This window comes from Oryx dammah, unplaced genomic scaffold (genome assembly GCF_014754425.2).
Source record: "Oryx dammah isolate SB20612 unplaced genomic scaffold, SCBI_Odam_1.1 HiC_scaffold_6, whole genome shotgun sequence".
Classification (NCBI taxonomy): Eukaryota; Metazoa; Chordata; class Mammalia; order Artiodactyla; family Bovidae; genus Oryx; species Oryx dammah.
This window is the reverse complement of record NW_024070190.1, coordinates 6,631,081-6,775,259: the sequence shown is the minus strand read 5'-3', so window position 1 is coordinate 6,775,259 and position 144,179 is coordinate 6,631,081. Positions and strand designations below refer to the sequence as shown.

Below are 144,179 nucleotides of genomic sequence, written 5' to 3'. Positions count from 1 at the left end.
TGTCTAGCCAAAAGTATTTCCTATGTGACTCCTTATTTAAGCAGTTTGCTGGCCCTTGCTCTGGAGAGTGGACACTACTGGTGGAAGAAAGCTGGCCCCCACCTGCCCCTGCTCCAACATACCCTCACCCACATTGTTTTTTTAGATTTTTTTTGAAGTATAGTTAATTTACAGTGTTGTGCCAATCTCTGCTGTACAACAAAGTGATAGTTATACACACATATACATTCTTTTCCATATTATTTTCCATTATGATTTATCACAGGATATCAACTATAGTTCCCTGTGTCAGTAGGACTTTGCTGTTTATTCTTTATATAATAGTTTGCATTTGCTAATCCCAAACTTCCAGTCCTTCCCTCCCCCCATTCCCCTTGGCAACCACAAGTCTGTTCTCTATGTTTGTGAGTCTCTTTCTATTTCATAGATAAGTACATTTGTGCCATATCTTAGATTGTAAATATATGTGATATCATTCATATGTCTTTCTCTGACTTACTTCACTTAGTACCATAATCTCCAGTTGCATCCATTTTGCTATACTCTTTCTCGGGGGGGCCAAATTATGAGGCTTGTGGGATCGTATGTCCCTGATTGAACCCTGGGTGACAGCAGTGAAAGCACCCAGTCCTAACCACTGGGCTGCCAGGGAATTCCTACACCCTCACCTACATTATCTGCTTCCTGCTTTCTCCCCTTTCAAAGCTTTCATACATGCATGATAGTCCATGTCCCAAGTATACCAGCCTTAGGAAGGGGAGGGATGGAAGCACAGCTGCGGACCTAGTTGGTGCCCCGTATTTAAATATTAGCTCTTTGAATCATCTCCACAACTCTCCCAGAAAGTAGGCTTTATTCACCCCATTTTGTAAATAATATTAGCTACTGTTCCCTCCCTTTTTTCCTGAGTGATTGCCATGGACCCTAGCATTATTCTATGAGCTGTTCATAAATCATTTCATCCCCAGAACAAGTCTACGAATAAGTAGAGTTATACTCATTTTGCAGTTGAGGTCAGTAAGGTCAAGGTATGTTAAGTAATTTGTCCAAAGTCACTCAAAAAGGAAACACAGGATCCGAATTTGGACCCAGGTGTCTTGGCTTGGAGCCAGGACTTGAATTGCTCAGCTACTAGTCCAGCTCCCACTGCAAAAGTGCCAAGAGGTTCTTGATTTTGCTAAGGAAACCCAGATGGTTTTCCACAGATGGTTTTCCCAGATGGTTTGGTAAGGTAAACACAGAGTGGTTGGCATTTCAAACCAACATATCTTATTTCAAATCCCACCTTTTTTCCACCACTCCTTAACCAATCTTCAGGATAATAGCCTTTATTAGTCAAGGGACCACTACCTATTGCAATTCTAAATCTTCTCTTCTGAGGCCAACAATGGGGTGAGCTGTCATGATCCCCTTCTTTAAGCAGAACTTGACTGGTAACAAAGTGAAAACCTGTCCCTTTTCTTATCAGACTGATCCTCCTGATCTGAGTTTAAATAATGGTTTTTCAACCAGATATTTTCAGAAATGATACTGATTTGTTGAAGGAGAGAAAGAATATCAACTCTATTATTGCTGTACATAGGACAATGATTAAGAGGATCAGCTGTCTCTGATACATGAAGTTTATCCAGAGTTGAGAACTTCTTTAGCTCCAAACAGGCTAAGAAGGCTGGGGGAATAATTGAGGGGAACTGTCCATGTGTCCATATGTAACTCAGGTAGCAAAGACAAGTGCTTTTTCTTAAAAAAAAAAAAAAAAAAAGGCATTCACAGGAAATGGCGTAAGGGAGTTAGCAACAAACGCCATTTGAAAAGTTTGCTGGGGACCCCAGTTCTGCACTCTGGGTTCCTGGAACTCATATCTGCCTAAAATCGATTGCAACACTTGTCAAGAGCTCCTTGGAAGAACGAGAAGTTGGAATGATATGGAAGGCCAAATGCAAAATGCCCGTGAGCAGGAGCCCCTCTTTCTTGTTTCTGGAAGCATCTGAGGGTCTGACTCAACAGGTAAAGGACAGACTGGACCGCCAAGTGTCTCCTCCTTCAGCAACTCCTCCTCCTCCCCTCCCACCCTGCTCCTGCCTGGAGTGTGCAGCGGAGACTGCAGACACCCCAGGGCCTTGCTTGAGACAGTGAGGCAGAGGATGAATCATCAGAGGTGTTTTGCAGGTGTGTAAATTCTACCTGGATGTAAACAGGAATATAGGACCAAGCTGGCAAGAATGTTTGAGTGAATAACATTAAGGGGGACCATGCAGTTTGCATTTCTAAAGTGGAGGGAAAAAAAAGATCAGAAGCCAATAAGGTGGCAGTGAGATCCTATTATGTGTATGAAAGTGAAAGTGGGTCGCTCAGTCGTATCCGACTCTTTGCGACCCCATGTTCTGTACCCTACCAGGCTCTTTTGTCCATGGGATTTTCCAGGCAATAGTACTAGAGTGGATTGCCATTTCCTTCTCCAGGGGATCTTCCCAAACCAGGGAGTGAACCCTGGTCTCCCGCATCGTAGACAGATACTTTACCGTCTGAGCCACCAGGGAAGTCCCTATTATGTGTATAAGAACTGGTATTCATTTTAGCCAGCTACGAGGGCTTCCCAGGTGGCGCTAGTGGTAAAAAAGAAAAAAATAACCTGCTTGCCAATGCCGAAGACATAGGAGATCTGAGTTCCATCCCTGGGTTGGGAAGATCCCTGGAGGACGAAATGGCAACCCACTCCGGTATTCTTGCCTGAGGAATCCCATGGACAGAGGAGCCTGTGGGGTCACAAAGAGTTGGACACAACTAAAGTCACTTCAGTTCAGTTCAGTCGCTCAGTCATGTCCGACTCTTTGCAACCCCATGAACCACAGCATGTCAGGCCTCCCTGTCCATCACCAACTCCCAGAGTTCACCCAAACCCATGTCCATTGAGTTGGTGATGCCATCCAACCATCTCACCTGCTGTTGTCCCCTTCTTCTCCTGCCCTCAGTCTTTCTCAGCATCAGGGTCTTTTCAAATGAATCAGCTCTTCGCATCAGGTGGACAAAGTATTGGAGTTTCAGCTTCAACATCAGTCCTTCCAATTAACACCCAAGACTGATCTCCTTTAGGATGGACTGGTTGGGTCTCCTTGCAGTCCAAGGGACTCTCAAGAGTCTTCTCCAACACCACAGTTCAAAAGCATCAATTCTTCAGCACTCAGCTTTTTTCACAGTCCAACTCTCACATCCATACATGACCACTGGAAAAACCATAGCCTTGACTAGATGGACCTTAGTCGGCAAAGTAATGTCTCTGCTTTTTAATATGCTGTCTAGGTTGGTCATAACTTTCCTTCCAAGAAGTAAGCGTCTTTTAATTTCATGGCTGCAATCACCATATGCAGTGATTTTGGAACCCCCAAAATAAAGTCTGACACTGTTTCCATTGTTTCCCCTTCTATTTCCCATGAAGTGATGGGACCAGATGCTATGAGCTTAGTTTTCTGAATGTTGAGCTTTAAGCCAACTTTTTCACTCTCCTCTTTCACTTTCATCAAGATGCTCTTTAGTTCTTCTTCACTTTCTGCCATAAGGGTGGTGTTATCTGCATATCTGAGGTTATTGATATTTCTCCCGGCAATCTTGATTCCAGCCTGTGCTTCTTCCAGCCCAGCGTTTCTCATGATGTACTCTGCATAGAAGTTAAATAAGCAGGGTGACAATATACAGCCTTGACGTACTCCTTTTCCTATTTGGAGCCAGTCTGTTGTTCCATGTGCAGTTCTAACTGTTGCTTCCTGACCTACATACAGGTTTCTTAAGGGGCAAGTCAGGTGGTCTGGTATTCCCATCTCTTTCAGAATTTTCCATAGTTTATTGTGATCCACATAGTCAAAGGCTTTGGCATAGTCAATAAAGCAGAAATAGATGTTTTTCTGGAACTCTCTTGCTTTTTTGATGATCCAGCGGATGTTGGCAATTTGATCTCTGGTTCCTCTGCCTTTTCTAAAACCAGCTTGAATATCTGAAAGATCACAGTTCACGTATTGCTAAAGCCTGGCTTGGAGAATTTTAAGCATTACTTTGCTAGCATGTGAGATGAGTGCAATTGTGCAGTAGTTTGAGCATCCTTTGGCATTGCCTTTCTTTGGGGTTGGAATGAAAACTGACCTTTTCCAGGCCTGTGGCCACTGCTGAGTTTTCCAAATTTGCTGGCATATTGAGTGAAGCACTTTCACAGCATCATCTTTCAGGATTTGAAATAGCTCAACGGGAATTCCATCATCTCCACTAGCTTTGTTAGTAGTGATGCTTTCTAAGGCCCACTTGACTTCACATTCCAGGATGTCTGGCTCTAGGTGAGTGATCACACTATCATGATTATCTGGATCATGAAGATCTTTTTTGTACAGTTCTTCTGTGTATTCTTGCCACCTCTTCTTAATATTTTCTGCTTCTGTTAGGTCCATACCATTTCTGTCCTTAATTGAGCCCATCTTTGCATGAAATGTTCCCTGTTATCTCTAATTTTCTTGAAGAGATCTCTAGTCTTTCCTATTCTATTGTTTTCCTCTATTTCTTTGCATTGATCACTGAGGAAGGCTTTCTTATCTCTCCTTGCTATTCTTTGGAACTCTGCATTCAAATGGGTATTTCTTTCCTTTTCTCCTTTGCTTTTCACTTTCCTTCCTTTCACAGCTATTTGTGAGGCCTCCTCAGACAGCCATTTTGCTTTTTTGCATTTATTTTTCTTGGGGATGGTCTTGATTCTTGTCTCCTGTACAATGTCATGAACCTCCATCCATAGTTCATCAGGCACTCTATCAGATCTAGTCCCTTAAATCTATTTCTGACTTCCACTATATAGTCATAAGGGATTTGAGTTAGGTCATACCTGAATGGTCTAGTCGTTTTGTCCACTTTCTTCAATTTCAGTCTGAACTTGGCAATAAGGAGTTCATGATCTGAGCCAGTCAGCTCCTGGTCTTGTTTTGCTGACTGTATCGAGCTTCTCCATCTTTGGCTGCAAGGAATATAATCAATCTGATTTCAGTATGGACCATCTGGTGATGTCCATGTGTAGAGTCTTCTCTTGTGTTGATGGAAGAGGGTGTTTGCTATGACCAGTGCATTCTCTTGGCAGAACTCTATTAGCCTTTGCCCTGCTTCATTTTGTACTCCAAGGCCAAACTTGCCTGTTACTCCAGGTGTTTCTTGACTTCCTACTTTTGCATTCCTGTCCCCTATAATGAAAAGGACATCTTTTTTGAGTGTTAGTTCTAGAAGGTCTTGTAGGTCTTCATAGAACTGTTCAACTTCAGCTCCTTCAGCATTACTAGTCAGGGCATAGACTTGGATTACTGTGATATTGAATGGTTTGCCTTGGAAATGAACAGAGATCATTGTCATTTTTGAGATTGTAAGATGGACTGGAATGGGTGAATTTAACTCGGATGACCATTATATCTACTACTGTGGGCAGGAATTCCTAAGAAGAAATGGAGTAGCCATCATAGTCAACAAAAAAGAGTCCAAAGTGACTTAACATGTGCTATTAATACAAAAGGGTGTGAGAGTTACTTTTTGTATAAAACTTCCATCATATTCCCTCCCTCCTTGTTTTGATTTTGCCAACACTTACTGAACAGCTAATCTGAACCAAGTCCTGTGCCAGCTTCTAGGAGAACAGGATGAAATGAGCACAGTCCCTGACCAGAAGGAGTTCATATCTAGCATCTCCTACAAACCTCTGAGGGATAGACCCTGAGTGTCATACCCAGAGTGTCATACTTGCTGACTTGTGCTTTTGATGGGAGAACACAGAGGGCTGGGACTCATAGCTGCCACCCCTGATCCCAGGGTGCCCCCTCCCCCCTGGCCCCTCTGTTCCCCACCACCCACCCACAGTGGGTGGAGTGGCTTGGATGGATCTGTAATCTCAGCCACCAAGAGCAGCCCCACCCTTTGTCTTGGTGAAACTCTGGGTTGTCCTATAATGATGGCCACACTGTAACCTGGTGCCATCTGATAAGGACAGATTTCAAAATGATGCTCATGATTGATGTCAGCATCAGGCATGAACGTTGACTGACCTACTTGACCTGGGCTGAGTGAGTACAGGTGCCATAAAGTGGACGTGAGAACTCAGCCACCACCTAGAACAAGACACATAGTCACTCACTTGCACCCACACACCCTCTGCCCGTTCTTTTGACTTAAGCATTTATGTGACTCCATCCCCCTTTCTAGAAGAGAAAGAGGAAGTGGTCTCAAGCGCAGTGCTTTGAAAAATAAACATGAGCAATACAACAGCTTTGCAGAGAGATCAGTGGGGCAGTGCTGGCTTCCCTCTGGTTCTTGTACGGGAACATGCCCAAGGGCAGTATGAACCAGAGTTGAACCTGCCCCTGCCCAGGGGGCCCTGGCCCTGCCCAGAGGGCTCTGGTCCCACCCAGGGGGCCCTGCCCAGAGGGCCCTAGCCCCACCCAGGGGGCCCTGCCCCTGCCCAGAGGGCCCTAGCCCCACCCAGGGGGCCCTGCCCCTGCCCAGAGGGCCCTAGCCCCACCCATGGGGCCCTGCCCCTGCCCAGAGGGAGACCTAGCCCCACCCATGGGGCCCTGCTCCTGCCCAGAGGGCCCTAGCCCCACCCAGGGGGTCCTGCCCCTGCCCAGAGGGACCTAGCCCCACCCATGGGGCCCTACCCTGCCCAGAGGGCCCTAGCCTCACCCAGGGGGCCCTACCCAGAGGGCCCTGGCCCTACCCAGAGGGCCCTATCCCCACCCATGGGGCCCTGCCCCTGCCCAGAGGGCCCTAGCCCCACCCAGGGTGCCCTAGCCCCACCCAGGGGGCCCTATCCCTGCCCAGTGGGCCCTAGCCCCACCCAGGGGGCCCTATCCCTGCCCAGTGGGCCCTAGCCCCACCCAGGGGGCCCTATCCCTGCTCAGAGGGCCCTAGCCCCACCCAGGGGGTCTTGGCCTGGAATGCAAGGATGAGGGCAAAGTGCATTCATTTCTTTGTACTTGACAACAAAATCTCCCTTCCCAGTTCTTCTTGGACCTCAGATACATTTGGTTGAGATAGCCCCACACCTCAATTCCTGACACCCTGTCATCCATCCAGGCAAAGATTATCTCTTGTTTTATTTCATATTTGCCCCTTTTATTCCCTTTCCAAACATCAATTCTTATCCCACTAGGTTTGCACACTAACATGTTTATGCACATGTCCTGGGATACAGGAGTACACCTGAGTGTGGGGCGTCCCAGGTAAAGAATCACCTGCCAACACAGGAGATTCAAGACACGTGAATTCAGTCCCTGGGTTGGGAAGATCCCTAGGAGGAAGAAATGGTAACCCACTCCAGTATTCTTGCCTGGAAAATTCCATAGACAGAGGAGCCATGGCAGGCTACAGTCCATGAGGTCTGTAAAGGGTCAGAGACGATTGAGTGAGCACACACATACATGGCTAAATGTCCATTCATATATGCACATATACACATGAACACATACATATATATGACATTGTTCTATATAAAGGTGTTTTTAAATTCTGTAAGTGGTACTGTGCCATCAATTTTATTCTATGCCTTCTTTCAATGGGCTGTGTTTTTAAGTTCTGTTCACACTACTGTTTGTAAATCTAGCTTATTATTTCTGACAGTGCACAAGTATGCCATCCCTGCCCCTCTCACAGTACCTCTGGTGTGAGCTCATGTGTGTGCATTGTGGGCATGTGGGTAATGCTTGTTTATTGTGTGTTAGCACACACTGAACTGTATGTTCCACGAGAGCAGGAAATGTGTTTTAACCACAACAGTATCCCCAGCAATTAGAACAGTGCCAAGCTAACAGCGCCAACATTTTGCGAACTCACTTCAGTCGTGTCCAACTCTTCAACGCTACGGACTGTAGCCCACCAGGCTCCTCTGTTCATGGGATTCTCCAGGCAAGAATACTGGAAACGGGTTGCCATTTCTTTCTCCAGGGGATCCTCCCAACCCAGGGACTGAACCCATGTCTCTTAAGTCTCCTAGCATTGGCAGGTAGGTTCTTTACCACTGGTGCCATCTGAACAAAACATTCTTAAATGAATGTTTGTTGAATGAATACATGAGTACAAATACATCATGGTTTACTTATTTCTTCCTCTGACGAGGAACCCTGAGCTGGTCTTTTATTCCCTGCTACCATAAACACCATCCGGAGTAGAGTTGCTGGGCTGGAAGGTATATTCATATTAAACTCCCCCCGACCCCATGCCCTCTCATCCTTTCCTCCTTCTTTCTTCCCTCCCTTCTCTCTCTCCCTCCCTCTCTCTCTGTCTCTTCTTCCATACTTTTTACATATATACCATTCAGGGTATATGTAATATACCCCACAGGCAGAGGAAAAGAAGGATATTTATGTTCTTGGAGGCCCCACCTCAATTAACCATGAATGAAATCTTTCTGAAAGGCATCTCTGCTGAGGCTCTTATTCCTGAGCAGATATCCAGAACCTCTGATCATCTATTTTTAATGTATTTCTATTTGACAACTATTCATGGAGTCCCTGGTCTATGCCAACCTCAGTGATAGGTAAGGAAGCAGGGAAGGGGTTTCAGGAGCACACCTAGTCCTCAAAGGGGAGCGGGCACACAGGGAGGAACATACAACCTGGGGGGGCACCCAGGTGCAGGCGAGGAGGTGTGGCCTTCCGGTCTGTTCTGGAAACCACTGTGTGCAAGTTTGAGAGGAACAGGATATTTAGTTTCGCAGCGCCTCCTCACAGATTAAAGCTATATCACGTGCCTCTTGGTGTGATACAGTAAGAAGATACTGTTATGTAGCATCTCTGCCAAAAGGGCCTCATCTCAACCTAATGGTGGAGAATAAATGAGACAGACCCGAATGAGGGGTTCTCTACAAATTCTTTGACAGGAGAGAGCGAGCCAGGTTGTCCCCCATAAAAAAAGATTAAGGTGATTCGGTGACAGTACACACTGTTCAATTCTGGAACAGGAAGAACAATGTCTCTAAAGGACATTCATTACTGGATCAGTTGGTGAAATTTGAATATGGCATGTATACTAGATCCTGTACTGTGTTAATGATAAATTTCCTAACCATGACAATTGTATTGTGGTTATATAAGAGAACTTCCTTGTTCTCAGAGGCAAAAGGCAAAATAATGCAATTTAACTCTCGGATAGTTTAGGAGAAATAACAATAACAATAGCATGTATGTATACAGAGAAACAAAATGATAAAACAATTGTGGCAAACTATTAGAAATCAGTGGATCTGTGCTATTTGGAACAAAGATGGATGAACCTAGAGGGTATTATGATTAAGTCAGACAGAGAAAGACAAATACCTATGTTATCACTAATATGAGGAATATAAAAAATAAAATGAATGGATATAACAAAAACAGACTTATAGATATAGAAAACAAACTAGTGGTTACCAGTGGGGAGAGGGAGGGGCAAGATACAGGTAGGGTATTAAGAGATGTAAACTACTATGTATAAGATAGATAAGCAACAAGGGTATATTGCACAGTACAGGGAAATACAGCCATTATTTTGTAATCACTGAAAAAAAAAAAAGGAAAAATACACCAAAATATTAAGGGCAAAATTAGCTTACATTTTTGTCTTTTGTTCTTTCTATCAGTGCTAAAAAATAATAAGAATAAAGAATTAAAAAGTTTATAATAGAAAAAGAAGTATATCATCATGTAGAACATTCTGGAACCTGGGGCCCAAAATGTGGTTGCCCTTAATTCCATTTACCGTATCAGTGGCTGAGAGTAATGAAACAGAAATGAATGACTACAGAAGTGAGAGCACGTTTGGGACAGAGAAGTCATTAGGTGCAAAACCCGCATAGAGCAGGAAGTGCAGTCTTCCACAGGAAGACTAGAAACTGCCACAGAACGTTCTGGAGTTCTAACCTCCTTCTATTTCTAGGCCCTTTCCTGTATTTCATGGTAAATATCACATCGAGAACCATCACCGACATGGAATCCCAAAAGCAAGATAGATGACTCATTCACGTTTGGGTCCTGTTTATACTGACAAAATCCTCTGGGTGAGAGGTAGGAGGGCGTGACTCTGTCTGTCTGCCCTTTTCTGTCTCTATATACACACACACAATCACAGCATCACACCATCCAGGGTTCTCTTGGTCTGAACCCCCACCAGTGTATATGTAACAGCACAACGGTCTGTCTGACATGCTAACCACCCACTGCTCTGAGAAGCTCTTCTGTTGGGGATGACACAGTTCCCTTGAGTCCCTGTGACAACCTCCCCAGGGCGAGAACAGGAACTCTGCTGTTTCAAGGCAGATAGGCTCAAAGGGCTATCTTTGACTACAGTTGTTCCTTGTGGGATAGAACAAGCTGAAGTTGAAGGTTATTTATAGAAAAAGAATATTAGCAACCTAAAAGTGAATTAGCAATCTGGAGGTCAAAGTTTGGTGAAAATGATGATGAATAGGTTGTGGTTGGGAAAACTAGATGGAGATGTCCACAGAAAGAGGAAAGAGTTGGAAAATCTGAAGACAGTATCTTATAGCCCATCAGCAAAAACTAGTTTGAAAATGTCAAGGAACAGATCAAGAGAAAATGAACTCAGGAATCTGGGCATTTTGGAGGCAACTGACTTAGCTAACTGGAACAGGCTCCTATTTCCCCTTGGAGCCTGGCTAGGCTGAAGGCAGTGAATTTCCCACCAAGCCTGCTGGGGAGTGTGGTGGGCAAGCTGGAGGGAGCCAAGGGGCTCAGATATCCTGCAGATACAGCAAAACTTTGGAAGGTAGGCTTCAGGTAATGAAATCTTTGAATCATGTGAATGTAGGTTTAAATTTCTCTTTCTCTTTAACTGAAGTATAGTTCCTGGTGGCTCAGATGATAAAGAATCTGCCTGCAAGGCAGGAGACCTGCATTCGATCCCTGGGTCAGGCAGCTCCCCTGGAGAATGGCACGGCAACCTACTCCAGTATTCTTGCCTGGAGAATTCCAAGGACAGAGGAGCCTGGTGGGCTACAGTCCATGGGGTCGCTAAGAGTCAGACATGACTGAGTGACTAACACACACACAGTCGATTTACAATGTTGTGGTAATTGCTATACAGCAAAGTGACTCGGTTACACACATATATACATTTTTAAAATATTCTTTTCCATTATGGTTTATCCCAAGAAATTGAATATAGTTCCCTGTGCTATATAGTAGGACCTTATTGCTTATTCACTCTATATGTAATTATTTGCACCTATTAACCCCAAACTCCCAATCCATGGTTTAAATGCAGGTTTAAACTATTTTTAGGGACTTTCTTGGTGGTCCAGTGGTTAAGACTTCACCTTCCGAAGCAGGGGTTACAGATTTGATCCCTGATCGGAAAGCTAAGATCCCCTATGCTTCACAGCCCCAAACCCAAAACATAAAAGTAATATCGTAACAAATTCAGTAAAGATTTTTAAAATGGTCCACATCAAAAAAACAAACAAAAAAAAGTCTTAAAAAAAAAAACAAATTATTTTTAGGTGGCTGCCAGTAAAATGTGAAATGTCCTCTGGGACTTGAGGTCACACTCTTTAGTTTTAATATCACGTTATATCCTTAGCTGCCCCCTGTCTCCACATTGCCCATGAACCTCAACCCAGCACATTCTTAAGGTCATTAAGGTGGACAGTCAAAATCCATGTAAACATCCCCACCGGAGTGAGTAACCATGGGCCCAGCTTCCTCCCAAAGGTGAGTTTATATATTTATGTCAAACGAACAATCACAACCCTTGTGTGTTATCGGCCTGCCTGTGATGAAAGAATATTTTGTTGAGGGGGTTGAGTGCCCTGGAAGGAAGTTGCTTAATCTAAGTGGAAACCAAACCCTCACTTTGGTTTCCTTGGGAAATTTTGCAGTAACTGCTTCTCTATAATTAGTGAGCATGGGCCCTGGCCAAAGTCGTCACCTAGACCCCACCTAGCACGTGTGGACATGAGCGATGCCTCGGCCTGGGCCTTCACAGCGGTCCTCTTTGCCAGCCTGGGTGGTCTGCGTCTTGGAAGGAACCACCCAGTCAGGGGGGCTTTCAAATTTTTGTTCCAAGTTGGGGTTTCAGCGGATGGATTGGGAGTCAGGGATTAGCAGATACAAACTGTTATATATATAAAGAACCGATAGACAATAAGTTACTACTGTACAGCACATGGAACTATATTCAATATCCTGTGATAAATCATAATGGAGAAGAATGTGAATAAATAAATGTATATGTATAACTGAATCTGTACAGCAGAAATTAACACAACATTATAAATCAACTAAACTTCAATTAAAAAAAGAAACTGAAAAACAAAATCAAAATTTTTTGTAAGTCTACTGTGGATGGAAGGGAAGAAAGGAGAGGAGGAAGGGGAGGAGAAGAAAGATGAGACTTTGGCTCACAGCAGGATCACTTCCCTCTGTCGCACGTAAGCAGGTCCAGATTTTAAAGGGGGTCCTTTAAGAGGTAGTTAACCATGGAGCAGTTTTTGCCATTTCGCTGATGAGGAAATGAAAGTCTAGAGAGGTTAAGCGACTGGCCCCAAGTTGTGAGTTACAGGAAGTGGCCAAGGCTGTGACTTCACGTCCAGGGCCCCTTCACCAGCCAGTAACACTGAGGACAGGGGCTGTGGAAAAGCCTCTGCGTGGGCAGATTGACAGGGGATCAATTGATCAATTACCTGTAGACCCCTACTATGCAGGCAGCAGGTGGCACTAGTGGTAAAGAACTGGCCTGCTGGTGCAGAAGGCTTAAAGAGACGCGGGTTCGATCCCTGGGTTGGGAAGATCCTGGAGGAGAGCACAGCAACCCACTCCAGTATTCCTGCCTGGAGAATCCCATGGACAGAGGAGCCTGGGGGGCTACAGTCCACAGGGTCACAGAGAGTCAGACACGGGACTGAAGCAGCTGGGGACACGCAGTGCAGGCAGCGTTGTGCCAGCTTCTGAGAGGTACAGAAGAGGGTTTAAGTCATATCATCTTTCCTGCAAAGAGCTTACCCTATACTTGCAGAGACCTGGCAAACGTTCAAAATGTGTAAATAACAGTGCAAATCCAGGATGGTAGGGCACGGAAATCCACGCGGGGGGAGTGTGAAGAGGGAGAGGGCTCTCCGAGGGAGCTCAGTGGGGAGGCTTCCTGGAGGAGGTGAGCCTGACACAGCCCTGGGGGCCCTGAGAGGACAGTGCCAGCTGCAGAAACAGAGGGGTCCTGAGGACATAAGGGAATCTCCTGGCGTGGGGTTTGTTCACACCAGGAAATAATGAGAGAAGGCAAACAGGCGGGAGCCACGGGGTTGATGAGCACCCAAAACTCAGTGTGGACAGACAGAGGGAAGATGAAAGGAGATGCTGCTCAGAGTCGCCTGCACCCATCAGCTTCTGCATGCTCCCCCTTCCACCCACTGATCTGAGAGTCACAGTGAGGCAGCATCCCATCGACACCCACTACTGGTGCTTAGATCAGACTTTTATCACCCTACCTCCTCCTGGTCCTCTCTCTGCTCTTCTAGCGCCTGATCTGCCTTCCCTACCCTTCTAATGGGCACCAGAATTCTCTTGCTCAAAAGCCAATACCACCATGTCTTCACACTGCTTTAAGACCCAAGTTCCCTGTTGTCTGTAAGTCAGTCCACACTCCTATGCAGAGCAGACCAGGCCCTCCAAAATCTGCCCACACCTACTTTATGGCCCCTTCCCTCTTCCTTCTTCCTGTAAACCACAGGCATTCCCTCCACGGCTCTCTGAATCCTCCATGCCTTTCTGGCAGAGTACATTCTTTCGCAGCCAGTCTTTCACTGTCTTCTAACTTCTGTTTGAAAGTCACCTCAAATGCATCACCTTCTCCAGGAAGCCTTCCTTCCTTGATGCTCAGTTTCCTGACCCTGAACCTATTCTGTCTCCATTTGCTTTGCTGGTGTTTTCTTTTGGGTGGTATGCCATGCAGCATGCAGGATCTTGGTTCCCTGACCAGGGAACAAACCTGTGCCCTCTGCAGTGGAAGTCTCCAGTCTTAACCACTGGATCACTGAGGAAGTCTCTGTCCCCATTTATTCAAATATCTCCCTCTAGGAGTCAGAGCTGGGAACCCACAGCTGATTCTCATTCTGTTCTGCACAGGGCCTGATGTGGATCACAATTCATAGAAAGTGGCTTAATAAGTGATGAATGAACAAGTGGTAGTGTATGAGAAAGGAATCAAACCTGAAGCCAGGTTTTCAGGCTATTTGGAGTAAATGAATAGAAGACAATTTGGACAGAGGTGGCCCCACGGATTGCTCAGGTTGCCTTGCTGGGGTCACCCCCTGTGTCACTGACACCCCTATTCTTTCATGCTGGGATTAGCCTTCCAGGAGGGGCACCCCTAGACCAAAGCTTACTTCAAGGATTATTTTGATGTTAGAAGTCCAAACATAACACAGTAATTCAGAAAGAAACAAAATGAATTTAGCCATAATTCCTCAATACAATCAATCACTATTATGTCTTAATTTCCCTTCCAGTCTTTTCCCTTCTGTCTTGTGATAGTTTTATGTGTCATCATGTGACAGGGCCAAGGGACGAACTGGCAAAATATTATGCTGTATGTGTCTTTGAGGGTGATTCAAAGGAGATTAGCATTTAAGGCAATAGATTGGAGTGAAGACCTGGTCTGCCCTGGTGGTCCTGTGGTTAAGAATGTGCCTTCCAAGGCAGGGAGCTCAGTTTCCATCGCTGGTTAGTTAACTAAGATCCCACACACGGCTGAGCCTGCATGCCGCAACTGAGGCCTGACACAGCCAAATGAATAATTATTTTAAAAAAAAAATCTTTCTCAGCCTCATGGGAGGGTATCGTCTAATCCACTGAGGGCCTTGATAGAACAAGAAGGCAGAGCAAGAGTGAATTCTTTCTTTCTCCTTGAGCTGGGACACCACCTTCTACCCTTGGACATCAGGCTTTCAGACTTGGACTCAGACGTACACCTGGTTCCCAGGCCTTCAGATTTGGACTGAACCACACCACCAGCCTCCAGCTTGCAGATGGCAGACTGTGGGACTTCTCAACATCTATCAACACAGGAGCCCATCCCTCATAATAAATCTCTTCCTCAAATCAACACTTACTGACATGTCATATACCAGCTATATCTCAATAAAGCTGGGGGGTGGAAATCTCTTTCCATATATCCATACATAACCTGCTGGTTCTGTTTCTCAGGAGACCTCTACTAGTATATATCTACTGTTGCAATTCTGGCTTTTTAAATATAATACTTAAGTGGGAAATCAAAATTCTTGATAAGGCATCTTTTATTAGCTTCCCAGCGTTCCACACACAATGGGTGCTTAAGAAGTCATTTGAGGCAGACTGGCATGTAACCTGACTAGAAGCTTTCCTCAAAGGCACTGTCACCCCGGCCATGATTCCTGCAGAAGGCAGCCTGTGATCATATCTCTCCGTCATTTCTGGTCCTCGTTTTTCTACCCCAGACCCACTTTTTTCCTTTAAATCTTTCCCCTCCCCAACTTGTGGGATCTCAGTTCCCCAACCAAGGATCCAACCCAGGCCTTGGCAGTGAAAGCACAGAGGTTCTAACCAGTAGACAGCTAGGGAATTCCTTCCCTTTGAATCTTGTTTTTATTCCTTTATATTCATTCGGTCAACAAACATTTTAGTCAACAAAGAAAGAAAGTGAAGTCGCTGAGTCACGTCTGACTCTTTACGACCCCTTGGACTGTAGCCTACCAGCCTCCTCTGCTCATGGAATTTTCTAGGCAAGAATACTAGAGTGGGTTGCCATTTCCTTCTCCTGGGGATCTTCCCAACCCAGGGATTGAACCCGGGTCTCCCACATTGCAGGCAGATGCGTTACCATCTGAGCCACCAGGGAAGCAAGTACTAGCCAACAAACGCAAGTGCTAACCACAGAGTGGGCCCCAGACTGGGCCTTGTGCTCACTTCCCTGGGGCGTGGGCTGCCTGCAGCCTGTACGTTGCCCCCACCAGCACGCCTGCAGCCCCACTGCTCCCAGGAGCCTGTATTGTTCAAGACCCTTCCAGTTCCAACCAGGAGTCCATGTGCCCCTAGGGCCCTTCTTCTGGGTGAGCTGCACTCGGAAGCAGAGTGACTGTCCAGCTGCACTAAGAAAGCCCACGGTTGAGATTGCGTCAGCGAGCCCTTGTTCCGTTGCTATGAAGGCTGGGCTGTTAGGTAATAATCCATTCCAAATGGAAAACAAGCCTTTTGTAAAGCCTGAAATAAACTCTTGCCACATCACCCTGAAGCCACAAACAGTCCCTTCCAGTCTGAAACAAGGAGTCTCAACTAACTACAGAGAGCCCAAAATGTCGTTTCTAGCTTTAAAGAGAACAGACTCTGACCTCAGTGAGATGAGGGGTGAGCTCCAGGCAGTGGGGCTGAGGCAGTGGGGCCCCCCTGGGCAGGAAGCTTCCTTTCCCAAGCTGCTTCTTCAGGAAATGTCCAGGAGGGTGGGCTCAGAAAGGTCACGTTGCTGAAGGATGGGGCTTGGAGGAAGGGATCGCTTGGATGGAGGCAAAATTCTACCCCAGCTTGGAAGGAATTCACCGCCAATCCTGAGACCTACAGAACCATAGGCCCCCCGGACTGGGGCGGGGAAGGGATGGTGCCTCAGCCTCCCCATAAACTCAGGAACTCAGGATGAGGCAGGAAAGAAAATCGAATTTCTCACGTACTGCACTCTGATGGGGCAGGCGGCTGAGCAGTGTATCCTTCAGAACTGTGGACTTTCCATATGCACTCGCATGCGCACACACACACACACACACACACGGTCACAGGCTGAGTTGAGTCTCCCTAATACCCACATGTTGAAGTCTTCGCCCCCAGAACCTCAGAACGTGACTATATTTGGAGACGGGGCCTTTAAAGAGATGATAAACATAAAATAAGATCATTAGGCTGGGCTCTAATCCAATATGACTGGTGTCACTATGAGAGGTGATCAGGGCACAGACAGACACAGAGGAAAACCATGTGGACATGGGGAGAAGACGGCCGTCTACAAGCCAAGGAGAGACGCCTCAGGAGAAGCCAAGCCTGCAGACACCTTGATCTCAAACTTCCAGCTTCCAAATCTGTGAGGCAATAAATACCGTCTGTTTAAGGTGCTCAAACTATGGTACTTTGTTACGGCAGCCTGAGCAGACAAATAGTCTTCCCACAAACTCACACACGCACACACCCAGACACGCACTCATACAAAAATCACTCACCCACATGAGGCTCACACAGACTCTCACACTCACTTACCTCTGCCACATACACACACACACACTTACCCCCTTCCACACACAAACACTTAATCTTCCATCCCCAGGCCATCTACACAATACTTGCTCCATTCACACAATTTCTCACATGCTCTCACATGCTTCCTGAGGCCAGAGACTCCAGCTGCGGTTTTGACTGTGGCTCAGGCCCACACTGAGGCCAGTTCCCTTCCTTGAATGGTGGGCTTTGCTCTCTGTCAAGCTCACTCCTCTCACTAGAACCTCAGATGCATCCTGGGCCCTTTGCCTGCACTCTTGACTTCCTGCATCCTGACCCTAGCAACATGCTCTCTGTGCTGACCTTGGCCTGGACCAGGAGCTGGGAGGCCTAGACTCTGCTGACCATGGCAAGGAGCAAACACTCAGAACCTCAAGATCCTCATCTCCAAAAACAGGGTTTACGCTAGCACAGCAGTTCTCAAAGTATGGCCCCCAGACAGCGGCGTCAGGACCACCTAGAACTTGTTACAGGAACAGATACTCAGGCCCCACCCAGACCTACTCATCAGAACCTAAGAGGGGCAGGGGAGAGGAGCCCAGAAGTCAGTTTTTAACATGTTCTTTGGGCAGTCCTGGTGCAGGCTAAGGTTTGAGAACCACTGAACTGGAAGATTTCTAAAATTCCTGCTAGAGAGGATAAACCTACCAGACCTGTGGTCATTACGTTGGGTATTATTTATGAAATAACTTCAATGTGCCTGGCTCTTTGCAAACATTGTCTCTATAACAACCCTCTAAAGTAGGTGTCATTAAATGTATTTTCCATGTGAATGAAATGAGGCCCAGAGAGGTTAAGTAACTCACACACACAGCTGGAGATAAGCAGGAGAAAGCTTTGCACCTTGGCCCCCTCATCACGTGATTCCCCACCACTCCACCTGGGCTACCACACTGATGAGGGCCTGGCCCCCTGTCAGCATTCCGTGGAGGTCGCTCACTTTCTGGTGGTCCTGCTCTTCCCACTTTAACAACATGCCAGCCTCCCTCCCTGCCCTCCCTGTTACAGTACCTTCCAGCTCGGCCCCTCCTCCCACCCTCAGTCCAGCGCCAAGTCCTGCCTTCCTCCGACTTCCATGGTAGTGAACAGAGTCATCACAACCGGTCCACAGATCGACACCACTGTTGGAGCAACTTGGCTCCTAGAGGAAAGAGACCAGGCCTAAGTTCAAGCCTGAGATGGCCTGAAAACACACAGCCTCACCCCTCACAACTTCCTCTAACAGAAAAGCCCCCTGCAGGTGATGTCGAGACTTGATCTTCACGTGATGCAAAATCCTGTGGGAGAACAAGGCTTCCCCCTTGTTCGTGGGGCTTGTGGGCACCGGGCAGAAGGAGGGCCCACCCCAGGACTGGAGTGAGCAGAGAAGCCAGGTCCCCCTGAGGCTGCCCCTCCTGGCCCCCTACCACCGCACCCTGGTCTCCTTAGCAGTGTACCGCCGGGCCTCACCAGGACAACAGTTCTGTCTGTCTGCTCTAGCCTAAGTTTTTACATACAGGAAGTGCCAAATTATTGATTGAATGTATAAACTCTTGTTCCAGCTACTAGATTTTTCATCAGGGGCAGCTTTGCCTTCATGTACGTACACACACACACATGCTCATGCTCTGGGGCTGGTGGAGGAGCCAACGGGAGAAGAGAAGAAAGAGACAGGACAGGGCCTTCCCTGGTGGTCCAGTGGTACGACTACACACTCCCAGCGCGGGGGGTTCCCTGGTCGGGGAACTAGATCCCGCAGGCTGCTACTAAAGATCCTGTGTACCACAACTAAGGGGGAGTTCTCAGGTGGTGCAGTCATAAAGAATCTGCCTACCAATGCAGGAAACACAAGAGATGCAGTTTCAGTCCCTGGGTTGGGAAGATTCCCTGGAGAAGGAAATGGCAACCCACTCCAGTATTCTTGCCTGGAAAACTCCATGGACAGAGGAGACTTGCAGGCTACAGTCCATGGGGTTGCAAAGAGTCAGACACTACTGAGCATAGCCCCATCACAACTAAAACCTGGTGCAGCCAAATAAATACTTTTTTTTTTTTTTTAATGGCAGGACATGACAGCTGGGCAGAAGGAGGCTGGTGATGGGGCAGGAGAAAACTACAGCGGGTGGAGTATGAGAAGGGATCATCACACAGTGCAGGCCTATGGAGACAAATCTGAGCTGAGGCTAAAGGAAAAGAAACACAAATTGGAAATCAGGCCTGAGACCTGATCATGCATGAGGTCTGCTTAATGATCACTTGTGCTGAGTACAGAAAGGTCACTGACACGACCGCAGCGGGTTCCACACCCGTAAACTTGGCCGAGAGTCTGGACTCAGACCCAACTGGCCAGCTTCCTTGTGGGCAGGGCTAATTAATTGGGCAGGATCTGGAGGCTCACCAAGGGGGGTTTTGTGGGCTGAACTTTCACTGTAAGTGACGCAAGGTTTGGTTTCACCTACTATTTGTGGACGAGTCCTTCCTTCGCGGCTTTTTCATTCAGGGAAAGGTTTTGCATAATGTTACATCCGGGTTTCTTTCTCAGGATGTCCTTGTCACATGACCAGACTGGGACCACCCCGCCACCCTCCATGCCTTGTGTGTCCACGTTAAGACCTGAAACCCCCAATTCCTTCTCTTCCCCTGGGCTTGGCCCCTCCGACTCAATGGATCCTCTGGGAATCCTGGATAATTCCATGAGCCGAGGCCCAGCCATCAGCTGCATGGACTTGGCTCATCTGTTTCCCTGTATTCCTCTGGGATGGTCCAGAATTTGGGATAGGTGGGCCCCTGCTGCCCTCTAGGATCTGGAAACAGAGAGCACCTCCCAGACAGATGAGCACTCCAGACAGTCAGGAAGCTCCTTGCAGGGATACCCTCGTGTGTGAGATCAACGGGTGGACATAGGCCAGCACACCACCAGGGGCACACAGGCTCACCAGGGCCCGTCAGGAGGCTGCCGGGGCTCAGCAAGGCAGAGCGGTACAGCCCGCCAAGTGGGAAATCAGAGCTCCAGGCTGCCGCTCCTGCCTCCAGATCTGTGTTCCTCTTACCGTTATGTAAAACCCCGGCAATAACTGATGGGCATGGTTCCTGAACAAGCTGCCTCACTGGGATACAGTCCCAGAGAAGAGACGTGGTCCCAGCGATGGGTTTACTCGGTTCTGGAGGGAGCTCTGTGGCCTTCGTGACCCAGCCCCGTGAGCAGTCTCCTCTCCCGTGTTGTGCTTGGGGCTTAGGGGTGATTGATGCCAGCTGAGGGTCTCACGGAGGCTCCAGGCAAACAGGTAGCGAGTAACATCACAGGTGTTGAGTTTCTCCTGCTCAGCACAGCCAGGCAGATGTAAAACAAGCAATACATCTGACTGCGACAATGTATTTACAGTGAAAGGGGTCAAGAGGTGCAGGCTGCAGTTACAAGATAAGTAAGTCCTGGAAATGTAACAAACAGCACAGTGACTCCAGCCAATAATACTGTATTGTGTATTTGGGTATATCCCCCCCGCGTTTTTGGCCAAGTTGCATGGCACGCAGGATCCGAGCTTCTCGACCAGGGATCAAACCCAAGCCCCAGGTTTGGAAGTGCAGAGTCTTAACCACTGGACCAACAGAGAAGTCCCTGTATTGTGTATTTGAGAGCTGCTGAATAGATCTTAAAGATCTTATCACAAAAGAAGACAGAGTTTGTACTGACTGTGGTGACAGATGTTAGCTAGACTTACAGTGGTGATCATTTCACAATATATACAAATGTTGAATCATGCCGTACACTTGAAACCAATAGAATGTTATGTGTCAGTTCAGTTCCGTTCAGTCACTCAGTCGTGTCCGACTCTTTGCGACCCCATGAATCGCAGCACGCCAGGCCTCCCTGTTCATCACCATCTCCTGGAGTTCACTCAGACTCACGTCAATCGAGTCCGGGATGCCATCCAGCCATCTCATCCTCGGTCATCCCTTTCTCCTCCTGCCCCCAATCCCTCCCAGCATCAGAGTCTTTTCCAATGAGTCAACTCTTCTCATGAGGTGGCCAAAGATATCTAAAAATTTTTTTAAATAGCTGTGAAGTTTTGTCGGTAATCTATAAACACTGGGTGGATATTTGAGTAGTAATGAAGAAAGTAATACAGCAAAGGGAGTCTAATCATTAACAAAACCCATGCTAAAATTGCTAGTTCCCTTACATTTTTGAAGGACTTAACGTTGAGCTGAGGATACATTGACCCAGGGCAAGTCCAGTATCATCTTTGCTGAAACTCTAGTTGAGAAAGTAAATTCTATAAAAATTAAATGAGTGACCAACAACCTCTAGCTTTTCAAAAGAGGAATTATTTCTCAACTGTAACACGAGAGTTTATCCAAGGCAGGGAGAGCTTAGGAAATCAAAACATTAAAGGACTAAGCTCAGAGCTGGGGTGATCATAAAGCGCTTGACCCTCCTGCTTCATTCCTGGCCCCAGCATTCGGATAAGAGCAAGGGTGGGCGACAGCTGGCCCGAGGGAATAAGACAGGGGGATGAGAGCTGCAATCAGTTAGTAGCCACAGCAGCAAATGCAGGAGAGGAGAAGGGAGAGCCATGTGGTCCAAGACAGAGCCAGCGGGTGGACAGCCAAGGGCTTTTTGAGCCCATCTGCCCCGGATCCTGCTGACCTGTCATTCCTTGAGCTCCTGCACTGGTAGCCTTTTCCCTGAGTGACTGAAGCATCTCTGTGTCCTTCGCATCCCCCAGGACGCTGGGGACCTGGGATTTGATTACTGTAAGAACCTCTTTCATTACTGTAAAAACCTCCCGTCTGGCTGTTAGACGCTCTGATGTTGTTACAGGCTGAGTTGTATCCCCCTAAATCCACCTGCTGAAGTCCCAACCCTCACTATTTCAGAATGGGACCATATTTGGAGGTATGATCTTTATAGAGGCCATCAAGTTACAACGAGGTCATCAGGGTGGATGCTAACCCTGTTTGACAGGTGTCACTCTCAGTTCAGTTCAGTTCAGTCGCTCAGTCGTGTCCGACTCTTTGTGACCCCATGAATCGCAGCACGCCAGGCCTCCCTGTCCATCACCAACTCCCGGAGTCCACTCAGACTCACGTCCATCGAGTCGGTGATGCCATCCAGCCATCTCATCCTCTGTTGTCCCCTTCTCCTCCTGCCTCCAATCCCTCCCAGCATCAGAGTCTTTTCCAATGAGTCAACTCTTCGCATGAGGTGGCCAGAGTACTGGAGTTTCCAGCTTCAGCATCATTCCTTCCAAAGAAATCCCAGGGCCGATCTCCTTTAGAATGGACTGGTTGGATCTCCTTGCAGTCCAAGGAATTCTCAAGAGGCTTCTCCAACACCACAGTTCAAAAGCATCAATTCTTCAGCGCTCAGCTTTCTTCACAGTCCAACTCTCACATCCATACATGACCACTGGAAAAACCATAGCCTTGACTAGACTATAGAAAGGGGCAATTTGGACACACACACTGAAAGAATGCCACGTGAACATGAAGATGGCCATCTACAAGCCAGGGAGGGAAGCCTGGAACGGATCATTCCCCGACAGCCTTCAGAAGGAACCAGCCCTGCCCACACTTCCACCTCAGACGTCCAGACTCCAGAACTCTGAGACAACAAATGTCTGTTGTCTAAATCAACCGTTCTGTGAGCTCTGTGGTGGCAGCCCCAGGACGCTGACACAGCCAGTGGGGTCCTCCGCCCAGCCCAGGAACTCTCCGACCAACACAATCCCACATCTTCAACCACTTCAGTTCCAGCCCTTTAATCTCTGGTCCCAAAATGAAACTTCTGATTTTGTCTTTTATTTTGTTTTGAATATTTCAGGATGACTATATATGCAGTTTTAAAACTCAGTTTGTATAAACAGGTTTCTGTTAAAAGGCAGCAGCTCCCAGGCTCTTGTCCTTCCAGCCCAGTTCCACTGCCCAGAGGTGAAGGGCTCTAATCGTTCCCATGTTCAGCTGTCAGGGACAGCTCTCCTGAGCAGAGCGCTGACTTGTGCGCTGTTCCAGGAGCACCCTCCCTAAGAGCATCCCTGGAAAACGCCAGAGAAGCTGGAAGAAGATGTCTTCCTGAGGAAGCAGTGAAAATGAAATTGAAAGTGTTAAGTCACTCAGTTGGGTCTGACTCTTTGTGACCCCATGGACTATAGTCCACCAGGTTCCTCTGTCCATAGGATTCTCCAGGCAAGAATACTGGAGTGGGTTGTCATTCCCATATCCAGGAGATCGTCCCAACCCAGGGATGGAACCTGGGTCTCCTGCATTGCAGGCAGACTCTACCTGAGAATCTGAGCCATAAGGGAGTTTCGTGGGGAAGCAGGGGTGCTATAAATAGCCAGCCAGCTGGCTTGCTAAAGGGACTCAGGTCCTTGAGAATGGGATGCTCGGTCCACAGTGTTCCGTGGCTCCTGTCACAGAGCAAGGACAGGGCCCAGAGCAGATGAGATGGCCAGCCTGGAGACTGTGGGGCAGAAGTGATCATACTACTAGACTGTCCTGCCATACCTCTGTGCTTCCTTCCCAGTGCAGTCCCTGGCACAGAGAAGACCCTTGGTTTGTAAATATCTGATGCTAATAATGGTTGCAGGGAGAGATTATTATGGCTACCCTGACACTTCCACATTTCTATGTGTCAAATAATTAGTTGGCAGAGGCTGCTTTTCGTTTTTTTTGTTGTTGGTGGTTTTTCTTATGGACTTTGTTTTGTGAGCTGTTTTATATTTTCAGAAAAAATTGAGCAGAAGAAAGTGCATAATGAAGACTTCCCTGGTGGTCCAGTGGCTAAAACTCTCTGCTCCCAATATCGGGGGCCTGGGTTTGCTATCTGGTCAGGGAACTAGATCCCACATGCTGGACTAAGGGTTCACATACTACAAGGAAGATCGAAGATCCTGCCTGCTGCAACTGAGACACGGTGCAACCAAAATAAATAGAACCTATTTTTGAAAAGTACATAGTTCCCATATACCCTTCTCGCATACACACACACATACACACACATTTACCCAATAATTAACATCTTGCATTATTGAACGTGGTACACTTGTTATAGTAGATGAACCAATATTAACACACTGTTATTGAATAAAGTCCAATTTACATTAAAGTTCTCTCATGGTGCTGTACATTCTATGAGTTTTGCCCAGTATAATGAAATGTATTCACTAATACAATATCAACACAATAGTTTCATAGCTCTAAAACCCCTCTGCACTCTTATCTGTTTATTCAACCCCCCGACCTCCCTGGAAACCATTGATTTTTATACTGTCACTATAGTTTTTCCTTTCCAGAATGTTATATAATTGCACTATATATATATATATATATATATAGTTATATAGTTATATAGTATGTAGACTTTCAGATTGGCTTCTTTCAGTTAGTAACACGCAATTAAGGCTCATCCATGTCTTTTCCTGGCTTGATAGCTCATATATTTTTAGCACTAATATTCTACTGTTTGGATATACCAAAGTTTATTGATCCATTCACCTTCTGAAAGACATTTTCATTGTTTCCAAGTTTTGTCAATTATGAATAAGCATTTGTGTACAGGCTTTTGTACTATGGACATAAGTTTTCAACTTCTTTCAATAAATACCAAGGAGCATGATTGCTGGATCATATGGTAGGAGTATATTTATTTGGTATGAAATGATCAAGCTGTGTCTGTTCCATTGTGAATTCCCACAGAAATTAACAAGAGTCCCTGTTGCTTGACATCTTTGTCACCATCTGGCATTTTCAATGTTCTGGATTTTGTTCATTCTAATGAGATGGCTGGATGGCATCACTGACTCGATGGATGTGAATCTGAGTGAACTCCGGGAGTTAGTGATGGACAGGGAGGCCTGGCGTGCTGCGATTCATGGGGTCGCAAAGAGTCGGACACGACTGAGCGACTGAACTGAACTGAACTGAATAGCTATATAGTGGTATCTCATCATTGCTTAAATTAAAAATTCCCTAATTATATATGATGCTGAGCATCTTTTCATATGATGTATGTCACCTGTATATCTTCTTTGGTGAGATGTATGGATCTTTTGCCCATTTTTAAGTTGGGCCATTTGCTTTCTTACTATTGAGTTTTGAGAATTCTCTGTGTATTTTGGATACCGATCCTTTATCAGATACATGTTTTGCAAATATCTTCTCCCAGTCTGTGACTTGTCTTCTCATTCTTGTGAGTCTGTTCTCCTTCCAGATGCTCAGAGGGCCAATGAGGACAGATACCCAGGGTCGCCAGTGTATGTCGTGTGTGCCCACACTCACAGGGCAGCAGGCTGACATTTGGGGCCACATCTAGGCGGTGGGAGATGGACTGCATTGGAGGAATGGATGGAAGTATGTCAGCTTTCACGGTACTAGCTCCATCCATCCATCTGTCCATCCACCCAATACAAAAGGTGTGCCCATTATGTACCCTGCCTGATTCCAGGCATTTGGAAAACAAAGATGAGTAAAAACAGAGTCCTCAGCTTGCCTTCTAAAACCACACAGGCCGGTCTGGGAAGTGGAAAAAGAAACAGGTCATTTCAGCGCAGGGTGAGAAAGTGCCTGGTAGGTACAGTGGGGGTGGGGAAGACCTCTGGAGGGGAGGAGAATCAGGGTGAAGGTCTCACCTGCTCCGTGGTCTTCAGGGATCCCCAGGGCAGCACAAGGGAGCATGCCCCTACTGGCTGAGCCTTTTGCAGACGTGCCAGGGGCATTTCATCCCCAGAGGGCAAGGATCAGACCTCTCCCTACTCAACTCTCACTGTCACAGCCACAGCTTCCTCTTTGTCCCTTTCACATGGTCCCCAAACAGGAACTGCTGCAGAGCCCTGAGCACCTGTGGGGGAAGCAGCTCTGGAGATGCGTGGGGGGGGGGGTCTTCACACCCCAGGGGAGCAACCAACAGCTCAAGCTTCAGTACAGCAGCAATGGCTACACTCACGGTCAGCCTAGCTGAGGACCCTGGGGCGGGCAGTGCCAGATGTATTCCTTCTGGTGTACCCATCATCCTACCCACCCCCTCCCCACAAGAGACCCTCAGGAAGGTGGTTATCACACACTTGTGAAGGGGAACCAAGCAACTTCCCATTTTCAAGTTTCTGTAACAGGCAACATCGGGGGAATCTTTCCCCATCTCTCTCTACTGGAAGTTCTTTTAGTTGTCAAGGCAATGCATGCTTCTGGTAGAACCTTCAACGACAGAATGACAGGAGAGGGTAGTCTAGGCTGAAAAGTTAAAACCCTTCTCATTGACCCACCGCCACGTTACTCTCCCCAGAGAGGACCACAGTCACCAATTCTTGTGTCTCCTTCCCCAAGTGAAAAACATACATGTCTCTGGCTGGAGGGAAATAGGCAGGGGGATGGTGTTCTGTGAGCTCCTTATTCACTTCTCTCTACATTTGGGATATTTTTCCATGTTACTATAGACAACCCAACTTAACCTTTTCTTTTTTTCAATCCCTTGTCTGTTTTTTGAGGCAATGGCTTATGCTCATGAAAGACCATAAACTAGAACTGGCTGGCGGCTATTGCCCACCTTAGTAGCAGAAGAGGCCACGGAATGACGTGGAAAAAGCATTCGACAGATCGAGCCCAGAATTCCAGTGTGCTTGTTGTGTTGCCTTTGTAGATTTCTACACTTCTATGGGCTCAGATGCCACATCCATAAAATGCAGATTACTGTTGATTTAGGTTAAGGGTTGGAGTGTAACAGTTGCTGAAGAATTGTACTGACGAACCTATTTGCAGAGCAGCAATGGAGACGCGGGTATACCGAACAGACTTGTGGACACAGTGGAAGAAGCGGGTGGGAGGAATTGAGAGACTAGCATTGAAACATGTAAATTACCACGTGTAAAATAGATAGCCAGTGGGAATTCGCTGTATGACGCAGGAAATCTGGCGCTCTGCGACAACTTAGAGGGATAGGATGGGGTGGGAGGTGAGAGGGAGGTGTAAGAGGGAGGGCACATATGTATGCCTATGACTGATTCATGTTAATATATGGCAGAAACCAGCACAATATTGTAAAGCAATTATCCTCCAATTACAAATAAATAAATTTTAAAATTAAAAAATTCCAAAGCTTATATAGTAAAAAAAAAAAAAAAAGAATTGTAGCTCTTCTTAAATACATGGAGAGACATCCCATGTTGATGAATTAGAAGCCTCAATGTTACTAAGAATTGAGGGCGTGCTTGCTAAGTCACTTCAGATGTGTCTGACTCTTTGCAACCCTATGGACTGTAGCCCGCCAGGCTCTGTCCATGGGATTCTCCAGGCAAGAATACTGGTATGGGTTGCCATGCCCTCCTCCAGGGGATCTTCCTGACTCAGGGATCAAACCCGAGTCCCTTATGTCTCCTGCATTGGTGGGCAGGTTCTTTACCACTAGTGCCACTAAGAATTAAGTAATTCTCTCCAAATTGGTCTGTAGATGCAACTCCATCCCCATCAACATCCCATTAGGGCTTTTTTTTTTAACCCCCTGAATACTTGCAATAGTTCTCACCTGCTGCACAAGGGACTCATTGAGTTTTGAGTGAGCTGGGTCTTGCGGAGGCTCCCGGCTTGGGATTGTGCACTTCGCAGCTACTGTTAATTAAAAATTATTTTATTGCTAAAGTATGCTAACCATTATCTGAGTCTTCAGTGAGTTAAAGCAACATCAAAAATCACTAATCACAGGTCATATCAAGTATAATAATAATGAAAAGATTTCAAATACTGCAAGAATTACCGAAATGTAACAGAGATGTCTCAGAGCCATGCCCTCTAAGGGCTGGAGAGGCCAAGATGAGAGCCATGAGTGGGTGCCAGTCATTCTGGGGGGAACCATGGACCAGTCCTGCCCTTCCTCCTTTCTGCAGGGTAGGCAGAGGTACAATTCATAAGTAATGCTCATTAGAGGCCTCAGGGGTCGAGTTCTAGGAGTCCTGCCCTTTCTTGTTCCCCTTAAAGAGACCCATTGGACTTTCCTGGTGGTCCAGTGGATAAGAATCCAGCTGCCAATGCAGGGGACAGGGGTTTGATCTCTGGTCCAGGAGGATTCCACATGCTGCAGGGCAACTAAGCCCGCGTGCTACAACTACTGAGTCCACGCACCATGGGGCCCATGCTCTGCAACAGGAGAAGCCACCCCGGCAAGAAACCTGAGCACTAGACAGCAGCGCCTGCCTGCTCGCTACAACCAGAGAAAGCCCAGGCGCAGCGCCGGAGGCCCAGGACAGCCATAGACAAAGAATAAAATGCTTTTTAAAAAGACGAGTGGCCCACTGTGGCTCTGCCCCAGACCTCTGTTCATTCTCTTCATGTTTTTTCAGTTTTCACAGAGGCTCTGGCATCATTGATGGTAATGGGGGAGATGACATACTTCAGAACCTGTCTATTACTTCAGTTTCACTGTTGTTGTGTTTTTTCCTGGACCTTGGAGGCAGGAGCCAAACTACACACGTGCACCTAGGACCAGGAAAGGAAAATAGCAACTCAAGAAAGCCTTTGTGAAAACCTAAAGTAGGGACTTCCTGGATTGCCCACTCTTCCTTTATCTGCTTGGTAAATTCCTCTCTCCCTTCAAGATTCAGCTCAGGCATGGCTCTCCCCATCCTGCTGTTTATCTCGGCACCCTGCCTCTAAGGTGCTCAACGAATGCATATGTTGAATGCATAGGATGAATGAACTTTCAGGCAAGATGAGTGGGTTATGGAGACAGCATGGGCTCCTGGCGCTGTAGAGAGGTCCATTTGCATCTGAGACCTGAAATGTACCAACGGGGAGACCTTGAACAAGAGACTTAACCTACTTCTGCCTCGGTGTAATCACACAGGAAACAGGACAGAAGTATTTTACACTGCATTATCCACAGCTTGGATATCCATAACGTGAAAGCATTATGCGAATTTTCGAGTGTTTCTGCCAATGCCAGAAATACCAGCGTTCACAACCAGCACTTCTGTGTTCTTGCTGCACGCAGGCTCTCTCACCTGCTATCCCAGGGAGCCCCACAGTGACTGGGAGAGGGATGTTAAAGCCTTAAGTTTACAAAGAAGAACATGAAGATTCAGGCAGGTGCAGGGACTTGCCTCAACACATGGCAGACCCAGGCTTTACACATATCCCTCCCACGCCCTGGTGGCTCAGATGGTAAAGAATCTGCCTGCAATGATGGAGACCTGGGTTCAATCCCTGGGTCAGGAAGATCTCCTGGAGAAGGGAATAGCAACCCACTCCAGTGTTTTCGTCTGGAGAATTCCAAGGGCATGGGCTCGCAAAGAGTCCAAAACAACTGAGTGACTAACGCTGCCACTCCCAGAAGGCACATCTGCTTGCCGAGTGGCAGGAAGGGGCACATACCCCAGAACAAGGACCCCAAAGAGCTCGACTCTGATTGGCGATGGCTGAAGGGCTGGCAAACAGCCGCTTACTTATGAATTATTCAAACCAAAACCCCAGTGAACCTCTAGACACACCAAAAGTCACTGTTTATCTCAGATTCACAGTTTCTTGCTTCCCCTCTCCCGAAGGATTCTACTCTTGCCTCAGTGCTAGAAGGATGTTTCTGCATCAAATCAGGTTATTTCCTGATTTGGTAGGACCGAGTGAACCGGGACACAAAGCAATTTCAAATCTGACCACTTGCCAAGATGTATTTCAGGACAAGCAGAGACCAGGGGACCACTCTTCCTCTTCTTCTTGTTTTTCCTGTTGAGTAGAAGGAGCCAGGTGCTTCTCAAGGGAGGACAGCTCCCCCCCACCCCCCTTGCTTACAGCTTGTGCAGAACGTTCTCTGTGTGTCAGCCACGTGTGGCAGGGCCAAGGATTCAAGCTCTGTGATATACTGCCCAGAGAGCAGGATCCTGCTTGCTCTGTGTCTGTCTATTTTTCCAAATAAGAAAACTGAGGAAGGGCCAGGGCAGTGCTTGTTTCAGGGCTTTTAGTACCGTCAGCCCCAGTGAATGCCAGCTATTCATTGCTGTCTGATGAGCTCTCCCTAACACTGCGCTGAAAACAGTAATCATTTTATTATTGTCTCCTGCACTCATGGGTGTGAACTGGGGTCACTTGAGCTGTCCTCTTGGGGTTGCTGTCAGACAGTGGCTCGGGTGGGGGGTGGTCTCCTTACCTGTACATCTCATAGTTGATGCCTGTCAGTGACTAGGACCTCAGGGAGGGCTGCCCTCCCAGACACCTACCCGTGGCCTCCTTGTGTGGCCTGAACTTCCTCACATTATGGAGGCTGGGTTCCTAGAGAGAGAATCCAGGAGGACTAGAGGGAAGCTCTTTCACCCTGCACAGCCTGGCCTTGGAAATCACACTGCAGCTCCTCTGTGGTCAGTTTTTCCCCTCTCCCAATTCAGAGAGGGAACATGATCCTGCTTCTCAATAAGAAGAATGTCAACACTACATCAACGCAACAACACATCAACACAGCATCACGTCAACACAACTCTTTAAGAACATATGTGATGGGAGATGGTGCTGAAGCCATCCTGGAAAATATTATTTGCAGTGTGGAGCTGGACGAGCTTGACTTTGTGACCTCTAGCTCAGTGCTTTTACTTCAGTTCACCGCTTTGGGAGGCATATGGGGTAGTAAAGTTGACCACCTATAGATTAAACCCTTCTATATGATACAGGAACCCTCAACGAAACAAAAAAATCCCTGGGGTATATTATTTGCAATATCGGTGACAAAAGGCCTGTTGCTGTTGTTCAGTCACTAAGTCATGTCCAACTCCGTGAAACCCTATGAACTGTAGCACACCAGGCTTCCCTGACCTTCACCATCTCCCGGAGCTTGCTCAAACTCCTGTCCATTGAGTTGGTGATGCCATCCAACCATCTCATCCTCTGTCATCCCCTTCTCCTCCTGCCTTCAATTTTTCCCAGCATCAGGGTCTTTTCCAATGAGAAAAGCTCTTCACATCAGGTGTCCAAAGTATTGAAGCTTCAGCTTCAGCATCAGTCTTTCCAATGAGTATTCAGGATTGATTTCCTTTAGGATTGACTGGTTTGATCTCCTTGCTTTCCAAGGGACTCTTAAAAGTCTTCTCCAGCACCACTAGTTTGAAAGTATCAATCCTACAGCACTAAGCCTTCTTTATGGTCCAGCTCTCATATCCATACATGACTACTAAAAAAACCCCATAGATTTGACTATATGGACCTTTGTCAGCAAAGTGATGTCTCTGTTTTTTTAATACGCTGTCTAGGTTTGTCATAGCTTTTCTTCCAAGGAGTGAGCATCTTTTAATTTCATGGCTGCAGTCACTATCTGCAGTGATTTTGGAGCCCAAGAAAATAAAATCTGTCACTGTTTCCATTGTTTCCCCATCTATTTGCCATGAAGTGATGGAACCATATGCCGTGATCTTCGTTTTTTGAATGTTGAGTATTAAGCCAGCTTTTCACTCTCCTCTTTTGCTTTCATCAAGAGGCTCTTTAGTTCCTCTTCACTTTCTTCCACTTTCTTCTAGGGTTATGTCATTTGCATATCTTAGGTTGTTGATATTTCTCCCAGCAATCTCAATTCCAGCTTGTGCTTCATCCAGCCAGGCATTTCCCATGATGTACTCTGCATATAAGTTAAATAAACAGGGTGACAATATACAGCCTTGACGTACTCCTTTTCCAATTTGGAACCAGTCCATTTTTCCCTATCTGATTCTAACTGTTGGTTCTTGACCTGCATACAGATTTCTCAGGAGGCAGGTGACGTGGTCTGGTATTCCCATCTCTTTAAGAATTTTCCACAGTTTGTTGTGAGTCACACAGTCAAAGGCTTTAATGTATTCAATGAGGTGGAAGTAGAAGGTTTTTTTTTGGAATTCCCTTGCTTTTTCTATGGTCCAGCAGATGATTTCACTTTGATCTCTGGTTCCTCTGCCTTTTCTAAATCGAGCTTGTACATCTGGAAGTTCTCAGCTGACGTACTGCTGAAACCTAGCTTGAAGGATTTTGAGCATGCTCTTGCTAGCATGTGAATGACCACAGTTGTACAGTAGCTTGAACTTCTTTGACATATTGTTTCTTTGGGATTGGAATGAAAACTGACCTTTTCCAGTTCTGTGGCCTCTGCTGAGTTTTTCAAATTTGCTGGCATATCAAATGCATCAACTTTTAGGATCTGAAATAGCTCAGCTGGAATTTCGTCACCTCCACTAGCTTTGTTCATAGTAATGCTTCTTAAGGCCCACTTGATTTCACATTCCAGAGTGTCTGGCTCTAGGTGAATTCACTTTAAAATATATAGGGCTCTGGCACTTCCCTGGTTGTCCAGTGGCTAAGACTCTGTGCTCCCAATGCATACGGCCAGGTTCGATCCCTGGTCAGGAAACTAGATTCAGCTATGCCACAACTGAGAGTTCACATCGTTGCAACTACAGGTTCTACTTGTTTCAACTAAGAGCTGGTGCAGCCAAATAAATAAATGTTTTAAAAATATGTAAAGTGCTTATAAATCAATGATTGTCCCAATATTTTAAAAAATAAACACTTAAAGAGACAATTGAAAGTAAAATGAGAAGTATATGTTTAAAAACATAAACAACACCCCTCCCATGTGTATCTAATCTGACTGTCAAAGGTGAAAAAAGAACTTTCCAAAGGCAAAAATATTGCAAATGGGCACTCTCAAGCACTCCTGCTGGTGGGAGGATAAGCTGGTACAACTTTCTGGGAGCAGTTGGGCAATAGTTATTAAAACCTTAAAAATTTTAATCGTGAGTTGGAATTTACTCTGGGCTTCCCTGGTGACTCGAGTGGTAAAGAATATGCCTGCAATGCTGAAGAACTGTGTTCGATCCCTGGCTTGGGAAGATTCCCTGGAGAAGGAAATGGCAACCCACTCCAGTATTTAGAGAAATAAATAAGGACTTGTCATATCAGAGCGAGGTGTCTTCCTTCTCCCCTTTTCCTCTTTGGGAACTGTAAGTCTGATGAATATCATTTTTAACGACTGTTCATCTGTTATATGAATGGATAATAAACTCGCCAGCTCTCCTATCTGAATCACTTTGCTGTGCGCCTGAAACGAACATCCACTAGAAACCAACTATGTGCACTCAGCTTCTCAGTCGTTTCAACCTCGTGGACCATATCCCGCCAGTCTCCTCGGTCCATGGAATTTTCCAGGCAAGAATACAACCAGGCAGGTTGTCACTTCCTTCTCCAGGGGATCTTCCCAACCCAGGGGTCGAACCAAGTCTCCTGCAGTGGCGGGTGTACTCTTTACTGCTGAGCCACCAGGGAAGCCCAGAAGTTCAGTTTTAAAAAATGACTCTGAGAGGAAACACTGGGCTGTTTAGGGGAAACCTGCATTAAAATGTAGAGGCTTGAACACATTTGGGACAGTAAAATTTAGACTTCCCCTGGTAGCCGGTTAGGCAACTGGTCTTAAGAAAATTCTTTAAGAATTCCCTAAGGCATGGTTCCTTGGTGGCTCAGTGGTAAAGAATTCGCCTGACAATGCAGAAGACACCAGGCTGGTCCCTGATCTGCGCCGTTCCCACATCCCACGGAGCCGTTCCCACATCCCACGGAGCAACGAAGCTGAGGGCCATAACTATTGAACCTGTGCTCTAGAGCCTGGAAGCTGCAACTACTGAATCCATGCGCTTCAACTACTGAAGCCGATGCACCCTAGAGGCTGTGCTCTGCAGCAAGAGAAGCCACCGCAACAAGAAACTCCTGCACCTACAGAGGGGAGCCCCTGTTTGCTGCAACTAGAGACAGCCCATGCAGCAACAAAGACCCAGCACAGCCAAAAATAAAAATAAATAGATAGATTAGATGATAGATAGATAGATGATAGTGTAAGGGTCGGAGAACTGCACTCTGAAAAGGACACTCAGGGACAGCCTCTAGTGGACTGACAAAGTTTATTATCTAATTGTGTAGTTTTATAATTTTCAGGGAATAGAGCATAACCAGACTTGCACATAGCCATTCTAGATAAACATTAAAGCATTCAAGCATAAAACACAGTTCCCATCGCCCAAGACATAATATAGCTTAGGCGAAACTCTAAAGGGAGTCTTATCATGAAACAACAGTCTTTGCTCTCAGAAACAGGTGGTCAGAAGGAAGCCTTCCAACGCCTCAAGGCTGGCTGTATAACCCTTCGTTATCTGTTCCCAGCCTCAGGCACTTGGTGAATGCTCGTAACCCTTTGTTATGCTCATTCCAGCTTCCAACCTTCCTCATGAGTGGAGCAAATACATTTTCAGTATTTGCTTAAAGCCTTCCAGCTCCTCCACAGATAGCTAGATAGACAGGTAAAAAGAATTCCCTAAGTGTCCAGTATGACACCACCCTTATGGTAGAAAGCAAAGAGGAACTAAAGAACCTCTTGATGGAGGTGAAAGAGGAGAGTGAAAAGTTGGTTTAAAACTCAACATTGAAAAAACTAAGAAGATCATGGCATCCGGTCCCATCACTTCATGGCAAATAGATGGGGAAACAATAGAAATAGTGACGGATTATTTTCTTGGGCTCCAAAGTCACTGCAGATGGTGACTGCAGCCATGAAATTAAAAGACACTTGTTTCTTGGAAGAAAAGCTATGACAAACGTAGACAGCATATTAAAAAACAGAGATATTACTTTGTCAACAAAGCTCAGTCTAGTCAAAACTATGGTTTTTCCAGCAGTTATGTACAGATGTGAGAGGTGGCCCATAAAGAAGGCTGAGCACCAAAGAACTGATGCTTTTGAACTGTGGTGTTGGAGAAGACTCTTGAGAGCCCCTTGGACTGCAAGGAGATCCAACTGGTCTTTCCTAAAGGAAATCAATCCTGAATACTCATTGGAAAGACTGATGCTGAAGCTGAAGCTTCAATACTTTGGACACCTGATGTGAAGAGCTGACTCATTGGAAAAGACCCTGATGCTGGGAAAGATTGAAGGCAGAAGGAGAAGGGGACGACAGAGGATGAGATGATTGGGTGGCATCACCAACTCAATGGTCAGGCATTTGAGCAAGCTCTGGGAGGTGATGCAAGTCAGGGACGCCTGGAGTGCTGCAGTCCATGGAGTCTCCAAGAATTGGCCACAGCTGATCAACCAAACAACAATGGTCCAGTAGTTCAGACTCTGTGCTTCCATTTCAGCAGGCATGGTTGACCCCTAGTCTGGGAACTAAGATTCCACAGGCAGTAGGGCCAAAAAAAGTTCTTTAGCAGAATGGTGGGGAAAGCCTGAAACCCAGCTTCCTTTGGGGAGGTTGTCTGATCACCGACCCAAGCAGATATTGAGAGGTGTTTCCTGCCCTCTAGTGGTCGCTTCTGGAATTGTCTCCTAGGAGAAACCTTGACTCACTGGGGCTGGAGAGCTCTCACACTCTCATTCTGGTCCATCTATCCCCAGGTGGCTCAGTGGGTAAAGAATCCACCTGTCAATGCAGGAGACGCAAGAGAAGTAGGTTTGATCCCTGGGTCGGGAAGATCCCCCAAAGGAGGGCATGACAACCCACTCCAGTATTCTCCCTGGAGAATCCCATGGACAGAGGAACCTGGCAGATTACAGTGCATGCTGCTAAGTCACTTCAGTCGTGTCCGACTCTTAGCGATCCCATGGACTGCAGCCTATCAGGCTCCTCCATCCATGGGATCTTCCAGGCAAGAGTACTGCAGTGGGGTGCCACTGCCTTCTCCAATTTCAGTGCATAGGGTCACGGAATCGGACATGACGGAAGCAACTGAGCTCCCGCGTGTCCTTCACCTGCACTTCGCTTCACACCACCAGCAGCCAGTCTCAGAGCTTGTTTTTCATGGCTTTTTGGCCCTTCCACCGCATAATGGTGTGTTGTTTTGACAAGGGCCCCTTGTAAGCGTTCTTCTCCAAAATAAGGGACTCTCCTTTAGGCATCCTGGGTCAAGAGTTTGGCGAGCAGCCAGGGCTGGACCTCTGAGCTGCAGTTGGGCAGTGACCATCCCGCCAGAGTGGCTGGGTCTTTCCAGTCCTCCTCAACCTGCTTGCTCCAGGATCTGCTAAAAGAATTTTGCAAAACCAGATTTCCTCTTGTATTTGTATTCAAAACATTTTTCAACAGAGGTTTGCTCAGTTACAGAAAGATGTAACTTCAGGTGTACTGTCCATATTGACACTTAAAAATTAAACTGTTACTGCACTCTACTAATTTATTCAGCGAACCCGAATACAAGAGCACTTTAGATCTACTGTCAGCGGTTGAAAAGAACTATGAATAAATCCCTTACGTCCTTTCTCTCTTTGTACTTGTATTCCCGTTTCCTAAAATGTTATTGTAAGGGGATATGTTTTTGCCCAGGAAAGTCTTTTATTCACTACGATGAACTGAATAATCCAGATCAGAGGGAAAGGAAAGAACGCCAGAGTGAGGCACCCCATGGGGAAGGGCAGGGAAGCCTGTCAGGTGGTCGTCGCTGTTGTCAGTCGTTCAGTCCTGCCTGACTCTTTGCGATGCCATGGACTGCAGCACGCCAGGCTTTCCTGTTCTTCACTGTCTCCCTGAGTTTGCTCAAACTCATATCCATTGATGCCATCCAATCCTCTCCTCCTCTGCTGTGTCCTTCTCCTCCTGCCCTCAATCTTTCCCAGCATCAGCATCTTTTCTAATGAGTCGGTTCTTCACATCAGGTGGCCAAAGTATTGGAGCTTCAGCTTCAGCATCAGTCTTTCCAATGAATATTCAGAATTGATTTCCTTTAGGATGGACTGGTTACATCTTGCAGCCCAAGGGACTCTCAAGAGTCTTCTCCAGCACCACAGTTTGAAGGCATCAGTTCTTCGGCATTCAGCTTTCTTTGTGGCCCAACTCTCACATCCATACAAGACTACTGGAAAAACCATAGCTTTGATTAGACGGAGCTTTGTCGGCAAAGTAATGCCTCTGCTTTTTAATACGCTGTCTAGGTTTGTTATAGCTTTTCTTCAAGGAGCAAGTGTCTTATAACTTTGTGCAGACACACAGAGAAGGGAGGAGACGGGTTCCAGGTCTGAGGAGCAAGGCTGAGGGATACGTAGGGCTGCCTCATGGACTACCCACTATTATTCTCTGTCCCTGTGCTTGCTTCTGGAGGCTCTGTCCGCTCACTGCAGTATCTGGGGCATTGCTGCGAAAGGAGGTGGAGGGGAGGCAGGGTCTGCCCCCTGCTCTGCTTCTCCTTCGAGACCTTTGTGGAGGAAGATGGCAGTCTGGACTTGGGGGAGGGGGCTGCAGGGGGCATGTGGGCATCAACACCAAAGACCCCAGAGGCCTCTGTGGAGCAGAGAGGAACACAGACCCACAGGCTCAGCAGCTGGAGGGCAACTCGGCACAGATGCATGCCAGCCAGAAATGCCAGAGGTCCTGGCAGCTGCCCCCTCCCAACGCGGTGCCTGCTCCCAGAGAGCTCGGTTCCTGCGGGAACGTGCCTGAACTCCCCTCACCTCTTTTTTTTTAATCGTTTGGCCCTGCCTCCTGGCGTGTGAGATTTTAATAGCCCGACCAGAGATCGAACCCGAGTCTTCTCCCTTGGCAGTATGGTGGCTTAACCACTGGGCCCCCAGGGAAGTCTCCCCTCACCTACTTCTGTTATGAGACTTTTCATTTTGTTAGGGGAACCACAGTCCAAAACTGCCTGCCTTGGCCAGGCCCAATAGTAACCACTTACCAGGTAAGGTCATGGTAAGGAACTCCGAACGAACAAGCTACCACCAACCAGAACTCAGGAAAGGTCAAAAGGAGAGAGGCGATGCCAGATCATATATCCCACCAACCTCCCAGAATCCTTCATACTGGAATCCATCTTGAATGAGTGTCGCGTGTGCCACCAGGAAAGGCCCTGAGTCAGAGTGATTGGCCAGAGACAGCCTGGAAACTCACCCCCCTGCCGTGAAGCCTGGGACTGGGAGCCAGGCGGCGGAGCAGTTCTCCTGGGTTCCTGTGTCCGCCTGCTCTCCCATTGGGTGCCCCTTCCCAGTAAGGCCTCTTGCTTTGCAGCACATGTGTCTCTTTGGACATTTCATTTCTGAGTATTAGACAAGAGCCTGCTGTCGGACCCTGGAAGGGATCCCCGTTCTTGCATGCCTCCTGTACTGTCAGAAATTCTAAGTGTTAATATTTATGTTATCTAAGCCCAGCACCATATGTGTGCCTAACTCAGTGCATGGTGGTCGTTTTTAAACTAAATCTGTAAATGGATAAACAAAACCATGGAAGCCCTCTTGGGCTTAGTAATCAGATCCCTGAATCTTTATTCCTCAGGTAAGAAAAGTTAGTTGCTATAAGTATTAAAATGAAATGGCTTAAGTAATAGAGGGGATTCATTTGGCTTTGAGGAAGGCTGATCAAAGCAACTGTATTCGCACAGCATGTCTGTCTTTTAAGACCTAACAGTTTATTTCTTCTGAGAAGCCTTTTTGAATTACTTATACCTGTCAGCTACAAATTGGCACTTGCCATGGGCACTAGCCATCTACCTCTACAAGGATTAAGTCATACACTGCTACAGCTGCTGACCTTCAATACCTTCTGAAGGGAGTTCACGGTGGAGAGCGGAAATGAAGCACTCTGTCCTCTGAAAGACAGGCAGAACAGGTCTTCAGATAAGATATTTTCAGGAGCTGTTATTATGAGCCGAGTTCTTGTATCTCCTCATATCTAGGAAAGCACTAAATTCCTTCACAGTGACATCTACTAACTAAACCTGCTGCAAAAATATGTGCTTGATTCTATGAACTCCCTTTCACCAAAATTGCATCTGTACTGACCTAGGTCCCTGCCTCTTGGCAGCAGTTTCTCAGAGCTATCTGAGGTGCTGTCCCTGGGGCGGCAGTTCTCATTTTGCCCTAAATAAAACTTAACTTGCAACTCTCAATTTTTTTAGGTCGACATATCCTTCTTTCTTTCTTCTTCTTTTTTTTCCCTTGGCTACATCATGCAACATAAAGGATCTGTTTCCCAATCAGGGATTGAACCCATGTCCCCCTGCAGTAGAAGCATGGAGTCTTAGCCACTGGACAGCCAGGAAACTCCCCATCTTTACTGGCTTCTTAAACTCTGTGTGTGCATGTGTAGGTAAATTGATCATTTGAGGCATCCACCTATGGAATACCCTTTCTCTCTACCCTCTGACCCCCTGGGTCTACACCCCTGGGACTACATTGGCCCCAGGAAGGCTGTAGTTGGAATGAGGGTGAACAAGGAGGCACCATGCCTGTGGGCAGAGAAGTCCCCACCCTCATCACTCCTAGAAGAGCTGGGGGGGTGGGGGCGGGGAGCAGACAGGCAAGAGCTCCTGTTGGGGGTGGGGGGGGCTGGTGGGGGAGGTAGGAGCAGAGCCTGCGGGGAGTGGGGGGTGTGGAGGCCCCTCTCAGATCCCACAGGGACCTCCGCAGGGAAGGCCCCAAGAAAGGGCATCGAGGGAGGAAGGCAGCCCCCCCACCGCCCTGTCTCCCCGGGAGAGGGGAGGACAGCTTACCTCACCCCATCTGTAGATGGACTGGGGAGCCGCCGTCCGGGCAGGGCAAGTGGTCAGGACGAGGCGGCTGCAGAGTGACCCGTGGGGATCAGGCGAGCAAAGATTCTGAGACCCACTGAGGAGACGCTGGGGCAAGAGAGCTTCAGCGCACAGGCAGCACCCCCAGAGCCACGTGGAGGGAAAGGCTGGATGCAACCTAAGGAGCAGGTCCGCAAGGCCCAGGCGCTGCCAAGCAAGTTCAAGTGCCGGACACACAGCGAGGCGGAGGCAGCGAAACAGGACGGGAGGGGGCAGGGCACAGCCTTTAAGAGGATGACGGGGTCTTTGAGGACGTGACAAAAACTGCTAGAACTGTTAGACTCAACATGCTGGAAATTCGACTTCCAGCAGACCTTGAGACTGACTCGTTGGGCACGCATTGTAATATATTAGTGTATGCTAATAACACACCCACAGGCGCCATGTCGCTTCTGAGGCCAATCATAAAAAGCCAAAAATGAGCGGGTTGCTCACTGGAAATTCCTGCCTCTTCTTGAAAATAGTAGGAATAATCCTCCCACTTATTAGCTGGGAAATTGCCCCGCCCATGGAAAATAGTGCGTGCTCGCCTTTGAGATGGCCCATATTCTGTCAATGGAATGTGTAGCTCTTTAAATAAATCCACTTTTTTACCTATCACTGTGCCTCTTGCTGAATCCCTTCTGCCCTGAGGGATAAAGAATTTGAGCTTCATGGATGGGGAGGGAGGTAGGAGGGAGGTTTGGGATGGGGGACACATGTACACCCATGCCTGATTCATGTCAATGTATGGCAAAAACCACCACAATACTGTAAAATAATTAGCCTCCAATTAAAATAGATAAATAATTTTTTAGAAAAGATAGTGGGGTTGAGTCCCAGCCCGTGGGCTCAAGTCCCAAATCTGAGTTTTGGCTGGGTTCAAATCCCACCTGAGTTGTGTGGTTTCAGGAGTTTGGAGCAGAGAAAGGTTTATTGCAGGGCCAAGCAAGGAGAATGAATGGTTCATGCTCAACAACCCCAAACTGGTTTGGGGAGAGAAGTCGTTATAGGCCAAATGTGGGGTGAGGGGGCAGAGTGTGTGTCTTTCTCCTGATCACTTTGCTGTGAGGTGCCTTCTGCTCAGCCTGAAGTTACCATTCTCCACCTGGATGAGGGCTTTGGTTCCTGAAGAAGAACTCAAAGGTATTGTTGTGTATGAGAAATCAAATGTGTCCTACCGTATCAGTAACAAGTGTGTCCCAGTCATGGGGGATTGCAGCCCTCCAATGTGAGACGGTGAGCCCTCGGGGAACTCAGGAAGGGGTAGAAGACCTGCCATCCAGCAGCCATCAGATGACAGCCACTCCCTAAGGTGAGCCCCGAGGAAAGGAAGGAAGCTCAGGAAGTGAAAACATAGGACACTGGGCCCCGATAGCTGAGGTGCTCTGAAAGGTTCCAGTGAGCCCAGATTCTGGCATCTTCCCACACATAGAAAAGCGCTACATTCCTTAACTTGAGATACCTGGTTCACCTTGAAAGTGAAAGGAGTCGCTCAGTTGCGTCCCTACCCTTTGCCACCCCATGGACTGTAGTCTGCCAGTCCATGGAATCCTCCAGGCAAGAATACTGGAGTGGGTAGCCATTCCCTTCTCCAGATCTTCCTGACCCAGGGATTGAACCCGGGTCTCCCGCATTACGGGCAAGTAGTTTATCATCTGAGCCACCAGGGGAGCCCACTTTCTTTAATTAGCAATAATTTTTTTGGTGTTCAGACTACCTGTAAAAACTTATAACCTGGATCCTCCTCTCGCCTCCTCAGGGCAGTTTTCTTGGGGTACTTGAGGTGCTGCTTCCCAGGCTTGAAGTCTTAAAAATTTCCACCGAATAAAACATAACTCTCAACTTTTAGGTTGTGAATATTTTTTAAGTTGACATGTACTTCCCTTGAGGAGGAACCAGGATCCTGCTTTAATGGCTACACCAGTTTCTTGATTGATCCTCTTTTGTTTCTGCATTTTCTGCCTTCCCTGATTAGTAACTGTTTGAATCTGCTCTTTGGTACTCAGGAAGGTCTAGGAGGTTGAAGCCTTTACCCTGCAAACAAGAAACTGGGGACACAAAGGTTTTTGCGCCCAGGAGAATCTCACAGGTTTCTGCTCAGTTTCACATGAGTTTAGATTTGGGTGAACTCTGGGAGTTGGTGATGGACAGGGAGGCCTGGCGTGCTGCGGTTCATGGGGTCACAAAGAGTTGGACACAACTAAGTGACTGAACTGTACTGAAGTTTGCAGACTCACTTGAGGAAAAAACCATCTCTTATAACACTAGGGGCTAAACAGGTTTTGCAGATTATTAAACGACTGTCTTTCCATTGTGAATCTGCCTCCTGAGATTAAGTATCTTCATTCAAACAAGATAAAAGAAGACTTTTTTTAACAAAAAAAAGTTTATTTTCTGCACTAAAATTTATACAGCTGTAAACTCAAGGAGTTATCCAATACTTGTACAAATCTGGGGAACAGTTAATAAGCACCTTCAATGGTTTCCACAGTTTAAGAATTTACTGTTTAAAAAATTTTTAGAATGAATCTAGCAAAATGAATAAAAGTTATAATCATTATACAAAAATCATGACAAAACATTTGATATAGAGGGTTGGATATGGAATGATAAATAGAAAAGGAAAGTTAAACTAATTTATGTGGTTTGGCTACATAAAAGACTCATGTGTTCCCCAAACCTTGTGATTCTTGGGGATATAGTTGCTTCTCAAAACAAACTCCAATTATTCAAGGAAAGGTTCTTTCATTTCAGGCTCCTATGTGCTGTAGAAAAGCAGTGTGTTAAGGGGGAGTTGAGGGTACTGAGGTTTGCAGATTAGAAGAGGGATATCTTCCTTAAGAAGAAAAACAGGGAAATTCTTCTATGTCCTTAAGTGTAGAAGTGTCCTCTGACAAAGAACATATCATATTTTCTTTGGCATTATTTAAGAGCTTTTCTTATTGTTATTGTTAAATCTTCTCCTTTATCCTTCCTCTTGGGTTTTCCATTTCTGCTCTTCATCAATCTCTTCGTGATACTTTTCACTGAGTCTTCTCACTTCCTTAACCCGATCTTCACTGACGCAAATTCCTTATCCTTAGCTTTCAATTCAAAATTTCCATTCTTTTAGGACTTTGGGAAGTAGTCACTGCCTCCCCCCTGCCAAATACCACTAGCTATATATGGTCAGGAGATGTTTTCTAAACAAGCTGTAGAAACATAAATGTGAAATGTGGTAATGGACCTTTTAATTATACCAATGAGGAACAAAGTGTCTGGAGGACTAATATAAATATTCAGATTGGCCTTCCTGGATTGTGTCTTTGGATGAGAATACAGTGAGCAAGGGCCATGGATGGAGGATGAACAAAAGAGCACAGAGCTCACGACTGGTTGTAGATTGGCTCTCATGGGTGGAGGGCAGAGATGAGGGACTGCAGGGGGTCCCCAGTCCCAGCCTGTATCTCAGATGGGTCTCCACGTGGAGGCTGGACACAGGTGCCAGCAGTGGGGCTGTGCTGCCCCAAGAACCAGATGCTAGGATCCAAGTGCTTTGGATAAAGAGGAATACTTTGGTAATCTTTGGTATAATTTAAGGCACATCAATAAAATCCCCATCCTCAAACATCTGACTCTGCACCTTGAATTTCTCTGGACACTCTTGATTTAAGCTTTTGACTACCAACAACTACTTCAGAAATGCCAATAACTTATCTGGGAGAGGCTGCTCAGTATCATCCACCAAATACCCATATATCTTTTGGACACGGTGAGTTTTGACTAAAAGGCAGGGCTTGCTCACATCCTGCCTTGGGCAGGATGCAAGTGATATAGAACTCAGGGGATAAATGCTAGGAGTATAAAGAGGGAAATCAGAGCACCAAGAAAAACTGTGGGAGAGGAAACTCCCTCCTTCGCTCACAGCCTCGATGTGTCCAGCAGCTGATGGAACAATGGGTGTCTCAAAGTGAGGCTGAGCTTGTAAGGCCACAAGGAAGGGGGGCAGCTCAGGCCCTGGGAAGCTCTGCTCACCATGGGGGTATGAAGGTTGGGGCCAGTTTCCAGCCCCAGGATGGGGCATATAATCCTCACTCAGGGCTGTATAAGCTAGTCTGAGGGTTAGGGTCAGGGAGATTTTGTGTAGGAGTAGAGGCTTTCCCATTCCAGAAGCTGGGGGCATGTGTTTTGGGGAACAGTGAGGGCAATGCTGTTGGGGCTCAGGCTGGGTTGGACCTGGGCCTGGTGGCCATTCAGCCACCAGGTCAGACAGTTTTCAGTCTGGACCCTTTCGAGAAGGGTGCTGCTGCGAAATACTTTGGAGAGCACACAAGGAACTCTTCATTTCTGCTCGATACAGTCAACTCCCAGGGTGTTGTCAGGGCAACGGCAGGTCCTGCTTCCTGGGGTGGCCAAGCAGAGGTGCGTACAGCCACCATTGTTCACTGAGCAGTAGTTGTGACCTGGAAAAGGCAGAAGTAAGCTCAGCGGTTCAATCAGTTGAGAGAGTGACCTCCATACTAGCCCCCTGTTTGGTCTCTGGGAGGCCAAGCTTATGGGGGGGTCCTGGAGAACAAGAAAGCTGTATAGAAAATTTAACTCAGCTTATCTCCTGGCTGTTTCCTCATCAGTAAGGATTTGCCAAATGTGCAAAAACCTGGATTCCTGATCTGGGGGATATGCAGATTTACCAACAAAGCTATTAGCAGAGCTCAGGGAGGGTTTTCCAGCTCTGGTCATAACATGGAGCTGGAATTTTAAAGCAGAATGTGCTTTCTATGCAGCTTGGCCGCTTCACTAGGGGGCAAGAGGGAAGCCAGGAAGGAGGAAGCCATAGCATAGACTGCAGCCAGGCTACCTAACTTACCCCCAAGTCTGCTGCCACGAATACTGGAAGGGATCATGTGACTCTGGGCAAGTGGCTCCAGTATCATCATTTATAAAGTGGGCAAAATAATAACGCCTACATCATAGGGCTGCTACGAGGATTAAGTGAACCAGTGGATACAAAGCACGCAGTGACTTTTAATACATGGGACGTACCCAGCTCACAGGAAGTATCACATTCATGTTTGCAATTATTATTACTATCAATTATTGTTGTTGCTGTCTGGCCAAATGGATGAACTTTTAAAGCAGGAGAGACCCTAACACTGCTTTTCCTCCTTGGAGCCTGAAGACAGCATACTTTTAGACCCACTCCAAAAGTCAATACTTTTCCTCACCCTTATCCACTATCCACTTCATTCCCTACCATTTTCTATTGATTCATCTGGCTTACCTACTAATTAAAGAAGACCCTTGATGGAATGGACTAGGTCTCACCTGCCCTGTGATCAGGGCTACCAGAGGCCACATAGTGGGCGGCCAGAGGGTGGGCTCTGAGCCCCAGGGGCCAACCCAGCCCCTGACTACATAGAGCACAGGTGAGTTACCTTCAGGACACTGGGACAGGGCGGAAGTGATGCCATAGAGCCGGGTCTGCTTGTGGGGGTGGAAGGAATCCGTCTCTTTGGAAACAGCGAGATCTACAGCAACCACAGAATTCCTACAGTGTCAAAGGATGGCAAGTTAAAACACATCTAACGGCAGGGTTTCCCTGATGGTCCAGTGGATAAGACTTTTCACTTTCAATGCAGGGGGCATGGTTTGATCCCTGGTGAGTGAACTAAGATTCCCTCATGCTATGCGGCATGGCCAAACAAACAAAACCAAAAAATATACTAACAACAAAAAACACATCTAATGGCTTAAACTTTTCTCTACAGGGCAACCTCTTTTGTCGCTTGGAGGGTAAAGTGAACGTGTTAGTCTCTCAGTCCTGTCTGACTCTTTATGACCCCATGGGCTGTAACCTGCCAGGCTCCTCTGTCCACGGGATTCTCCAGGCAAGAACATTGGAGTGGGTAGCTATTCTCTTCTCCAGGGGATCTTCCTGACCCTGGGATTGAACCTGGGTCTCCTGCATTGCAGGTGGATTCTTTACCATCTGAGCACCAGGGAAGCCCTTGGGGGATAAATTGGAGGCCATAAACGGCTTCCCAGGTGGCTCAGACAGTCAAGAATCTGCCTGCCCATGCAGGAGACACAGGAGACGTGGGTTGGATCTCTGGGTTGGGAATACCCCCTGGAGGAGGAAATGGCAACCCACTCAAGTATTCTTGCCAGGGAAATCCCATGGACAGAGAAGCCTGGTGGGCTACAGTCTGTGGGGTGGCAAAGAATCAGACAAAATAGCATAGAAAGATGCAAAAAAAACCCCAAACAGATACATTGGCCTTACTTCCTAGCCATCCCTACCTCTTCCTGAAGCCTGCAATTCTCTGGCTTCTTAAAGAAAGGACAAAGGTCAGCTAGCTCCGCCCTCTGGCTCTAAATCCCAAGCTGGGAAGTCCACTTTCTATACTGAAGCTCCTGCCACAGTCGCTTGCTTGCTTTAAGCCTACTTTTCTGCAGGAAAGGTCAAGAAGGAGCTTTGGGAATACTGCAGTTTAAGAATTATAATAAAATAGTGGCATGGAGTAGGCATGGTCTCTCCTAGGGAGAGAAGGGACATGTGCAGGAAGTCCCCATTTGTGGACTTGAAGCTGCCCATCCAAGAGCATCCAGAAGATACACCGCACCCCCTGCTTCCCTAGGGTTACTGCCCTCTCCTTCCTTGCCCTCCTCTCTGACAATCAGAGGGCGAGGGAGAGGGGGCATCTCTGGAGGCGGGAAGGTCAAGCCAAGAGGCTGCTTGCAAAGGGTGTGGCCTCCAGAGAGGGCAGCAGGGCAGGTCCCCCAGCCCCCGCGCTGCAGCAGCTGACATACGTCTTCCAGTCTGTGTAGTACAGATTCTTCCCAAAGCTCGTAACGGCGAAAGGATACTGCAGCCCTTCAAGAACCTTGCGTCTGTTGGGCTGACCAGGGTTCAGGCACTCGGCCCGATGGGTGCCTGTGTGGGGTGAGAACAAATCGTGCATTGTTCACACAAGAAATGGCCCCTTTGTGTCCAAAACGAAAAGCAAGGAGGGCAAGTGTTACACGCTCAGATCCGAGAGAACACAAGATGTGCTCTTCTAAACTGGGAAGTTGTCTGTTCATCCTCCCACGCCCCTCTCATTGCTCAGTGCCACCTCCATCCAGTACCCATACCTGGTTCTGATGGAGAGAAGGGAGCCAGAGCAGAGGAAGAGCACCCCATTTCACCCATTTCTGGAGCAGCCAGGGGCTTAGTAAGAAGGATGCCATGTTCCAGCTTCTGTTCAAATCCGTCCTGCCTGAAGCCCCTCTAGACCTTCCCTCCGTGTTTTCAGAGCCCTTAGAATTGCTAAGCTGCTCCCACTGGGTGAGCAGCTATGCACAGCCGCGCATCAGTGGCTGCATTATGACTAACTTAAGGCTTGGGTTTCCACTTAACTGTGCCTGCTTTACTTCCTGCATCTACCGTGGTACCTGAGTGTCTAGAACCAAGGAGGAACTCAACAGAGACTTGATGGATGACTGACATTCTTCCCCAACTGCGCATCCTGCCCACATCAGGGGCACCTCAAATCTGCCCAGGCAGGACCACACATCAGGACTGCCTTACTTTATCTTCCTTGGCTTCAAGTCCTGCCTTAGCCCTGCTTAGGGACAAGCAGGAGCTACGAAAATGTAAGTCATGAATTGCTTAATAGGTACCAGGATGAGGATAGGCTCTGGGGGTCAGCAAACTTTTTCTTAAAGGGCCAGATAGTAACTATTTTAGGTTGTGTGAGCCAAGAGGTGAAATCAAGGACATTATACAAGAATTTGTATAAGCTTTTAAAATGTAACATTTGAAAATGTAAAAACCTTTTACAGCTCCCAGGTTATACCAAAACAGGTGGCCATACCATTTGGCCCCAGGCTATAGTTTGCTGACCCCTGACCTGGAAGATTGAGAATACTCCCTGGGCTACATCAAGCTGTGGGAAACAGTTTCCAAGCAAAGATATGCAGCTGATGTTTGTGCAGAAAAATAGCAGTTATCTTATGCCTTATTCCCCACAATAGCTACTCTCGATAGCACAGTGGATAACAATGATTATTTGGTAAAAAAACGAAGCCCTGTTCCGACCCAGGAGCGAGGCCTGGGGCTTTCCATCACCTGCATCCACCCAGCAGAGCTGAGACGAGTAGGCATCGAAGGTCAGCCCATTGGGCAAGCCCAGGTCATCCTGCACCAGGATCCTCCGGTTTGTGCCATCCATGTAGGAAGTTTCAATTTTGGGGTTATCTCTGTTCCAATCTGTCCAATAAAGATTCCTGGAGGAAAAGGATGTGAAAGGGCAAGAGAAATAATGAAGATGTATGAGGAAAAGTTCACTTAAAGACACTTAAAAAGAACCTGTGATAGGGGATTCCCTGGCGGTCCAGGGGTTAGAACTTTGCATTTCCACTGCAGGGGGCATGAGTTCAATACCTGGCCAGGGAATTAAGATCCTGCAGGTCATACAGTGCAACCAAGAAATTTAAAAATAAAATAAAAATTAATGGCTCTAAAGGATCTGGAGGAGCCAAGACACGTTGCCTTTGTAAAGATCCTTCTATTTGGTTTTCCCCTTGAATCATTCTGTTACTAACAACTTCACTTCCCTTAAATATAACTGACATATCTCAATGAAACTGTTTTTAAAAAATAGAGCGCCATAACTGACATAAACACATGGGGATTCTCATATGCTGTCAGCACTCAGGAAGGCAAAGCAGACGCAGAGGATGAAGCCCAGAAGCAACGCTGGCAGGATAAGTGGTCAAGGCACCTGAAATCAGAGAGGCGGCCAAATGGCCACAGAACTAGAGATGTGGTTTCATGCCAAAGCCTCAAGGAGACATGAGCCTAGGGTGTAAGACTCAGAGCCTGCAGTGAGGGAAAGAATGTGCTCACAAAACCCCGAGGGAGGGCCTCCAAGGCGTTCACGGGTTGGGCCCCCGGAAGGAGCCCCAGGGGGATAGTGATGCTACCTCGATATTCTTCTGGAGTTGATACAACTCAAATATGGTACTGAGTTCATGATTCCGGTGGATTATAATAAATGTTCTGGCTTCACCTCAGATATCTATAAGCCACCAACTGTGGACTCATTCATCCTAAACTCATTCATTTCAGGACAGCAATGCTGGAGTTACAGTCAAACTTTGAGAATATGCACAAGGGCAGATGCAAATTGAATAGACACACACACAGATTTACACAAAGATACCCTTTCACGGGGGCCTCCTTGGTGGCAAGGTCCTCTGGAGGAGGGCAACCCATCCCAGTATCCTTGCCTGGAGAATCCCAAGGACAGAGGAGCCTGGAGGGCTATAGTCCACAGGGTCACACAGAGTTGGACACGACTGAAGGGACTTAGCGTGCACGCACCCTCTCATGGAATCTGTTACGATGCCTCTGGGATTCACCAAGTCAGTCTCAAACAGCACCCGGCGCTGGGTCCCATCTAGCTTCGCAACTTCTATCCGATCCAGTTGAGAATCCGTCCAGAAGATGTTGCGCCCAAGGTGGTCAAGAGCAATGCCTTCGGGGCTTCCAAGATCTAGACGTAAACACCAAACATTATTGATTTTTTTTTAAACGAGTAAGATGAGGTTTTTCTGATTACTCAGCGCTATTTCATCTGGCATCGAACCCTTGCACTTTGAGAAAACCAATGGGAGTGTTAAATGCTTGTTAAGATAAATAACACTTTGGGACAAATGTTACAGTGCTACTCATTCCCTTGATGGATATCCATATTGGGAATGGATGGATGGGTACCATATGGGAACCCAACCCATACGGATGCTGAAGCTGTGGCCCTGACTTCCAGGAGCCCACAGCCAATCACAACTCAGGCTGAGTTCCAGGCTCTGTGGAGCATGGAGCAGGAACGCTGGACTTAGCCTGGGGAGACCGAGGAACACTTCCTGGGGGAGGCAATACCTCATAAGGCTGGCTACTGCAGGAACAACAGGACTTTCTCAGGCAGGGATCCCGGTCAAAGCTTTCCAAGCAGGGAGACCAGCACACTGGTATAAAGGAAGAACGGGTATGGCTTGAAGTATACGATGTCATTCTGTGTGGCTGGAGACCCCGAGGGTGGAGAGTGGCCAGAGATAAAGTTAGGATGCATGTGTTAACAAGCTTAGAGCTTATCTCTTATGTAAAGGGGAGGCACAGGAAGATCTAAAGATGGAGAATGGGACAGACTTATCTTATTCACCAACGGGGGAAAATAGGTCATTGCCGAGAAATAATATATGCAAGAAATCACAGCTGTTATTACTTTCATACAAGTGTTAAGAGTACAAAGAACGGGTATCAGTGATGGCAAATAACACCCCAGAAGTCTTTACTAGGCTCTAAGTAACTGATTTTCAAGCCAGGGGTTGCCACAGTATAAGCTGACTGCAATGGGAGCCTTTAGCACCCACCAAACCTAATCAGGAGTTCAAGATTGCAATGGTTTCCTGACTATAAATACAACCAAATTAAAAGCTAAAACCCTACCAGGGTTTTACTGGGGTCACCTTGGACTCTTTCCCCTCAGCTGATTATGGAGTTGAAGGTCATTTAGTACGGCTGGAAGTGGAAACAGGAAGGGGAAGAGCCAAGGATGGAGCTACCCTGCCCCAGGGACTTGGTATAAAACCATCCCTGCAGCACTGTGTTCTTTCATCAATAGCGAAGCAGTCCCAACCCTCAGTCCCCTCCGTATCAGCTTTCACTAAACTCTACGATGATCATGACTCTGAATGATGGAGATATCTAAGCTCCCCTGAAGGACTCCCACCAGAGAAAGCTTATTAAGACTTAGAAACAATCGTTTCTAATTCTAAACAAGGTCTTTATTACTCCAACTCAAAGCAAAGATTTATAAAGTACAACAAACTGGTTCCAAATTGGGAAAGGAGAACATCAAGGATGTATATTGTCACCCTGTTTATTTAAATTATATGCAGAGTACACCATGCAAAATGCCAGGCTGGATGAAGCACAAGCTGGAATCAAGACTGCCAGGAGAAATAGCAATAACCTCAGATATGCAGATGACACCACCCTTATGGCAGAAAGCAAAGAAGAACTAAAGAGCCTCTTAATGAAAGAAGAGAGTGAAAATGCTGGTTTAAAACTCAGTATTCAGAAAACGAAGATCATGGCATCTGGTCCCATCACTTCATGGCAAATAGATGGGGAAACAATGGAAACAGTGACAGACTTTATTTTGCGGGGCTCCAAAATCCCTGCAGATGGGGATTGCAGCCATGAAATTAAAAGACGCTTGCTCCTTGGAGGAAAAGCTATGACCAACCTAGACAGCATACTAAAAAGCAGAGACATTACTTTGCCAACAAAGCTCCGACTAGTCAAAGCTATGGTTTTTCCAGTAGTCATGCATGGATGTGAGAGTTGGACTATAAAGAAACCTGAGTGCCAAAGAACTGATGCTTTTGAACTGTGGTGTTGGAGAAGACTTTTGAGAGTCCTTTGGACAGGAAGCAGATCCAACTGGTCCATCCTAAAGGAAATCAGTCCTGAATATTCATTCATTGGAAGTACTGATGCTGAAGCTGAAGCTCCAATACTTTGACCACCTGATGCAAAGAACTGACTCATCTGAAAGACCTTGAAGTTAGGAAAAATTGAAGGCGGGAGGAGAAGGGGATGACAGAGGATGGGATGGTTGGATGGCATCACTGACTCAATGGAAGTGAGTTTGGGTAAGCTCCGGAAGTTGGTGATGGACAGGGAAGCCTGGTGTGCTGCAGTCCATGGGGTCACAAAGAGTCGGACACGACTGAGCGACTGAACCGACTGAAAATATTTCCCACATCCTTGGAGGCAGAGACAGTGAGACTGACCTCCAAAGACCCCTTCAGACCTTCAGACAAAATCAGAAGAAATCATTCTAGGGTATATTTAGAACGAGAACATCCTGTCTGAGAGGCATGGGCTATTCAGACATGGTGGGACCAGGGAAGGCTGTTTAATGAGAGTATCTTTACAAGTTCCCGGAAGGAACTCCTTGCCAATTGTCTTTTAAGGAACAGCCTGGTCTTGACGTCAAACCCAAGAGCAACCAGAACTCCTCCCCCAACCAGAAAAATACTTCTTTATAGGCTAAGGAGCCAAAGGAAAGGCCTGGAAAACCTCATCCTTTCCTGTGAGTCAGGGCAAGATGGGAAAATTGCAAGGCAATATATTCCACACTGATTGTATCAAAAGGAAACAGATGATGATACTTATTAAAGATATCTGGCTAGGACTTTAACTCAAGGAAAAACAGAGAAGCCCGGGATTCAGACATTATGAAATTAGGAAGAAAAAGGAAAGATACCCACTGCCATTTTCACTCACTAGGAAAATACCATGATGAAAACCTAAGTGGAAGCTTCTTTCTCTTTTTGGAAATTAAAAAGACAATGTATTCCTAGTGATCTTTCTTCTACAAAGATCCACATTCTGATTTAATTCTGTGTTTTCACAGTGGGCTTTTGTCTGGAATGTTTCTTACTGGTCTTAAAGCTTTCTTGGATCATTATCAGTTCCAAAAACAACAGGAAATAGCAAACGATGACCTACTCCCCACTTCCTATGGCTTTTGAAGTCAAATTACTGATAATAAAAACATTTTCAACAGCATTAAGATGCAAAAAGGCATCTTCAAACTTGTATTCATTAAAAACTTCATTCCATTCATTAAAGCAAGCCATGAAAACTAGCAGACATTATTTAAATAGCACGTTGGCTCCCAGAAAAGTATTTGAGGTTTGTGTCCATAGTCAACCTGTTTAACTCAACCTCAGCTTAATTCCTGCTATATTATCTCTTATGAAGGAGCCAAGGAAGGAAAAATATATCCCAGGGGCTGTTCCACAGGCACAAGGCCCCTTCTGACACTATCAAAAGTTGTAGGGAGACATTAAATTAGAAAAGCTACACTTAGCCCCTGAAAGAAAAGCTATGACAAACCTAGATAGAGTATTAAAAAACAGAGACATCACTTTGCTGACAAAGGTTTGTCTAGTCAAGGCTTTGCTTTTTCCAGGAGTCATGTTCAGATGTGACAGCTGGACCATAAAGAGGGCTGAGTGCCAAAGAACTGATACTTTTGAATGGTGGTGCTGGAGAGGACTCTTAAGAGTCCTTTGGACTGCAAGGAGATCAAACCAGCCAATCCTAAAGGAAATCAACCTGAATATTCATTGGAAGGACTGATGCTGAAGCTGAAGCTCCAAAACTTTAGCCTCTTGATGCTAAAAGTGGACTCATTGGAAAAGACCCTGATGCTGGGAAAGACTGAAGGCAGGAGGAGAAGGAGATGACAGAGGATGAGATGGTTGGATGGCATCACTGACTCAATGGATGTGAGTTTGAGCAAACTCCAGGGAGGCCTGGCGTGCTGCAGTCCATGGGGTTGCAAAGAGTCAGACACAACTTGGCAACTGAACAATAACACTCAGCCCCAAGCATCAGTAAAAAGAAATACCAAAGAGACTCAAATATTTTAAAGATGTATCTTTGCTTTTTCCCCCAAGCCAAGAAGTCCTTAAAGATGCACCTTTGAGTGTTTTGCAGAGAAAACAAGATGATTTTACATAGCACATATCATTGGCATGGCAATGTCTTTTGATTGAAAATTTCTGCAAGGCAGCTGGTTAAGTCACAGACTGAGCAATGTGCAATATTTGACCTTTTCAGTAGAGGAGAATTTTTACAGGTCCTTGGACTTTTTGTCATAATGGACTTGAATCTTGATAAAACATATCCATTTAAAATAGTCTTGACTTGTTGAATGTAGGCATTAAAATAATAGAGTCCTTGGCTTAAATTGGCACCTGTAAATTAAGGAATTGAGGTTAAATGTTGAGGGGTAGGCTGTGCCAAAGCGTCATGTGGTTTACCATTACTGATGCAACAAAAACAGAAATGTCTGTGAAAGTTCAGCCTAATTTGCTGTACTCCTCTGGCAATCTGAGCAAAGTCCAGTGAGGGTGAGATGGAATAGAGGAGACCCACCCCACCATGAGGTTACAGGTTGAAGTGATAACCCTTCAAATTGAAAACTGTCTTGGGAATAGACTCACCTCTCAGGGACAGTATTTGCCAATATGCTTGTGACCCTCCCGTCTTTATGATTTTTCTGTTTATTGCCTAATGGACCACCCCAAGGGGCAGACAGTCTGAGAATCAACTCGAGGCTCAGCAGCCAGAGGGAGATGCATATATCCAAACTGGATGGTTAAGTTTAGCTTTTATTATTCCTTAAAACTGGCTACATAAGCTTTCAGAGACAGGCATGGACACGTACCCTGTTTTAATTTTATTTCAGCAACACATCCCAGCTAAGATGTTCATGACTTAGTGATGAGTCCTTGGAGGACTATTCAAAGAAGGCTAGAAAGGGTGATGTTTGGGCCCAAGAACCCAACCCATCTCCAATCACCATATCCTGCAAGCAACCATACACCGCATGACTCTGCTCTCTCCCCCAAGAGCCACGTGGGCTACTAAAAGCAAAACCAAGAATGATGCTTGCTTGCCCACCTTGTCGAATGATGGTGGTTGGCTCTCCGCCATGCAGACTGGCTCTCCCGATGGAAGGTTGACTGATGTCGGTCCAGTATATCATCTTGTCCACACAGTCAAAGGCCAGTCCAATGATGACTTTATCCTGGAAGTGTAGACCAGTGGTGAGAGTGGTCCATCGACTCACGCCTCATGATAGTAGGAATCTTTCATGTGCTTACAGGCATTTGGACACCTTTCAAAATGAAGTGTCTTCAAGTCTTTTGTTCATTTTTAAAATTAAATTATTGAGTGGCAGGAGCTCTTTATAAACTTCAGATAAAAATCTGTTGTCATATGTGTGTAAGTATGTACATGTGTGGGGCTTCCCAGGTGGCGCTAGTGGTAAAGACCCATCTGCCAATGTAGGAGGCATAAGAGACGTGGGTCTGATCCCTGGGTCAGGAAGATGCCCTGGAGGAGGGCATGGCCACCTGCTTCAGTTTCTCTCAGCAAATAGCACTTTTTCATTTTCTTAAATGATGTTTTTTGGGAGCAAAAGTTTTAAATTTTTGTAAAGTCCAATTTATTATTCTTTTATGGATAATGCTTTTTGTATATTATCTAAGAAACCTTTGACAAACTGAAGATCATAAAAAAGAAATAAAACACATAAATATTGGAAAGGAAGAAGTAAAATTATTCTATTTTAAGACAATATGATTATTTATGTAGAAACTCCTGGGGAATCTATACTAATATTTAAATTAATAATTGAATCTAGCAAGGTTGCAGAATCCAAATCAACATAAAACTGTATTTCCACATACCAGCAAGAAGTAGCATTTTAAGATAATAATGTTTATAATAGCAAGAAAACCAAAATATTTTAGGCTGAATACTATAAAACATTGTATAGCAAAATTAAAGAAGATGCAAATAAATGAAGAGATGCTAGTTTAACGGATCATGAGATTTAACACTACTAAGATATCAATTCTCCCTAATTAAGAATTAAAGATCCAATGCTATCCATATCAAAATCCCAGAAGGCTTTTCTTTCTTTCCTTTTTTTAAAGTAGAAACTTACAAGTTCACTCTAAAATATATATGGAAACATAAGTAAAGCCCCTGGACACCACAGAAGTGGAAGACCAGGAAGATGTTTTAGGAGAGAACCAGTTATCAGCAAATACTTCCCCTTTAGAGGTCAGGTCATAAAGGACACAGCGATCCTTACCTTACACCATATACAAAAATAAGCTCAAATGAATCAGAAACCCAAATGTGACAATTAAAACTATAAATTTCTTAGAAGAAAACATGGTTGAAAGCCTCATAGTGTTTGATTTGGCACTAATTTCTTGGCTATGACATCAAAAGCAAAAAATAGGTAAATTGGATCTTATCAAAATGGAAAACTTTTATTCAGTAAAAGATACAGTCAACAAAGTGAAAAGGTAACCAACTCATGGAAGGTGAGGAAATATTTGCAAATCATGTATCTGACGAGGGGTTGATAAAATATATGAAAAACTCCTACAGCTCAGTAACAACAACAAAATAACCCAACCACAAAATGGGCAAAGGATATGAATAAATATTTTTCCAAAGAAGATATATAAGTGGCCCTTAAGCACATGAAAAGATGCTAACAAAGGTCCATCTAGTCAAAGTTATGGTTTTTTTCAGCAGTCATGTATGGATGTGAGAGTTGGACTATAAAGAAAGCTGAGCACCAAAGAATTGATGCTTTTGAACTGTGGTGTTGGAGGAGACTCTTGAGAGTCCCTTGGACTGCAAGGAGATCCAACCAGTCCATCCTAAAGGAAATAGGTCCTGAATACTCATTGGAAGGACTGATGTTGAAGCTGAAACTCCAATACTTTGGCCATCTGATACAAAGAAGTGACTCATTGGAAAAGACCCTGATGCTGGGAAAGATTGAAGGCGGGAGGAGAAAGGGATGACAGAGAATGAGATGGTTAGATGGCATCACTGACTCAATGGACATGAGTTTGAGTAAGCTCTGGGAGTTGGTGATGGACAGGGAGGCCTGGCGTCTGCAGTCCATGGGATTGCAAAGAGTTGGACAGGGCTGAGCGACTGAACTAAAATGAACTGAACATCTGTCTCATTCACATTCCTTGTGAATGTGAAGTGAACGTCACTCAGTCGTGTTCAACTCTTTGTGACCGCATGGATTATATGGTCCATGGAATTCTCCAGGCCGGAATCCTGGAGTGGGTAGCCTTTCCCTTCTCCAGGGGATCTTCCCAACCCAGGGATTGAACCCAGGTCTCCCACATTGCAGGAGGATTCTTTACCAGCTGAGCTACAAGGGAAGCTCAATAATACTCGAGTGGGTAGCCTATCCTTTCTCCAGGGGATCTTCCCGACCCAGGAATTGAACTGGGGTCTCCTGCATTGCAGATGGATTCTTTACCAACTAGAGAAATACAAATCAAAATCACAAAATACCACTTCACATATATTAGTATGGCTACAATGAAAAAAAAAAAAAAAACAGAAAATAATAAGTGTTAGCAAAGTAGCAGGGAAATCTGGAATTTTTGTGCTCTGGTGGTAGGAATGCAAAATGGTGCAGTTGCTAGGGAAAATAGTATGGCAGTTCCTCAAAAAATTAAAAATAGAATTACCATGTAATTCCATGTCTGGTTTATTTTCAAAAGAAGTGAAAGTAAGGACTTGAACAGATGTTTGTAAACCCATGTTTATAGAAACATTATTCACAATAGTCAAAAAGTAGAAGCAGCCCAAGTTCTCCACTGATGAATAGATAAACAAAATATGAAATATCCATATGATGGAATATTACTCGGTCATAAAAAGGAAGGAAATTCTGACACATGTCACAATATGGATGAAATCTGAAGATACTATGCTAAGTGAAGTTAGCCAGTTACAAGAGAGCAAGCACTGCATGATTCCACTTAGAGGAGTTTCCCTAGAACAGGCTAATTCATAGAGATAGAAAGAATGAAGTTGCAGAAGACTGGAGGAGGAGGAGTGAGTCATTAGTGAAGGGATCCAGAGTTTCAGTTTGGGACAACGGATGGTGATAACGGTGGTATTTAATGCCATTGAACGGAGGCATTAGGTACAGTTAAACTAAAATACCTAGATGGTAAAAACAGATAGCTAGATAGATGTATCCATAAATGGATAAATGACAGATAGATAGATAATAGATAGGAAAGACACAGTGAATATTGTTTCAGCACCTTCCCCTCCACAGATCACATCTCAGCTTCCTGCTTCTCACAGCCTCATTTGACATTTAAGCCTCCCCCCGGGTGTTGGGGGAATGGCTTTCCCGACTCCTACTACCTGGGAGTGTGTGCTGGTGGATACAAGAAAAGAACTATGATTGCCCCTTGAAGGATCTGTGCTTCAGTGAGGCAACAGGACATCATAAAGATCACTTAGGCATTCCTTCAGTAAATACTTCTCAAGTGCCAAACACTGTTTGGGGTCTGGAAACACCATTGTGAAACAAATACCTCCATGAAACAGATGGACAATTTCTGGTCTTGGTGTGCTTATATTCTTTTAATTGGGGTATAGTTGCTTTACAATGCTGTGTTAGTTTCTGCTGCACAACAAAGTGAATCAGCCGTATGTATACAGCTATCTCCTCTCTCTTGGACCTCCCCGCTACCCATCCCCTCTAGGTCATCACAGCACTGAGCTGAGCTCGCTGTGCAAGACAGCAGGTTCCCATTAGCTCTCTGTTTTACACATGGGAGCGCACATGTCAATCCCAATCTCCCAGATCATCTTACCTGCCATCCCCCCACCCCCACCCCATCCACTCATCCGTTCCCCATGTCTGTGTCTATTCCTGTGTTGCAAATAGGTTCATCTGTACTATTTTTCTAGATTCCACACACATGCTTTAGTTTATGATACTTGTTTTTCTCTGATTTATTTCACTCTATATGACAGACATTAGGTCCATCCATTCTTGGTGGGAAGAGATACATGAGATAAAGGACATGTAACCTGATATACAATGTACTGAGTAGTGCTGAGTGTTTGCTAAAAGACAGAGAAGGGTGACTGGAGGCTGCAGTCTGAACAGGGCAGCCAGGACAGGCTTCTCCCAGAGGTGACGTGCAGCAGAAATTTGTGGAAGGTACATGTGGCCATGTCTATGTACACGGCAACCGTGCAATGTGCACGTGAGCCGTGCAAGGGTCTAGAGTGAGAAAACTGTAGCAGGGGACAGCAAATGCAAATGCCCTGAGGTGCAAGCGTGTGTGGTGAGCTGAGGATCAGCTAGAAGGCCAGAGGGCTGCAGCCAGTGAGTGAGGGGGCAGGGGTAGGAAATGGGGTTGGGACAGGTAGCCAAAGGCCATGAAAATAACTGATTTTTTTTTTTTTCCCCCTCTGGGTGAAAGGGAAATCCATCAGAGGGCTTTGTGCTGGGGAAGAACAATCAAGGCTGCTTTGCAAGAGGCTTTTAAAAAGCATTTTTTTTTTTTTTTTTACCATGGATGGACCTAAAGATCTCTAGTAAGTTAGTAAGCCAGAAAGAGAAAGACAAATACCATACGACATCACTCACATGTGGAATCTAAAATATGACACAAGTGAGCTTATCTATGAAACAGAAACACACCCAGACAGAGAGCAGACTTGTGGTCGCCAGGGCAGTGGCGTGTGAAGGGGCAGGAACGGGAGTTTGGGATTAGCAGATGCAAACTATTGTGTAGAGAATGGATAAACAACAAGGTCCTACTGTATAGCATAGGGAACTACATTCAATATCCTGTGAAAAACCATAATGGAAAAGAGTGTGAAAAAGCATGTATATATGTGTGTGTGTATATAACTGAGTCACTTTGCTGTACAGCAGAAATTAACACAACATTGTAAATCAACTATACTTCAATAAAATAAAATTTTAAAAAAGAAGCATTTTTATTTTGCAGACTTTTTTTGACCTTGGTCAAAAAGAAGAGTGGGTGTGGCCGTGCGTGGCATCTGTGATGTGGAGATTGATGCAGGAAGAGAAAATAGGGCAGGCAGCGGAGACAGAGGAGTGGGGAAGGAAGATGAGAAGAAAGCAACATTTCTATCCAGAATTTTCAAGAAGGCTCTGCAACCAGCACTGAGGGGTGATGAGGATTTCTGCTGGACTTCCATTTCCAAGGCCCGATGGACCACTCGCTGCTACTTCTCCCCTCCTTAGAGGACCCTGATGGCCCACCAGTGTCCTGGCACCCCTGAAGTCCACAATCGGAAGCCTCCACCAGGTCTTAAGTTTGGTTTCCTGGCAGAAGGTCAGGATCCCAGATAAAACAACAGCTTCTCAGAAGTGTCCGACCTCTAACAGACAAAAATTCCCTAGCTCACAAAACACATCCTTGAAGCTTTGAAAAGCTCTGGTTACTGCCTCCTCTGCCTCCTGCCAGACATGAGGATCTTGAGTTGAGTGGCTTCCAAAAGATGAGTCATTTTGTGAATTTAGCAGGGATGGTGAGATCAAACCTGACAGACGCTCGCAGACAAGATATAGTAAGCGCGGGTGATGCCCCGACTAGGGGTCAGATTCCAAAGTGGTCTCTAGCAGGCATTCCGTTTCTGTTCCCACCCTTGAATCTCCTGGGGGGAGGGGAGGGGACTTAGGAATAAAGTGGTCTTATTTAGAGATGGACACCCAGGGTTACACAGAATGAAGAGGCCCTGGGTCCAGGGATCTAGCGCCAGTCCCTGGTCTGACCACACCCTGCTTGTTGCTCCAGGTCATGGAAGCAGAAACTGTCATTGAAGTGCCATCAGCCAACACTCACCGGGGCGTGAAGCAGTGTCTTGGCTTCCGACTTGGTCATGGTGCTTCCCTCCAGGGGAAGGCGCTCTATCTTCCCTGTCTGGGCGAAGAGTAGATGGGTCCCGGGAGGCGGGGGGATCACAGCGGTAAGGACCGGGGGTCCAAAGTGAACTGGAGGAGCCACCGTACTCAGACCTGGGTGGCAGGAGATGGCATTGAGCAAGGCCCGTATGCAGCAGGAATGCACAAACACACGTGTGCCGGCACATGCACAGACTCACACACATGCACCCACACACCCTGGTCACGTCACCTTCTCAGCACCACAAACTGCACAACCACATGTGCCTATTAATGTCTGAGAGCACAAGGAGCAGAAAGACCACAGCCAATCAAAGGGCATTTGTGATGAAGATGACACAGGGCTTGAGTGTAACATTAAACGTCAAGTGGAAAAAATGGCTCAGCCTCCCCCTTAATGGAACTAACCTGGCTGTGGGTGCCCTGCTCTGGATGCTGGGCATCCAGGCTGTAGCGGCAATCCAAAACAAAGAAACAGCAAAACCCCCGAAATCCTGGCCACAGGGAACTTGCACCCCCATGGGAAGCTGGTGAGTATTTTCATGCCCAGTGGACTTGAAAGTCTAGGCAAGTCCATCAAGAGTGGACTTGCCCCGCTCACCCCATCCCATGGGGGCAGGAGGGTCTCAGGCCCCACAAGCAGGAACACAGTCCTTCGGGACTTTCCAGGACAAAACGAGAGGGGAGGCTCATCCTCCCTTAGAGGCAGCCTTGCCTCCTACCTGCTGACCTGCATGTCCAGCAAAGCTCTGGCTCACCTGATGGGAGAACCTCCCAGGAGGGGACATGCACCCTGGCTGATGGTAAGGAACACACAGTGCGTGTCGGGGAACCTGGGTCCCCGACCTGGTCTGGCCACTCACCACGTGGACACATTATGGACCTCCGCAGTGAGAGGGCAGAACCAGCTCATGGCCAAGCTCATTTTCAGTTCTTTTCTCCGGTCCATCTTGCCTGTTATACCCACTCAGTGACATAAACCAATCTGGTGGATCTCTTTAAATCTCTAGAATTTATCCCTCCAAACACACTGCCTGCAGGGCAACCCTCACCATTTCTCACCTGGATTAACTGTAAATACTGCAGCAGCCCCTGCCTCTCCATGGCCATGGTCTCATTCCTTCCTCTCAGCTCTTCTAAAACTGAAACCTGGTCACATCAGCACCTGCTCAAAACCCTTCCTGGGCTCCCCGCCCTGCTCTCAGGATCAAGGCAGATCCCTGCGCAGAGCCTCTGATGTCTTCACTTCCACTCTGCTCCCCCGGCATGGGACACAAACTCCTGATGGCTTCCTTCCTGCCCCTCAACCTGCTCCTGCTACCTGGAGCACAGATCTCCTCAACGCCACTTCCCCAGTGCAGGTGACTCTGGTCCTGTCAAAACCTTGGGTCAGGCGGTATTGCCTGCAAAGCCTTCCCTGGCCAACCCACGACACCCCCAAGTCAGGGACACTGTGGTCCTTAGTCTGCCTCTCTCTCAGGGTTCCTTTCCCTACCCTGCCTCTGTTTCCCTCCACCAGGTTCTAGGGCCCACACTGGGGCCTTTCCCTCTGTAGATGCCCGCAAGACCATGGGGGATACACCAGGTTAATGCTGGCTGGGTGGGATAATGAAGTTTGTGAGTGATCCCTTCTTAGCAGCCTCTTAGCAGCTCTGGGAAACTATCTGGTAGGGGATCAACTTATTATTGGCTATCTGGTGAATGGAGATGTCAAGAATGATTATATTCGATTTTGGTAATTTGTGACAATTAGCATTTTCTCCATCTGGGACTGAATTTTAGAGCCAAGAAGCATCCTAGAGATTATTTTGCTCAAGTGAGATGTTGAAGCCAAGGACGCCAAGACTCAGGCAAGTGTCTGTCCAGTGCCACACAGCCTGGCCCCAGTCCCAACTTGGCGCCTTCCTACCAGCACGACTGTCTCAGAGCCAGCTGGCAGAAACCTTTGTGGCTGTTGGTTCCTGGCATCATTACAAATGGACCAAGTACCTAAAGGTCCAGGCACAACCTTGCAGGAGGCTGGTGTGACATAAGAGTTCCATGCCTGAGTAACAGGATGCTGAGGAGGGGCTCTGGTTGGTCTCTCCCATTCCTGCTACACCCCAGCACAGAGCCACTGAAAGGCCAGGCTGCCCAGCGCAGGGTTTACCCAGAGGAGCCCCAAGCACACACACACACACTTTCTGCTATCAACTGCAATCTTATCCAGCAGGCCCTGCCCATCATTTGCACAAGACAGGTTTGCACCAAAAAGGAAAAGAAAAGGGTGAGAGGAGGGAGAGGGTAAGTGGGGAGAGAGAGGGTGAAGAGGGGTGTGAGTTATGGGGAGATGGAAAAGGGGGCTGCAGAGGGGAAAGAGGAAGGGAGGGGACAGGCTTCAAGTCAGTAGAGCAGGTCAGGATTCAGGGCAGGCAGAAAGCGCCAACTGTGCCCCAGGCAAGGGTCCCCAGCAATGCTCGCGGATGCCCGGACATCCCATCTCCAGCGTGGCTCTCCGACTTACATGGTGGCCTCATCCCAGACCCAGTCCTGGTCCCCTCCACCTCTTGGCCGTCACGGTCCACACACCAGCAGTAGCCAGTGCTGCTGTGGCACTGGGTGGGCATGTAGTGTCCCTGCTCATCACATTCGGGGACGAACAGCCCAGGGGGCTGGGGCCGCGGGGAGTCCGCCGTCCCAACGATGCGCTCCCGCTCCAGCTGGCACCGGGTTTTCTCCACTCCTGTTAGAGAGAGGGGCAAAAAGAGGGTCGTCAGTTCAAGCCCCCACACCCAGCTCGGAACCTGGGGAGCTGCCTGGTCATTGCCCCGTTTTGTATTATTAATTAAAAAAATTTGTTTGTTCACCTTTATGGAAGGATGTTGACTTACAGTATTCTATTAGTTTCAGGTACATGACAAAGATTCAAAATTTTTATAGATTTATACTCCTTTTAAACTTATTATAAAATACTGATTTTATTCTCTATGTTGTTGCTATTGTCGTTCAGTCGCTCAGTTGTGTCTGACTCTTTGCGACACCATGGACTGTAGCCGGACAGGGTCCTCTGTCCATGGGGTTTCCCAGGCAAGAATACTGGAGTGGGTTGCCATTTCCTCCTCCAGGGGATCTTCCTGACCCAGGGATCAAACTTGAGTATCCTTCTTGGCAGGCAGATTCTTTACCACTGAGCCACCTCGAAAGCCCTATATTCCCTATGTTGTGCAATATATCCTTAGAGCTTATTTTAAAATTTTTTTTTAATTTTTACTTTATATTGGAGTATAGTTGATTTACCATGTTGTGTTAGTTTCAGGCATACAGCTAAGTGATTCCGTTATACATATACATATGTGCATTCTTTTTCAGATCCTTTTCCCATATAAGTTATCACAGTGTATTGAGTGGAGTTCCTTGTGCTCTACGGTAGGACCTTGTTGAGTATCTTATATATAGAAGTGTCTTTATGTTAATCCCAGATGTTATATTAATTAAAAATTTTAAACATCATTATTAACTAGTGGACTTAACGGTCAAGAAGAGCACGCCTACATTTTCTTTTCCTTTCTAGGCCATTTTTTTTCAGTTTTGAAAAACGGAGGCAAAATGGACATAATATATAATCAACCATTTTACGTTGAACAATTCAGGGGTATTTAGTGCAGTCACAATGCTGAGTGACCCCCACCTCCCCCTAGTAGTAGCAACACATTTTCCTTAACCCAAAAGGAAATCCCAGACCTATTAAATAGTTGTCTCCACTTCCTCCTTCCTCCCAGCCCCTGGCAACCACAAGTCTGCTTCTGTCTCTATGGATTTACCTATTTTGGTTCGTTCTCATAAATGGAATCTTACAATATGTGACCTTTTGTGTCTGGCGGCTTTCACTCAGCAGGCTGTTTTCAAGGTTCATCCACATTGTGGTCATGTAACAGTACTTAGTTCTTTATTCATAGCTGAATAATATTCTACTGCCTCTCTACACCACATTTTGTTTACTATTCATCGCTTTATGGACAGCACAGACATTTGTTTTAAGAAACTTTAAATTTTTCTTAAATGTGTTCTTTTTGTCATCACCAGCTTCTTGATTACCCACACTGAGTCCAAGTCAAAGATATGGGTGACCATAGGGCACATTTACCAGCGTATGTGTGTTTCCTTTTAATTATGGGCTAGTGTTTGGCATGAAATATGGCCTTTCAACTATGCAACTCGTATCCCGAGGCTGGGAAATACCATTCCATCTGTGTGGAATTGCTGATGAGATGCTATATTCTATAGTAAACAATTCTCAAGTATGCACCACCCCCATCACTTCACGGCATAGAAGGGGAAAAAGTGGAAGCAGTGATAGATTTTATTTTGGGGAGCTCCAAAATCACTGTGGATGGTGACTGCAGCCATGAAATTAAAAGATGCTTGCTCCTTGGAAGGAAAGCTATGACAAACCCAGAGAGCATATTAAAAAGCAGAGACATCACTTTGCCAATAAAGATCCATATAGTCAAAGCTATAGTTTTTCCAGTAGTCATGTAAGAATATCAGAGTTGGACCATAAAGAAGGCTGAGTGCCAAAGAATTGATGATTTTGAACTGTGGTGTTGGAGAAGACTCTTGAGAATACCCTGGACAGCAAGGAGATCAAACCAGCCAATCCTAAAGGAAATCAACCTGAATATTCATTGGAAGGACTGATGTTGAAGCTGAAGCTCCAAAACTTTAGCCCCTTGATGCTAAAAGCAGACTCACTGGAAAAGACCCTGATGCTGGGAAAGACTGAAGGCAAAAGGAGAAGGGGGCACCAGAGAATGAGATGGCTGGATGGCATCACTGACTCAGTGGACATGAATTTTAGCAAACTCCAGGAGACAGTGAAGGACAGAGGAGCCTGGTGTGCTGCAGTACATGGGGTCACAAAGAGTCAGACACGACTAAGCAACTGAACAACTACAACAAAAGCCGCTTCCGCACTGACTAGAGCTTAGCCACGACAGCATCAGACAGATGCAGACAGGCCAGCATCGCCATGGCCTGTGCACGTCCTCCATACAGAGGTGCCCAGACACAGCTGAGGGCCACACTTCGGCCAAACTGGACCACGTCAGCTGCCCTTCTTTGGCAGGCCTTTCCATTCCCTCATTCTTCTATTCATTCATTTATCGTGTGACTCCCCCTCCTCCTCCTCGGTGAATCCTTTCAGAATCAGCTCAGCCATCTGCTCCCTCCAGGGAGGCTTCTCAGGCCCTCCAAGAGTTCCCAGGATGCTCTGGATTCTCGTCACTCTGATGCTGAGACTCAGAGGCTGTTCCCTGTCTGTCTCCCTGAGCAGATTTTAGGCTCTTGAGAAGACAGTGAGTGACTGCATCCCCTTAGCCTTGACTTGGGAAGCACTTCCTGAGCTGGAGTAAGGATGCACATGGGACTAACTCCCAGGTCCTGCCCTCAAGGAGCTCATAGTCTGGAGGGAAGGGAACAAGCAAACACAGAGCGACAATCCAGTGAGTCATTGCTTGACAGGAGAGCCTGTGACACAAAAGATACACATAAGACATCCTTTCCTTTTTTTTTCTTGGCTGCACCACATGGCTTGCAGAATCTTAGTTCCCCAACCAGGGATCAAACCCGAGTCCTTGGCAGTGAGACTATGGAGTCCTAGCCATTGGACCATCAGGGAATTCCCGAAATATCCTCTCTGTAGGGCATGGAGAGCAAAGGTGTGGTGGAGTCCTTTTTTATTTTAATCTTTATTGGAAGACTGTGGCTATACAATCCAGGGCAGGGCTCTACTGACTTTTTCTGCTAAGGATCAGAGAGTAAATATTTGGGTTTTGTGGGGCATATGATCTCTGTCACAGTTCAATTCTATGGATGTGGCATAAAAGCATCCAAGTTTAATACATAAATGAATGTGTGTTTCAGTAAAACTTTATTAACAGACACAAATGGTGGGCCACATTTGGCCTGTGGGGGATGTAGCTTTCAACCCTGGCTCTAGGACATTGCTAGTTACATTAGGGAGAAACCTCATATAAATACTCATGTATTAATATATTACCGTGTTAATATTATATATATAGTAATAATAGAACAGATAATAATATATTACATATTTCATAGAATTTTACATCTGAAAAATGTTTTTGTTCCTCAGTTCCACCACTTCTGCTCTTGTCAGCAATGCTGGTCAACCAGTGATGTCAGGACTAATCCCCTGGTATTATACGAGACAAGAGTGGAATGTGTTGAGACAATGTGCACGGCTGGAATTTTAAGTCCTGCACTCCAGTGTTCATCTGTGACAGTATCTTCACCAGGCCTTCGCAGCGGCATTCGGTGTGTGCTGCCAGTGAATGTTTCAAGTGCCTTTGTCTGCAGTGCCAGTTCTCACGTCAGCCTGCTGGATGTGGCTGCCCCCTTGATTAGAAGCAGTAAGCCCGCCAGAAAACTGTGTGTTGAGCCTGGTGAGGGGCAACTGGGTCTGCTCTTTTGTCCCAGAGGCTAATAGAGAAACCAAAAACAGCATAGTGAGCTATATTCAATATTCTGTGATAAACCAGAATGGTAAAGAATATTAAAAAAAAAAAAAAGAATGTCCATATGTGTGTAACTGTGCCACCTCACTGTAGCAGAGATTAGCACAACACTGTAAATCAAGAATTTTTGTTCATTCACTCAGTTGTGTCCAGCTCTTTGTGACCCCATGGACTGCAGCACACCAGGCTTCCCTGTCCTTCAGTATACCTCAGCTAAAAAAAGAAAAACAAACAAAAAGTATTTGATGTAGGAAGAGCCAGACAAAGATACAAAATAAGCCATCCGGTTGATAATAAAAATGTTGGTCTTGCTCACTCTTAGGTGTAGGGCTTGCTTATGTCCCCAGTATCTTACATTTGTACAGGGTTTTAGTTTCTGTACCAGCTGTCTCTGTTCACACAGGGTTCACTTAATTCTCACTATAATCCTGTGCAACAGGCAACTATGGCTTTTACGTCAAATGAGAGAATTGAAGTTTGGACTGGCTCCCGCAGGCCACAGCACTAGCAAATGCTTTAGCTCAAGCTAGAATCCAGGTCTCTGGATCCCCAGCCCAACCCTGGGCCCTCTGCACACACATGCTCAGTGCCCAGGACGGCCTGCCCGTGGTCTCTCTCTCTCTCTCACACACACACACACACATACACACACTAGCTTAACACACTCACCGGAATTATCTGTGGCCCACAGACTTGTTTCCTTCCGTCAACATCTATATTTGGTGTTGCCTTTCCAATCAGAAAACACGCCTGGTGTTCTGTATACTGTCAACAAAACTGAACTTTTAAGGGAATGGGGTACCTCTCTTTTCTGTGGCTGACAGGACTGTGTGAGCCAATATACGAAATCTCCTGTGATCTAGAATTTCCAGTGGAGCTGTGAAGCGCTATATCTTGAACTTATGTAACAGTTGGGGGAGACCTCAGTGGTGCCTCAGGAAACAGAACTTCAAGTATGTTTATGGAGGCTGTGCTTTATGATATCACTGTGTTCCTGGGAATGGCTTCTCAGCCTGGCCCACAGCGGCCCCTCCAGGCCCACGTGGGGAGGGTCCCACTATGGGTGAGGTAGGGGTGGGATGGTAAAGACACATATCCCGTCCTGGCTGCTGGTTGATAAAATGACAACTGAGGCAAGATTCTCCTTAGTCTTTACTCATCTACTCTCTTTACTTATCTTTATTCTTTCCTCTCTTTACTCATCTCTTTATTTGCTTGAGGATATACTAATCCAGGGAACAGTAGGGAGTCTGGGGTGACTTTTCTCAAACTGAGGACAAAGAGAACGATAGGACGTCCTTCAATAGATGAAGGATAAGAAAGGGATGGCAGAGGGAACTACAGATAGAAAAACAAGCTATACTCCTAAATCCTTGACCCACAGAAACTGTAAGGTAATATACATTTACTATTTTAAGGTGCTAACTCTAGGGGATAATTTGTTTCAGAGAAATAGATAACTAATATGGCAGTCTTCAAACTTCCTGACCATGATCCGTAGAAATGCATTCCACTCTGCAATTCAGGACATATACACATACACACACTTACACATATACACATGTGCACACAACTCAGTCATGCACTAGACAAGGATATACAACTACCATTTCATGAGACAAGACATTCCTACTGTACATACTCTGCATACTCTGTTTTCTTGATTATTGGTTTCTATTTCATTCCATTCCATTTAAATGAAAATGGTAATAACAACCTACTAAGCTGATTTCACAATCCACACACGCATTTTGGGCAAAGAGTGCAGAAGGACAGCAGAGAACAAGTCATCATTTTTTTCTGTTTTGCTTCTCGTTGGTTGATACTGCAATAGCCATGACCTTAACTGACTAACCTCTAAAGCTAGTTTTTTATTTAAAAATCAACCCCCTCTGTATAGAGTAGGTATCAAAAAATGCTGAATGTCTAATCCCTACACTTCATTATGTTTGGCAATAGGAGTTGGAATGATACTATACTTAATTTTTTTGTCAATATTTCATTAGGTAGTCATATAAAAAAAAAAATGATGAAAACCTCAGTGTTCCTATTCCAAATGGAAATACATTAGAAATGCAAATGCAGCAAGGCTCCCTAACCCCAATTTCCTCTCCTATCATAGAAGGTAACCTTTATCCTGAAGTTTTGGTTTCCCATTCTCATGTGTGCAGTTTATCATTTTATTGTATATGTATATGTATATACATATAAGGGTTTCTTTTCATATAGACTTATATTTTATATAAATGTGACACACTGCCTATATTCTTTTGTGACTACTTTTTTAACAGGTAAGAAGTAAATTTATCGAGAGAAAGAGACACAGAGTGTGGGCCATCTCAAAAAGTGAGAGCTTTGTATGACTAGATATTTTGCCCAATAGACTGTTGAGATTTATTCATTAACTCTAGTTCATTCATTTAATTAATTAATTTTGGGGGCCACACTGTATGGCTTGTGGGATCCTAGTTCCCTGACCAGGGACTGAACCCAGGTCCATGGCAGTCAAAGTGCACAGTCCTAACCCCTGGACCACTAGGGAATTCCCTTTAGTTCACTCATTTCAACTACTGCTATATATTATTTCATGGTATGAATTGTACCCAAACTCATTTGTCCATTTCTCCTGTTAGTAGTCTCTTAGATTTTTTTTTCTCTTATAAACAATACTTGATGGAGACATGTATATTTCTAAAGTACATTCTCTCTCGAGCATATAAATAGATGATGAATTTCTTAAGAAAACAGGACTAAATACCAAAATAATCCTAGCAAAGAACTCTGATTGGTTTTATCCTTGTCCTGCTTTTGTAACCCAGGCTACAGGTCTGGATTTGTTTCTATGTAGTCAACAGAGCCAAGGGGGGCAAGGAGTTGGGTTAAAAAAATAAAAATAAAAAAATGAAACATCTGCTTCCTTTTGAACTGGAAAGATGTGAAAGAAGCCTAAGGAAATAATGACTTAGTCATTTTTAATAGTTGCTGGAATGTCTTAATTAATTTCAGGCACAAAAGGTTGATGCTGCCTGGGTTCATCTAGGCTGGGGATTGGTAAATTTTTTCTGTCAAGAGCCAGGTAGTGAATATTTCAGGCTTTGCAGGCCTTGAAGGCTCTGCCACAAATACTGACCTCTGGCTTTGTGGAATGAAAGCAGTTGTAGACTACTGATAAACTAAAGAGCCTGAGTGTTCCAATAAAACTTTATTTGCAAAAACACAGGCAGTGGGCCAGATCTGATCTGCGAGTCATAGTTTACTGACCTGCCGGGAGCCAGCACGGGAGATCCCACCCATGATAAGGTCATGCGGAGAGACCTGACGGGCAAGGCAAGTCAGGTCTCAAAGGGTCCTCTGCCTGAGCATCTACCCCCACAAACCAGAGTCTGCCTGCCTTACTGTACTGTGCTTTCCACTCTTCTGACATAACAGGGGGCCATCCCCGATCACCTTCCTCTAAAAGTAATTAACTTAGGGCTCCAGTTAACAGTCTCCTGCATATGAAAAGAATGTCTCGGCTTAAACCCCTCTGATAGCTTTCTAACTTACCTGACCATTCTGCCCGGACTTTTACAACTTGTGAATTGTTTACAGCCCCCCAACTGCGAGAGGCATGAAACTTAAAGCATCTTAAAGATACAGAGCCTTTTTTAAAGAGCTAAAAATTATATTGGTGATGGGTCTCACTGTTGAGTCAGTGACTGCTGCCAGGCCTCCATATTCTTTATCTTTTAGGCACCTGGGAGGATATTAATCGATGTAATTGGGATATAGAAAAAGGAATATAGTAGTTTTGATGTTAGCAACACTAGACTTTTGAGTTAATTACTTTTCTCTTTGTTATAAATCACTGTACTTCTTTCATTGTTATAAATTGTTGTGTCCTTGCTATGTAAGAATGTAACTTTATTTAGTGCTTTCTGAGAGTAGCACCAGACTTTGGGAAGAACAACACAAATAAGTTCTCTGATTGACAGACCCTTATCAGAAAAGGGCCGTAAAATGTTAATTGGCCTTCTGGCCAGATGATGTAAATCACCTAAGACTTGTGTATACAACTAGGTATGCAGAGAGAAAGGCTGCTCTCGATAAGAGTCAGGGCTGCTGACGCTGCATAATTTTGTATTACCCATTGATCTCTATGTACAATCAAAAGTATAAAAGGCTTTTCTGGACAATAGAGGAGGGGCCAGTCACTGGAAAGGCTGGTTTCCCCTGTATCAAATCTCTCACTCTCTTTCTTCCTCTCCCTCCCTCTCCTTTTCAGGCTGAATTCCCATCTGGGGCATGGAGGCTTGCCATGTCTACTTACTTGCCCTGGCTTCTAAGATCCACGCGGGAGGGAGTCCAAGGGGGGCACCCTCCGCTATTCAAACGGGCACCGGTGGCTTAATGTAGATGGTGCAAACCTCTTGACCCGAGGTTTTATTAGCTTTCCACGTAAACCAAGTTATTCAGCATCTTTTCTCCACTAATTTTTCTACTATACTATTTTTTCTTAATCTTATATTTCTAAATAAATAACTTTTTCCTCGCCAACTCCATCCCCGCTTCGAATCACCCTGGATCCACTGGGGCTGCACCCCAGCACCGACCTCTGTCCTAAGCAGAAGAAAACAATTTAGACCAGCAATATGTAGTATTATGCATCAAAATTTCAACTTAATTTAATATTCTTCTCATTTTAGATCCTCAACTCTTCTAAAAACCAGTCACACCAGTCTTGCTAAGAGTATGAATAAATAAATACTTGTATATACCACAGTAGGAATGGAAACTAATGCAGTCATTTATTTCCTTGATAACTATAAAGAACTATGAGCCCCACCATGGACCGCGTAATTCTGCTGGACACTGGAAACATGAAAATAAAATGCATAGGCACCTATGCGCAAGGCATTCAAGGCTAATGGAGGAGACAGACATTGAAATAGTTCTTAATCACTCAAAGAAGTGGTTATATGGAAAGTTCCATGTATTTCTTATTGAAACACTGATAAATATACTTGACCAACAACAGTAGCAACAATTAAAGTAAATACCAACACAACTGGTTAACTCCAGTCAGAGGCATCAAATGCATCCTTAATCTCATGACAGGTTACCATGTGGTTTGGGGAACTGAATTCAAGTTAGAATCCACTGGGCAGAGTTTAGTCTTAGTTTGAGTCTTAGTTCTAGCACTCACGACCTCTGGGATCTCGATTGTGCTTTTATTTCTTTATGTTTTAGCGTCCTTTATATAAATAGAAATAGTAATACTACTTGCTTCAAAGAGATGAACATTACATGAAACGGTAGATAAAGTACCCAGCACACAGTAGGCACCATACAAAACACAGCCAATGATATGTATTCATTCAAAAGTGTTTGCTGAGATCCAGGATCATTCCAGATACAGAACTAGGGCCATCATTGTCCTTATGGTCTACCGAGATTATCACAGAAGTCTCAGGTCAGTAGGCAACTTTAGAAGCTGCACAGTCCAGGTATAATAGGTAATACAGACAATTCTGAAGAGTCCTCAGTCTGCCTCTTCCCATAACTAGTGGGCCTTCACCTTCCTCACCCCCACCCCAGCTCTGTTCCCCATGACTCTTCAGAACCTGCAATGGTTAATTCTAGGTGTCAACTCGATTGGGCCACAGAGTGCCCAGATATTTGGTCAAACATTATTCTGAGTGGTTTCTGTGAGGGCGTTTTTGCCTGAGACGAACCTTTCCCGCCATAAACTAGGTAAAGCAGATAGCCCTCCCTTACGTGGGTGGGCCTCATCCAATCAGTTGAAGGCCAGAATTGAACACAAATGTGGACCCTTCCCCAAGTAAAAAGAATTCTCCCTTCTTGATGACCTTGAATGGAGCACAAGCTCTTTGTTGCCTTTGGACTTGAACGGAAACACTGGCTATTCCTGGGTCTTCAGCCTGCTGAGTGCAGTCCTGGCAACTAACAGACCTCTATAACTGTGTGGGGGTCAACTCCTAATAAATCTCTTTATATGTAAATAAATACATTTCTCTCTCTCTCGACACACACACACATTCACTAGATCTACTTCTCTGGAGAACCCTGACTAATACAGATCAGTCCCTACTCTTCTGATCTAGGTGTGGTACCCTTGGCATTGTGCACTACACAACTGTACTGCTCAATAGCACAGCTGCGCTCTGATCACCCACCTCAGCTCTCCACGAGCCTCCCACATACCCACCTTGTCTTCTCTCCCAGAGCTATGGACTCAGTACTCGTGGATATAGACAGCAATGATCTATCTACTCCAAACACCGCAACACCTCACCTCCAGGCACGCAATGGAAGCCGTCTCCTTGGTAACCATATTTGCAGCGGCACACAAAGGACCCTGGCGTATTGTAGCAGAAAGCATCGGGGTGGCATCGGCTTGGCTGGCATTCATTCACATCTGCAAGACAGCCACCAAGCCCAGGAGAGTGAGATTTCTTCCAGAATTCCTAGTTTACACAATAATATAAGCCACTCGCTCTCCACTTTTAGGGACCCAATTTCTGATCTGGGAACCATGATTTAAGAACTCACTAAACATTAATTATAAAAACACCAATTCCTCGATGTCTATCTAACTTTGATGTTTTCATGTTTCATTTCATTTCAGTCCAATGTTTCATGAAAACATCAAAGTTAGATAGAAATCGAGGAATCAGTGATGTTTTCATGAAAAATCAAGCATACAAAAGGAAAAAAATGAAAGGATTTTTTTTCCTGTTATTTCCTTCTTATAAATGAGAGCTTCAAAAATGTCTAAGAGTTGGGAGACAGGTGATTATCTGATTGACAGAAAAATCTCAGAGACCAGAGAAAATTCATATTCTCAGTAACAAAGAGAAAGCATTTCAGAAATCATGATCTCTTAGAAAGGTTTGGACTTTCCAGAAATACTCTAGGGTATAATGTTAAGTAATTTTGCAAACCAAAGGACCAGGAAACTTTGTTCAGAATTATCTTATTTCAAATTATCTTGAACAACATGCTGGCCACCAGCGATAGGCTGATCTGAGATCTGAGAGAATTTTGTGGAGTCATTTATTCTCTGCCTCTGCAGTCAAAAAGGGCGCTTAATTTTTGGGGGAGCACAAAATTAGAGCAGGCCAGATGAACAACTGTATGCTGCTGCTGCTGCTGCTGTTGCTAAGTTGCTTCAGTCGTGTCTGACTCTGTGCGACCCCATAGACGGCAGCCCACTAGGCTCCCCCGTCCCTGGGATTCTCCAGGCAAGAACACTGGAGTGGGTTGCCATTTCTTTCTCCAATGCAGGAAAGTGAAAAGTGAAAGTGAAGTTGCTCAGTTGTGTCCGACCCTCAGCGACCCCATGGACTGCTGCCTTCCAGGCTCCTCCGTCCATGGGATTTTCCAGGCAAGAGCACTGGAGTGGGGTGCCATTGCCTTCTCTGGAACAACTGTATATATCTTAGTAAATAAAAGGCTGGACTTTAAGTTACATGTGTGTAAGCATTGTTAGTCTTTTCATTAAAGACAAACAATCTCCTTAGTCCCTAGCAAACAGCAGGCATTTAATTATGCCTGAACAAGGAAGTGACATACAAGTCAAGGCTATGGTTTTTCCTGTGATCATGTATGGATGTGAGAGTTAGGCTCTGAAGAAGGCTGAGCACCGAAGAATTGATGCTTTTGAACTGTGGTGTTGGAGAAGACTCTTGAGAGTCCCTTGGACCGCAAGGAGATCCAACCAGTCCATTCTGAAGATCAGCCCTGGGATTTCTTTGGAAGGAATGATGCTAAAGCTGAAACTCCAGTACTTTGGCCACCTCATGCGAAGAGTTGACTCATTGGAAAAGACTCTGATGCTGGGAGGGATTGGGGGCAGGAGGAGAAGGGGACGACCGAGGATGAGATGGCTGGATGGCATCACCGACTCGATGGATGTGAGTCTGAGTGAACTCCGGGAGATGGTTATGGACAGGGAGGCCTGGCGTGCTGCGGTTCCTGGGGTCGCGAAGAGTCAGACACGACTGAGCGACTGAACTGAACTGAACTGAACAAGCAAGTGACATACACAGAACAAAATAGTACAGGGAGAACAGGTGTCTTCTCCAACAAGACATAGCTCCCCAAAGAAAATGCACAGTTCAAACTACCAGAGACACAAAATGCAGCCTGTTTACTCAATAGAGCTGAGAGAATTTGTTGTTGTTTAGTTGCTAAGTTGTGTTTGTGATCTCATGGACCATAGCCTGCCAGGGTCCTCTGGCCATGGGATTTCCCAGGCAAGAATACTGGAGTGGGTTGCTGTTTCCTAGAGAGAATAATTCTCTTGAATTCAGAGGTGGGTGAGTAACTAGCCTATGTTAAGCATCACCTGGGGAATTGTTTCAGGTCTCACAGAGAGGAAAGTCAGGGCAACCACGCACCTTGGCAGGCTCGTCCATCCCCAGAGAAGCCTGGCAGGCAGATGCAGGTGTAGGAGCCGTGGCCCATGAATTTGCACTGGGCCCGCTGGGGGATGTCACAGTCATGAAGGCCAGTCTCGCAGTGGTTGATGGGGCGCAGGTCCATGTCAGCTTCAGACAGAAAGGTAACATACAGTGTTTAGGTGAGTCCCCTAAGCAGTCCCCAGGCCTTCCAAGCAGTATAGTCCAATGAGCTGGAGACTGTGCCTGGGGCCCAGACTCCTAGACATCTCTTCAGGTTCATCCCCGCTCACAGTGGGGTGCTAGCCCTGCGTTCCTTTCTTTCCGCCCCTGGATCCCACCTCTGCTAAGTGTGCACAGACTGACCCCACAGTGGGTCATACAGCCTGGCTTTCGACCTCAACTTCAACCCAGGGCTCTGTCTCAGGTCACTCTCCACACCCAGTGCCCAGAACCCAGTTCCCCCTTCATCTGGATGTGGAGGTGGACCGCTGCAGGCAGACACGCCTCCTGTGTAACTCTGTTGGTGCAGCATTTGGGCCTGAGGATCTGAGCCTTCCACACGGTATTTTTGACTTTGGCTCACTGACCGTGCGTGAAGTCACTTTGTGACTTCAAAGCCCGACTCTTTGTGACCCTATGGACTGTAGCCCACCAGGCTCCTCTGTCCATGGGATTCTCCAGGCAAGAATAATGGAGTGGGTAGCCATGCCCTCCTCCAGGGGATCTTCCTGACCCAGGGATCGAACCTGTGTCTCTTACGTCTCCTGCACTGGCAGGTGGGTTCTTCACCACTGGGAAGGTGGGTTCTTTCCCACCTGGGAAGCCCTTGGCTCACTAGGTGGGAGGAATATTTATTATGAATGCCAAAGTCAAAGTCATCCATTTCCCACCAAGGAAGGAGAAATAAACTCCCAGGAAGTGAGACAGGGAGAGTGGAATGACTACAGGGCTCTGGGGAGGGAAGCCCTGGGTTTCAACCAGGTGCATATGAGTCCCCTATGTGACTTTGGATAAATCCTATTAACTTTCTCAAGTTGTACTTTCTTCCTCTGTAGAATAGGAATGACTTCCAGCTTTCCGAGCACAGAGGTCCAGGAGATGGGTTTATTATTTTCTAAAGGGTCCTGATAACAAGACTCCTAGCATGCGGACTCAGGAAGTAGGCAAATGGCACAGAGGTTAGACAATCAGACTCCATCTTGTACTCTTGCCTCAAGATGACAGTCAAGGGTTGAGATGAACCAACTCTAAAAAATGCTTGAAATAATCAAGGAAACTTGAATATGGACTGGGTATTCAATCATGTTAAGAAATTGTTCATTTTGTTAGGTATGGTAACAGCGTTGTATTTTTATTTTAAAAATTTGCCCTTATATGTCAGATATATATTATGCACATAATGTGCATAAAAAACTAGGAACTCTAGTCAGATGACAGGATATTTGGGGTTTTCTTTAAAGACTGAAATATACCACCAAAATACTACCACCCTCCCCAGCAGTAGCAGTAGTAGTAATAGGGATGGAAAAGATCTTCATGACCAAGATAATCGTCATGGTAGGATCACTCACCTAGAGCCAGACATCCTGAAATGTGAAGTCAGGTGGGCCTTAGAAAGCATCACTAGAACAAAGCTAGTGGAGGTGATGGAATTGCAGTTGAGCTATTTCAAATCCTGAAAGATGATGCTGTGAAAGTGCTGCACTCAATATGCCAGCAAATTTGGAAGACTCAGCAGTGGCCACAGGACTGGAAAAGGTCAGTTTTCATTCCAATCCCAAAGAAAGGCAATGCCAAAGAATCCTCAAACTACCGCACAATTGCACTCATCTCACACACTAGTAAAGTAATGCTCAAAATTCTCCAAGCCAGGCTTCAGCAATACGTGAACCGTGAACTTCCAGATGTTCAAGCTGGTTTTAGAAAAGGGAGAGGAACCACAGATCAAATTGCCAACATCCGCTGGATCATGGAAAAAGCAAGACAGTTCCAGAAAAACATCTATTTCTGCTTTATTGACTATGCCAAAGCCTCTGACTTTGACTGTGTGGATCACAATAAACTGTGGAAAATTCTGAAAGAGCTGGGAATACCAGACCACCTGACCTGCCTCTTGAGAAATCTATATGCAGGTCAGGAAGCAACAGTTAGAACTGGACATGGAACAACAGACTGGTTCCAAATAGGAAAAGGAGGACGTTAAGGCTGTATATTGTTACTCTGCTTATTTAACTTATATGCAGAGTACATCATGAGAAACGCTGGCTGGAAGAAGCACAAACTGGAATCAAGATTGCTGGAAGAAATATCAATGACCTCAGATATGCAGGTAACACCACCCTTATGGCAGAAAGTGAAGAGGAACTCAAAAGCCTCTTGATGAAAGTGAAAGAGGAGAGTGAAAAAGTTGGCTTAAAGCTCAACATTCAGAAAACGAAGATCATGGCATCTGGTCCCATCACTTCATGGGAAATAGAAGGGGAAACAATGGAAACAGTGTCAGACTTTATTTTGGGGGCTCCAAAATCACTGCAGATGATGACTGCAGCCATGAAAGTAAAAGACGCTTACTCCTTGGAAGGAAAGTTGTGACCAACCTAGACAGCATATTCAAAAGCAGAGACATTACTTTGCCAACAAAGGTCCATTTGGTCAAGGCTATGGTTTTTCCAGTGGTCATGTATGGATGTGCGAGTTGGACTGTGAAGAAAGCCGAGCACTGAAGAATTGATGCTTTTGAACTGTGGTTTTGGAGAAGCCTCTTGAGAGTTCCTTGGACTGCAAGGAGATCCAACCAGTCCATTCTAAAGGAGATCAGCCCTGGGTGTTCTTTGGAAGGACTGTTGCTAAAGCTGAAACTCCAGTACTTTGGCCACCTCGTGCAGAGTTGACTCATTGGAAAAGACCCTGATGCTGGGAGGGACTGGGGGCAGGAGGAAAAGGGGACGACCGAGGATGAGATGGCTGGATGGCATCACCGACTCGATGGACGTGAAATCTGAGTGAACTCCGGGTGATGGTGATGGACAGGGAGGCCTGGCGTGCTGCGATTCATGGGGTCGCAAAGAGTCAGACACGACTGAGCGACTGAACTGAACTGAACTGAACAAAATGCTTTATAATATGGAGATTGAATAATAGGCACACCAGGGTTCACTATGTTTTTCTCTCTACTTCTGTATATGTTTGAAATTATCCATAATAACAATAATTTAAGCCTAAAAAAAAGTCAAGGGCTGAGGTCTAGGAGGTGATTTCTGATGGCGAGTTCAGATACTCCGGGGTTCATAAGGTACTTTAACTTCTGGTTTTATAGGTCTAAGGCCCAGGTCAGAGTACTGGCCCTCACAATGTCATAACAGAACCTTTCCTTCCCTCCAAGGAGGCCCTCAATGTTTAGATTATCCTGGATATAAGAGAACTCCTCATCTTTTTCCTCAATGAGTCTTCCCAAGATTAATTCCAGTTTATCCTGCCTCAAAGGCTTCAGGAGAGAAAGTTCTTAACACTGCCAGAGGACAGGTAAAGAAGAGGATGCTCTTCAAAGGTCTAGGTCCATGAGAGGTTAGCAAAGTACTGTATTGGTGGATGAAGGCCCAGCCTGTGGACTTAGCAGCTTAAACTCCTGAAGTTGAAATGTTAACTAACTCCCATGGAATGGAGCAGGGATCACTGAAGCAATTCCTATGGGCCAGAGGGTGACTAGATTTTAAATTGCTAGAGCGGTCCAAATTTCTTCCTGGAAACCAGAAAACCAGATTACACAGAACCAACCCAAGGACACACTGTTTCCCTGCACGCCTCTCGTCATCTCACTTCCCATCGTTTCTAACATTCTTCTTTCCTCCAGGGTCCTCTCTTGACCAATTCCTTCAGCTCACAAAATGTGAAAAGGACACTCTTGGAGAATTGGGGTCAAAAAAAGGTAGAAAAAATGTAGTCAGACAGAATAACCAGCAAAGGAGTCTCAGTCCTCCTCCATTAAGTATTTGTCATTTAACGTATGTGAGTGATCACTTCACATGTTGTGTTGGCTCCTGCCTCATTTCGCCCACCCATAACAGGGAAGGACCTTGCTACAGCCTAGATGGATGGGTCCTGCTCAGCCATCACCTTCATCTATGCTTCTATTTATTTTATTATTATTTGGGGGGCAGCCAAGCTGCAAGGCTGTGGTACCTTACTCCTCCAACCAGGGGTTGAAACTGTGCCCCCTGCAGTGGAAGCATGGAGTCTTTTAACCACTGGACCACCAGTTCCCAGGATCCAGTTTTAACAAGGAATTCTGGGAGAGTGAAACTGACCACTAAATTATCCAGTGATGAGCCAGAGTATATTTTTTGCTTTCGGGCAGACTTGGTTTTATCCAGTGAGCCATCACTCTGTGTGGTTAAGTCTCAAAGGAGCCAGTTAAAAGAGACAAAAGGCCAAGTATAATGGAATTGCATAGGGGTTACTGACAGGGGGAGAAGCACTTGAACTCGATGATCTTCAAGTGGTTTTCATACTTGTTTCTGAGCAATGGGATCCATTACTCAAACAAAATGTTACTCGGAATTTCATATATAGGAAAATGAAATAGTCTGTCCATGGCTTACTTGTGTCCCTATTGGCAGATCCTGGGGCATCTCTAAGGGCTCCTTGGGACACAGGAAGCCCGTGGTCGGTCCAGTCTAATCACCTCATTGTACAGGTGACAGAGAAATTAAGTGTCCTCCTCAAAATCAAAAGCCTAGGAGTAGACATTTGCTTACTACCTGTGTTACACCCCACTCTAGCCCTTCCATGAGGGTGGATGGCAGGAACAGCTGGAAACAGGACATCATGTCTCACACATGTCTGTTCCAGCATTGTTCATGTCACCACCCAAGGGTTAAAGGATCTGCCTCCCAAGTTTGAGCCGAAATGTAATGTAAATGGTACTGCCACAAAAACAGACCTTTGAATCTCCTTCATTGAAAAAAGCAGAGAAAGAAGTCAGGCCAAATTCACAGAAATTGTTCTCAATGGGAAAAAAAAGATAGAGGTAACTTTAGCAGAGCTGAAATCTCAGCTCTGTGCAAAGGGGCCTGGCTGTGTCTCAGTACACAGATGTTTGGGTCATATGCAAAATATGAGAACGGCCTGTTCCCTCCACCCTCAAGACACCACCTCACCCTGGGACCTTGGCAGCCTCATATGAGTTTCAAGACAGAGCAAACACAAAGCCTGCTAGGGTTTAGTAAACAGCAAGGAAGGGGCAAAGAGATGGTTCCTTGATGCAGTGAAAGAGAAATATGTTTTAAATTGGGAATAAATGTTGAGCTCAGATGCCCCCTTCAGCATGCTGCCCTCCAGACCTGGAAATATCCAAGAATCTTTGAACCTGAAAGTCTTGGAAACTATAGGTCAAAGTGCAGCAGTGAGGAAAGAGGGGGAAATTTAAACAATCTGGCTCTTTTTAGTCAGCCCATCATCACCACCACGTGGGATCTTAGTTCCCCAGTCAGGGAGTGAACCCAGGGCCTCTGCCTTGGCAGATGCAGTCTTAACCACTGGACCGCCAAGGAAGTCCCCTTAACTTCTAACTTTGATAGGCTCTGAAGTTATGCTAGTACTTGTGGTTTGTAAGATGGAAATCCACAAACAGAAAGGCCCCAAATGAGTTTTAGATGCAAACCAAGAAGAATTTAATCAAAGGCAGATAATGACACAAATACCTAAAAGGTGTTCCCTCCACATGAATCCCAAGGCCACTGATTATAAGGAGAAACATGTCTAATTGTTTGAATAGCTATTTAAAGAATAATGGAAAGAATTAAAAGGAGTTTTATAAGAAGAGAATGGTATTACTAGTGCAAACAAATAATACTGCTTATGCCTTGTACCTGTGACTCTCCAGGTAGTCAGAAGAAAGGAGCAGAGACTGATTCACCTTTGTAAATGGCCCTCCCCAACAACAAAACCAGGAATCGTCCATCTCAGCCAGGATAATTACTGAGGCAATACCATTCACATAGGCACTGACATACATCCTATGAACACTCGTTTTGAAAAGTCACCTACTCACAGACACAAAGAACAGACTTGTGGTTGCCTGGGGAAGGGAGGTGGGAAAGGGAAGGATTGAGATTTTGGGATTAGCAGATCCAAACTCATGTATAGAATAAACAGCAAGGTCCTACAGGGTAATGCAGGGAGCTATACTCAATATCCTGGGATAAACTATAATAGAAAAGAATATGGTAAAAGAACGTAAAAAAAATTCACCCACAGAACTTACCGACACATGTTCCCGCCTCTGAAAACCGGTAGCCCTCCATACACTCACAGCGGAAGGTTCCTGGGTGGTTATTGCAGACTGCGTGATTGCCACATACCGAGGGCTGCTCTGAACATTCGTCGATATCTAAAGCAAAATTTTGTTTGAAATGCAGACTTAAAAAAAAAACACCTCTCCCAACATCACTATACATAACAAAATATAAAGTATTTTGGCCTGCAAATGGATCCATTTTAAAACACATTTTTAGTATTCCAAAAGTATCGCTAAATATTTTCTTCTGTGAATAACTGGAGATAGTGATCCCAAGGCCCTCCTCATAAATAAAACTGTGCTTCTCCCACCTCCCCCCAACCCTTCCCACCTTCCATCTCCTGGAGTTAGTTGCTGACCCAGGGACCACTAACATTAGATGGGCACATCTGTGTTAGAAAGATGTGCAGACAAGTCCCCCGACTCTGAATAAGGTTCCTAAGCTACAAACTGTAATTAAATATGCTCTGGTGGTGCTAGTGGTAAAGAACCAGCCTTCAGTGCAGGAGACATAAGTGATGCAGGTCCCGTCCTTGGGTGGGGGAAGATCCCCTGGAAGAAGGCATGTAGTTTTGCATGGAGAATCCCATGGACAGAGGAGTCTGGTGGGCTACAGTTCATGAGGTTGCAAAGAGTCAGACATGACTGATTACGCATGTGCCACCATCCGGTGTTTAACGCACTAAAAGGCAAACCATTAACTCATAAGATTAAAGGTGACATTCTCTCATAGGACAATTCTGCGGTCATCGAGTGGTATGACGGGAACAAAGAAATACACATTTCAAAGCTGAACATATACATATATATACATGTGTGAGTCACTTAGTCGTGTAAGACTCTGCGACCCCGTGGACTGTAGCCCGCCAGGCTCCTCTGTCCATGGAATTCTCCAGGTAAGAATACTGGAGCTGAACACGGCTAGGTTCAAATCCTGCTTCCTTTGGTGACTAGCTCGTGTGGTCCTGGAGAAGCTGCCAAACTACTCTGCCTCCATTTCCCTGTTAGTAAGTACATACAATACTATTCATCTTGAGAAGTCCTTCTGAAGTTTACAGAAAATAGATGCAAGCCTAACCTGCTCAAGAAATGTACCTATTGGGACTTGCCTAGTGGTCCACTGGTTAAGACTTCACGCTTCCAGTGCAGGGGCATGGGTTCGATCCCTGGTTGGAAAACTAAGATTTCTCATGTCATGTGGTATGGCCAAAAAAAGAAAAAAAATTAAAAATAAAAGAAATGTGCCTATTATTAAGTATAATACCTATACCACCAGCATGGGGCTGTTCCATTTCTAGAAACACAGCCCTTGGATGGCCACAGCATTGGGAGGCCAGTCTGTAGTCACCACTACAGTAAGGCTGGTTGGCCCAGACAAAAATCAAGCTGAGCTGTCATCACCTTGGTTACCTGCCAACTGATGATTTGAAATAAACACAGTCACACAAGATCCCTCTGTGCCAACCTCATTCTCAGGGTGTAGTTACTTCTGGCATTTTTCAAATTCTTGGAGATGCGTGTGAGGAAGATTTCATAATGGCTGAGTCCACACAACTCCCCTCCCCTCTCAACCTCCCCTCCTCAATTCCATAACATGAATCTTGCTCATGCATCCACCTCCAATGGCCTGTCTAGCAGTCTCTTTCCTGATGAGGCAAAAGTCCTGCGGGCTTATTAGACAATGTCACACAACACAAGCATTTTTGCCACTTCAGCCCCATAGTTGGACCTACACTCAGACAAAAACACAAAACAAATGCTATTCAGCTTTCTGAAACTATACTACAACGTACATTTCTGTGACATGCTTAAGATATAAAATCTCATATCACTTATATGTGGAATCTAAACTATGGCACGAATGAACCTATCCACAAAACAGATCAAACCAGTCAGTCCTAAAGGTAATCAACCCTGAATATTCACTGAAAGGACTGATGCTGAAGCTGACACTCCAATACTCTGGCCACCTGATGTGAAGAGCCGACTCAGTGAAAAAGACTCTGATGCTGGGAAAGATTGAGGGCAGGAGGAAAATGGGGCGCAGAGGATGAGATGGTTGGATGGCATCACTGACTCAATGGACATGGGTTTGAGCAAACTCCGGGAGATGGTGAAGGACAGGGAAACCCGGTGCGCTGCAGACTATTGGGTTACAAAGAGTTGGACACGACTTAACAACTGAACAAGGACAACAACAAAACTGAAACTGACTCATAGACAAAGAACAGACTTGTGGTTGCCAAGAGGCAGGGTGGGAGGAATGGACTGTGAGTCTGGGTTGGTACATGCAAACTAGTACATTTAGAATGGATAAAAACCAAGGTCCTACTGTATAGCATAGCAAACTACATTCAATATCCTGAGATCAACCATAAAGGAAAAGAAAATTAAAAAAAGCAAAGTATATGTGTGTATAACTGAGTTCTTTACCGATTAGCAGAGACTGGCACAACACTGTTAAGTCAACTGTACTTCAATTAAAAAAAAAAAAGCTACAAGATGTCAGACCAGGGGACAAGTCCAAGCACTGCTGGAAGGTTACAGAACAAAGTCCCACTGAAGCCCCCTTTTAAGAAGCTGGAGTTGGGCTGGGGTAGAGGGATATTCAGCAAGTGTGGCTTCCCGGCTCTATCCACCAGCTGCTGCCTCAGCAACATGGGAGGAAAAGCTCATTCTGGCTTCACTGTCTCTGCACTGTAGCTCTCAGAGGACACCCCGTGCAGACTTCAGGGCTCCACAGCCGAGACTGAGCTGCCAGAGCGCAGAGCAGCAGTTTTCAATCACAGGGACAGAACAGAATCACCAGGGGAAATTTTCCAAGCTTCATTTCCCCCCGGAAGGTTTTTTAAAAATTATTTACTTATTTGGCTGTGCTGGGTCTTAGCTGTGGCATGTGGGATCTTTGCAGTATGTGAGAACCTTAGTTCCTTGACCAGGGACGGAACTCAGCCTCCCTGCACTGGGAGTGCAGAGTCTTATCCACTGGATCACCAGGGAAGCCTGCCACTGGAAGGTTTATGGAAAGGGAGACTGCATATTTCAAGAAAGCTTCTTAGGTGCTTGGAAGGATGTTCTCTGGCAGGCCCTACTGGGGAAACCACTGGCAAATAGGATCTGGGGGCTCCTGGGTTGAGGGAGGGAATGGTCCCCCAGCATTCCCACCTCCATGCAGGTCTACACATAAAAGCCAAGCTGGGTGATGCCTTTTTTTTTTTTTTTTAAACAGCAAAACCCTAGCAATCTCCCTGCTGATATCTCACGGTCATTATAGTTTGGAAATTCTTTGAATGCCTGATTGAAACCCTCTCTTCTGTAAATGGAGGCTAGGACTCTAATCCATTCTTCAGTGGAAACAATGAACTAGTGATAACTGTTCCTTGTAGAATGTCACAGTACCTCCTTGAAGATTATTGTTCTTGTTTGTGTGTGTGTGTGTGCATATGCTCTCAGTTGTGTCCAGCTCTTTGCAACCCTGTGGACTATAGCCCTCCAGGCTCCTCTGTCCATGGAATTTTCCAGGCAAGAAAACTGGAGTGGGTCACCATTTCCTACCCCAGGGATCTTCCTGACTCAGGGATGGAACCTGCGTCTCTTCTGCCTCCTGGATTGACAGGCGGGTTCCTTACCACTGAGCCACCTGGGAAGCCCATTACTGTTCTTACTGGTCAATATCTGGACAACATTTTCTCTAGGAAGAGATTTCCTCTCAAATAAATCATTCCCTAACCCAACAGGAAGATCCTGAATTATTCTTGTAATCACTGCTTCCATTTTGACTTTTTTTCTGAGTGGCTACTTTTCACATATTTTCAAAAACTCCAACAAATAATAGTTTCTCCAGTGTGTCCTCCTCATAAACGCCAGGCTCTGGGAGGAGAATCGTCTCAGGACAGATTTGTTAAATGCCTTGAGTGCACTCAAAATTACTCAGTGGGAGATTGTCCAAAACTTTCTCCTACAGCCTCCCAACTGAGAAATACAGGGAAGTCGTCCTACCAGGCACCAGAGCTCTGATTCAACTGGAAATCTCCGAATTACCCTGAACGGTCACCCTGCAGTGTCCAACCAACCCCATCCTTGTTCTGGATGTCATCTATCATTATATCAAGGCAACACATGCTGAATGACAAAGGCTCATCCTCATTCTTCTCTTCTGAGACACTTTCCAGGTCAAAATAACATGTGAAGTGATCTGCTTAATGCAATTTCCTACCAACAGCCTGGTGTCTCAATGCATTAATACTACGAGGCTTATTCTCGTGACCCAGAACAAACAGTAGCAGAACTGGGAACAGACCCACATTCCATGGTGCAAATCTGCCACGTTGAGGGCTAATCACAGGGCAAAACCAAGTACACATGCCTTCGTGGGCAAGGACATAAGAAGGGTTTCCAGGACAGCAACACATCAATCCATAAAGCATGGCTGGTGGTGCCTTGGGAGATGAAGCAGCCAGCCAGAGCAGGATTAGCCAAAGGTTATGGCTTCAGCGAGGCGGGCCCAGCGACCCACTCCAGTATTCCTGCCTGGAGACTCCCTTGGACAGAGGAGCCTGGTGGGCTACAGTCCATAGGGTCGCAAAGAGCTGGACACGACTGGAGCCACTAAGCACTCATGCACATATGGCTTCAGCAGTTGGAGAAGATGGCTCCACGTTTTATTAATGTTCAATTTGCTTAGGAAGCTGAAGCTGGGCTGCATAAAGACTACAGAGTTGCAGGCTTCTGCTGGAGAAATGGGGTCGCCCCATCTCTATATGTTGTCTGGCAGGGCTCTGCTCACATACACTCGGGATCACACTGCTCTAAACCGGCCTGAGCCAATTCAGCCATTCAAGACTGGTGGGCTCTCTGGGGAAATACTGGGAAACTCTGAAGATCCGAGGTGAGTAGGAACTATGTCCCCTACGCAGTGGTATGTTACAAGGGAAACAAGTCTCAGACTGAATTTTATCACACGGACAAAGTTATCAGCAAGCTGGCTGAACAGTCGTACAAGCTGTTCCCGTAAGCCTAGTTTCTGTTCTTCAGCCTTTCAGACGTTCCGGTGAACACCATTCGTAAATTTCACTCTGAAGCAAATGCAGCATGATCAGCTAACTTTCACATTAAATTAGCACACTATAGCTGCCATTAATTGAAGGCATTCAGTGGATTCAATTCAGTGGATTCCAGACCAGAGGCATCATTCCCATACTCCAAATTCTGCTGGGCTCCCCAGATTATTTTGGCTACAGTCATTCAAGGGGGCTGCTCATCATTCTAACCAAATAGATATGTGCACACTACCAATTTCACTAGGGAAGCTTACCTCTAGCACTCCTTACATTTGTTGGTGAGCCTACCGTGGCAGGTTAAGGAAGCATTCGACATTGTGGGTTTTTGGCCATAAAGCTCAGCTTGTGGGATCTTAGTCCCCCAGTCACGGATCAAACCTGTGCCCCTTGCAGTAGGAGCTCAGAGTCCTAACCGCTGGACCACCAGGGCATTCCTAGCATTTGATATTCTTACACTAGTTGCATCTGTGTGGATTTTTCATCGAGATAGGAGTCAACTAACTGTCTTTTGGTGGCGAATTAAAATTTAGTAACAAACATAAATATCAAGCTGTTTATATGAAAGTATTCAAAGTGCAATTATAAGTAATAAGTAGTATACAATGAAGACAGTGGAATAGAGACACTTGAGTCAGTTACTCAAGGTCCAACATTCTAATATCCTTGGTTCAAGTTTCTCATCTGTAAAAACAGGAGTAAACTTCCCACCCATTAGGGTGGCTGCTATCAAAAAAACAAAACAAGTGTTGGCAAGGATGTGCAGAAATCGCAGCCCTTGTGTACTGGTGGTGGGATATAAAATGATGCAGCTGCTGTGGAAAACAACGTGACGGTTCTTCAAAAAAGTCAAACACAGAATTGATGTGATCCAGCAATTCTACATCTGGGTATATCCCCAGAAGAGTTGAAAGCAGAGTCTTAAACAGATATTTGTACCCCCACGTTCACAGCAGAAATATTCACAAGAGCCCAAGAAGTGAAGCAACCCAACTGTCCACAGACAAATGAATGGTTTTTGTAAAAAAGGAATATATGCATACCATGGACTATTTCTCAGTTTTAAAAAAGGAGGGAAGGGGGGAAGAGGGAAGGGACAAACTGGAAGATCGGGATAACACAAACACACTACTATATAAAATAGATAACTAATAAGGGCCTACTGTTTCGCACAGGGAACCCTACTCAGTACTCCGTAATGGCCTATAAGGGCAAAGAATCTAAAAAAAGAGTAGATATATGTATATGTATAACATATTCACTTTGCTATACAGCTGAAACTAATACCACATTGTAAATCGACTATAGTCCAATAAAATTTTTTTTTTTAAAGTAAGGAAATTGTGACACAGGCTACAATATGTATGAACCTTGAGGATATGATGCTATGTGAAACAAGCCAGTCAAAAAAAGACAAATAGTGCATGATTCCACTTACATGAGTTGCCTAGAGTCCTGGAATTTGTAGAAAGTAGAATGGTGGTTGCCAGGGGCTGGGGCCAGGGGCTATGGAAAGTCATTATTTAATGGCAATACAGTTTCGATTTTGCAAATGAAGAGATCTGGACATGGACGGTGGTGATGGTCACACAACAACGTGAAAGTCCTTAATGCCACTGAACTGTACACTTAAAAATGGTTAGGATGATCAATTTTATATTATGTGCACTTTACCACAATTAAAAATGATTTTTAAAAGACAGAAATGAAAACCTCTATCTCATCAGAGTTGCTGAATTAGATGAGATGGTGTTTGTGAAGCGCCTAACACAACAATGTTACTAACAGTTATGGTCACACACTAAGTCACTTCAGTCACCTCAGACTCTTTGTGACCTCATGGACTGTAGCCCACCAGGCTCCTCTGTCCCTGGAATTTTCTAGACAAGCATACGGGAGTGGGTTGCCATTTCCTACTCCATATGGTCATATTACGGAGAAGGCAATGGCACCCCACTCCAGTACTCTTGCCTGGAAACTCCCATGGACGGAGGAGCCTGGTGGGCTGCAGTCCATGGGGTCGCTGAGAGTTGGATACGACTGATTTCACTTTTCACTTTCATGCACTGGAGAAGGAAATGGCAACCCACTCCAGTGTTCTTGCCTGGAGAATCCCAGGGATGGCAGAGCCTGGTGGGCTGCTGTGGGGTCGCACAGAGTAAGACACGACTGAAGCGACTTAGCAGCAGCAGCAGCAGCATGGTCATATTATGTGTAGTTATTAGCAGCCCTGACTTTCTCTTTCCTTTAAACCTGAGTATTCTCAAGATGAAGTGGTGTATGGCCTTATAAATTCTGCTCTGCTGCTTAGAGTCAGGGCATCTGATCAGATGATGAAGGGGCCAGGACCCCTAACATCGTGGGGAAACCCCGAGTGTGGGGCTTAATCAACTCGGCATGCCCATCAGTATTTACCTCCCCTGTGTTTCCTTGCCTCTCCCAGCTCTCTGCTTTACAGTATCTGTTTGCCCCCTGCCAACCTCCCCACACACGTCAGGGTGAATGGCTGTACCGTGGCAGGCCCGTCCGTCTCCTCGGAAGCCGATGGAGCACTCGCAGGTGAACTGCGCCCCCGGGCCAGGGCGACAGGCCGCGTTGGCGTCACACCCATGACTGCCAATGTAGCAAGGATTCTGAAGGGCATCAGGGGAGCCATCTGTGAAGGCGGAGACATTGAAACCACATGAGGATTCAGAAACGCTATAGCTTACCTCTTCCCCCAGAAAGGAGGACAGGATAGATGACCAGGAAACCTGCCGACTCCTGCTCACTTGAAGTGGGATCAGCAAACCACATCCCTTTGGACTCATGTCTATTTCTATGAAGTTTTATTGGAAACCGGCCACATGCATTTACTGGCAAGTGGTCTATGGCTGGTTTTGTGCTACAGTTGTGGAACTGCACTCATGACAGAAACTGCATGACGAGCAAAGCCTCCAATATTTGCTGTTTGGCCTTTTAAGAAAAAATATGCCAACCCCTGATGCCTGGAGCTACAGCGGTCAAAGGAGGGCGAGAAACACCTGCCCTCTTCTGGTGTATGGAGAGCCAAGGGCCAATCTGACCAGCTGGAGAAGTGACCTGGGTATGGAGGGAGAACCAAAAATAACTGAGACAGAGAAATACCACACCCAGACACCAAATATACACAACCTCTAGGGCTTATAGATTTGGACTATGTGAGACCTTGAGGCTGGCCGGTCACACTAGCCCCAGCTTCTTCCACAACCAGAAGCACCCTAGACCAGACCCCAGCTCCACGCTGTGCTGTCCCAGGGCAGAGAGCTCACCGTAGGCTCTGGGCCGGACTTTTAGCAGATTTGATTTGGACTTCCCCAAGCCCTGAGCATACATTCCTTTCACAGTTGAGTGTCAGAGTTTTTAAAAATAGGCACATGAAAAGATGCTCAATATCACTAATTATTAGGTAAACGCAAATAAAAACTACAAGGGGTACTACCTTTCACCAGTCAGAATGGCCGTCATTAAAAAGTCTACACATAACAATGCTGGAGAGGATGTGGAGAAAATGGAACCCTCCTGCCCTGTGGCGGGAATGTAAATTTGTGTAGCTGCTAAGGAAAACGGTATGGAGGTTCCTCAAAAAGCTAAAAACCAGAGTTGCAATATGATCCAGCAACCCCACTCCTGAGCATATATCCAGACAAAACTACAAGAAGATAGATGTCCCTATGTTCATAGCAGCACTATTCACAACAGCCAAGACAGGGAAGAATCTAAACGCCCACTGACAGATGAATGGATAACGATGTGATACACAGATACAACAGAATATTACTCAGCCATAAGAGGGAAAAAGGAATGAAAGAATGTCATTTTGCAGCTACATGGATGAACCTAGAGACTACCATACTAAGTGAAGAAGTCAGAAATCTTATCATTTCTATGTGCGACCTAAAATATGACACAAATGAATTTATTTACAAAACAGAAACAGACTCACAGATATAGACAACAGACCTGTGTTGTCAAGTGGTGGGGGGGCAGGGGTTGGGGAGAAGGGGAGGGTAGGACTGGGGAGTTTGGGATTAGCAGATACAGACTATTACATACAGAATGGTATAGAACGGACAGAGAACAAGGCCCTACTGTATAGCACAGGGAACTATATTCAATATCCTGTAATAAAGCATAATGGAAAAGAGTAGAAAATAAATACATAAATAAAAATAAACGCACGGCTGCAGGCAGGTGCAGCCCTTGAATGATCTACTCGTTACCTTAGGTTTTCTAAGAATCATAGCTGAGAAGATGTTTATTTTTGTCAGGAGCTATTTTAGTATGACTTTCTTCTTACCGAGAACAAGAGATGAAGAACAACATGTCAAAAACACAGAGAGGGCCATGCAGGTGGACACACACACAGACACACACAATGCCCAGTCTGAGCCGCCACCTCTTACCCCTCACAGGACCAATGGAGTTGCTGAGAGCATAGCGCAGGATCCTCTCCTCCTGGTTGTACAGGACAAACACGCTGTCCACAGAGAGCTGCTGGGTGCTGGGCAGGACCGGCTGGGAGTCGTCGTGGACGCACTCCTGGAAGGTGATGGTCTGGCGCCACTGGTAAGTGTGGGCGTGCGAAGGGGCAGTACCATGTTGCTCGGGCTCCGTCACCGTGTACTCCCGGGTGGAGGAGGATGTGATCACTGGGTGTGGGCGGCAAGCAGGGAGACAGGAGAGAGTCTGAGGATGCAAGAGGCTTAGGACATGAAAATCATCAGCAGGGCTTCCCCGGCAGCTCAGTGGTAAAGAATCTGCCTGCCAATGCAGGGGACACGGGTTCGATCCCTGGTCCAGGAAGATACCACATGCTGTGGGGCAACTAAACCCCTGTGCCAAAACTATTGAGCTGGGGCTCTAGAGCCCAGGAGCTGCAACTGCTAAACCCTGGGACCGCAGAGCTGGTGCTCCATAAGAAGCGAAGCCACTGCGATGAGAAGCCTGCCCACCACAACTAGAGAGCAGCCCCCACCGGCAGAAACTAGAGGAAAAGCCTGACCAGAAATGAAGACCCAGCAAAATCCAAAATAAATAAATAAAATAATCAGCAGTATTCTCTGCTCATACTGTGGCCAGATGAGAGGTCAGATGGAACAGGATAAATAAGACCATTTATTTCCGTGTTGAGATTCATTCTGCTACCTAGATTTCCCATTATTGCTGTTATTTGCATTAGGAATATTTATTGCTTTTTCTCTTCAAGTGTTTCTCTGTAGGTTCCTTAGTCAACCCAGGGACTAAGGCCTGATGGAAAGAGCACTAGCTTGGAAAGAGATACGCGAGAATTCACAACTTGTACCTTCATTCACAAGGAGCATGATCACAGACCAGTTATTAACTTCTTTACCCTGTTTCCTTTACAACATGGACTGGGGTAAGGATGAGATACTATATATAGAATTTCTGGAATCAAGCAGGCTAATACTCTATAAGACAAACTACCATTTACGGAGCATTGACCACGTGACAAGCAGAGTGCTAACTGCTTTCTATGGGTTATCTCACTTAGGATTCAATAAATAGTGGCTGCTATAAATAACCCTAGATTAAACGGTTCTCTGATGTATAAAAATGAGACATTAATAGGTTTCAGTAGCTAATTTCTATAAACTACTAAAGAGCTGTGAGCAAATCTCAACAGAGAAGAGAGACAGTCTTCCCTACTCAGAAGAGAGCTAGTTTACTTTTGGCCCATGCAGTGAAAAATCTTGACTTCCTATTTTAAAAAAAGAAGTACAAAAGGCTCTTTATATTTGTGTGCTCTGCTGTAGTTGGTAATAAAAGCCAGAGGATAAATAAAAGATTGATGTAAGCTGCCTCTTGTCCAGCTCCCATGTGCTGGACTGCCAGAAACACCATCTGGTCACAGCCTGACTTGCAGGTGGGGTCCCCCTGATACTCCTCCCACCTCCTACCCACCCTCTCATTTTCCCCAGGAGAGCCCGAGCAGGCCACGAAGTCATGGTAACTGGTACAACCCTTCTAGATGGCAAAGAGACTTTAAAGAGTTTCCTTTGACTCATCGCTTCTATTTCTAGGAATTCGGTCAGAAAAGAATCAGAAATTTGGTCAAGGTGTATGATGAAGATGAACATTGCAACTCATGGAGACAAGGAAAAATTGGAAATAATGTAAGCTTTAGAAAAGAGAATGGTTTAAATTGATAGCCATACAATAAAATGCTATAGATTCATTTGTTTGCAAAGCCTATTTAATGGAACTATCAAGCCGTCATGATTTGACCTAACTGGAAAAGTGAACGTACAATAATGCGGTATGATTGCAATTTAAATTGAAACTATATACGTGACTGTAGAGTATATAATAGTATTGCATCAATGTTAAACTTCCTGATTTTGATGATTGTACTGGGACCATGAGAGAATATTCTTGTCATTAGAAAAAACACGTGAAATATTGTAAAATATTTAGGAGATGCATGATCACAGCATCTACAACTTACTCTCTCTTATATATAAGGAAGGGAGAGAACAATTAAGAGAATGTAGCAAAATGTTAACAATTGGTGAAGCTGGGGAAATGATATGCGGCTATTGTGCTATTTTCAACTTTCTGTAAATTTGAAATAAAAAGTTTAAAAACTACATATAGATATATAATAAAATTATTTCATTCTGAAATTATATAATATGATGAGCTATTTATGTTGGGCTAGTATACATGTTGATATATATGTGAATATATGTGTAATATACATATGTTGGGATTTTTTTATATATAAAGAAAAGTATATGATTTTTCATATATAAGGATAGAATATGTGTTGATAAATAAATATATACGTGAGGTATATATACGCTGGGATATATTTTGTATATAAGGAAAAGGCTGAAAGAAATACACTTAATATAATAATTGTGTCCTGGTTTTAGGTGTGTAAGTTATGCTTATTTTCTTTTCTGCACTAAAGTCTCTCCAATGAGCATGCTCAGTGTCTGTAATTAAGGGAAGGTGATCTGAATAAGGTAAGCCCTGCGTTTCCCTTTCTGGAGGCCAGGAGACAGCCCGTGTGCAGCACTGCCCTGGGATGCTAGATGCGGGACGTGGCTCACCCTGCCGTGAGTAGTGGTAGAGCTCCGTGTAGGGTTCGATGTGCACCGAGGAGCCAAAGGCGATCTGCGGCACGCGGCCCTCCAGCTCCGTGTCAATGGTCAGGTGTCCGTGCTCATCGATGCCACTGAACTGCTGCTTAATGATCAGCTTGTCTGGGTGTCCCACAAAGGTCACCTCAGCCTGGCGGGTGAACTCCCCCCCTGCAAAGCAAGGTCAGTCTGTCACTTTGCTGTCAAAGAAGTCACATTCATGCCTGCCCGGACTCATGGTGGGGACAGGTTCACACCACCTCTACAGACGCCTTAGTCTGGTGAGTAGAAATAGGGCCGGTGATGTCAAGGAAAGGGCCATCCTCGCAGCCCAACTCAGTCACACACAAGAAACAAAAGCCATTTCCCATCTGAAAACCAGCATCTGAGACGGGTGGGCTCAGGATTTGTGCTGGAAAAAGCAGGGTATTGGGATTTGTGCTCAGTACTGGTTGGGTGAACTTGAATGAGTTATTTAAACCCACTGAGCCTCCATTTCCTGATGATGAAAATGGTGAACAATATCTATCTTGCAGAAATTAGATAAGTATGTTAAAAAGTACTCTGCCAAATGTCAAGTGCTCTAAGACATCAGCTAGGGGATGACTATTGTTCACAGCTAAGCCCTGGCCAGGGCAAACCATCACCAAGTCCAGACGCCATCCTAGGAGCACACACCATGGGTGCTGGCTTGGGACCTCCCCTTGGTCTATGCAGGGCAGCAGCCCCAGACAAGCAGGAAAAAAATACTCCACCTTCTTCCAGCTTCCTCCCTTTTCCACGTTTGCAGTCTCCCCTGATAGCATGGCTGGCAGCTAGTTCATGATATGTGAAAATTATATGAAATTTACCTTTCAGTGCCCATGAATAATTTCACTGGAACACAGTCATGCTCATTCATTTGTGTATTATCTATGCCTGGTTTCAACTGATAACAACAGAGCTGCAACAGAGAACGAATAGCCCAAAATATTTAGGCAAAGCTTAAAGTACTTATTCTCTGGCCCTTTGCAGAAAAAAGTCTGACAACTCCTGCTTTACAGTCCCCAGGTCCAGGCAGATATCCCGCTGATAACACATGTTCTGAGCAGTTAAGCACCACTGTAGAAACAAATATTTGCTGTTGTAGGGAATTTGTAAAGATTACCTTTGCCTCCCTGAAGTTGATGTAAGTTACAACGTAACTTCAATTTAAATCAACCCATATACAAAGCATCACCAATATGAAATTGCTCCCTGATCACAATGCAGTTCTAGATAGTCTTGGGTAATGATTGTTGTTGTTGTTCAGTCGCTTAGTCGTGTCCAACTCTTTGTGACCCCATGAACTGCAGCACGTCTGGCTTCTCTGTCCTTCACTATCTCCTGGAGTTTGCTCCAGCTTATGTCCATTGATGTCATCTAGCCATCTCATCATCTCTCGCCTCCTTCTCCTCTTGCCCTCAATCTTTCCCAGCATCAGATTCTTTTCCAATGAGTTGGTTCTTCGCTTCAAGTGGCCAAAGTAATGGAACTTCAGCATCAATCCTCCCAATGAATATTCAGGGGTGATTTCCTTTAGGATTGACTGGTCTGATCTCCTTGTATACTAATGAAAAACTTGATGATTTTACCCCAACACATTATTTCCAGAGCCACAAAATACTTATTTGTAACTTATTTTCAGACACATAGAGTTCCCTTTCCATTCAACCCAGCCCATTAATTTTAAGGTCAATTACCTGTGATGCTGAAGCCATTCTTGAATCCATCTTGCTCCACTGCAAACATCCATCCAATGATGCCTCCAATAGGGGCCAGAGGAAGCAGAGAGTACCCGACAGTCTCAGGAATGGTGCTGATGGCTGTGTAGGACCGCCCATGGTTCATCACCACATAAGAATGGAGGTCAGTATTCTCAAAGACAATGGGAACCTGGCTGTCCCCAACGAAGATCCTCCCTTTCACCTTGCCGTTAACTCGCTGCGGGGAACCTGAACAAGAAACAAAGAAAGAAGCCAGCCCTTCAGAACAGAATAGTGTGTCTGGTGGGCTCTGTACCCGTAAAGCAAAGAGCCCAACAGTGTTGGGGTAAAGTGCTTTTGGGGTTAGTGAAAGAAGTCATTCTTCCCAAGACGAAGGCAGTCCCTGCAGCTGTGCCTATGAGCTATAGAAATTCCAACTTTCTTCCTCTCTTCCATACTGATGGATAATGGATAGCAGAAAAGTGGGACCCACTGTATGATGAAGGAACATCAGAGGCAAATAAAACAATTTCAGGAAAGTAGCATCATGGGTGATCCAGAACTAGGTGATATATAGCTGATTACTTTTGAGAATATTAGGGAGAGAATTAGTCATTTCACTGGGACAATGGGGCTAAACGAGATGGGACATTAGGTTGTCTGATTTATAACATATCTTTTTTAAAAAAAATAACTATTTTTGGCTGAGCTAGGTCTTTGTTGCTGTGCCCGGGCTTTTTTTAGATGCAGTACGCAGGGGCCAGGGGAGCTACTCTTCATTGCGACGTGCAGGATCCTCATTGCAGCGGCTTCTCTTGTTTCGGAGCATGGGCTCTGGGTGCCTGGGCTTGAGCAGGTGTGGTGCCCGGGTTTAGTTGCTCCACAGCGTGTGGAACCTTGTTGGATCAGGGATCAAATCCATGTCCCCTGCACTGGCAGGTGGATTCTCACCTACTGGGCCACCAGGGAAGTCCCTAAGACTCAGGGACTTCTCTTAAAGAGCATCTCTGGCTCAAATATAAGTTGGCCAGTCTGAGTCCTAGACCCTCACTAACCCAAGCCAGATAGAAGTAGCCACAGTGGGTATTGTAGGTCACACAAATATGCCCTCTGACCCATAATCAGCTTGTGGGCTAGGGTGTGTTTGTTCTTGGTCATTTCCTTTACTGGGAAAGATGTGAAACTTACTATGGCATATTTATAAGCTTTTTTCATATACTACCAAATAGTATATGTAGGACACCATTTTAAAAAATTGCATTAATGATAAATGCTAGCATACTCATAGAGGAAAAATGTCTGAAGAGAGCTACACAAAATTGCTAACAGAGGTTAATTCAGGGTGATATGGTGAACTTTCATTTTCTATACTATATATCTCTATAATGTTGGGATATTAATAAGTTGCATGTATTTATTATTGCTTAATCAGGAAAAGAAAAAAACTCAAGAAATTAAGTTGTTCTTGTATTTGAATAAGAAAATGGAAAGTTGCCATATGACCCAGCAATTCTAACTCCTGAGTATATACCCAAGAAAACAGAAAACATATGTTCACTTGAAAACTTGTACATGAATGTTCTTAGCAGCATTATTCATTAAGAGCCAAAATGGGAAAGCACTCAAATGTCCATCAACTGATGCACAGATAAAAAAAATGTGGAAAATCCATACAATAGAATATTATTTAGCTAGGAAAAAGGAAAAAGGTACCGATACATCCTAAACATGGATACACCCTGAAAACATTATGCTAAGTAAAAGAAGGCAAACACAAAGGTCCCATGACATATGATTCCATTTATATGGAATGTCCCGAACAGGAAAACCCACATGGACAGACAGCAGATTCGGTGCTGACAGAGCGTGGGAATGAGGATGAATTGAGGGTGGCAGCTAAAAGACCCAAGTTTCCTTCTGGCATGATGAAAATGCTCTAAAATTAGAGGTAACAGTTGAATAACTTAGTGAATATACTAAAAACCACCAAATGGTATACTTTGATTGTGTTACTGACATCTTAAAAAAAAAAAAGCTGAAGGAAGAGGTAAGTACATCAGGTTTGATGTAGAATTAAATTCTACCACTTATTGATTGTACACATCATGTTTCTCTTCCTAGACTGTAAATGACTAGAGACAGGACCTTCACACCCAACTCCCTGATTCCGTCATAGCAGAGTTTTCTGTACATGGTAAGTTCTCGGTAAAACTTGTAGACTAACCTCAGACAAATGAGCTCTCATCTGAGCACCATCGTCTGTGTTCTGAAGACTTTCTGCTGTGTTTAATATACCCTCTTCAGTGTCATGCATTGGAGAAGGAAATGGCAACCCACTCCAGTGTTCTTGCCTGGAGAATCCCAGGGACGGGGGAGCCTGGTGGGCTGCCGTCCATGGGGTCGCACAGAGTCGGACATGACTGAAGCGACTTAGCAGCAGCAGCAGCAGAAGCAGCAGGGCTTCCCCTGGTGGCTCAGACGGTAAAGAATCCACCTGAGTTTGATCCCTGGGTTGGGGAGATCCCTTGGAGGAGGACATGGCAACCCACTCCAGTATTCTCGCCTGGTGAACCCCCATGGACAGCAGAGCCTGGTAAGTTACAGTCCATGGGGTCACAAAGAGTCAGACACAATTGAGCAACCAAGCACAGCACAGCTGCTAAACAGGATCACAGAGGGACTTCCCTGGCAGTCCAGCAGCTAAGATTCTACACTTGCACTGAAGGGGGCATGGGCTCAATCCCTGTTGGGCCCTCATGCCACACGGTGTGGCCCCCAAAGCAACAAAACTCCCCACAACAAGGTCACTGACAAGCCAAGGCAGATTCGACACACAGAGTATTTCTGCACATAAACTGTGTCATTACACTGGGGAAATGCTATGAAGTTAGAAGACTAAGATCGAAAAAATGCCTCCCCCAAAACAACTACAGAAACAAGCAGGAAAGCCAAGGGAAGAAAACCAAATTTTTTCCATCAAACTTGGAGCTACAAAAATATTTCAAAAGTAGTAAGATTCCAAGAAATATTTAAACCACAAAACTATGACAGGGCGTGTTTAGAACGTCAAAAAATGTAGCTGAGCAATCTTTCAGATGCAAGCTTCCTGCCAAATGCAACCTGTCAGCATTCCCAGCTCTGACATTTGGCATGGAAAGAGCTCATGAGATCGATCTTTGAGAAGAAGGGTTCATTGTAAATTGTGGAAGTTCTTCCCAGGGCAAGCAAAATATAAAAGCCAAGCCTGAAACAAAGCAACAGAAGCATGTCATTCCTGGGGCAACGGGCAAGAAAAGAGATAACACATTTATAGATGTTATAAACATCCCCCCAAATTAATATGCAAAGCATACAGAAATTTCCGTCCTTGCTAAAGACAGTATTTTACAAAACTAATTGTGACCTAGAAGGAACTTTTTTTTTTTTCCGAACCTTTCTTTTTTTTTAAACAAATTAAAATAACTGATTTAACTTTAGCTATGGCAGGAAATCTGAAAAACAGAAAAGCATTCCTCCAACTGAGTGTTATTTAGTCATATTTTGCCAAGCAACTGAGGTTCCTGCTTAAACATATGAGGAAAATGACGGGTGGCAAGTGGAGCGATTTGGCATCTGCAGAGACCGGTGTTCAGCATGGTTTGCTTTATTTTTGCTTTCATTCTCATTTATGGTCTTGGGTTCCCTCTCTAAGTAAACTGTTATCTGGACCCTCTAGACTTTTGCAGAGATTTTTCAGAACATCTGAAAACATCAAGACTGGTTGATCCTTTTTTGGGGGTGCAGAGCTCAGGACTGATGCCAGCCCCCAGCCAAATATGTTTTGGAGTTGACAGCACAATGGGTCTGGTCTCCAAAGTTAGCTGTGATGCGCCCCTGCTGCTCCTCCATCACCATGCTGGGGTTCCAAGGACACAAGGACAGGAATACCAGAGAGTAGGGGGACTGGAATAGTCCTTACCCCCTACATACTGCGTTGGCCAGAAAGTTCGTTTGGTTTTAAGTACAAATAAAAGACACATTTTTCATTTTCACCAAGACCTTTACTGAACAAAGTACTTATTGAACAAACTTTTGGGCCCACCCAACATTTTGGTCTTCACCAGCCCACCATGGCCCTGCTGGAGCTGAACCACTATCAGCATAGTCTGAGCAACGCCAAAAGAAGAGGTTTGAAAGAAACGGAGGAAAGCGAGGGGGGCTGACGATTCACGGTCCAGGCTGCTTAATTTCAACATTTCAGCCTGAAGATGGGTTCTCAACGGCCGTCACTTCAGAGATGGAGAAACACCACAGGAAAGAAAGAGACCTCCCCTTTTTAGTAAAAAGGGCATTCCCCAGGACCTCACCCCCACCCCCATAGAGAAATACAGGCAAGAACGAGGAATGAGAGACGAAATATCACTGCCCAGCCGAAAACACCACTACCCTTAGAGATCTGGGTAAAGGCAAGATTTCAAAACAAGCACCAAAACAAAATCACTCCTCCCTTTTCTCCCCCTTAAAGAGGATCAGACAAAGACACAGTACCTTCGGCGACACACTGCCGGCCGTTCCCGGTGTAGCCAGCAGCACAGCGGCAACAGAAGCCGGTGGCAAAGTCCCTGCACTGCGCGTGCACAGAGCACCGGTGTCTGTTGCTGGCACATGTCTGCCGGGAATCCGTGTTGTAGCTGAAAACTGCTCGGAGAGAACACAGCAACCAGTAAGCGCTTCACCGGGCTCCGGACCAGGAGGCGTTAGAACACTGCCCCTCAGCTGCGCAAGACTGGACGTCTGCTCAGGCCGTTCAGACACAGGGCTCTCTATCTGTGGCCTCTTAACTAGTACAGTGGTTCCATCACGCAAATCACTGGGGCATGTGGGTCTAAAAGGAGTTTGAGAAATCACGTGGGTGAATTATTACTATTTTAATTTTTACTTTTTGGCTGTGCCATGAGGGAATGTGGGATCTTAGTTTCCTGACCAGGGATTGAACCTGCTCCCCTTGCGATGGAAGCATGGTGTCTTAACCACTGGACTGCCGGGGAAGTCTCAAGGTTGAATTTTTTTCAAATGCTATAATCCAATGTCCTTAGTATCAATGAATCAATATTGGGTGATAGCTGTCCAATGTCAATCTTAATATGGCATCCATTAAACGTCATCAGATATGCATCAGACCGACTTTCTAATAAAACAGCATCAAATTTGGGTGCAGATGTTAAAATATTTTAAAATTATATTTTATTGTGGTAAAATACATACAACACAAAATTTGCCATTTTAATGAGCTTAAAGTATTTTAAACTTTTTGGCCCCATTCTTCTCACCAGGGGATAAATCAGAAGCTCTTAAGAGTTAAAAGCTGGTTAGAAATAATTCCTCAGTCATACCTGCTCTAACAGCCTTTGGCCCAAGAAACATGAATTTCTCCCTAATGCAAATGGCTCTCCCTCCCAGGTTGATTTCATTAGAATGATGAGCCAGCTCATTAAACTTAAAAATGCAGAGCACACTAATTTGGAATGAATTAAAAAGCACAAGGAAGGATGAACTTTTGGAGGGGATAACGACCCAATTTATAATTGTTATGAGTGAAAATAAAAGTAAAGTTTGACCCCAGGTAGATTCCAGGAGTTCTACACACCCAGAAGGGAATTTCCTGGATGTATAAATGGCATTTGGAGCCAAGAACACTTGGGCCCTGAGCTGAACACATGTGATGCTACTGATTGCTTACGCTCAGCTCCCAGCGGGTCTGTTGTGGCTGGTATATCCGTGGATGACTATTCAAATCACACTAGGAATGCACTGCTGGCTACAGAAGACCGACCTTTCTAATAAAAACAGTGAAATAACTGGGATCAAGGGCAGAGAAAGATCTCCTTTAAACACAGCTGGGGTTCAGAGCTAGGCTTTTTGTTGTTGTTGTTATCAGTACCAAGTAATATATCACCATGAGTTGTTGGGACTAGCTACGCTCTCATTTCAAAGTGATGGATTCACAAATGAGAATTTCAGAGACACCTATGTGGGGTGAAAACAGGATGAGACTCAAAACTCAACATGCATGTACGCATGCTGAGTCACTTCAGTTGTGTCTTATTTTTTGCTGACTCTGACTATAGCTCACCAGGCTCTGTCCATGGGATTCTCTAGACAAGAATACTGGAGTGGGTTGCCATGCCCTCTTCCAGGGCATCTTCTCAACCCAGGGATCAAACCCACCTCTCTTATATCTTCTGCATCGGCAGGTGAGTTCTTTACCACTAAGGGGTTTCCCTGGTGGATCTGACAATAGAGTCTGTCTGCAATGCAGGAAACCTCGGTTCAATCCCTGGGTTGGGAAGATACCCTAGAGGAGGGCATGGCAACCGACTCCAGTCTTCTTGCCTGGAGAATTTCATGGACAGAGGAGCCTGGCGGCCTGTAGCCCATGAGGTCACAAAGAGTCAGACACAACTGAGCGACTAACACTTTCTTTACCACTAGCACCACGTGGGAAGCCCTCAAAACTCAACATATGCAAACAAACATGCCCATGACCTATCTTGGGGAGATCACTCTGAGAGCCAGCTATGAGAGCGGAGTGCCACATGCTAGATGGCAGCATCACCCCAGGAAATCCAGGGTGCCATGTGTGTAAGGCGAGCCCTGAGACATGAACCCGTGTCTTCATCATGTCACTAAATGTCACCTCTCCATCTCTGTGCCTCAGAAGTAAGCAACCACACTTCCCTGGCCACCAGATCCTGTCCATGCTTTGGGATACTCGATAAGAACAAACATTTATGATTATTGCTATGAGACAAACCACAAGTAAGGAGAAATAAAAATGGGTGAATAACGTGGAATGGGGTAGAGTTTTCTTTTTTTGAGTGTGATTATTTGTTTATTATTAGCTTCTACTATATTTCTTCAAGGTTTTCAAGTGTGGGAAATGTGACTTTATTTATCTTAAACTCTTTTTTATGGGGGGGAGTAGATTTTTTGTGGGACTTTTCATAGTAGAAATAATTATCATTTAAAGGCTTGGGCCATCTCCTTGACAGGAATATTACTGGTCAACCTGAAGGGCAAAAAAAAAAAAAAATGAACACAGTCTAATTCCCATGTCTTTTATAAGACAATTCAAAGCATGCTGGGATTCAAATGGTACACTTGAAAATGCTACATTTTCCTCTGAAATTAGCAAAAATGTGATACATTCTGTTCAGTTCAGTTCAGTATCTCAGTCCTGTCCCACTCTTTGCAACCCCATGGACTGCAACATGCCAGGCTTCCCTGTCTATCACCAACTCCCGGAGCTTGCTCAAACTCATGTCCATTGAGTCACTGATGCCATCCAACCATCCCATCCTCTGTCGTCCCCTTCTCCTCCTGCCCTCAATCTTTCCCAGCATCAGGGTCTTTTCGAATGAGTCAGTTGTTCGCATCAGGTGGCCAAAGTATTGGAGCTTCAGCTTTACCATCAGTCCTTCCAATGAATATTCAGGACTGATTTCCTTTAGGATGGACCAGTTGGATCTGCTTGCAGTCCAAAAGACTCTCAAGAGTCTTCTCCAACACCACAGTTCAAAAGCATCAATTCTTTAGCGCTCAGCTTTCTTTATAGTCCAACTCTCATATCCACACATGACTACTGGAAAAACCATAGCTTTGACTAGATGGACCTTTGTGGGCAAAGTAATGTCTCTGCTTTTTAGTATGCTGTCTAGGTTGGTCATAGCTTTTCTTCCAAGGAGCAAGTGTCTTTTAATTTCATGGCTGCAATCACCATCTGAAGTGATTTTGGAGCCAAAGAAAATAAAGTCTGTCACTGTTTCCATTGTTTCCCCATCTATTTGCCATGAAGTGATGGTCTGATATATTGATTTGGCCAAAAAGTTAAGTTGATTTGGGTTTTTCCATAACATCTTATGGAAAAAACAGATGTTATATTTTAAAACCATCCTTGAAAAGTGTATCCGGTTGTTTTGTATTTTTAATGTTCACAAACTAACTCTGAAACTGACTGGAGCCTGGAGGAAAAATAATCAACCATCCTCCTTCCATAAACCAAGAGGAAATAAATGTCAAAGATAAACCGTGTCAACAGAGGAACTTCTAAAATGTTTTTTCAGGTGGGTGAATATATTGCTGATCTCAGAAATCACAAATAAGGAAATCTGACTTTCAAAATAATTCTAAAGCACTTTTCTCTTTAAAACACACAAAAAAAGAAGAATAGGAAACTTGAAAGAGGACACATTCTACAGTCTCCGTAACTCCAGCCCTAATCCTGGATCCCTTGGTGTCTTTGCAGCCTTTGGGTCCCTCCATCCATGCTCTGGTGGTTCCGATGGTAAAGAATATGCCTTCAACGTGGGTGACCTGGGTTCAGTCCCTGGGTCAGGAGGATCCCCTAGAGATGGTTATGGCTACCCACTTCAGCATTCTGGCCTGGAGAATTCCATGGACAGAAGAACCTGGCAGGCTACAGTCCATGGGGTCACAAAGAGTTGGACACGACTGAGCAGCTAACACTTCCACTTTTCACTTCACCCATGCTCTGTAAGTTCCACCCCTCCTTCTCCAGGCTCTCATCCTTACAAACCTCACAAACCTCCAAATAATGCACACAGCTGACACCCCCCAGCAACGCTCCCCTATGTGGAAATCCAAGGATCCAACAACACACCACCTGCCACACAAACGGCCTTACCAATTCCTGTTTCCTCGACTTCATCCACATCTATGACTTGTGGCTGCTGCTGGGGAAACCTCTCCCCGGGCAGCTGGAAAGATCTGGTCTTCTCCGTGGGAGGCGTGAGGGGTCTCTCAGTAGCCATGCGGCGGGGGGAGAGGTCACTGGGCGTGTTGTACGTGCCACTGTCTCCCCTTCTTGGGGCCTCGTAGGGGAAGGATGTAGTAACCGCGTCCTCCAGGCCTAGACGCGTCACTGAGTCATAATCCTCATCGTCATACTCTGCTCCGTCGTCCGGTTCCAGGTTCACATCCGCAGGGACCACGCCGCTGGCCGTGGCTGGACTCCCGATCTCAAACACCCAGATGCCCTGTAGCCCAGAGTTGCTGCTCCTAGAGGGAAGGACAGGCTTCTTGGAAACAGGCCAGCAACTTACAAACAGCCCCCACCAACCAAGCAGAAGGAGCCCTGAGATCCATGTCAAATAAAAACCCCATGGCCTGCGACTGCCCACAGCCTCGGTGCAGGATAGGAGAGTAGATGTGGTCCTGTCTGGTCCTCATAGAGCTGAGACCATCCAGCAGGATATGGTGAAACTGTATCCAGTGGGCACAACCATTCCAGAGGCATGCTCAGGGATATTTTCAGACCTTAAAATGTGTTTATACGAATCACTGGTCAGTATGAGTAACCTGCTGACTGGATTTGTGTGCATTTTTTTCCATCATGCTCTTTCTGGGGACATGCTGTGATATGATAGTATTTGGCCTTTGTCTCTGGTTCTGGCATATAACCCCTAAGATCCTTGTAATCTCTGGAGTGATAAGAATGCCTTTTTGTATGCTAATGAGATGGCTAGTGGCTGCGGACCCTGGGTAGCTTCAGAAAGGCAGCTGGTCACTAGGAAGACCAAGGCATGATGATAGGGTTGGAATTTTCAGCCCCACACCCTGACTTCCAGGAAGAGGGTGGGGAAGTGGGGTTGGAGATAGTTAATCACCAATGGCCAATGACTTAATCAATCGTGCCTATGTAATAAAAATTCCTAAGTTATCAGGTTGACAAAGCTTTTGGACTGGTGGACACAGTTGAGGTGTGCTAGGAGGGTGGTGTGCCCAGAGAGGGCTTGGAAGCCCCTCACCTCCTCCTCCCCTCACACAATGCCCCTTGCCCTATGTATCTCTCCTATTTGGCTATTCCTGAGTTGCATCCTTTATAATAAACTAGCAATAGTCAGTGAAGTACTTTCCTGAATTCTGTGAGCCATTCTAGCAAATTATCAAACCAGAGCAGAGAGTCATGGAGCCCCCAGTTTATAGCTGGTTGATAGGAAGTGTAGGCAGCAACTTGGGACTTTCAAGGGATGTCTGAAGTGGGGCAACCTTGTAGGACTGAGCTCTTAAGATATGAGGTCTGTGCTGATTCTAAGCAGTTAGTGTCAGAACTGAATTATAGGATACCCAGTTGGTATCTGAAGAGTTGAAGAATTAGTTGGTAAGAGGGAAAAAACAAACAAACATGTATTTAGTGTCAAAAGTTGTGAGTAAAAACAGGACAGACTTGGTTTACTAGAAATCCTAACACTGTTAGCTGTGGAACCTTGGATAGGTCTCAGTTTACCTTTTCATGCTCAGAGGGTATAGTAAAATGCAAATGATATTCAGAATCTAAAGGCATTTTATAGTTATAAAACACAACAGAATAACCCTAATCTCAACTTCTTGCACTACCATTTTTACTGTTCTGATACCGTTTTACTATCAGAAATTGTATAAAGTGACCAGATTATACGATAGAAAGAAGGGACATACGTTATTCAGTGGAGAACACTGAGCAAAAGACTGGGCTGGGACAGGGAATGAGAAATCGAGAAAGTCCTGCAGAAATTGGACGTCTAATCAGTCTGTCCACCTGGGACTTGAGAAAAGGCAGTGATGTACAGGAGCTTGCTTGAACCAGCTTATAAAAAATCAAATTATATAAACTTACAATTAAACAAACTATATTAAAAGCAGAGGCAAATACGCAAAACTCATCCCATATGAATTATGTTCCTATTAGCTATGTTCTTGAAGTTATCTGAATCTACTGCACCTCTAGGGTGAGAATACTACATAATGGTTCACGTTTTCTCAACCTCCGGGTGAGTGACATGATGTAACAGCTGAAAACTGGCCGAGGTAGAAGTATTTATACCCCAGAAATAGGGAAATGCTATAAATGAGTGAGGGCTTCCTCAACCTGCATAAAGTCAATTGTTAAATATTTACCAGTACACTGTCAAAGGGTCGAGGAGTTTTAGACTCCACTGACAAAGGGAAATTGGGAGGAGGAGGTGCTTAATTTTTAAAAGAATAATTAAGTTTAATTATTAGAAAAAAAAAGTCTGAGCTTTTCCCCCTTTGCCAAATTCTACAAAATAGCCCAAGAGAGCACTGTTTCTATTATAACAACATTCCCCACCCCCAGTCAGTGTAGGGAAAAACCCTCTCAGCCATGGGTTCATAGCAAGAGATAGTTTTGAATAATTTCTAACTTTATAGAAGAGATGATAAAACTGTTTCAAATGAAAATGATATCTAAAAACTTGGATGCCTTTCATTCTAAGAGTATATTCCCTGAGTTCATCAGGAAAAAAGTACTACATAATATAAAACCTATATACAAAATTGAAATTTCTTATTTGTTTTTGGTCACACTGCACAGCTTAAATGATTTTAATTCCCCAACCAGGGATTGAACCTAGGCTGTCGGCAGTGAGAGCTCAGAGTCCTAACCATTGAACTGCCAGGAAAGTCCCCTACAGAATTTAAATCCACATTTTTAGGTAATATTCTATAAAGCCCATTACATTATTCTTATAAAACAGTCAGATGAGAATCTTATTAAAGGGAGAATCTACTGAAGAATAAAAAAGCATACTTGGCCAGATTTCCAATTGATTCTCTGTCATTAGCAAATATATTATAAGCTCCGTCACTCTTCCATATTAATCCTACTAAACCTTGGCTGAAAGCAACCACCGCAGGAACCTGGTTCTCCTCCTTCTTTGAGAATGTCGTGTAGAACTGCAGACCATCCTCCGGATAAAGGAAAATGGCATAGGTGCTGGAATCAGAGGAGGCCAGAATGCACTGGAATGTGTTTCTCTGTGAAGATGAGTTAAGATTCAGTTACTCAGGATCTTAAACTGTGCTATTCACCAGACTACATATAAAAAATACAGAGATGGCACTATTTGCACCTTATTCTAAAGAAATATTTTTGTAGCAAGGACAGTATTCCAGGATAATTCCACTTAAATATCTCTAAGGCTACGTCAACATGAAATTTTCTAATTAGTCAGTGAATACCTTCTGCATAACTGTGACCCTAAGGTTAACCAAAAATCATAGATGCTACCTCTATCTCTCAAGCAAATTTGCAAATTCTTATCCCCAGAATTTATTTCCACAGCCATTAAACATATTCAACCACATTTATTATTTAGTTTATTGAGCCCTAGCACTGTTCAGTAAGAAAGAACATAAGCTTTGGGAGAAAACAGATCTGGATCCAACTCCTTGCCCTCATCATTGGCTGAGTGACCTTGGGCATGTTACCTAACCTCTCTGAACCTTGATTTTTGAATCTGTAAAATGGAGAGAAAATCACCTACTGCACAGAAATGTTACGAGGACTATGTGAGCCAGCATATGAGAATCAGGCAGAGAACGTATTCCTTCATGTTAGTGCCTTTCCTGTGCACCAGACATTGCCCCAAACACTGTGAAGACGAAGGATAAAAATACATGATCCTGGCACTTGAGAATTTACAGTTTAGGTGGGAAGACTGACATCTGAACAAAACATTCCCAAACTAAAGAATGGAGTCTGTAACCAAGCTGCGTGCAGGCAAAGTGCCCAGTGCTGGAAGGGGCGGGGGCAGAGGAGGCTGAGTGAACAAGCAGGCGCTTAACACGAGCAGTGAGGGTCAGGGAGAGGCCATCACAGGCAGAGCACAGCTAGTGATGAGACTGTGGCTAAAGCAAACAAGCAAAAAGCCTCATCAGGGGATTGCCAATAATCTGGTCCAGCTGCTACAGGGGGGAGTGGAGAAGTCAGGATGAGAGGAGACTGGGCCCATGAGGCAGGCAAGAGCTCTGTACAATGGGTCAGGCAGTTATCACTCAAGTAAAGGAGATGCACACTTGAGAAATTTCAGGTTCTGTTTTATCGATTTATTTTTTTGCCATGCCATGCAGCATGTGGGATCTTAGATCCCCCACCAGGGAAGGAATCCCTGCCCCTGTCATGGACGCATGTCTTAACCACTGGACCACCAGGGAAGTCCCAAGAAACTGAAGGTTTTAAACAGTTTTCAAGCGTGCCACTCAGGTGGGTACAGGTGGCAAGCAAAACGTGTCAGGTTTCTCCAGTGTGCTCCATGGGATGCAATGTGTCCTATTTGGGAGGGAAAACGGTACAGCCAAGAGGTTTAGGGATGACTAAATTAAACTAAGTTAAGCAGGTGTCTGTACCGTAGGGCCTTCCAGAGTGAGACACCAAGAGGAACCTATAGTTTCAGCATTTCCCAAACTTATTTGGCCCAAGGAGTCTTTTTCCTCAAGGACTGTCTGTAGGACCAGTACTCTGGGGTACACACTTTGGGAACCACCAGCCTGGACCATTTCCTCCATTTAAAGATGCTTTTGGACCTTTCAAGTTGTACTCTACCCTGTCATGCTACAAAACTTAAATAATGGTGATGTGAAATTATTTTTCCAAGGAGAAACTGAAGTGTGTCCTAAAGTCTCACTTCAGATCTAGAGATGGGCTTCTTGACCTGCTCAAATATTCCCTTTCTAAGTGCAGGTCCAAGCTCTACATACCCTAACATCTTTCCCAACCACTGAATCTAAAGAAACCGCAGCCCTGCTTATGAAGAAACCTGTGTCCTGAACCATTCACATCGTACAAATAGATGGTGGGGGGGTTGTCCCCTCAACTAGAACATGGGTCTTATCTTTAGTTCTTCACATCCCTTGGGACTGCTTTATTATTTTAATTTATCACTGCATATTCATAAACTTGTAATAAATTCTCTAGGTCTGTAATTTATCAACTCTGTTCTTGCCATGTGGCTAGTTATCTCAGAGATCTTGGCTTTCTTTACATCTGATCATCATTACAACACAGATTTAGGTAGCCTGCAGATAAGACTTTGGACATTTCAGACCCACAATAAATAGCTTATTAGATTTTGCTTTGGATGTCCTATCTTTATCAATTGCATGGCTGTGGTGTACATCAGAGTAGCACAAACCAGAAGACCAAAGTTTGCAAAGCCAACATATTAGACTATTTGCCCCTGTGCCTGGACGGGTGCTTACCTTGCCTTCCAGGGTGGGGTCCTTGCTAGGCCCTTGGTAGGGAGCCACGGATTCCCAAGTGACAACCACCGCACTACTGGGCTTGAAAGAGACTTCTGGGAACCCTCTCTGGACACACTCTGCTGCCAGCTGAGTGACAGAGGGAGACAAGTCTTCCCGATAGTAGACTTTCCCCAGGCCATCTGTTGTGTCCAAGTCCGCCAGGAAAGGGGCGACTGCTCCAAAGGTTGGCGGGAAGGGCCCAGGATGGGTTTCTTTGGCTGGGGGTTCACTCATGGCAATGATGCCATTTGTGGTGACCTGTAAGAAACCAAGCATTGTTAAAAGGAGTGCAGAGACTTAGAACCAAATTTTGTGCATGCTCAGTCATGTCCAACTCTTTATGACCCTATGGGACTATAGCCCACCAGGCTCGTCTGTCCATGGGGTTCTCCAGGCAAGAATACTGGAGCAGGTTGCCATTTCCTGACCCAGGGATTGAACCCACATCTCCTGCATCGGCAGGGGGGTTTTCTTTACCATTGAGCCACCTGGGAAGCCCAACCAAATATTGGGAACCACCCAGATACCCATCAACAAGAGAACAGGTAAATAAATTCTGGTCTTAGCATACAGTGGAATACTATACAGTGATTTTTAAAAATACACAAAACAACATGAGTGAATCTCACTCATATTAAGCTGAGCAAAAGAATCCAGACACAACCGTAATACATGCTATATAATTTCACCTATGTGAGATTCAAAGACAACAGAATCAGCAAAAGCTATGATCTGGAATTATAAAACTCGGCATTCTCTTCCTAGAGAGGACAGCCTACTGGAAGGAGCAAGGGCAAGAATCGTAGACCTTGGGCTAATAATCCAGTGGTTAAGAATCTGCCTTGCCGTGCAGGTGACACAGGCTTGATTGAGTTGGGGAACTAAGATCCCACATGCCTTAGAGCAGCTAAGCCCTAACACAGCAACTGGAGAGCCCAGGAGCTGCAACTAAGACCTGACCCAGCTAAACAAATACATAAAGAAAAGACTCACAGGACCTGACTCTGGCATATGACTTGGGCAAGGGTCCTAAACTTCGAGTCTTAGGCTTCCTATGTGTGTGCTTTGTGGCACAAAAAGCACCATTCAAACATAAGTCATTATCAAAGCCTGCCTTAATTTACTCAACAGATGAACTAATCATGACAAAGCAGGGCTGAGCTAGAGCTGTGGGTCCACAAATGGGTACAACCCAGACTCTGCTTTCAAGGCACCCACAATCCAGAAGGATGTGGAGGACTAACACAAACAGATGATGGGACAATAAGCAAATGAGAGTCAAGAAGTAAATGTGAATGGGCCACGAGGCTGTCATTACTTTGAACAGATCAATGACCTGCATCAATAGCTAACTTTATTGGATGTTTATCATGTTCTAGACCTCTTATTAATATTGAATCCTCAAAAGAACCCCATAAGAATAGCTATTACTATTTTTTAAAATTCTGAGGGTCATTTTTATTCTAATAAATTTGCTTTTTCCCCAAACTTTTCAAGATACATATATTATGTGCATGATCAGAAAACAAAGTTTATATGTAAATAAAAGAACATCAAGATTCCAATGGGAAGCAGGCCAAAGGGTATTTCAGTTTTCAAGAAGAAAGACCAATAAGAGGAACATGTTCCATTTCAACCTCACAAGTTATCAAAAGGTGCAAGAAAAGCAATAACGTGCTACTCTCAGCTGAGTGTTTTCAACAGCCCTGCCAGGCAGATAGCAGGCACAGTGTCTGGGGTCCCAAAGATGTTTGCATTTGAATTTCTTCTAAAATAAGAAAAATGAGTATGAAAATGAATCAAACCTCGATTAAACCTGTCTTTTGCCAATGAAGTTGTCAAATAGAACTTTCGCTATTTGTCATGGAGGAAGGACCCAAGAATAACTGTTGCTATTATCCACATTTTTCTGAAGTGGAAAATAAGGTATTAATAAGTGAATCAATTTGTCCAAAGTTACCAATAAGTGGCAGCACCAGGATTTGAACCCAGGGAGACCAACTCCAAATCGACCCTTCTTAATCACTATGTTCACTTAATTCACTTAGTTCACTGTGTTCATTTATTCACTTAATTCAGCCTTCTTGAAACCAGTTATCAGTTACCACTTCTTGAAATCAGTTATCATGTTTTTTCTTTTTCATCTGCACCGGATCTTCGTTGCTGCACGAGGGCTTTCTCTAGTTGTGGCAAGCAAGGCTACTTTCTGGTTGCAATGCTTGGGTTCCTCACTGTGGCAGCCTTTCTTGTTGCAGAGCATGGGGCTCTAGAGTGCAGGCTCAGTAGCTGTAGCACACGGGCTCAGCTGCCCTGTGGCATGTGGGGTCCTCCAAGACCGGGGATCAAACCCACATCTCCTGCACTGGCAGGCAGATTCTTAACAGCTGGACCACCAGGGAAGTCCAGTTAACATTTCCTAAAACCAGTCTAAAGCCTATGAAAATATTGCTGTGTTCTTACCCAAGTAAAATCCACATTCCCTGGGAAAACGGGGAAGGGACCACAGACCCCTGGGGGTGGGCATGCTTGGGCCTCCTTGCAAAACCCGGCTTCGGACGGGGCTTCGAGTCTCTCCTACATCCTTCCAGGTCTTCCCTGGTGACTCAGTGGTAAAGAATCTGCCCGCAGTGTAGGAGATCCAGGGTCGGGAAGATCCCCTGGAGAAGAAAATGGCAACCCACTCCAGTATTCTGGCCTGGAGAATTCCAAGGACAGAGGAACCTGGTAGGCTACAGTTCAAGGGATCACAAAGAGTCGGACATGACTGAGTGATTAACACCCACATATCCTTCTTAATGCACAGTCCACTGGGGGCAAAGAACACCACATAAGTGGTCTTTTTACTTCTGGAGTCCATGAATTTTTTTTAAAATCCTGACTGCAATGGGAGTGACTTTGCATATGGCACCCTAGTTTGCACTTCAAGAAGCTACAGACATGGAAGGGAGTTGCAGCTGTTCAGTTGATTAGAAGTCCTGTGAGTTTTCCAGGTGACTTCCTTCCCTCCCTCCTCTTCCCATGGCCTCATCATTCAGTCACTTCAGACCTCATTCCTAGAGGAGGGGGCAGGGGCAGACAAGAAACCCTACAACATGTCACGAACCAGGTAAAAAGGTTCAGCGTTGATGGAGCCAATTTGGGCCCCAGGAAGGGAGAAGAGCAATAGCTTTGGGAGTTACTGTAGACTTAGAAAAACCCTCCCATTTTACCAAAGTTTATGGGCTGTTAAGTGTTCAGGTGACATAATTTCCATCACCACCTGGCACCAGCAATGGTTTTCTGGAAAGCACGGACAGGCTGTAGAGAAGGGAGCTGGGGAAGGAGCCCCGTCCAGCTGGTCTCTCGCCCTTTTTGCCCCAACCCCATCCAAACATCTCCCAGCACAAACATCCTGATTGGGTTGCCGTGTGGGAGCGTGGGAAACAGCTCACTTTCTCAAGCCACCAGAAGTTGGCAGTTACCAGCTGCCAGTGGGAAGTGATCACACGGAGGCCACATACAGATGACTTGGTTTTAAAAAGCTGTTTTCCAGTGAAATTTAAATCGGGCCAACAGTTTTGAAAACGCTCCCGGTGTCTTTTATTATTGAGAATCTGGGCACAGGAATGTTCCTATTTTCACAAGAAATGCTTTAGGAATTGAAGTTTTAGACAAGTATCATGAATCCCTGCCTGCAGATACTTTGGACAAAGACCAGATAACCCTCATTAATATTAGCACTATTAGGAAAATTACTTTTCAGCCAGTTTTATGGCACATTCAACTCACTTCTCTGTGATAATGAAAAAAAGATGTCATATATAGAACATCCCGAAGTTTTGATTCTTAAACGTCTCACTAAACACTTTTGATTTTGTTTTTTTTTTTTCTCCAGATGTAACAGTTAATGGCAGAGCTGATGAACAACGTTCTCTTACATCTGGGTGCCAGTCTCATCTCACAAATCCATCCAGCTTGTAATGCTCCTACTGGACTGGTTCCTTTTCTCAGTCTTTTGGAAGTTGAGCAATTCAATAGCAGGGCAGGTGCACAGAAAGAAGGGCCTAAAAGGCCCCTAGTGGACCAGAAGGAGAGACTGAGTACAACTGAGACAGGCTGGGACCTGGGACCCTCTATTTGGGTGCCTGCACTTGGACCTGGACAAATGCCTCCCCCAGCAACAGAATACATAGAAACTATAAAGTACTAAAAATAACCACGTGCATGGGCAGTTGAGACACATTGTGAACAATAAGATACAAAAGGGCCACAATCCAAGGGCCACTTCTGAGGAGCCTGGAGCAAAAGCAGGTGACTGCACATGATCCCTGCACACAGCACCACCAACGGGGCGGGCAGACCTCACAGGCCTCGCCTTCGGCCCACCCTCACCCCGTTTAGGGGACCAGTTCACTTCTCTCTAGGAGAGCGAGCAAGGGCACCTGTTTCTTGTTTTTCGCTCCCTCGTGCTACAGCATGAGTCCCCGTAGAGCCTTGCCTGAGTTTCTTGTCTGGCTTCTTATCAATTTCTATTGATTAAAGAGTCCAAGAACCAGGTGCGTAACAGCATCTCCAAGGGGATGAGACTGCAGACCACAGAGAGTCATGCAGTCCCCCTGTCCGGCTGCCCAGGGCTGCCCGTAACAGCCACTGACTGATCCAGCTGCTTAAGCCAGGAAACCTGGCCGGATTCCTTCCTCTTTCTCATCCCATGTTCTGTGTCCTGTCTCCGAAGTATACAGCACTTTCTCCATCCCTGAGACCACCAGCACCCTCTTCCTCACCTCTTGCATCCACATAATGGGCTATTTCTCACATCTTCCAGGGCTTCACTGAAATAACACCTTCTGAGATTTCTTTGGGTAGTATAGTCATTTTCACAGTACTGATTCTTCCAAGAACATGGTATATCTCTCCATCTGTTTGTGCCATCTTTGATTTCTTTCATCAGTGTCATAATTTTCTGCATACAGGTCTTTAATCCCTTTAGGTAGGTTTATTCCTAGGTATTTTTCAAAAGAACTAGGCCAAAAAAATTCACAGTTTGTATGGAAACACAAAAGACCCTGAGTAGCCAAAGCAATCTTGAGAAAGAAAAATGGAACTAGTGGAATCAATCTCCTTGACTTCAGACTATACTACAAAGTCACAGTCATCAAGAGAGTATGGTACTGGCATTAAAAAAAAAAAAAAACAGAAATCGACCAATGGAACAAAATAGAAAGCCTAGAGATAAACCACGCACCAATAGGTACCTTATCTTTGACAAAGGAGGAAAGAACATACAATGGAGAAAAGACAGCCTCTTCAATAAGTGGTGCTAGGACAACTGGACAGCTACATGTAAAAGAATGAATTAGAACACTTCCTAACACCATACACAAATATGAATTCAAAATGGATTAAAAACTTAACTGTAAGGCCAGAAACTATAAAACTCTTAGAGGAAAACAGGTAGAACACTCTGACATAAATCAAAGCAAGACCCTCTTTGACCCATCTCCTAGTTCAATGGAAATAAAAACAAAAATAAACAAATGGGATATAATTAAATTTAAAAGCTTTTGCACAGCAAAGGAAACTATAAACAAGATGAAAAGACAACCCTTAGAACAGGAGAAAATAACTGCAAATGAAACAATCAACAAAGGATTAATTTCCAAAATATATAAGCAGCTCATGCAATTCAATATTAGAAAAACAAGCAATCCAATAAAAAAAAATGGGCAGAAGACCTAAGCAGACACTTCTCCAAAGAAGACACACAGATGGCTGATAAACATATGAAAAGATGCTCAATACCACTCATTATTAGAGAAATACAAATCAAAACTACAACGAGGTACTACCTCACACCAGTCAGAATGGCTATCATCAAAAAATCTACAAACTATAAATGCTGGAGAGGATGTGGAGAAAAGGAAACCTTCTTGCACTGTTGGTGGGAATGTAAATTGATACACCTGCTATGGAGAACAGTATGGAGATTCTTCAAAAAACTAGGAATAAAGCTACCATATGACCCAGCAATCCCACTACTGGCCATACACCCTGAGAAAACCACAATTCTAAAAGACATGTGCCCCTGTGGACATTCAGGCTTCCCAGGTGCCACTAGTGGTAAAGAACCTGCCTGCCAACACAGGAGAGATGTAGAGAATCCGGTTTGGTCCCTGAGTTGGGAAAATCCTCTGGAGAAGGAAATGGCAACCCACTCCAGTATTCTTGCCTGGAGAATCCCATGGACAGAGGAGTCTGGTGGACTGTAGTCCATGGGGTTTCAGAGTCAGACATGACTGAAGCAACTTAGCAGCAGCAGCAGCACCTCGATATTCATTGCAACACTATTTACGATAGCCAGGACATGAAAGCAACCTAAATGTCCTTCAAAAGATGAATGGATAAGAAGTTATTTTACATATATACAAAGGAATATTACTCAGCCATAAAAAAGAACAAATTTGAGTAAGTTGTAGTGAAGTGTATGAACCTAGAGCCTATTAATACAGAGTGAAGTAAGACAGAAAGAGAAAAGCAAATACTGTATATTAATGCATATATATGGAATCTAGAAAAATGATACTGATGAACCTATTTGCAGGGAAGGAATGGAGACACAGATGTGGAGAATGGACTTGTGGACACAGCAGGGGATGTAGAGGATGCGACAAATTGAGAAAGTACTATTGACACATATACACTACCATCTGTAAAACAGATGACTAGCGGGAAGCTGCTATATAACATAGGGAGCCCAGCCTGGTGCTCTGTGACAACCTAGAGGGCCAGGATGGCAGAGCGGGGGCAGGGAGGGCTGAGGAGAAATGGGTGGTAAGGAGAAGGCTAACGTAGAAATACATGTGCTAGAAAAATTTGTTTAATTGCTTACACTTCTCCAAACTCACCGTGGTGTTTCACCTACTTAACTGCATAGAAGTTTTTGCATCTATGGTTCCCTTGGCCTCAAAGATCCTTGCTCAGCTTTCATCCTTGGCAAAGTCCCATTTCTCCCTGTGAAGCCCTCCTGCCCTCTCCAAGTAGGGTTTACCACCAGCTCCTGGTACATCTGCACCTCTCTCTCTTTAGTTAAAAAACAACAGGAAAAAAAAAAAAAAGGAACAAACAACAATAACAAAAAAAGGAAAAAATAAACAAAGAAAAAGACAACATGCCCCAAATGGAGTCGCTTATGCTAAGCCCCACATCACCAAATCGAGGCTTAATTATAGTTTCCACTATATGCAGGAACCATCTGATTAGCAGTAGTGAGGTAACCTGCTGGGTAGACCCCTGCTACCTTAAAGAAAAATAAATTTGAAATAATACAACCTACTTTTTTCTTTTGCCAGATAACTTTCCTCTTCTCACTCCCTTCTGCCTAATAAAGTCTTTCATTTCATACAGCTCCTCAGAGCTCCTTTCTATTTGCTAGATTGGATGCTGTCCAATTCAAAACAATTTTTGCTCAAATAAACTCTTAATTTTTAAAATATATGCCTCAGTTATCTTTAACAGTTTGCAAATTAGCACCATGGAATCCTGATTCAGGTTCCCTGAGTTGTAATGGCACCAGCACATTCCTTGCTGTAGATTATGTAATAGGGAAGAGCAAATCTGACACCATATTGGATCTTTCTTTTCCTTTATCCTTTGTATCCTATTGCTTTTGCTACAGGAATGTTGCTTAGGGCCTGAAATATACAGGCATTTTCAAGGCTCTGACCTTTAAAGGTATAACATTTTCCATTCACTACAAATAAAAAGTTGCAGAACAGAGAATAACATTTGTCTTGTTGGAAGTTTATAGGGACATTGTCACCAAACCTACATGGAGGACTGTTGTAAGAACAAAAGATTCTCATACCAAAAAGTTTGCAGCAACCAACAACCCCTCCTGTTTGGTATAAAAAACAACCTGACTTGTAACTTGGGAAAGATGGTTTTTTGGGACACAAGTCCACCATCTCCCTGGTCTGCTTACTTTCTGAAAAAGCCACTATTCCTTGCCCCAACCACTCTCTCATTTATTGGCTTGTCAAGAGGTAAGCAGTATGAGCTTGGACTTGGCAACTGTTACATGGCAAAACTCTTGTGAATTTTGGTGGGGGGCGGCAGGTGGGCGGGCAGTGCTGTACCATGTGGCTTGTGGAATCTTAGTTCCCTGACCAGAGATTGAACCTGTGTCCCTTGCAGTGGAAGCTCGGAGTCCTAACCAATGCACTGCCAGGGAATTTCCAAAACTCTTGTGAATTGAATGAATTCCTGAGAAAGTCTGTCTGGATCATTGAGGGCTAAAGTAGTAATAATATTATTGTCTTAGGGTAACTCTCACCAAATACTGCCTAGCTGAGGTTTTTGGTAGAGTAAATAATACCTTGCTTCTTTATTGAAAAACAGCCACATACAGCACGTTGACCAATGTAAATACCTCCCTGAATCCTGCTGACAGTTTACACTGCGAAAAAAGAAGTTCCTTCAGCAAAGGTAATGTTAAGCCTAACGTTTTACTAGCACAACTTAACACCCTTGTACAGAACACACCTATTCATTCACCCCAACGAACACACCAAACACCAGGCTCTTCATCCAGCTGCACCATCAATTACATCACAAAATGCCTCTGGTGAAAATGCAAGCCCCATACAGCTAACAGCTGGATCCACTTACAATCCTTTCAACTCTGTTGACAGTAAGAAGATGTGGGACAGAGCACAAACTTACAATGGAGGAACGGTCCCTATTTTAAAAAGCACTTCCAATCTCCACGCATCTTTAAAGTGAACCTAGAGACACGTGACGCCTAGGAGAAAGTCAAAGGCAGATACTCCAAACATTAAAATTATGTGTTAGATTTCTCACATTTAAGTGCACACTGAGGCAGTGAAATAACATCCATTTTTTGGCTTCAATGAGCCTAGTAGCAGAACCTCAGGGCAGAAAGCAGCCTGCAACACTGACGGGAAAGCCTTCTTTAGAACAGACGTGGTTAAGAATACTTGAGGTAGGCACAAATAAGAAACAAATGGGACCCTTTTAGAAATGCAAATAGCTGTACTGGGAAGACAATGAAATTGGTAGGAGTTGCAAAAGCAAACTCCAAGGGTGGGAGGAAGCAGGAACCTAAGGTAAAGTAATTTGGGGCCAAGAAGGAAAAGGCAGCAAATGTTTCCTGCTGAGTTTGAGGCCTTTTACTAAAGCTGTTCCCATTTTAAAAGTTTAATACCACCACCCTGCTTTTCAGGTATATGAAACAGATAAAGAAATGACAAGACTTAATTTAGCTTCCAGTCACACGGTCCACAAGAGATGGGACCAAGATTTGAACCCACACCTGGTCGGGTCCATGACCTGCGCTCTTTCTGTTATATTCAGCCATGTAGTTTAGAGAAATTGGGAGCAAAAGTCCTGGAAGTTGCAAAGCTTCATAGGGTGGCTTCATGCTTAGAAGCCGGGCAGCTAGGAAAAGCTGGAAAACAAAAAGGCCTAAGAAAACAAAACCTTGAGAAAGAAGCCCCTGAAATAGCCTGAACGAGTAACAGTCCAGGTGGTGGAGACTGACTGATTCCAGCTTAGAGCCCAAAGCGTGACCTGGGGCCAGACCCACTTTTTTTTTTTTTTTAATTTGGCTGCAGCATGTGGGATCTAGTTCCCTTACCAGGGATTGAACCCAGGCCCCCTGAGCTGGGAACGTGGAGTCTTAGCCGCTGGACCACCAGGAAACCCCTGACCCACTTTTGTGGTATTTGACAGTTTACGAAGCATTTTTACTCCAGCTGTCACAGTGAATCTAGTAAGTGCTCGGTTGCTCAGTCGTGTCCAGCTCTTTGTGGCTGCATGGACTGTAGCCTGGCAGGCTCCTCTGTCCATGGAATTTTCCCAGCAAGAATACCAGAGTGCGTTGTCATTTCCTACTCCAGAGGATCTTCCTGACCCAGGGATCAAATCTGCGTCTCTTGTGTTTCACTGCATTGGCAGGCAGATTCAGTATCATATTCATCCTTCATTTGAGAAAAAAATGAATTTCCGCTTATAAGACTTGCCTAAGATCATACTCTAAAAGTGAAGGAGGAAACAGAACAGGCTCCATCTTGAAAGCAGGACTCTCATCTTGGGCCGGACTGTGGCCTTTGAACCATATGCCCAGTATCTACTGAAATGACACACCAACTGGAAAACCAGGCCCCCTGAATGGAAGAGCCCCGGGGCTCGTACCTAGACTCTCTGTTGCCTAAAAGAATACCCTAATTATCTGGGTAACCGAATAGAATCATAAATTCTATTATGCTTATTGGGGTATGAGCACAGGCCTATTGATAATTGTCCACTGTTAACTACCTAGGCATATGAATCACAGGTTAACTTTGATTGTATCTTTCTTTTCCTTTGTTCAGACTAGTTTCAGGGAATTTGGGGAGGTGGGTTTGGGCACGTACACTTAGGGTATATAAGGTTTTCAGAAAGACTGGTCAGGGTCCTTGGCTAAGAGGAGACTCTGCCTTGGGCCCGCCGGTGTAATAAACTGCACTCCACTATCTGCAGTGTCCTTCTGAGTGAGTTTGTTTCCCAGAATGCGTGGCTACAACATTTGGTGCATGGGCCGGGAAACTCCTCACTTTGAGGAGACAAGTCCCATTTGGGACTACTCCGAGGCCCTTCGGCTTGAATCTTCTAGAGGGAGGAAGGCGCCTCGCCCTTCTGGAAGGATTCTGCTTCTCACTGCCCAGACCTTTCATGTTAGCAGGTAGTGGACGGCAGCAGGGAAACTGAGCGCTCAGGTGAGGAGGAACCCAGCCGGTAGGGTGGAAGAGGGGGCCTGATCACCCCCCTGGGAGAGACTAGAAGGAGCGGGGACCCACAAGAGCCTGGATTTGGCAGGTGGCAACGATTGCTTGGTACACAGGTTGACGAGCGTGTTAAGGCTTAGGAAGGAAATTTGTAAAGGTCATTTAGGAGATGGTGTCCATGCCCTCTTGGGGAAAATTATTACCAAGCAATTGCCAGGGGATTTTTAGGAGAAGAAACTTGGTTTTTGTGTGTTCGTATTCTGCTCTCCCCAAGAAGGTGTCCCATCTTCTATAAAATTCTTGACCCCCTCAGAATTGTCAGGCTAGAAGGAGGGGGATACATGAATGAATGAAGTCGCTCAGTCGTGTCCGACTCTTTGCGACCCGGTGGACTGTAGCCTATCAGGCTCCTCTGTCCATGGGATTTTCCAGGCAATAGTACTGGAATGGATTGCCATTTCCTTCTCCAGTGGATCTTCCCAACCCAGGGGATCAAACCTGGGTCTCCCGCATTGTAGACAGACACTTTACCGTCTGAGCCACGAGGGAAGTCAAAGTGAGTACAAATTGGCTTTTCCAGAGACGGCCTGGGACGTGGGATATTTAACCCATCTGTATTTTCATCCGCACCTGATCAAGCCCACCAAGGCAGAATGGACTTTAAAAGTTAAGGGAGACACAGTCTTGGATCACGTGGTGTTCTGGTTTGGCTGTGCTGACCGGCAGGTGAAGACACACCGGTCCCCCTTCTGCCTCTGGGATCTGGCAGGTAAGGCTCTTCTCACCCCAATTAGGAAGGAAGCAGAATGGCAATTTACGTGTCATTGAGTGGAAATATCAGAAGTACATAGGGTACTGAGAACTCCGTAGACAGAACGAAAAGGAAAAGTAGAAGAAGGTCTGAGAAGGTAAGCAAGATGGCGGGAAGTGAGTCTAAGGCAACTGTATTGGAGTGCACGATTAAACATTTAAAGACGGGGTCAGGAGGAGACTATGGGGTAAAGACGAGGCCTAACCACCTCCACAGACTCTGCGAGGTCGAATGGCCCCCTGTGGGAGTAGGATGGCCCCCAGAGAACACCATGAACTTACAAATAGTGGAAGCAGCCTTTACAGTAGACTGTTGGGATATGCATCGTGGAGGCTCGCCCTCTGCCATCATACTGGTCCACTCAACAGGCCGAACTATATGCTCTAACCCACGCCCTCCAGCTGTCAAAAGGTAAGAAGACAAACACTGACACAGACTCCAAGTATGCTTTTGCCACGCTACAGGGCTCTGTATAAGGAGAGGGGCCTTTGACAGCTAGTGAAAAAGATAATAAGGAAAAGATAAATAAGGAAGAAATTAAGACCCCATTAGATGCTGCCTGGAGAAGGCAATGGCACCCCACTCCAGTACTCTTGCCTGGAAAATCCCACGGACAGAGGAGCCTGAAACGCTGCAGTCCATGGGGTCGCTAAGAGTCAGACACAGCTAAGCGACTTCACTTTCACTTTTCACTTCCATGCATTGGAGAAGGAAATGGCAACCCACTCCAGTATTCTTGCCTGGAGAATCCCAGGGACGGGGGAGCCTGGTGGGCTGCCGTCTATGGGGCCGCACAGTCGGACACGACTGAAGCAACTTAGCAGATGCTGCCTGGAAACCACAAAGGGTTGCAGTCATACACTGCTGAGGATGTCACAAAGAGGATACCCCCCAGGCTCAGGGAACAGACTGGCAGATAAGACTGCTAAACAAGCATCTGAGGGCTTGGGGGTGACAAGTGAAGCCCCTATTAAAGCTCTCATATTGGCGGAGCTACCTGAGCTAACGTTAGACTCTCCAAAATACAGTGAAGCCCAAAACCAACCAGCCAAAGCAGAAGGGGCCATCAAGACTGAAAAGGGATGGTGAAAATTGCCAAGTGGCAAATTATTGGTATCAGAGGAGCTGGCACCCACTCTGGTAAGCCAAACGCACCAAGCGACCCATCTAGGCCATGATAAACTTGAAGAGCTAATTTGAAAATATTTCTTGGTTCCGCGCCTCTCTTCCCTATGCAGGACAAAATCTCAGAACTGCACTGCCAGCTCACAGGTCAGTGCTGCCTCTGGGCACAGACAGAAACCTCCAGGGATTCAGGTGAAAGGCTCACTGCCCTTTGAACACCTGGATGTGGACTTCACTGAAATGAAACCTCACCAACACTACCATTACCTGCTGGTCATAATATGTACGTTCTCGGGATGGGTAGAAGCTTTTCCTACGCTGACTGAAAGAACATCAAAAGTAGCCTGGTGCCTGCTTAGGGAGATAGTTTCCAGATTTGGATTTCTTACCAGCATTGGATCAAACAATGGCCTAGCTTTCGTAACTGATTTAGTATAACAAGTAAGCAAAACTTTAAATATCAAGCGGAAATTACGTACAGCATATAGGCCCCAGAGTTCTGGGATGATGGAAGGAACCAATCAGACACTTAAAGAGACACTCTCCAAGTGGATCTTAGAGACTGACTGTTCCTGGTTGGACTTGTATCCGACGGCTCTGCTCAGACTCAGAATGACCCCACAGTCCCAAGGCTCTTCTCCATACAAAACTGTGTATGGGAGGCCCCCTCCCATAATAAAACAGGTGTAACAAATTTGCCTCAGGTAAGGGGAGATGAGATTTCACAGCAGATGGAACAACTGGGTAAGGTAATAAATCAGGTAACTAAGTTTGTACAAGAAAGGGTGCCATTCCCCCTTGGGGAACAGATTCACGAATTTGTGCCCAGGGATCAGGTGTGGTCAAGGACTGGAAACATGACTCCTTGGCCCCACATTGGAAGAGTCCATATACTGTTATTCTAACCAGCCCTACTGCAGTTAAAGTTGCAGGTGTCACTCCTTGGATCCTCCACATGAGGGTGAAGAGAGCATACCACGCAGACCCGGAGGACACTGAGCGGACTACACAAAAGGACCCCACTGACCCCTGTGAAACCAAGGTCATCTTAAAGAAGAACAAGAGGTGAAGCTCTACAATCAACTGCTGCTACAAGGACTTGCTGGTATCATCTTGAGACTAACCATAGTTTCAGTACAAAAAGGGACCTGTGCTATAATTAATGTTGAATGTTGTGTATACATTCCTGATTTATCCGGCTATATATCAGCCACCCTAGATGATATGAGTCAGACACGACTGAAGTGACTTAGCAGCAGCAGCAGCAGCAGCAGATGACATGAAAGGTCAGGTAAAAGTTATGTCTGATGATCTTTCTTTTTGGATTTCGATCCTATCTGGGTGAAGGGTGATTAGTGGAAAACTATATTTACCAGTGTTATAGTTGCCTTGATAGTTCTGGTTTGTGGACCCTTTATTTTACAGTGTATTATGAACTTTGTAACCCAAAAGTTGATGTCGTTCTCCCAAACTGGAGGTCGGAGAGGCAGGTCGCAATATATCCCTATGAGTGATGCTCATATTATGAGTTAAGAGCATCAAGAGGGGGGAATGAAGGAGGAAACAGACAGAACAGGCTCCATCTTGAAAGCATGACTCTATCTTGAGCCGGACTGTGGAATTTGAGCTATATGCCCAGTATCTATGGAAACGACATACCAACTGGAAAAGCAGGCCCCCTGAATGGAAGAGCCCCAGGGCTCGTACCTAGACTCTCTGTTGCCTAAAAGAATACCCTAATTATCTGTGTAACCGAATAGAATCATAAATTCTATTATGCTTATTGGGGTATGACCACAGGCCTATTGATAATTGTCCACTGTTAACTATTTAGGCTTAAGGCATATGAATCACAGGCTAACTTTGATTGTATCTTTCTTTCCCTTTGCTCAAACTAGTTTCAGGGAATTTGGGGAGGTGGGTTTGGGCACATACACTTAGGGTATATAAGGTTTTCAGAAAGACTGGTCAGGGTCCTTGGCTAAGAGGAAACTCTGTCTTGGGCCCGCCGGTGTAATAAACTGCACTCCACTATCTGCAGTGTCCTTCTGAGTGAGTTTGTTTCCCAGAATGCGTGGTTACAACAAAAGTGCCGGAACAAAACTCCTCAGTCTAAATTGCAAATGTTTTCTCTTAACCCCACTGAGCCAGGGAAATGACTCTGGCTTAAATTAGAGACAGAAACAAAAGGATTAGCAGATTAAAAACAAGGGGCAACCTAGGGTAATAGTTAAAAGATGAGTCAATGTTTTAAACTTAATCCAGCTAATGCCTAATGAGAGGCTCTGGATCAGTTAGCATTTCTTCTGCAGGGAATTACTACTGAGACATTGAAAAGCGGTTGAGAGTCTTTAAATTTTAACTTCTGATGTGTCTATCACAGAAGAGGTAGAAGTGTCCTTCAGCATTCCAGAACAGTAGGTGATCAGGGAAGGGAAGAGAAGGACCTTGTCCAAACCGGCAGTCTCTGGGGAGAAGCCTGCCTCTCTAACACCTCCGATGGAGAAATCAGAAGTTTACCTGTGCTGACTAGGGCACCAGGACTCCCTGAATTTGGATTATATCAACCCCTTAATTTTGAACATAAAATATCACAAGGAAAGAATTAAGCACTCATCTGCCTTTCCAGAATGAACCATGTCAGTATAACCCCAAAGCCCCATTTGATGAAGGACTTTCACTTCACTCACTCCACATGTGAAGCCAGCTAATAATGTATTAACTGAAAGAATGCTAGAAACCAAACAGCAAAGGCAACAAGCCAACAGCAAGACAAAATAGAACACCATTTTGCAACCCTTAATTTAGTAATTGATTTAGGCAGAGTATCAATAGTTGCCAAAGACATTAAGTGAAAGGTTGGTGGGCAAGAGGACAGCTGTGTAAAGTCAAAGTATCACCCCATTGCTTGCTCCCTGCTCACGGAAAAATGTAACCCAACAGACATGATCTAAGCTGTCATCACCTTAACACGAGCAGCTAACAGAGTAAGCAGACATCACTTGCCTCCTGATGTTATACAGTGTGACATACACAGCTTCATTCATGAAATATTCTTGTTAAATGTTTAACCTACTCATCAATGAAAATACAAACCCAATTAAAAATGAGCAAGGGATATGAGCAGATGTTTCTCCAAAGCAGATATACAAACAGCAAATAAGGACATGAAAATATGCTCAACATCATTAGCATCAGGGACATGCAAATCAAAAGCACAATGAGATACCACATTACACCCACTAGGATGGCTAAAATCATAACAAAGAGTGTTGGGGATGATGTGGAGAAATTGGAACCCTCATACGTTGCTGATGGGAATGGTAAATGGTACAGCTTCTTTGAAAACTGGTTTGACAGTTCCGCAAAATATTAAACATAGCGTTACCATCAGTTCAGTTCAGTTCAGTTCAGTTCAGTTCAGTTGCTCAGTCATGTCCAACTCTTTGCGACCCCATGAATCGCAGCACGCCAGGCCTCCCTGTCCATCACCAACTCCCGGAGTTCACTCAGACTCACGTCCATCGAGTCCGTGATGCCATCCAGCCATCTCATCCTCGGTCGTCCCCTTCTCCTCCTGCCCCCAATCCCTCCCAGCATCAGAGTCTTTTCCAATGAGTCAACTCTTCGCATGAGGTGGCCAAAGTACTGGAGTTTCAGCTTTAGCATCATTCTTTCCAAAGAACACCCAGGACTAATCTCCTTCAGAATGGACTGGTTGGATCTCCTTGCAGTCCAAGGGACTCTCAAGAGTCTTCTCCAACACCGCAGTTCAAAAGCATCAGTTCTTCGGTGCTCAGCCTTCTTCACAGTCCAACTCTCACATCCATACACAATTCCACTCCTAGGTATATCTAAGAGACCTGAAAGCAGATGTCCACACAAAACCTGGACACGACATTCACAGCAGCATTATTCCTAACAGCCAGAAAGGAGAAACAAGCTGAATATCCATGAGCTTATGGATGGACAAATTCAACAACAGAATATTATTCAGTCATAGAACCGGGAACTGACATGTACAACAAAGTGGACAAGCCTTGAAAATGTTATGCTGGGTGAAAGGAACCCGTCACAAAGGATCACATGTTGTATGATTCTATTTATGTGAAAAATCCAGAGCAGACATGTCCATAGAGACAGGCAGTAGATAAGTGGTTTCCAGGGGCTGAGGGAGGTGGGGGGAGATGGGAATGACTGCTAAAGGTTACTGGCTTTGTTTGGATGGGGGTGGAGTGGAGTGGGGTGAGGTGTGAGCAAAATATTCCAGAGTTAGACCATGCTGCTGCTGCTAAGTCACTTCAGTCGGGTCCAACTCTGTGCAACCCCATAGACGGCAGCCCACCAGACCATGATGATGGTTGCACAATTCCCTGGGATATACAAAATCATTGAGTTGTACACCGTAAAGGGGTGAATTTTACAGTACATAAATTATATCTCATAAAGCTGTTACTTAGAAAACCAAGGAAGTGTACAAAACAAGAAGGAATGTGTACACACACGTTTGTACATTTGAGAATCTCTCTGCAAGGAGATAAAAAAATTCATGAATAGTAATTGTCTCTGGGGAGAGACCAATGGGGCTGAAGGCCAGGCTAGTAAGAAAACTTAGCACTATTTTTGCAAGTTTTTTTTTTTACCCATTTGCACTCTTACTATTCCCCAAGTTAATTTTAAAGTAAAATTCTACGTTTTCTAACAAAAACAATGTTTAACCTGAATATTTCCAAATTACCAGTTTTCAGAAATTATAGAGATGCAATAACAGGCTAGACTACATTACAGAAAAAGTCAAATGCAGAAAATAGGACATTATATAGGACAATAAGCAGTGACCCTTAAATAACTTGATAAGTCAAAAGTGGGGAGAGGATCGGTAAAATTAAAAGAGACTAAAAAGTCAAACGCAGCGCTTGTCATTCTTTAGTCCCCAATCCGAATAATTCTAACTTATAAAGACAGCTTTGGGGATATCAGAGATTTGATATGGACAAGGCATAAACTGAAAATAGGAAATTATTGTTGATTTTTTTTGTTATTATTGACTTTGTTAGGGCCTCCCTGGTGGCTCAGGCAGTAAAGAATCTGCCTGCAATGCAGCAGACCAGGGTTTGATCCCTAGGTCCGGAAGATCCCCTGGAGGAGGAAATGGCAACTCACTCCAATATTCTTGCCTGGAGAATTCCATGGACAGAGAAGCCTGGCAGGCTACACTCTGTGGGATCACAAGGAGTTGGACACAACTGAGTGACTAACACACACATGTTGATTTTGGTTAGTGAGATAAAAGTATGCTGGGAAATGCTCTTATTGTTTTAGGAATGCATATGAAATATTTAGCGAGGAAACGTCACACTGACTTTAATTTACTTTGGATACAGGAGTAAAGAAGAATTAATTAAATAGGGAAAATGCTAACAATGGTTACATTTATGTAATGTGTCTATGGGTGTTCATGATACTCACTTCTCCCCTTTTTTGTATCTGTGTGAAAACACAATTAAAGGGACTTCCCTAGCAGTCGAGTAGGTAAGACGGCGCTTCCACTGCAGGGGCACAGGGCCAACCCCTGGTTGGGAAACTAAGACCCCACATGCCCCGAGACACGGCCAGAGGGGAAAAAAGGCAAAAAATTTACCTGAGTTAATAAGCCTGCTCCTTAAGGACTAAGAACCAACTTTTTTCACAAGCAATGCAATGGTGGGTGTTGTGATGCAGTGTGAGTGGTGGGACAGCAGCAACCATATGAGGTATCACTCGTCATCTGATGTAGCCACACACACCTGGTCCCCAGATCTGTACACTACAGGGCTGATAAGAGACTGTGAAATGAATAAATCAGCGAAGGAAGGGAAGGAATCAGTGTCCAAGGTGGCACAGTACAAAGACCACGGAACTAGGAATGGTAAGATCCGAGTTCAAGGTCCACCTCAGCACTAGCTGAGTGTATTTTGACAAGGTATTTGACAAGCTGCAGGGGTCAGTTTTCCTCTCTATAATATGGGGCTGGTCCTATCACCTGCCCGAATGACCTCACAAGGCGGCTGCATGTCTCAGATGTGATAACACACGAGCAAGCCTCCTTACACACACAACCCCTGTCCAGACACTGTCACACCCTCCCCTGTACACTGGCAACAGGTCTCTAGCTGTGGACTTTACTCTTCCTCCTCCACACTTCCGCCCCAAATCCTCTATCCAGAGGCAGCATAATTTTTAAAAGCTTCTTATGATAAATTACTTACAAGGGAAAAATTTCAAACACACGAGAATCACCAAAAGTATCCACACACTCTAGTTCTCATTTTATCTATTCTTTCCACATATGTGCATTATTTTTTTTCTCTTTTGAAGTATTCTAAATGAAATCCAAGGCATCAGATTATTTCACCCATCAATAACTCCATATGTAGCTCTTCCAGAAAAGCAGTTTGTCTCAAAAATGTCTTTTCCAGCCACTTTGTCTCCATCAGGATTCAACAAAGTCTTCACTTTGCATTTGACTAACTTGTTTCTAAAACCCTTTTAATCTAGGCAGTTGTCCCTCCTTTTTCTCTAACACCATTTTTTTTTTGTTGAGGAAATGGAAATCTTTTAAAAATAAATCATGTCAGGAGGGGATGGGGATAAATTAGGATCGTGGGATTGAAATTATACACTGCTGTATTCAAAACAGATAACCAACAAGGATATTGTTGTTGATAACCAACAAGGATACTATATAACACAGGGAAGTCTATTCAATATTCTATAATAACCCAAATGGGAAAATAATTTGAAAAATAAATATATGCAGTAATTATATATAATTGAATCACTTTGCTGTATACCTGGAACTAACGCAACATTGTAAATCAACTATACTCCAATACTGGAGAAGGAAATGGCAACCCACTCCAGTACTCTTGCCGGAGAATTCCATGGACTGAGGAACCTGGCAGGCTACAGTCCACGGGGTCGCAAAGAGTGAACACGACTAAGCAGTTAACACACACACATACTCCAATATAAAATAAAAATTTTTTAAAATAAAGTCACTCATCGAGAGTCTCTAATGGCATCCCACTGCTTTATAGAATAAAGAAATACCTAGGAGTCCTTCCTTCCTTCATCCATTCAACAAACCATAACAAAGCACCTACTGTCCCCCAGACACCACTCCCGGTACCAGGCAGAGAGCGGTGGATAAGGCAGGTCAGACTGCCCCACCCTCAAAGGGCTCAGAGTCTAGTGAAAAAAGACAAGTAACAAACAAGTGAACAAATAAACAAACTAGCTTTAGGTGGCTATACATGCTGGGATGAAATTGACAATGCAACAAAACATCACACATGGGGGTCTGCGTGTGAGCAGAGACCTGCGTGACGGGAAGGTGCAGACACATGGAGATCAGAGGAGAGAGAAGAGCCTGCACCAGGGTGGGACAAGCTGGCTGCACTCAAGGAAGAAAAAGTGGCTGGCGAGGCAGCAGTCTGGCATGAGAGAAGAGCAGGGTAATAGGATGAGGGCAGATAGCCAGCGCGGCTGCACCGTGCAAGCTGCAGACACGTGGTGAGAAGCTGGATGTCAAGTGCAACGGGAAATGCTCGGAGGGCTTTGAGCTGGCGTGTCCAAGTCTGACTTAGCTCCTCCAGTTCTTGCCCCACCACTCTCACTCACATGGGCTCTCATCCCACCCCAAAGACATGCCAAGCTTTTCCTCTCTACCTGCTCCTGGTCTTACACTCAGTAGTGAGCCACCATCCTGACCTTGCCCTTTTTCACATGGCTAACTCTCTTTTTCCAGGCTTCAGTTTCAGGTTGAGAAGATCCTCCTGACCCTCCACCTACCTCAGTTTCACCACAATACATGAACTTCTTCTTCATAGCACTTATCATAGTGGCAACTGGTCAATGACCTGTATCACTACTGATACTTCTTCCTCACTAGACTATGAAGAGCAAAAACAACACTGGTCTGGGTTCAATCTCTAGCTCCAAAGCTTAGCACTGGTCCTGGCATGTTAGGCAACAAATTAAGTATTTGTTGAATGACTAGACAATGTATTTCAACCCTGCACTACATTTTATAAGAAACAGCCAGTGTCCTGAAATAGGGCTTCCCGGCTGGTGCAGCGGTAAAGAACCCACCTGCCAATGCAGGAGACTCAAGAGACACGGGTTTGATCTTTGGGTCAAGAAGATCCCCTGGAGTAGGAAATGGTAACCCACTCCAGTATTCTTGCCTGGAAAATTTCATGGATGGAGGAGCCTGGCGGGCTACAGTCCACAGGGTCTCAAAGAGTCAGAAGCAACTGAGCGAGTAAAGGTACCTATTCAACATCTGGTCACTTGATCAGAGAACATCAAAGATCCATGATAAAATGAACCTTAGAGACAATCCTGTCAAACCTCTTCATTTAATAATAAAAAGAGGTCTGGAATAGTAACCGGGTGATATATGAAGTGACTGGACCTCAATTATTAATCAGTTAATCAACATGATTCATCAATTTCCTTTTCACTTCTGATGGAAGTTAATACTCTCTTAAGTATTCTGTGACCTAGCCAGGGCCACTGTGAGATCATAGGAGGCCTTTAGGCAAAATAGAAGCAAGCACTCTTTTCTCTGAATGGAAAGGCCCATGCTGAGGTTCAGGGCTTGGTGAGTGGGCTGGATTTTAGCCAGTCTGTCCTCTCAGCCAGAGCCCTGTGCTGCAAGCCCCTTGCATAACCATGGGTGGTGATCTTGGACTTAACCATAAACTTCCTTTGTGCCAGTAAGTGCAGCAGGTCCATGAGTGATGGCAAGAGGCATGCAACAACCTCAGGGAGCCAGGCTGGCCTGCAAGCCACTCACAACTAGGATAGAGGTGCATGCAACCTCCCATCAAACCCAGACTCTAGCCTCCCCAAAGAAGTCATGGGAACATGTTGAATATAGAGAAACATCTAATCAGCTTGTAGTCTGCTAAAAAAGAACTTAATCGGAGTGCCAAGACATACGAGAAATTATAAAAGGTTGGAAAGGCCAAAATTAAAAAACCAATTCAGAAGAGCAATCCAGAAGTTACAAGAACACATGTTGAAAATGCAATCCACCAGAAGAGCCAAACAATTAATTTCTTTTTTGTTGTTTTAATTTATTTTTAATCAAAGGATAATTGCTTTACAGTACTGTGTTGGTTTCTGCCATACATCAACATGAATCAGCTGTAGCTATATAAGCAAGCAATTAATTTCTTGAGCATGAACACTGGGCTTCCTGTTGTGGCAGCAGGAAGTTCAAACTACCAGCAAAGTGACAAAGTTCACAGCTGCTGGTTGGGTCTGCAGATGCTACACTAAAAATATGAACCTTGAAAAGATTTTGCCCTGATAGGTACATGGGGGAGCCTGGTGGGCTGCCGTCTATGGGGTCACACAGAGTCGGACACGACTGAAGTGACTTAGCATAGGTACATGAGAACACCAGTTGGAAATGCTGAAGGTTCAAACACAACAAAAGGAAGATGCAACGAGTAGTCCCACACCCTAACACCACCACAAAACCAAGTGGGTATGTTCTCTTGCCTGGAAACTCCCATGGACGGAGGAGCCTGGTAGGCTGCAGTCCATGGGACTGCACAGAGTCGGACACGACTGAGCAACTTAGCAGCAGCAGCATGTGGCTTCAGGAAATGGCAGATGACACTATATCGATGACACTATTGATAAACAGATAACTAATGAGAACCTACTGTATGGCACAGGGAACTCTACTCTGTGCTCTGTGGTGATCTAAATGCGAGGGAATCCAAAAAAAGAGATATATGTATACATACAGCTAATTCACTTTGCTGTACAGTAGAAACTAAAACCACGCTGTAAAACAACTAGACCCGAATAAAACATTTTTTAAATAAATAATAGAAAAAAAGGAAATGGCAGATGAAGCTGGTCTTGATCTCAAATGCAGCTGCCACGGAGTCAGTAGGTTCTGTGGGCACAAGTGTTGCCTCAGTGAAACACCATGAACTATATGAGACTTGCTTGCCTGCATGATCAAGAGTAATTTACAGAACTGGTGCTTCTGTTTACTTTACTTGCTTCTAAAATATTTTGTGTGTATATACAGAAAAGTTTCATTCCAATTACACTAAGAACACTATATATGCCAGAATGTCTAAACACTATTCATCTGTAATGCTTTATTTTGCTTTGCTATACTTCCTAGTACATTAAGAAATTGCAGGGAGTTTCCATTTTGACATATTTTATGGTTCTGTATATTACGTGTACAAGGGACATCTTTTTGTTGATGTCTTTGAAAGAGTAGCATTAGTTTGTTGTGCATGAAACATGTTTCTCAAAAGTTACATCAAAAAATTGAACACCACAGACTTCCTTGGTGGTCCGGTGGCTAAGACTCCTCACTCCCAATGCAGGGGACCCAAGTTTGACCCTTGGTCAGGGAACTAGATCCCACATGCTGCAACTAAGCATTTGCATGCCACAACTAAAGACCTTGCATGCAGAAACTAAGATGTGGCTCAGTCAAATGAATAAACAAAAATAAATATTGAAAAATCTAATACCAAGAGTGAAGTATAGAAGAAAGGTTTGGATTTTTTTTTAAAAAAAAAGATGTGATCTCTGCTCTCAGTGGAGAAGAAAGCCCAGTTTTAGAGCACATTGCCTCAGGATAGTGCTTTAAACACAACCCAGAGACGCTGCCATGGAGCAGGCAGATGAAGCCACAGAGTTTGGTTATAATCCCCAAAGAAAGGAAAAACTGAACAAAGGAAATGCACCATACTCTACAACGTTAGGGGCTTTGTCATTTGTTTGTGGACAGACAGAATAGAGGATGAGATCAGCAATGATCACAGTACAATGCTTCAAGGACTTAGCTCAAACCTACTAGGGGTCAGGGACTGAAGCTGGTTGAGTGGAGCTTGTCTGGAGATTCTGAGCTCCTCAAGTGTTGAGTGCAGAGCACTGGGACCACCTGTTCCTCTTGGCTCCCTCCTGACACTGCGACTTCCTGGAGGAGGGCACGGATCTGGTCATATTCAGAAGCTGCATTTCACATGGTTTAGGGCCCCAGCGCCTAGCACAGTCCCATGCAACACACAAGAATCCCTTGGTAATCCCTTGGTGGGAATGAAGCACATTTTGAAGAAAATGAGCAGCCTATATTGGCATAGAAGGTAGGGTAAAAGTTGGAAGAATGTTAGAAGATCTTAAAAGGAAAGTTAAATTTACCCTACCTAAGGAAAGATTCCTATGTGTAAGTGGTATAATGAAAATCAATTTGTGGAAGATGTGGTGTGTGTGTGAGAGAGACACAGACAGACAGTCGTACACAAGGAAGATGAGATGAGTCAGGAGAGTCAGGATATAATCTTTTTTCTTCCAAGGATATCCTTTCATTGTTTTTCCATCACAGGAAGAATTTTATTTCCCACACCAACTGAACATATTAAATAATAACTAATTCATTTCACCATGTGTATGAATCAAGACATAAAGAATATCATATGCAATTGAATCACATTCTAGAATTTCTTCTATTGGCCTACAGGCAATTAGAGCTTTCAGTCAGCGTGAGATAACCAGCCTTAGTAAACCGAGGTAATAAGATTCCAAACAAAAGAAGCAAATGTCTTGACTGTTCTGTACAAATGCATTGTGTTTTTGAAGAACTCTTGCCTGGGGGAGTTCACAGCATTGGCCAAGGCAGCAGAGCTCATGGAATATGCTCATTGGCTCAGCGAGCTGGCTAAGCAGATTTACAGACTGGCCCACTCGCCACTCATTATCCAGGATAGGGTCCAAAGAATGACTGGCTTCATCACCGGGACTGCACTTGAAAAATATGAGGTTTTTCCACACGGAGAAATAGATCTTATCATGCAACTGTCTACAAGAGCAAGCTGGGCAACCAAGATGGCCCCTCGCCCCACCATGGCTCAGTCATGAGACTTGCTTTAGTCTGTGAGATGTTAGGAAACGTGACCCAAAAGAGAAGACTTGAAAAAGCACTATGCATTTCCGCTTACTCTCTTACATTTCTGACATCCCCATGAAAAAAGAACATGCTGACCCTCTGAAACATCACCATCTAATAGAATTTTTAGTGGTAATGCATACATTCAACAGCAGCAATGTCAGCTATTGCGATTCAAAAGCTGAAATTTTAATATTGTTTCATTTTAATTAATTTAATTTAAAATAGCTATACATAGCTAAACGGCTACCACATTAGGCAAAACAGCTATGATAAATGATAGACACTTCCCACCTCCCTGCCTAGAGTAGAACCAGATCATCCCAGTTGCTCCTGCTGAAGCCACCCTATATGAACCCACCGTCTACTAATTCCAGACACATGAGCAACAGATGCTTATTGTTACATGCCACTGAGGTTTTGTGGTTGTTTGTTACACAGCAAGAGCTGGCTGATACATTTATTTTCTGACTCCCACCTGTCTATCCCAGGAAGAATCCTCCTATTCCAACAAAAACACTCTGCTCCAGTGGGGTCATATTCCTCACTTTCCCAGCACCTGCCAAGCTTGTTCCACCATCATGCACTTGCCCCAGCAGTATCTTCTATTTCTGGCCTCTCCATTTCTGCCTCCGTCTAATGAAATTGTACCTGTCTTTCAAATCTTAAATGTAAAAGCATTTCCCCTAAAGTCAGGAACAAGACAAGGGTGCCCACTTTCACCACTACTATTCAACATAGTTTTGTAAGTTTTGGCCACAGCAATCAGAGCAGAAAAAGAAATAAAAGGAATCCAAATTGGAAGAGAAGAAGTAAAACTCTCACTGTTTGCAGATGACATGATCCTCTACGTAGAAAACCCTAAAGACTCCACCAGAAAATTACTAGAGCTAATCAATGAATATAGTAAAGTTGCAGGATATAAAATCATCACACAGAAATTCCTTGCATTCCTATACACTAATAATGAGAAAATAGAAAGAGAAATTAAGGAAACAATTCCATTCACCATTGCAATGAAAAGAATAAAATACTTAGGAATATATCTACCTAAAGAAACTAAAGACTTATATATAGAAAACTATAAAACACTGGTGAAAGAAATCAAAGAGGACACTAATAGGAGAAATATACCGTGTTCATGGATCGGAAGAATCAATATAGTGAAAATGAGTATACTACCCAAAGCAATCTATACATTCAATGCAAGCCCTATCAAGCTACCAATGGTATTTTTCACAGAGCTAGAACAAATAATTTCACAATTTGTATGGAAATACAAAAAACCTCGAATAGCCAAAGCAATCTTGAGAAAGAAGAATGGAACTGGAGGAATCAACCTGCCTGACTTCAGGCTCTACTACAAAGCCACAGTCATCAAGACAGTATGGTACTGGCACAAAGACAGAAATATAGATCAATGGAACAAAATAGAAAGCCCAGAGATAAATCCACACACCTATGGACACCTTATCTTTGACAAAGGAGGCAAGACTATACAATGGATTAAAGACAATCTCTTTAACAAGTGGTGCTGGGAAAACTGGTCAGCCACTTGTAAAAGAATGAAACTAGAACACTTTCTAACACCATACACAAAAATAAACTCAAAATGGATTAAAGATCTAAATGTAAGACCAGAAACTATAAAACTTCTAGAGGAGAACATAGGCAAAACACTCTCCGACATAAATCACAGCAGGATCCTCTATGACCCACCTCCCAGAATACTGGAAATAAAAGCAAAAATAAACAAATGGGACCTAATTAAAATTAAAAGCTTCTGCACAACAAAGGAAACTATAAGCAAGATGAAAAGACAGCCTTCAGAATGGGAGAAAATAATAGCAAATGAAGCAACTGACAAGCAACTAATCTCAAAAATATACAAGCAACTCCTGCAGCTCAATTCCAGAAAAATAAATGACCCAATCAAAAAATGGGCCAAAGAACTAAATAGACATTTCTCCAAAGAAGACATACAGATGGCTAACAAACACATGAAAAGATGCTCAACATCACTCATTATCAGAGAAATGCAAATCAAAACCACAATGAGGTACCATTTCACGCCAGTCAGAATGGCTGCGATCCAAAAGTCTACAAGCAATAAATGCTGGAGAGGGTGTGAAGAAAAGGGAACCCTCTTACACTGTTGGTGGGAATGCAAACTAGTACAGCCACTATGGAGAACGGTGTGGAGATTCCTTAAAAAACTGGAAATAGAACTGCCTTATGACCCAGCAATCCCTCTGCTGGGCATACACACTGAGGAAACCAGAACTGAAAGAGACACGTATATCCCAATGTTCATCGCAGCGCTGTTTATAATAGCCAGGACATGGAAGCAACCTGGATGTCCATCAGCAGATGAATGGATAAGAAAGCTGTGGTACATATATACAATGGAGTATTACTCAGCCATTAAAAAGAATACATTTGAATCAGTTCTAATGGGGTGGATGAAACTGGAGCCGATTATACAGAGTGAAGTAAGCCAGAAAGAAAAACACCAATACGGTATACTAACACATATATATGGAATTTAGAAAGATGGTAATGATAACCCTATATGTGAGACAGCAAAAGAGACACAGATGTATAGAACAGACTTTTGGACTCTGAGGGAGAGGGTGGGATGATTTGGGAGAATGGCATTGAAACATGTATACTATCATGTAAGAAACCAATCGCCAGTCTGTGTTCGATGCAGGATACAGGATGCTTGGGGCTGGTGCACGGGGATGATCCAGAGAGATGATATGGGGTGGGAGGTGGAAGGGGGGTTCAGGATTGGGAACTCATGTACACCCGTGGCGGATTCATGTCAATGTATGGCAAAACCAATACAGTATTGTAAAGTAAAATAAAGTAAAAATAAAAATAAAAAAAAAAGAATACATTTGAATCAGTTCTAGTGAGGTGGATGAAACTGGAGTCGATTATACAGAGTGAAGTAAGCCAGAAAGAAAAACACCAATACAGTATACTAACACATATATATATGGAATTTAGAAAGTGGTAACGATAACCCTGTATGCGAGACAGCAAAAGAGACACAGATGTATAGAACAGTCTTTTGGACTCTGTGGGAGAGGGAGAGGGTGGGATGATCTGGGAGAATGGCATTGAAACATGTATAATATCATATAAGAAACGAATCGCCAGTCCAGGTTTGATGCAGGATACAGGATGCTTGGGGCTGGTGCACTGGGATGACCCAGAGGGATGGTACAGGGAGGGAGGAGGGAGGGGGGTTCAGGATGGGAAACATATGTACACCCGCGGTGGATTCATGTTGATGTATGGTAAAACCAATACAATATTGTAAAGTAATTAGCCTCCAATTAAAATAAATAAATTTAAATTTTAAAAAAATCTTAAGTGTAATCTCTGTATAATCTTCCCTCACTACTCTAATTCACAGCAATCCCTTTGGTCCATGGCATGTTTTAGGGTTGATGTTGAAAGCATTATGAGTCAGACATAGACTTGGGCTGATATCCTAGCTTGGGCATTTTTAATTGATGCTATGGCCTTGAGTAATTACTAATTATTATTTCTTCATCTGAAAAAAGAGGGGCAAGTTGCTGTGAGGATTAAATAATGTAAGACTAGCTAGACCCTGACACATGTAGATATACTCACCCAGCAACTGTTTTCCATTTCGATGGCCTTCCTTTCTTTTTCCTAATCTAGTGCCCAGAACAGTACAGACCATCTAGTTCATACTCACACTCCCTGTCAATTCGCTTTTTCATTCAGAGCCCTGTAAGGGTTTCCACCAGCTAAAAGAGCATCTACACAACAGATAGTGGTGGACGCTGTGACATGGCACCAGATCGCCCTTCAGCTCCTGGGAATGCAGCCCACAGCCCTCCTCTTTGACATTACCTCTTGTTTCCATGGAAAAAACTGCCTCACCCAAGGGTCATAACTCCTTCCAGGGCAGCCCCAATCTAATCACTGATCACCTTCTCAGGAGACTTGAGAGAGCTTTGAAAGGCTTATCCCACCTCAAGAGCTCCCAGAGGGGTGGCAGGCATCTTGCTGACCTTCATTGCGGCTCAGCTACTTCACTGCCCTCCCTTCCTCAGGGGTGGATCTGAGGAGCTCCCCCTAATGAAATAACCTGCCTGCTAAGCTCTATCTCAGGGCTTCCCAGGTGGCTCAGACAGTAAAGAATCTGCATGCAGTTTGGGAGGCCTGGGTTTGATCCTGGGGTTGGGAAGATCCCCTGGAGAAGGGACTGGCAACCCACTCCAATATTCTTCCTAGAGAGTCCCACAGACAGAGGAGCCTGGCCAGCTACAGTCCATGGGGTTGCAAAGAGTCCAACATGACTAAGTGACTAACGCTTTCACTTACAATCGCTATCTCAGGGTCCCTCCTGGGAACTGAACCTGTAGCACAGAAGTTAAGATGTGAAGAGAGCTCTGGGAGTCTTTCTCCTTGATATGTAGATTAAAACCCCAAATAGGCTCAGGAGACTTCCCTGGTGGTCCAGGGGCTAATACTCCACGCTCCCAATGCAGAGAGCTAGGGTTCAATCCCTGGTCAGAGAATAGATCCCATCTGCCACAACTAAGGGTTCCAAAGCCACAACTTAAAAAGAAAAAAAAAAAAAAAAGATAGTCTGCAACTAAAGACTCTGCATGCCACAATCAAGACCCGGTGCAGCCAAATATATAAAGATTCTTATAAACAAACAAAGAGGCTCAGAAGGGGTGGATTGACAGGAGTCACTTTTCAACAACCGATTTTCCAGGTCTGTAGAATGTAATGTGTTTAGCCTGATGCCACAAGTAAAGGAGAGAAGAGCCCTAATTTAACATAGAGGCTCTGAACTTAGGATCCAACGACTACCTGCCCCCCATAGAATTCATGGGTCTGTTAACTTAGAAAAATAAACTTAATTTTCAGTAGCCCATAACCCAAATTTAGCATTTCCTTCCATTGTAAGTGTAGGCAACAACTCTATTAGCGCTTAATGACTATGCCACTAATAGAAGTCACAGATATGCTCCTACGACTATACAGTCATTATAGTAGGTGTAGGACTGGATGGACGTGAGTCTGAGTGAACTCCGGGAGTTGGTGATGGACAGGGAGGCCTGGCATGCTGCCATTCATGGGGTCGCAAAGAGTCGGACAGGACTGAGCGGCTGAACTGACTGAACTGAGGTGTAGGTGTATAGTAGGTGTCTCTGAATACTGTTTACAGTCCCATGACCTTGAAAGTTCAGTCATTAGCTGACCATACACTGGAGCCACTGCTTCACCTTGTTATTTAATATAATTCTTTTTTTTTTTAATGACATATCTTACTTCAAACAATTTTTTAAAAATATTTTAACTCTTATTTCAACAGAATTGATTTCCTTGGCAATCCTGTGGATTTTATCTTGCACATTTAAAAACCTAAGAGGGAGTTTTCTAGGCTACAGCAGACTGCCCAAGGAGGTCAGGGCGGTGGGGATAGCAAGGGGACACTCTCTATGGGCAGAGAATTCAAGGACTCATTCTTTCTCTGCAAAGCCGACAAGCTCCACGTGGGTGTTGTCCCGGGGGCAGTTTGCCGGGATCAGACCAGCAGAGCCATTTCAGGGGCAGGACAGGCTCCAGCCGCTGCTGGAGTTGTTCCCCCGCCCCTCTTCTGGAATGCACACAGCTTTATATGAAATCCACATGGTGCGCGGCAGCGACAGGAGGCGGCACGAAAGTACTTTACCAAATTGACAGCGTCCCCGCGCCCAGCCAGTCCGGAGAAGGCCCCAGAGAGCGAAAGGTCCCTCCCTGTCCCTCTCCCCATCTGGCTCCCCACCCCCCATGGTGACAATGGTTGGCTACAGGAAATTGGATCACCGGGGCGCTCTGCTTTCCCAGCCCTGAACTCTGGACACAGAGCAGAATCATTGCCAAGACGTATCCGGAGTCCGCACACACAAATGCAGGGACTGTCGACTGCATTCCCCGGGCCGAGAGCTGAGCTTGGCGGTCTTTATCCGCCCTGGCACCTACAGGAATCCCGGGGCCCGCGAGCCAGCTGCTACCCAGCTCTGGCCTTCATCCGGCTCCTGGTCCCAAGCGGACCGGGTCCTGTCCCCCAAAAGCAGGGGACAATGGCGCGACGCGGACAGACTTCCCGGCCCACTGCCGCGGGAGAGGAAACTCCGCCCGGGTCCCGGGGTCCCGGGTCACAGAGTCCTGGAGCCTGGCAGTGCGCTCACGAGGCGGCGCAGACGGGGCGAGCTCCCCAGAACCCAGGGACCCTCCTCGAGCGATCGTGACCAGGCGGCGGGGAGGCGTCGGCTGGCCGGGCGGAGGCGGGAGCCCACTTGGGCTTGGAGACGGAGCGCCGCGCCCCGCGCCCCGGCGACCACCGTGTGCGCGTGCCCGCCCACGACGCTCCGGTCCGTCCGGCTCCGCGGGCGGCCCCGGCCCGCCCGGGCCTTCCTTCAGACGCCGCCTCAGCCCCTCGCGGCCTCTCGCCCAAGTGCCCCCACCTCCCGCCCGGGGTCGCACTCACGTAGACCGAGTCGATGTCGGATCTGTCGAAGAAGTGGAGCGCAGTGCTCAGCTCCAGGGCTGGAGAGACCAGGTCGTCCCCGGCCTCCAGCTCCAGATCCCCATGTTCGGGGCCGAAAGGAAAGAGCTCCTGGCGGCTCAGGCAGCCCCCAGGCCCCGCTAACAGCAGCTGCAGCAGCACCGCCCGCGTCCACGCAGCTCCGCTCCGGCGGACCGTGGCCAACATGTTCCCGGAGCGCCGTCCCGCAAACCGAGGAGCTCTGCGGCCGGAGGGTGAGGAAGGCGGAGATGTAACCGGACGCCCCTCGGCAGCCCCTCTGCGCGTCCCGCCTCGCGAGGTTCCCACACCGGGAAATAAGGGAGGGGAGCCGAGGGGAGCCGAGGGGAGATGGAGAGGGCCCCGCCCCGCCCCGCCCCGTCCGCGGAGGCTGCCCAATGGCCGTGAGGGGGTGGGCGAGGGGCGACACCGAATCCCCCAGCAGTTCGGGTCCGGTCGCCCTCGTTCCCCGCCGGGTAATGGGCGTTAGAGGCCGCGATTCCCAAAACCAACCCAGTTCCCACCGAACGGCCCCTCCGGGAGCTAAGACCAGAGTGCCGGGCTCTGCACCACTGTCCTTGGCCCAAGGCTAAGTCGTAGAGATCCGGCGACGTGGAACTGCCCCGCATTCGGACACAGTCCACCCCAAAGCTGTTTGGTGGCGTCCGGAGGTCGGACTGACATGGTCAGACTGGTAGGAAGAGGGAGTACTAGATACTGAGGGTTAACAAGAAGGGATCCGGCCAGGACCACGGCTGTTGACTCAAACATCCATTCTTTCCACTTAACATTGAGTGTGGGATCCTGTGCTCCGTAATGGAAAGTTGGGCCAAAAATCCGGTCCAGCCTCCGGAGTCAAAGTCATGAGTGTAGGCCATCATTCAGAGTTAGGCAGGCTAAGGCCCCCCAAGTGATAAAGGACGTCAGGACGGGAATGACTGGTCAAGGATAGCGTCTCTGGGGATATGGAAATCAAATCAGGTTTTCCAGAAAGGATAAAATTTCACCCAGGGGGCTGGAGAAGGAACTTTCTAGAAGCTGGAGTTGATGCCGTTCCCCCAGGAAAGGGATCTTAGTCCTAGTAAAACCTTTAATACCACAGCTAGGAATTTGAACTCTCTCTAACATCCACAGAACTATTTAGAATTTTTGACAAAGGGAGATAAACAAAGGTGGAAATTGTATCCTAAATAATCCCTTGATCATTAATTTGGCCCTGGCTTAAAAGAAGAGACGCAGGGGTCATCCAAGGATCATTGACAGGAAAAATAAAAAAAGGATGAGGAAAAAAAGTGGAAATTGAGGAAAAAATGAATCTAAAAGGCATTACGATGAAAGAAGGAACACAACCTGATTATAAATTTGATATGGGAAGGGAGAGCGGAGAGACGCTTAAACTGAGTGGAAAGCTTTGAGCCTCAGTTCAGTTCAGTCACTCAGTCGTGTCCGACTCTTTGCCTCAGTTCAGTTCAGTTCAGTTCAGTTGCTCAGTTGTGTCCGACTCTTTGCGACCCCATGAATCGCAGCACGCCAGGCCTTCCTGTCTATCACCAACTCCCGGAGTTCACTCAGACTCACGTCCATCGAGTCAGTGATGCCATCCAGCCATCTCATCCTCCGTCGTCCCCTTCTCCTCCTGCCCCCAATCCCTCCCAGCATCAGAGTCTTTTCCAATGAGTCAACTCTTCACATGAGGTGGCCAGAGTACTGGAGTTTCAGCTTTAGCATCGTTCCTTCCAAAGAAATCCCAGGGCTGATCTCCTTCAGAATGGACTGGTTGGATCTCCTTGCAGTCCAAGGGACTCTCAGGAGTGTTCTCCAACACCACAGTTCAAAAGCATCAATTCTTCGGTGTTCAGCCTTCTTCACAGTCCAACTCTCACATCCATACATGACCACTGGAAAAACCATAGCCTTGACTAGACGGACCTTAGTTGGCAAAGTAATATCTCTGCTTTTGAATATGCTATCTAGGTTGGTCATAACTTTTCTTCCAAGGAGTAAGCGTCTTTTAATTTCATGGCTGCAGTCACCATCTGCAGTGATTTTGGAGCCTCAAAAAATAAAGTCTGACACAGTTTCCACTGTTTCCCCATCTATTTGCCATGAAGTGATGGGACCATGATCTTCGAAGATGCCAGGATCTTCGTTTTCTGAATGTTGAGCTTTAAGCCAACTTTTTCACTCTCCTCTTTCACTTTCATCAAGAGGCTTTTTAGTTCCTCTTCATTTTCTGCCATAAGGGTGGTGTCATCTCCATATCTGAGGTTATTGATATTTCTCCCGAGCATTGCAAAACCTCTGCTGCCTTTTGAAGGGATGGGAGCTGGGACTTTGGGAGTTCCATTTGTTTGATATTAGACTTGTTGACCTGGAGAGGTCAACAGGGTATCAATCCTTCCCTTCTCCCCCACCCACCCCCAGCCCTGTTGCCAGCTAAAATTAAGGACCTGGGACCCAGTCTGGGAGAATTCTCCCAATAAACAGCGGATTCTGTATCATATTTAGATATTTAGGGAACATGAATCCTGAACCAGTAGAAACTACAAGGAAAGTCAATGAAATACACCCTTGTTTTGCAATCACAATAACCTAAGGAGACAGAACCACCCCCACATACAGAAGACGGACAGAGAGCCAGAGAGGCTTAAATCACTTTGCCAAAGTTACACATCTGGAAGCCTGTATGGGGACCCAGGGTGGTCCGACTCCAGGGACCCCTTAACCACAACGTTAAGAGGAGCCATTATTGCCACAATTGTTTCCCTTGATGCTAAAGAGTGATTAACATAGCCTGCAGTCTGTTCCCAAATTCAGTGGCTTTCCTTCAGTTCCCTCCCAGAAATGCAGTGCCCCGGAGCCTCTGTCCTGCCCCGGAAGCCCTCTGACTCTATCCCATCCTATCCATAGTGGCCTCAGCTGTTGCACCACCCATTTCTGTGCTTCTGGTCTCCAGGAGACTCGTCTTCCTCTGTGCTCACCTGAACGGCCTCAAATTTCCCAGTGTGTGCCCAGCCAGCCTCATCCCGCCTGCCCTTCAGATTTTCCCCTTCCAAACCTCCTCCCCACACCTTTTATCTCACATCACTGCCGGCTCTGAAGCCGCAGCCTGCCCCTGGAATGATCTCACCCCTTCTCCTGAATTCTCTGCCTTTTTAGTACTCAGACAGCTTCTGAAACTCCCATTGGTCCATGGAAATCTCCTTCGCTAATACAGAAGCAAGAGCCATTCTCCACTCTGCCAGTTCAGGGTAGCTTGGAGTCCAGTCCATCTGAGGCCTGGGCTCTGCCATTTACTATCCCTGTTAACTTGGGCAGGTTTCTATATCTTTCTCATTTGCATGGAATGTTCATACCTACAATCAAAGAATTGTTATGAGAATTACCCAAGATGATCCACAAAATGCTCCTAGCACCAAATTGGAGCACAAAGGAAGTACTCAGTTAATATTAAGCCATCATTATCTAAATGTGTTTTTCATGGTTCTTATTATTTCCGCAATTACTAAGAATCCACTTGGAGTCAGACACTGTACTAGGAATTCTAAATACAAAGACTGTTAACTCATAATCCCTTTTGCAAGCAGCTCATAGTCTATTGGGAAAGACAGACACA

At 45.3% G+C, this 144,179-nt stretch overlaps 1 protein-coding gene across 1 annotated transcript; it reads right to left on the bottom strand.

Moving 5' to 3' along the window:
- Positions 1–42,152: 42,152 nt before the first annotated feature.
- On the bottom strand, positions 42,153–140,880 carry LOC120865416 (nidogen-1). Its single transcript, XM_040242692.1, has 20 exons — positions 140,528–140,880; positions 109,284–109,583; positions 106,834–107,060; positions 103,930–104,303; positions 99,774–99,923; positions 95,244–95,495; positions 93,493–93,693; positions 90,820–91,065; positions 88,908–89,051; positions 81,306–81,431; positions 75,041–75,190; positions 72,934–73,056; positions 62,627–62,845; positions 60,065–60,237; positions 54,285–54,411; positions 49,122–49,293; positions 47,865–48,022; positions 46,565–46,688; positions 45,190–45,302; positions 42,153–44,217 (listed from the first exon to the last, which is right to left on the bottom strand). The coding sequence occupies exons 1-20, from the start codon at positions 140,750–140,752 to the stop codon at positions 44,096–44,098; spliced, it is 3,726 nt and encodes a 1,241-aa protein (XP_040098626.1). The 5' UTR covers positions 140,753–140,880; the 3' UTR covers positions 42,153–44,095.
- Positions 140,881–144,179: the final 3,299 nt, after the last annotated feature.

Excerpts from the sequence above, each read along its gene's own strand:
- LOC120865416 (XM_040242692.1), bottom strand. The coding sequence starts at position 140,752 with ATGTTGGCCACGGTCCGCCGGAGCGGAGCTGCGTGGACGCGGGCGGTG. Across the intron at positions 109,584-140,527 it reads CCGACATCGACTCGGTCTAC|GTCACCACAAATGGCATCAT; the intron begins GTGAGTGCGACC and ends GGTTTCTTACAG. Across the intron at positions 46,689-47,864 it reads GCTCTGCTGGGTGGATGCAG|GCACCCATCGGGCCGAGTGC; the intron begins GTGATGGAAAGC and ends CACCCCACACAG.